The sequence below is a fragment of the Hevea brasiliensis genome, chromosome 3 (genome assembly GCF_030052815.1).
Source record: "Hevea brasiliensis isolate MT/VB/25A 57/8 chromosome 3, ASM3005281v1, whole genome shotgun sequence".
Taxonomy (NCBI): domain Eukaryota; kingdom Viridiplantae; phylum Streptophyta; class Magnoliopsida; order Malpighiales; family Euphorbiaceae; genus Hevea; species Hevea brasiliensis.
Window position 1 is genome coordinate 48,549,079 of NC_079495.1, and position 144,179 is coordinate 48,693,257.

A 144,179-nucleotide genomic window follows, 5' to 3' on the forward strand; every position below is an offset into this window, starting at 1 on the left:
GGCTAATCTCTTTGAATTGATGAGAGATGAAGAGAAATAGCTGGAGAGGCTCAAAGAGGCGTGACAATTGAGAGGAGAGGCTGCTGGTTATGTTTTCTTTTCATAACCACACTTAAATAGCTAGGTTAACACATTAAACCCTAGCCACATGTCACCTTTTGATTAGCTCTAGGTTTAAGTGACCCAATCACATTGTGCCAAGTGTCAAACCTATATTTAATCTTGATTTTAATCATCTAACATGATTAAAAATATTTGGCAAGCTTATGTGTTATGCCATGTGTCACCATCTCATGTTGCCACGTGTCACTGCAATGAAATGACCAAAATGCCCCTGTGTCTTAATTTTGAGTTCTTAACCCAAAATAATTATTTTCTTCTTCTAATTAATTTATATCAAATATAAATTAATTAATTAATCTCTATTAATTAATTTCTCATTAATTAAATTCATATTTAAACACTTTAAATATAAATTTAACTTATATTATACATCCAATAATCTAGATTTGGTTTCAAGTCATGATAGGGACTTTGCAATTTAATTGCAAACCAAATCTATTTAATTAATCAATTAAACTCTTTAATTAATTAATTAAATCATATTTAATTAGGTGATAACTTGTGTATGTGTGTGACTTACTAGGCTCATCACTAATTGGCAATGAGACATGATATCAACTCTTAATATCATCAGAACTCTTTCTTACCATAAATGATTTCTCTAAATCATTTTATGAACCTCATAGACCATGGTTAACACCTAGCATAGCATGCCATGGCCTCCCAATTAGTAATAAGGTTTACCTTAAATGAACCTATAATCATATGTTACCATGCACTAGAATCTCTCTGTTACAAAATCCCAACTCAAATTTGAGTCATGGTTTATGTCAAACTCCATTTGCTATGAATATTATGCTCTCTTTTAATTCAGTTCTTGATTAAAAGATTTTTCTCATCGAAACTCTTTTACGAATAAATCTATCTGTCTGGCAGGAACTTGAAACATCAAGAACAATTAAATGAACATAGGATTTTAACTCTATTTACTTAGAGGCAGATTCCATCTTGATCAACACCTACCTCCATATATAACTAGCAGGAGCCAACACATGCCCATATACCCATACATAGTACAAGTATGAAAGCGATCAAACTCAAACTACCTATATACAAGATAATTGTGCTATCTCGTGTCTAAAGATTATATGCATGATATGATTTATGACAAAACATTGACAAGAGTAAACTCCATGTGCTTGTCATAAGTGTCACCGGTTCGCCTACTTATCATTTATAAGTGCCTATCAAGTTTGTTATATGGCATGAGACTCACAATTTCATCTTATTTATATCTCATATAAATAACTTGGGAACAAACATGAATACAATCTTTCTGGATAAGTCATGTCCTTATTACGAAGTATCCTCGATTGTGAACCTATTTATGATACTTTGTGCTAGAAATATTGTCACTCATATTCTTAACAACTTAAGAATAATATTTCTAACAAAATATCAATGGACCTTTTCTATTACACATAAATATATTATGTAAACGGAAAAGTGGAAATGCCTTTTATTATTAAAAATATGTACAAGATACATACTAAATGATATGCTCTAGGGCATACTACTAACAATCTCCCACTAGCACTAGAGCCATTCATTACAATATCTTAGACCTATCTTCTCAAGATGTCGGTCTAATCGAGTGCGTGACATAGGCTTAGTGAATGGATCAGCTGGATTTTCAGCTGATGCTATTTTCTGCATGGCTACATCGCCTCACCCAACTATTTCTCTGATAATGTGGTAGCGCCTTTCTATGTGTTTGGATTTCTGGTGAGACCTTGGTTCCTTAGCCTGTATGACTGCTCCATTGTTGTCACAATGTAATGGAACTGCTGACTCAATGGAAGGAACTACTGTAAGTTCTGTCACGAACTTCTTTATCCAAAGCGACTTCCTTTGCGACATCGATGCAAGAATATACTCACCTCGATGAGTGGAATCTGCAATCGTGCTCTGTTTGGAACTCTTCCAACCGATCGCACCTCCATTACAAATGAACACATATCCAGAGGTAGACTTTCTATCATCGATATCGATTGGAAATCGTAATCGGTATAACCATCCAATTGCAAGTCTCCACCTCCATAAATCAAGAATAAATCCTTAGTTCTTCTCAAGTACTTAAGGATATTCTTGGACTATCCAGATGTTCCAAACTGGATTAGATTGATACCGCTAGTCAAACTAACAGCATATGCGATATCCGGCCTAGTACACAACATTGCATACATTAAATTTCCATTAGCCGAAGCATATAGAATCCTGGCCATCTTATCTCTTTCTTAAGGTGTCTTTGGAGACATCTCTTTAGAAAGGTGGATACCATGTCTCACTGGTAACAATCCTCTCTTGGAATCAAGCATGTTAAACCTCTTTAACACCTTTTCCAAGTATAGACTTTGGGATAAACCAATTATTCTTTTCGCTCTATCTCTATAGATGCGAATCCCAAGAATATAGGTTGCCTCCCCTAAGTCTTTCATGGAGAATGTATTTGACAACCATACCTTTATAGTCGTCAACATACCTGTATCATTACCCATCAACAGTATGTCATCCACATATAAGACAAGGAAAGTGATAGCATTGTCACTAACCTTCTTATATACACATGGCTCATCCTCATTTTTGATAAAACCAAAAGATTTAATGGCTTCATCAAAACGGATGTTCCAACTCCTCGAAGCTTGTTTCAACCCATAAATGGATCGCTTTAGCTTGCATACCTTGGAACCATCTTGGGATTCAAATCCCTTAGGTTGTTCCATGAAAATGTTTTCTTCAATGTATCCATTGAGAAAAGCTGTTTTGACATCCATCTGCCAAATCTCATAATCATAGTATGCAGCTATTGCTAATAAAATCCTAATTGATTTAAGCATGGCAACAGGTGAGAAAGTCTCCTCATAGTCGATTCCTTGCCTTTGGCGAAACCCTTTCGCTACTAGCCTTGCTTTATAGGTCTCTACCTTTCCATCAGAACCAATTTTCTTCTTGAAAACCCATTTGTTCCCTATAGGTACAATACCTGTAGGTGGGTCAATAAGATCCCAAACTTTATTATTTTACATGGAATCAATCTCTGATTTCATATCTTCAATCCATTTTGAAGATTTTTTATATGTTATTGATTCTTAATAGGTAAGTGGATCATCTCCATGATCTTCTTCTTCATGAGTAGACAACTCTTGTTCTTCTTCATGAAGAAAACCATATCTCACTGGTGGGTGAGATACCCTGGTTGTTCTACGAGGAACAGATGTAGATGTTTCATCAATGGGTATAGGTTGACTAGATGGATCTATATCCATCTGATCTATTAGTTGGTCAGAATTCTCCAATTCTAACTCTATTTGCCTTCCTTTGCCTCCTTCTTGAACAAACTGTTGTTCAAGAAATGTGGCATCTCTACTTATCACAACCTTTTGTGAAGTAGGCAAATAAAAATAATATCCAAAACTATCTTTTGGATATCCAACAAATCGACCTCTTTCTGACCTGGTCTCCAATTTATCAGTGTTCAGCTTTTTGATATAAGCTGGACAACCCCAAATCTTAACATGCTTAAGACTTGGTTTTCTTCCATGCCATATCTCATAAGGTGTGGAAGAAACTGATTTTGATGGAATCCTATTCGAATATATAAAGTCGATTCTAATGCAAATCCCCAAAAGGAGAAACGCATATCAATATATATCATCATACTACGAACCATATCCAATAGGGTACGATTTCTCCTATCAGATACACCATTCACCGTATGGCGTTCTGGAGGAGTCACCGAGAAACAATGCCATGCTCTCTCAAGTATTCATCAAATTCAGGACTCAAATATTCACCTCCACGATCTGATCGAAGAGCTTTAATATTTTTTCCTGTTTGATTTTCTACTTCAGATTTAAATTCTTTGAACTTTTCAAAGGATTCATGTTTGTATTTCATCAAATACAAATACCCAAACCTTGATTTATCATCAATAAAGGTAATAAAATAATGAAAGCTCCCTCTAGCCATTTCTTTAAACGGACCACATACATCACTATGTATTAGTTCCAAAATATTTTCAGCTCTTAGCCCTTGTCCAACAAAGGGTGATCTAGTCATTTTGCCTTGAAGGCAAGATTCAAAAGTTGGAGTAGGCTCAGAGCCCAATGAGGATAGAATCCCCATTTTCTCCAATTTTGCAATCCTATCTTCTGCAACATGACATAACCTTAAGTGCCAAATATATTTTGAACTTGAGTTGGTTTTCACCATGGCATTGTATTCTTTTAGATCACTTGCATTCAATTTGTGTTTGTCATTATTATCCAAATAATAAAGACCATCATTCATATAACCCGAACCAACATATTTATTTCCAAAATAAATATTGCAAACATCATCTGTGAACTGAAATTCATAGCCATTTCTAGTCAAACTAGATATAGAAATGATGTTCTTAAAAGCATCAGGTACATATAAAATATTATCCAAACACAAAACATGTCCAAACATGTAAAAAGATTTAGATCCTATGGCTAAAGCTTCAACAGTTGAGCCATTGCCAATCCGACTCTAATATCTTGAGAACGCAAGTCCATCTTGTTTGCTATTTCCTGCATATCATTAGAAATGTGAGAACCGCACCGATATCTAAAACCCAAGTCAGATGAACTATGAGTATCATCGAATCTAAATAACAAGATATGGACATACCTTCCGAAGGTGTATCCTTCTTGTCCTTCAGAGAAGCAAGATACTCTGGCGGTCCTTTTCCAAAGGCCCATCCTTTTGGCGAAACACTTTCCTTTGCCTCCATTAGCTTTAGTCTTCCTTTCTGCTTAGCTATTTTCTTGGAAGGACCAGAATCTGAGGTTTCTTTTTCTTATTGCCCTTCTTCTTGTTGGACTTTCCCAGTAAGAAGATGCAACCAAAGCTACCTCTTTTCCTTTATTGCCCAGCATATTCTTTTGGGCAATAACCAGCATGTTGAGTAATTCACTAAGGTGCATTCTGTTTAGTCATATGGAAATTTGTCACAAAATTCCCAAAAGACTCGTGAAGGATCAAGGATCAAATCCGTTTGTAGTTGTATATCCCTGTTGAAGTATAGATGTTCCAACCGCTCAATCACCAAATCATCTTGTGGACATGATCCCCAACATTCTCGTCCCTCGACATCCTCATACGGAATAGCTGTCTAGATATCTCATACCTAGCATTCTCCGTGCTCACCATACAACTCTTGTAGGTGAAGGAGGATCTCACTCGCACTGCATGTTCTCATGTTGCTTCAGAACTCATTACTCATAGAAGCAAGCATGTAACACTTAGCTCTCATATCATGCTCCTTCCACTTGTCCAAAGTTTCATGTTCCTCTTGTGTGGCCTCTGGAGGTAAGGGGCCAGGAACATTTGAATCTAGAACATATCCTATATGTTCAAGGTTCAGGACAAGTTTCAAATTTCTTAGCCAATCGCATGATTAGGTCCATCAACTGTTGTGATCAAGTATGCTTGCAAGGATATTGGATGGTGGTGGTTGTTTTGTGCTCATTTTTATCAGAAAATTAACTGCAGAAAATAACCAGATTAATTAGTAAATGTATCATGTAATTAACCAAAATGATTATGGTCTTTTAATCAAATTGGTCCTCCCACTAACTTAGCGAATCCTACACTTCCAAAGTAGAAAACGGAAATCCTAGTTGGATGGATTTCTAGTGGGTGATTGAATTCTTATAATTCTATTGATCATCCTCAGGTACATCCATTATTGGAATTACAATAAACTATAAGTGAGCAACTCCTTGCCCATCACATCTCATGTGAGGTTCAATCCTTTATCTAGCCCCTAATGCTCAAAATCTCAGGTACATCCATTATTGACTTATCTTGCATTACTTAAGTTGATCCCATTGAGCCAGTAATTATGCAAATAATTTTAATGTCCTCAGGTACATCCAATATTGGCCACCAAACCATTTACATATTTACAACATCTCATGCTTAACAATTATTCTTAAGAAAATCCCTTAAATTAATTGCATCTCATGCAACTATTTAAAATTTCTTAAAATAATTGCCCCAATGGAGGGCTTATGTTATAATTACTTTAATTATACCATTTCCAACTTAATCATTTGTTTGGAAGATTTTATAGCCATCCTAATTACTATTAAGGTCTCACTTTGCACATTATCCATTTAGCATGCATATATCATATAATTGCATACATTCCCATACATCTCATGGATTCATGGATAAGCAGTAAATATGGTATGATCATGGACTTTCTAAGGGATTCAATTCTGAGCCACCAAGAATTGAATCAGGCATTCCTAGGTGCATTTCATTCATTCATTTTACAAGAGTTGCTGAAGGAGTACATAATCAACACTTGATATTGAATTCCTCCCACTGGTCCCACCAATGCTCTTGACCTCCTTGAACTTCTTGCAATCCAATATTACATAGTAATCCTTGGCATACCAAGGCGAATTTACAAGAACTTAAATAAATGAAATTACAACCCAAAAATATTACAAACTTAATAATACATGCCCAAAATAAATTAAAATAAATTAATTAATTTACAATCCCAAAGAAACATAAAAGAAATAAATCCAATCACATTGGTCTTTTATAGTCCATGATCATCCATCATGCATATCACTATTTAACAATTAAATAAAACATACATACTTAAATTAAATTGAATATCTCATATTCAACTTAAAAATCCAGATTTGAATATGATTCAAATAAATTTAAAATTTCAGATTTGAATCTCATTCAAACAAATTTAAAAATTCAGATTTGAATCACATTCAAACAACTTCAAAAATTCAGATTTGAATCACATTCAAACATTTTTTAAAAAATCAGATTTGAATCACATTCAAATATTTTTTTTAAAAATCAGATCTGAATTTTATTGAATCAATTTTAAAAAATCAGATTTAAATATGATTCAAACAACTTTAAAAATTTAGATTTGAATCACATTCAAACAACTTTTAAAATTCAGATTTGAATCACATTCAAACAATTTTTAAAATTCTGATTTGAATCATAATTTAATTGTGTGATTAAAACAACTAATTAAACACTTTAATTAGTCAAAGAATAGGCCTTAGATCATACAACAATTGCAGAATTAAAAGCCAAACCTTGAACCATCCAAGGAACCATTGTTGCCGCCACCAATGGTGGCTTCACCATGTGTGACGCCACACCTCTTAATCCAACCAGCAATGAATCTCTTGATCTCAAGATCAAACACACAATTAAATTATATAATCAACAATCTAAATGGCAAATATAGTGGCTCTGATACCAATTGAAGGAACAGGCGTGAAAAACACAAGATTATACCATTGAATTCAAAAATTTTCACCTAGGGTCACATGCACCATGCAAGATTTATTTTTATCTATTTGATTTCAATGATAAACAACATATTAAAACTCTTTTAATATGTTTTTGGATCTGTATTTGCCATTTAAGATTTTAAAATTAATCAGATTAATTTTAGAACCCTAGATTAAATCAAGAACGATTACACTAACCTCTTGATGTGCTTTGCAGCGCCTTTGAGATTCGTCTTCAGGACACCAGATGTTGTCCCTCTAGCTTGTCCACACCAAGAACACCTATGGCAGCCCTTGAACAGCTTCTAAAGCCTTTTCTATTAATTAGAAATTCATGTTCTGCCTTTTAAGAGATTAGAGATGTAAACAGGACATTAGAAACAATTTCTAGTGTTCTTAATTCAAGAGATTGATGGCTAATCTCTTTGAATTGATGAGAGATGAAGAGAAATAGCTGGAGAGGCTCAAAGTGGCGTGACAATTGAGAGGAGAGGCTGCTGGTTATGTTTTCTTTTCATAACCACACTTAAATAGCTAGGTTAACACATTAAACCCTAGCCACATGTCACCTTTTGATTAGCTCTAGGTTTAAGTGACCCAATCACATTGTGCCAAGTGTCAAACCTATATTTAATCTTGATTTTAATCATCTTACATGATTAAAAACATTTGGCAAGCTTATGTGTTATGCCATGTGTCACCATCTCATGGTGCCACGTGTCACATCGTGAAATGACCAAAATGCCCTCGTGTCTTAATTTTGACTTCTTAACCCAAAATAATTATTTTCTTCTTCTAATTAATTTATATCAAATATAAATTAATTAATTAATCTCTATTAATTAATTTCTCATTAATTAAATTCATATTTAAACACTTTAAATATAAATTTAACTTATATTATACATCCAATAATCTAGATTTGGTTTCAAGTCATGCTAGGGACTTTGCAATTTAATTGCAAACCAAATCTATTTAATTAATCAATTAAACTCTTTAATTAATTAATTAAATCATATTTAATTAGGTGATAACTTGTGTATGTGTGTGACTTACTAGGCTCATCACTAATTGGCAATGAGACATGATATCAACTCTTAATATCATCAGAACTCTTTCTTACCATAAATGATTTCTCTAAATCATTTTATGAACCTCATAGACTATGGTTAACACCTAGCATAGCATGCCATGGCCTCCCAATTAGTAATAAGGTTTACCTTAAATGAATCTATAATCATATGTTACCATGCACTAGAATCTCTCTGTTACAAAATCCCAACTCAAGCTGGAGTCATGGTTTATGTCAAACTCCATTTGCTATGAATATTATGCTCTCTTTTAATTCCAGTTCTTGATTAAAAGATTTTTCTCATCAGAAACTCTTTTCTAAATAAATCTATCTGTCCTGGCCAGGAACTTGAAACATCAAGAACAATTAAATGAACATAGGATTTTAACTCTATTTACTTAGAGGAACAGATTCCATCTTGATCAACACCTACCTCCATATATAACTAGCAGGAGCCAACACATGCCCATATACCCATACATAGTACAAGTATGAAAGCAGATCAAACTCAAACTACCTATATACAAGATAATCTGTATATCTCAAGTCTAAAGATTATATGCACTGATATGATTTATGACAAAACATTGACAAGAGTAAACTCCATGTGCTTGTCATAAGTGTCACTGGTTCGGCCTACTTATCATTTATAAGTGCCTATCAAGTTTGTTATATGGCATGAGACTCACCATTCCATCTTATTTATATCTCATATAAATAACTTGGGAACAAACATGAATACAATCTTTCTGGATAAGTCATGTCCTTATTATGAAGTATCCTCGATTGTGAACCTATTTATGATACTTTGTGCTAGAAATATTGTCACTCATATTCTTAACAACTTAAGAATAATATTTCTAACAAAATATCAATGGACCTTTTCTTTTACACATAAATATATTATGTAAACGGAAAAGTGGAAATGCCTTTTATTATTAAAAATATGTACAAGATACATACTAAATGATATGCTCTAGGGCATACTACTAACAATTTGTTAGTACCATAGTGGAAATGGGAACGAATAACTATGGATTTTGTTACAGGACTTCCAAGGACACATAATAGTCATGATGCAGTATGGGTTATAGTTGACAGATTGACTAAGTCTGCTCACTTTTTGCCAGTTTAGATGGACTATAGCCTGGAAAGATTGGCCAGATTGTATATATATGAGATTGTAAAACTGCATGGAGTGCCAGTATCAATTGTGTCTGACAGAGATCCTAGGTTCACTTCTAGATTCTGGGGTAGTCTTCAGAGAGCCTTAGGAACTAAATTGAACTTCAGCACAGCATTCCACCCATAGACAGATGGCCAGTCTGAGAGGGTTATTCATATATTAGAGGATATGCTACGGGCTTCTGTGATTGAGTTTGAAGGTAGTTGGGATACACACTTGCCTTTGATTGAGTTTGCTTATAACAACAGCTACCAATCAAGCATTGGGATGCCTCCATATGAAGCTTTGTATAGCAGAAAGTGCAAAACTCCCTTATGTTGGGATGAAGTAGGTGAAAGGAAGATGATTGGGCCAGAAATTGGTCAGCAGACAGAGGAAAAGATCAGATTGATCAGAGATAGACTCAAGGCTACATCAGACCGTCAGAAGTCCTATGTTGATCTGAAGAGAAGAGATATTGAATATGCAGTGGGTGATAAAGTATTCCTCAAAGTTTCTCCTTGGAAGAGGATTATGAGATTTGGCAGAAAGGGGAAACTGAGTCCTTGTTTCATCAGACCATATGAGGTTCTGGAAAGAGTGGGTCCTTTGGCATATCGGTTGGCATTACCTCCAGAGCTAGCAAGGATACACAGTGTCTTCCATGTGTCCATGTTAAGGAGGTACAGATCTGACCCATCTCATGTACTATCAGTTGAAGAGATTGAGGTAAATCCAGACCTCTCATATGAGGAAGAACCCATAGAAATAATAGCATATGAGGTGAAGCAGCTGAGGAACAAATAGATACACCTAGTTAAAGTGTTGTGGAACCATTATTCAGGCCATAAAGCTACTTGGGAACGTGAAGAGGATATAAGGAGACAACACCCACAGCTGTTCAGAGACTAATGCCAGGTAAAATTTCGAGACGAAATTTATTTTAAGGGGGGGAGAATTGTAACACCACTATGTTCGGTAGTGCGTTCTACTGTTCCAAAGACCAGTGTTGTCCAAATAGCTAGAATGCCTAGAACTACATTTTGATATGAGTGATGAGACATAAAATAATGAAATACAAGAAAAGAAAATACAATAAAAACAAAGAAAAAATAATAGCAAAGAAATGTAACCAAGTTAAGTGAGCCGAGAACCCTAGCGATGGGTGACCGCACTGGGAAGTCACGGGGTGGACCGTTGACTAGCCCTGGACTGCGGGGAACCCTGAAAAATATTTTAGGACTTAAAGAGACATCAATTGAAGTATAAATATCATTACAAATATCAAATAAAAATTAATTAATTAATTAGTACAAAGAAAAGTGAGAAATCGAAAAACGGACAAAACCCGGTGTTACCGAAAAATCGGGAATGCAACCCGAACAGGGGCATTGTGGTCATTTGACACTCTAAGTTGCCTTTTGAACTAAATGTCCATTAAAAATAAATAATATTGCACTTTTAAAATATAATGAAAAATTAAATTAGGGGTACCTAATGTAAATAACAAAAATGGGATTCAAATTGAGTAATTAACACATTTAACTTATCCTTAAATATTGGTGAGTGGAGCACTATGGGGTTAAAATAATCAATATGTGGGCAGGTGTAAACCCACTAACACCTTCATCTTCTTCATTCACTCACCATTGCCGAAATGAAAAGCTTGAAAATCCTCCATGGCCGTTTTGCTTAAAGCTTCATAATCTCCATCATTTCCACCTCCAAACACCAAAGTTTCTTCACAAATTTGATCCCCACCTCACAAGGAAGAAGTAGATACTAAATTCAAGGGAGTTTGGTGAAGATTTAACAAGCCCTAACAATAGGTAAGTGTTTAAATTGATTTATTTCTTAAGTAAAGTTTATAGGAAGCTTGAGATGAACAAATTGATGAAGAAAATTTGAGGTTTTGGTGAGTTGTTATTATACACTAGTTAGGCAGCCATGGCACTTAAATATTTTGAATTATTTTCACATGCAATTAATGGGTATTGATGTTGATAAAAGTGAATAAAAGTTTTAGTAGGTTAATTCTTGGTGTATGTTAAAGTTGAGCACTTGAGTTGGAAATTTTGTTGAATATAAAATTCTATGCGTGAGTGCCTAAATGGATAGCCATGAAATTGTACACTAAATGAAATATTATTACATGTATTACGAAGAATTAATGTTGACTAATGTGATTTAAAGTGTTGGTAAGTTAACTTCATGCATATGTAATGGTGGACCAAGTGGAAATTGAGTTTGAAGGCAATTATGGAGGCTTGACAAATATGGCAGCTTCTTAACTCTTTAAAGGATGCTGGAATTCATGAAGTTGTTTAATGAATTGTGGTCCTAAAGTTTGCCAAATATGTATGTAAATTGGTAGTGAAGATATATGTTAAGATAGTGGACATGTAAATGAGCATGATTAAGTGATTAAATTGTGGTAATTGAGTTTGACAAATTCTGCACTTTATGGTGTATATTGAAAGTGATTGTAAGCTGCCAAAATGATCAATAATATGTTTTGAAATATATTTAGGTTAGGGTACAAACCAGAATTGGCATGAAAGTGAAGTTTGGTAAGTGTTAAAGGTGATTTTTGATGAGTATAAACAAAATGCAATAGGGCAGTTTGTGTTTTGGGCTTAGAACCTTAAGTGTGTGGCTCCAATTGGTATGAAACCAATTGGAGGTGAAACTAGGCACAAAATGTGCCAACTTTCATGAAGGACGCATGCCAAAATTCTGCTTGTAAAGTAACTTGAAAAATGACCAAATCCGGATTAGTGCAATTAAGGCCTAAAAATTTACCATTTGGGCAGCAGTTAGTGTTTAGGCCATAACTCACTCAAAATAGGTCCAATTGACCTAAACTTTTGACCATGAATAGCTAAGACCCATATCTACAAGTCTTATGAAGACATCAAAATCCAGAAATGACCATAAGCAAGTCAAACAGCTTGCACAAATTCGGGTCCAAAAACTAGCCGAACAAAAATTGATCTGAAATGACCTAAAGTGACCAATTTTGATGCATTTTGACTAGCAATAGTAAAATGACCATAACTTGGTCTACATAACTCAGAATGACCTGAAATTTTGCCCCGCGTGCATTAAGACATAGGTCTACAAGTTTGTAGTTTTGACCGAAACCCGAAAACTGAGGGAACTAGGTCATACGGCCAGGTCAAACCAGTATCCTGGAATCCAACAAATTGTAAGAAAATGCAATATACAAGGAAATGAATTTGGTAACATGTACCAACCCTAAAAGACTATTGAATGTGACAAATTAGTAACATTAAAGCCTAATTTACCTAGAACACTTTTAGGGTCAACATATTAGGTTGACTAAGTAAATAATAGAATTCAGTGAATTAATTATCGAGCATTATCGTTAGAGACAGTTTAAATGAATACTGAAACACTTCAAATTGTGTTTCTCAGTTAGCAAAGACTCAGGGAAAGGGAAGAAAACACTGAGTCAAGGCCAGGAGACAGTTATCAGAGGTTTGTGCACAACAGCTAATTCTTTTGAATTTTTCAATTGAAATGAATTATGACTATTTGTACATTATTATTTTAAATTGTGGAAATGTGTTTGAATGAATATTTATTGCTTGAAAAGCATTGTAAATGGTTTGAAACTGTGAAAAATTGTTTAAATGATATTGATGGATACTTATTGATTGAAAAGCATTGGAAATGATTTGAAACCACAGCTATCATGTATATTGATTGTATTCCTCGCTAGCTTGTCTAGTGGGACGAATTGAATTCCCTCTCTGGCTGAAGTGTTGAGGTGTATGCCTGTTGAGGATGAATAGAATGAGTACTCATATTTTTGCTAGCTAGCTATGTTATTCCTCATTAACCATCGGCTTCTGGGACGAATTGAATACCTCATTAGCCATTGGCTTTTAGGACGAAATGAACTTTGGAACATGATTAAGCTGTGTGTGATTTATTGATATGTATTGTAAGATTGTGAAATGGAGTTTAAATTCTTATTGACATTCACTGTCTTTTGAATTTAACTATGTTTTGATTTCTGAGATTTATTGTGATATTGTAAAATAGAGTTTAAATTCCTTATGACATTTATTGTCTTGAATCTAACTATGGTTTTACGTATCCAATATTTATCTGATTTATGAATTGTGATTTAAAGTTTTATTTGGTAAATGTTGTGCACCAATGAGACATTGTCTCAGTGATAGCTTTTCATTGCTGTTGCAGGTAGTCAGACGGACAGGACAACAGACTAGGCTGCTAGAGCATTCAGCGAGAGAGCATCGGGTATATTGAGTATACTCCATTTTGCATTTTATACTGTAATGTATATTCACTGTATGTATATTTTGTTCTTGGTTTGAGCAGTTGTAAAATAAAATTGTACCTTGAAGTTGTAAAATAAATTATGAGTTATTTTCACTTTTAAAATTTGTACTGTATCTCTTTAATCTCAGTCTTTGAAAAATTATTGTGGAATTGAGTTGAGGAAAATATAGTGTTGTTTAACTGTTGGAGTTGAGATTGAGAAATATATTGAAGTGTTTTTTTTACAGGTTTCCTGAAGAAATGTTTTATCCGAAATACAGATGGCACTCTGCCAAAATTTTTATAGAAATTCCTAATAATTCAAATGTGTTAGTTCTATCACTTCAGTTCAAAAAGTTTTTAACACCTGTAAATAGTGCTCACCACTGTAAAAAAAGAAGTAAGAAAAGTTTTAAAATCCCTTGTAGTGTATTTAATGGGCTATCAGTAGACGAAGTTGGTAATTCATTAGGTATACTACGGGATCATGTTATGTTTTACAGAGGGGTAGGGTGTGACATTAGTAAATTGTTAAGATAAGTTTTAAAACCACAGTGTCATGACCATATATTTGAACACCTCACTAGAATGACTAGTGGGGGTAATCAGTTTCGAATTTTGATTCCTTCTCTAGCCGAAGTGTTGAGATGTGTGCCAGTAGAAAAAGAAATTGAATGGATATCCATATATTTGAGCTGGCTAGCCTTGTGATGTGACTTCTCCTTAGCCTCTGGCTATTGAGATTATATTTGTTTTGAATGGCATGATATAACTGTGGGTTTTATGAAATTAGTTTTGATACTTCGAAATGAAATTGTTTGGATTAAAATCTCATAATTCATGTTTATATTTAATTCTAATGTTCAGTCCAATTTTTGAATAAATATGATTTAAATTCTGCATAAAGATTATTTTAGTATGTTGCGCACCACTGAGTCCTAATACTCAGCGATGGTTGTTATTGCTATCGTAGATTTAAAGACTAGAGGAGTAGCAGATTGAGCTGCTGAGGACTGAGGAGCTACTTGCTTTGAAGTTATCTGGTATATTTTATACCCTGACTGTAAAAAGTTATTTTGATGTATGTAATGTATGTAAAGGTATGGACATGTAAAATTGGTCTTGAGCAGTATGTATAAAGTTTGTAATAAATTTTAGTTGGAATTTCTTTTAATATAAATTTTCGTAATGATGTATATAAATTGTTTTATCTTTAATGAAATATGAATGGATGTATTTTGTTTTAAATTGAATGAAATTAATTAATGGTATTTTGATGATTGTTGAGTATTGGAAATTGTGGATTTGAATTTTTCGACATTGATAAATGTTGTTAAAATTGATTGGGATGATTGTGAATTTGAAGATGTTGTTGAGACAAATTATTAGAAGTGCTTTTTACAGGAATTTGAGGAACTGTTTTCTCAAAATACAGACGGCACTCTGCCGAAATTTTTTTTAAAATTTGCGAAAAAATTAAATGGGCTAAAAATTTTAACTAGTTTTCAACTTTAATTAAATGTTTTAATACCTATTAAAAAAATGCTCACTACTTATAAAAAGTAAGAAAATTGTTTTAAAATCCCTTATAAGGTACTTAATGAGTTATCGGTAGGTGAAGTTCGGTAGTTCATTAGTTATTCTACGGGATAATGTTATGCCTCATAGAGGGATAAGGTGTGACATAATAAAACAAGATAGGGTGCTCTGACACCGAATGTGGCACTTTTTGCTCCGCTATACAGTAGACGGGCAAGGGGCTTCACATTTAGTGGTATCACAACATAGGTTTAGGCGGTCCTAGACCTAGATAATTAGAAATAGATTGATTGCATCACATATATAGGCCTTTAAATAGAGTTGAGGTGACAGTAATGCAGATATGTTCTTTGTCTATTTTATAGGATCGATGGCATCTGATCCTTCAGAGAACAGACCTCCAAGATCAATAGAGGAGGAGTTTGAGAGTCACGCACCCGCACCTGCTCTTAGTAGGGAGCAAAGCAGTAGAGCCGAGTCATCCCGGGGTACTACAAGGAGAGCACAGCAGGCCTTCCTGGAACAAATGACTCAGGTACTCTGTCAGGTCACCGGAGCTATGCCTCAGCCATAGCCTCCTCCACCTCCACAGCCACAGCCACCACCACCACCACCTGTACAGCCACCACCGCCCCCACAGCCATAACCTGTACAAAGATCCTCACTAGAGAGACTACGGAAGTGTGGGGAAGTTGACTCAGGGGTAAGAGGGATGATGATCTAGCCACAGCAGAGTATTGGCTGGAGAGGACAGAGAGGTATTACAGCAGTTGCATTGCACACCAGAGTAGTAGTTGGAGTGTGCTTTGTCACTGCTACAGGAGGATGCATATAGATGGTGGGTGATAGTATCTAAAGTCGTACAACCTGCACAGATTACCTAGGAGTTCTTTCTGGTCCAATTTAGAAAGAAATACAGCAGTCATGTGTACTTGGAGGCTAGAAGAAGAGAATTCCTAGCACTGAAATAGAGGCAGCTATAGTCTCCGAATATGAGCGAGAATTCGTGAGACTTAGTGGATATGCATTGGAGTTGATGCCCACAGAAACTGGTAAGTGCAGAAGGTTTGAAAATAGACTGAATGACAACATCAGGTTGATAGTGACATCTCACCACTTCACTGATTTCTCTCTGTTGGTAGCATCAGCCCTTGATGTGGAGAGAGTTAGAAATGAAAAACAATCCAAAAAGGATAGGCAACGCAAGAGGGTTTCTGGATCTGGTCAGTCTGGTTCAGCAGACATAGGTAGTAAGAGGCCCAAGGAGTTTCAGGGTCCGACTCAGGGTCATGGCAAGAAGCAAAAGTCTAGGTTTACTCCAAGGAGAGGAGGAGGATAGTTTGGTGCATCAGTGGATAGTTCACCTGGTGCAGCTACACGGGGATCAGCCCTACCACCTGCTTATGTACATTATGGCCGACCCCACGGAGGAGAGTGCAAATTGTTGACTGGTGGATGTTTCAGATGTGGGTTTACAGATCACTTCCTGAAGGATTGTCCACAGAGGAACACTAGTGCTCCCACTGCTCCACCCTAGATGGAGAGGTCTGCCCAAGCAGCACAGAGGGGTAAGAGACCTGTGAGGCCTGATACAGCTGGTACATCACAGAGGCCTACTGCAGAGACAGTGCAAAGGTAGGAGACTAGAGTAGCACCTCGTGCTTATGATATGAGAGCTTAAGATGAGCCAAAACCAACTGATGTCATTAGAGGTACATTTTCTTTTTTTGACCTGCTAGTATGTGCATTGATTGATCCAGGTTCCATACATTCATATGTGTGTATCACACTGCCAGTTGATAGAGGGGTATAAGTAGAGGAGTTAGAGGAGGACATACAAGTCACAAACCCTTTAGGCTATAGTGTCATGGTAAAAAAGGTCTACAAGGGTTGTCTTCTGAGGATACAGGGTTATGAGTTTCTAGCTGACTTGACTGAGCTACCATTCCATGAGTTCGATGTGATATTGGGTATGGATTGGTTATCACGTCATCTGGCGATGGTAGATTTTCGGCTAAAGAGGATGTCACTACAAACAGTAGAAGGGGATGAGATTATAGTTGGGGGTGGAGGAACGAGTAGTCTTTCTACTATTATATCAGCCACAGCAGCCAAAAGAATGATAAGAAAGGGCTATGAGGCTTCTTAGCACATGTGGTTGACACTAGGAAAACTAGCCCGAGCATATAGGAGATCCCCACAGTATGTGAATTTTCGAATGTGTTTCCGGAAGAGTTGCCAGGTTTGCCACCTGATAGAGAAGTGGAGTTTGCTACAGAGGTTATGCCGGGTACTACACCGATGTCCATTGCTCCATATAGGATGGCACCTACTGAACTGAGAGAGTTGAAAACTTAGTTATAGGAGCTGCTAGACAAGGGTTTCATACGCCCTAGTGTGTCACCCTGGGGAGCACCAATGCTATTTTTGAAGAAGAAGGATGGTACCCTTCGGCTATGTATAGACTATCGGCAACTGAATAAGGTAACTGTGAAAAATAAATACCCTTTACCTAGGGTAGATGACCTGTTTGATCAGTTGAGGGGGGCTGGAGTATTCTCCAAGATAGATCTCAGATCCCACTATCACCAATTGAGAGTGAAGGAGACAGATGTTCCAAAAACTGCTTTCAGGACCCGGTATGAACACTATGAGTTCTAGTGATGCCATTTAGGCTGATAAATGCACCAGCAGCTTTTATGGACCTAATGAAACGCATCTTTCATCCCTACTTGGATCGATTTGTCGTGGTCTTTATAGATGATATCTTGGTGTATTCTAAGAATCGAGAGGAGCATGATGAACACCTAAGAGTAGTACTACAGACACTGCGGGAAAAGCAATTGTATGCCAAGTTATCCAAGTGTGACTTCTACTTAGATGAGATATCCTTCCTTGGACACATTGTGTCAACAGATGGGATCAGGGTGGATCCAAAGAAGATTGAAGCAATAGTTGAATGGAAGCCTCCCAGAAATGTAACAGAGGTCAGAAGCTTTTTGGGGTTAGTAGGATACTACAGGAGATTTGTGAAGAGATTTTCCCTTATAGTAGCCTTACTAACTAAGTTACTGCATAAGAATGCAAAGTTTGACTGGAATGATAAATGTAAAACCAGCTTTGAGAAGCTGAAGGCTATACTTACAAAAGCTCCAATGTTGATACAGCTAAAATTAGAGAAAGCCTATGTGATCTATAGTGATGCCTCTCACAATGAGCTTGGGTGTGTTCTAATGCAGGAAGGGAAAGTAATTGCCTATGCTTTCAGACTGCTAATGCCATGTAACACCCCTATTTGCATAACCTCGTATATTTCACTGTTTCGGTGATCGATGTTGGTCTGGATAATTAAGGGGATTAGAACCACATCTAAGATAACTAGATAAGCCTTGAAAACAAATAATTAGTAATTGTCAAATAGTTAAGTATAAATAAGAAAAATAGAACACAAGAAGTTAAAATGAGTCGGGAGTCACAGCGATGGGTGACCTTCTCGGGAAGGACTGCGAGGTCAGTATAAACTCAAATTTTGAACCATAAAATGTGACACTGCGGTCCTTAAGACTATTGTGAACACAATGAAAAAGAGAAAATCACAAAAAAAGAATTGTTAAGTGGGTTAAATAATTCGGTCAGGGATCTTTAAAAATATTGAATTACTTGCAAATCAGATCGAACCGGCGAGGGGCAATTTGGTCAATTTACCTCTAGAGCTGACTCCTGACCTAACTGTCAAATAAAATCAAAACAAAGAAAATTTTGGGATCAAGAATTAAATTAAAGAACTAAAAAAAAAGGGAAAAAGAAAAAGTAAAAAGAAAAAGTTAAAAAAGTGAAAAAGTTTATTACATCATGCATGACATCATGCATGATGCAATAAACTTAATAATTAAAAATTTGAAAGTATTGGATAATTGTGAATTAAATTAGATCAAAAACACATAAAAGAAAAGAAAAAAAATATATTGTTGTCTTCATCCCTAACCATAAGCCGGCTCTCTCTCTCAAAGTCCCCTCACTAGTCCTCCATGAAAGCTCATTTTTGAGCTTGAAAAAAACCACAAATTCAGCCATAGAAGTGTAACCTAATTAGTTAAACCTTGTTAACCTCACTTGAGAAGAAGATGGATCAAGAAAAAAAAGAAGAAAAGAAGAGGAAAATTGAAGATTAAACATCAAAGTGAGGTTAGTTCTTTTAATTGAAATTTTAGTTTAATACATGTGTTCTTAGTTTAAGTAACCTAGAAATTAACTTACAATCAAAACAAAATAATTGTTGGGGGAATAAAGGGAAATTTGGCCAACCTATGTGTGGTTATGATTTGCATGAGTTTGATTGAATTAAAGGTGAACATGAGCTTGAATGAGTTGAGTGATTATGTTTATATGCTTTGATTTAGTAAAATATAACAATTTATGAGTTAGGGTGTTGGACCTAGGGTTTAGGAGATAAAATTTTGAGAATTGGTCAAATGGTGTGTTTGATCTTGTTTGAGCTGAAAAATGGTCATGTATAACCAATTGAGGTGTGTATGAAGTGTTGGAACTAAGTTTAAATTTGGATTGGTTACGGTCATTCTACAGGCAGCATGACCTAGGTCCCTTTCAGGGACCAAAACTTAAAATTTATCAACCCAATTGGTGTGAGGCTAATTGGAAATGAAACTAGACACAAAATGGCACATTTTTCATTTGGGAATCATGCCCAGAAAGTGACCATAACTTAGTGGACAATTAGGCCAAATTTGGAATTGGGCACACTATCCTATACAAAAATGACTAAATGAACAGTGTTTGTTCATTTGGCCATAACTTGGGCTAGGCAGCTCCAAATGAGCTGATTTTTGTGGAATTAGAAAGGTATGACATAGTACTACAACTTTCATGAAGAACACAAACCCAAATTATGCCCTTAAACAAGTCATTTAGCCACCCAAATTTAGTGACCTAAAACTGCCACAACTAAATTAGGTGCCCAGAAAATCTGTGTTAGACCAATCCGGCCAGCCATGTTCAAATGGATATAACTTGGGCTACAAAAGTCCAAATGGAGTGATTCAAATAGGGAAATAAAGTTAAGACAATAAGGAACAACTTTTATGAAGAAAACTTAGCCAAATTCTAATAGCAACATGACCAATGGAACAATACAATACAGGATACCAAAACTGAAAATTTGAAATTTGTGCCTAAATAACTTAAGATTTAAGAAAAGAATCAAAACCAACAAATTAGGTAACCAAGATGTGGTATGTGGGTGAAATTAGAATTCCCATACCTATTAAGCATTAGAACATCAACAAATTGACTTGAATAGTATCATGAATAGTAATCCCGAAATATAAATTTTAAAGAATGTCAAGTTTAACATATTAAAGGTAGGTATAAGTAGATTTGAATTCATTTTTTTGCATTTATGATAAATTATGATGCTAAAACACTGTGAAATTGTGTGTTTTAGTTGAAAAGAATAACGGAAAAGAACCTGAAGCATCGAGTCAAGGCCAAGAGGTGACTCGTATAAGGTTTGTACACAACATCAATATTCTTTAAAATTCATTTACAAAGTGCATGAAATGAATTACTTATATTGCAAAATGTGTATTATGCTTTTAACTTAAATTATTGAAATTTTACTTGTATGTGTTTGAAATGGCAATAAATGTTTAGTAAATTGTTAAGATAGTTTTGAAACCACAGTATCATGACCATATATTTGAATACCTCACTAGCATGACTAGTAGGAAGAAATAGTTTTGAATTTTGATTCCTTCTCTGGCTGAAGTGTTGAGGTGTGTGCCAGTAGAAGAAGAAATTGAATGGGTACCCATATATTTGAGCTAGCTAGCCTTGTGATGTGATTTCTCATAAGCCTCTGGCTATTGAGATGATTATTGTTTCGAATGGCATGATATAACTGTGTGTTTCTATGAAATTTGTTTTGAGACTTCCTAAAACAAATTGTTTGGACTAAAAGTTTGTAAATCATGTCTTGCATTTGTTTCTCATATTTCGTTCAATATTTGAATAAATGTGTTTTGAATTATGCATAAATGTATTTTAGTATGCTGTGCACCACTGAGTCATAGTACTCAGCGATGGCTGTTATTGCTGCCGCAGATATAGAGACTAGAGGAGCAGCAGAGTGAGCTCCTGAGGATCTTGAAGCCACCTTTCCCTGAAGTTTTGTTGGGTATAAATTTATTCCCTAAATGTAATGTTTATATTTGTGTATGTAACTGTATGTATATGTAAAAAGTGGTCATGAGAAGTTGTATAGAGTTTGTAATAATATTATTTTGGATTTGCTTATGTAAAGTTTGGTTGATGAATATAAATTAATTTTGCTTTAATGAAATTATTTAGTATTGTTTTTTATGATATTTGAATTGAGAATTATGTTGGAATTTTGGAGTTTCGGAAAAATTGATGTTGAGTTTGTTGTGGTAGTGATGGATTTTTATGAAAAAGAATTATTGAAAGTGTTTTTACAGGTTTTTGAAGAACTATTTTCTCCAAATATAGACAGCACTCTGCCAAAATTTTTCCAAAAATTATGAAAAAAATAAAAATTGTCAAAAATTTGAACTAGTTTTTTAACTTCTTTTAAAAATAAGAAAATGCTCACCACTTCTAAAAAGTAAGAAAATGGTTTTAAAATCTCTTGTAGGGTACTTAATGAGTTATCGGTAGGTGAAGTTCGGTTGTTCATTAGGCATTCTACGGGATCATGTTATGCCTTACAGAGGGGTGAGGTGTGACATGTTTTAGTGGTATCAGAGCAAACTTTTGAAGTATGTTTTAACTTGTGAATTTGTGTCTTTTCTTTGCTAAGTACAACTGCTCAATGTCCTTATTTGTTACATATAGTGCATTACATCATAAATATAAACTAACGGAGGAAAATCTCCTTGTGTTATTTGTTCAGGAGATATCCTACTCCAGACTGTTATGAAAGAAGGGGATCGCTCAGTTGAGCAATCTGTTAAAGCTGAGGCACAAGGGGAAGCCTCAGCTCTACAAAATGTCAATGGGTCAGTGGCGCCAGCCCCACAAATGCCGCAATTTCCTGCACAGTTTGCACAGTAGATGGCGGCAATGTTTCAACAAATGGCTAGGGGTATGCTTACTTAAGCTCCACCCCAAACTTTTGTGGTATAATCTCAAGCTCCAGTCAGACAGTATGACAAGCTGTTGAAGTATAGGGCGACATAATTTAAGGGTACAGTAGATCCTTTAGAGGCAGAGCAGTGGCTAGAGAGGATGGACCAAGTGTTCAAGAAGCTGCACTGCCATGATGAACTAAAATTCGAGTACTCAGTATTGCTACTGCAAAGGAATGCGTATGATTGGTGGAAGACCATCCCCCAAAGCTTGGCAGAACCACTAGTACTGACCTGGGATGACTTCATCAGAGTGTTCAGACAGAAATATAACCCAAACGCATATGTGGATCAGAAACTACAAGAATTTCTGAGTTTAAAGCAAGGTAATAGAACAGTGGCAGAATATGAAAGGGAGTTCTCCTGCTTAAGCCACTATGCTGGGAGTCTCTTTTCTACTAGCAAGGAAATGTGCGAGAGATTTAAGATGGGTTTGAAGCCCAGCCTACGGATGAAAGTAGTGGGATTCAGACACAGTAATTTCTCAGAGCTCATTTCTCAAGCACTTGAGTTGGAAAGAATTGAATCAAAAGTGAACCCAGCAAAAGAAAAATCAGAGAAAGTTGAAAAATTAGAGAAAGATAAGGGGGAAAAGTCAGTAGAGCAAAGTCCTAGTGGTACCTCTGGAAAGAAGAAGAAATTTAGGGGACCTAGCAGAGGTCGAGGTGGAAGGTTTGGAAAGGGCATATTCTCTAGACAGAGACCCCCTAGGTCTGGTCAGCAGTCGAGCAGGGGTTCACAACCTCCCTGCCCCTATTAGACTTGTGGCAAGATTCATGGGGGAGAATGCTATTAGGCAACAAGAGCCTGTTTTAACTATGGAGGCAAGGGCCATCTTGCTAATGAAGGAACGGAAGCATGAAAAACACAAGATTATACCATTGAATTCAAAAATTTTCACCTAGGGTCACATGCACCATGCAAGATTTATTTTTATCTATTTGATTTCAATGATAAACAACATATTAAAACTCTTTTAATATGTTTTTGGATCTGTATTTGCCATTTAAGATTTTAAAATTAATCAGATTAATTTTAGAACCCTAGATTAAATCAAGAACGATTACACTAACCTCTTGATGTCTTTGCGGCGTGTCTGCGCCTTTGAGATTCGTCTTGAGGACACGGATGTTGTCCCTCTAGCTTGTCCACACCAAGAACACCTATGGCAGCCCTTGAACAGCTTCTAAAGCCTTTTCTATTAATTAGAAATTCAAGTTCTGCCTTTTATGAGATTAAAGATGTAAACAGGACACTAGAAACAATTTCTAGTGTTCTTAATTCAAGAGATTGATGGCTAATCTCTTTGAATTGATGAGAGATGAAGAGAAATAGCTGGAGAGGCTCAAAGTGGCGTGACAATTGAGAGGAGAGGCTGCTGGTTATGTTTTCTTTTCATAACCACACTTAAATAGCTAGGTTAACACATTAAACCCTAGCCACATGTCACCTTTTGATTAGCTCTAGGTTTAAGTGACCCAATCACATTGTGCCAAGTGTCAAACCTATATTTAATCTTGATTTTAATCATCTTACATGATTAAAAATATTTGGCAAGCTTATGTGTTATGCCATGTGTCACCATCTCATGGTGCCACGTGTCACACTGCAAAATGACCAAAATGCCCCTGTGTCTTAATTTTGAGTTCTTAACCCAAAATAATTATTTTCTTCTTCTAATTAATTTATATCAAATATAAATTAATTAATTAATCTCTATTAATTAATTTCTCATTAATTAAATACATATTTAAACACTTTAAATATAAATTTAACTTATATTATACATCCAATAATCTAGATTTGGTTTCAAGTCATGCTAGGGACTTTGCAATCTAATTGCAAATCAAACCTATTTAATTAATCAATTAAACTCTTTAATTAATTAATTAAATCATATTTAAATAGGTGATAACTTGTGTATGTGTGTGACTTACTAGGCTCATCACTAATTGGCAATGAGACATGATATCAACTCTTAATATCATTAGAACTCTTTCTTACCATAAATGATTTCTCTAAATCATTTTATGAACCTCATAGACCATGGTTAACACCTAGCATAGCATGCCATGGCCACCCAATTAGTAATAAGATTTACCTTAAATGAACCTATAATCATATGTTACCATGCACTAGAATCTCTCTGTTACAAAATCCCAACTCAATCTGGAGTCATGGTTTATGTCAAACTCCATTTGCTATGAATATTATGTTCTCTTTTAATTCCAGTTCTTGATTAAAAGATTTTTCTCATCGAAACTCTTTTACGAATAAATCTATCTGTCTGGCAGAACTTGAAACATCAAGAACAATTAAATGAACATAGGATTTTATCTCTATTTACTTAGAGGAACAGATTCCATCTTGATCAACACCTACCTCCATATATAACTAGTAGGAGCCAACACCTGCCCATATACCCATACACAGTACAAGTATGAAAGCAGTATCAAACTCAAACTACCTATATACAAGATAACTGTGCTATCTCAGGTCTAAAGATTATATGCACTGATATGATTTATGACAAAACATTGACAAGAGTAAACTCCATGTGCTTGTCATAAGTGTCACTGGTTCGGCCTACTTATCATTTATAAGTGCCTATCAAGTTTGTTATATGGCATGAGACTCACCATTCCATCTTATTTATATCTCATATAAATAACTTGGGAACAAACATGAATACAATCTTTCTGGATAAGTCATGTCCTTATTATGAAGTATCCTCGATTGTGAACCTATTTATGATACTTTGTGCTAGAAATATTGTCACTCATATTCTTAACAACTTAAGAATAATATTTCTAATAAAATATCAATGGACCTTTTCTATTACACATAAATATATTATGTAAACGGAAAAGTGGAAATGCCTTTTATTATTAAAAATATGTACAAGATACATACTAAATGATATGCTCTAGGGCATACTACTAACAGCTAAAGACTGCACCAATGCCCCTAGATTTGGTCCAGCTCCTACTATTGCAGAAGGATATATTCAGAGTCCTATTCCCAGAGGTTCACAACTGGTTGGCAGAGGTAGAGGCAATGCTTCTAGCAGTCAGGGTATTGTTGGTCAATCAGCACAAGGAAGTGCTTCAGCCAGGGTTTATACGATGAGACAGCGAGAAGAGGCTGAGACTTCCAATATTGTAGCCGGTACATTCTCTATCTCTGATCAAGATGTATTTATACTATTTGATCCGAGTTCAACCCACTCGTATGTTAGTGCTAGCATATTCAGTTCACTTGTTGTTCCGTGTGTTAAAATGGGTTTTGAAGTGCTAGTAACTAGTCCGTTAGGATAAGAGGTTCGGGTCAACAAAATCCATAGAGACTGTCCTTTGGTGATCCAAGGACATGTTTTTCTGTCAGATCTGATTGAAATGCCCTTCAGAGATTATGATATTATCTTGGACATGGATTGGTTAGCCAGGCATCACGCCATGATTAACTGTACACTGAAGATAGTCACTTTTGGTCTCCCTTTGTACGGTGATGTGGTAATACATGGGGAGAGGCATTTTCTACCATCAAACATCATTTCGGCTGCACTAGCTAGAAGGATGATTAGAAAGAGTTGTGAAGCATACTTGGCACATGTGATAGTCACCTAAGTAGGGAGTCCAACACTGAGGGACATCCTTACAGTATGTTACTTTCCTGATGTGTTTCTTGATGAATTGCTAGGATTACCTCCAGAAAGAGAGGTGTAGTTTGAAATATATGTTATGCCTGGTGTGGACCCAATCTCCATAACACCATACAGAATGGCACCAGCAGAATTGAAAGAGTTGAAAGTACAGTTGCAAGAGCTACTTGACAAAGGCTTTATTCGCCTTAATGTGTCACCTTAGGGAGCGCCAGTGTTGTTTGTTAAGAAGAAAGATGGCACACTCCGCTTATGTATTGACTATCAGCAATTAAATAAGGTGACAATAAAGAATAGATATCCATTGCCCCGCATTGATGATTTGTTTGATCAGTTGAGGGGTGCAGCTGTGTTCTCCAAGATTGACCTAAGATCGGGTTATTATCAGCTAAAAGTACAAGAGCAGAGTATTCCTAAAACTACCTTTAGAACTCGTTATGGCCATTATGAGTTCTTGGTCATGCCATTCAGGTTAACTAATGCTCCAGCTACTTTTATGGATCTGATAAATACTATCTTCAGACCATACCTCGACCAGTTTATTGTGGTATTCATAGATGATTTATTGGTTTATTCGATTAGTGCAGAAGAGCATAATAGACATCTGCGGGTCATACTGCAGACTTTGAGAGAGAAACAGTTATACGCCAAATTGTCAAAGTGTGAATTTTGGCTTAAGGAAATATCCTTCTTGGGGCACATAGTTTTAGCAAAGGGAATTAAGGTAGATCCAAGTAAGATAGAAGCTGTTCTTAATTAGAGACCACCCAGAAATATCACGGAGATTCATAGTTTTCTGGGTTTAGCTGGATACTACCGTCGATTTGTGAAAGGGTTCTCCATGTTGGCATCTCCATTGACTAAGCTACTTCGAAAAGATGTGAAATTTTAGTAGACGGATAAATGCCAACAGAATTTTGATGAATTGAAGAGGTGTTTAACTGAGGCTCCAGTCCTGACTTTAACTACCCCAGGTAAAGAATACACAGTATATAGTGACGCTTCTCATAGTGGGCTAGGTTGTGTACTGATGCAAGATCGGAATGTCATTGCCTATGCATCACACCAGCTGAAACCGCTTGAGAGGAATTATCCGACACATGACTTAGAGCTTGCAGTTATTGTGTTTGCTGGAGACACTATTTATATGGGGAGAAGTGCTACATCTACACAGATCATAAGAGTTTGAAGTATTTGGGCACCCAGAAGGAGTTGAATTTGAGACAGAGGAGATGGTTAGAGTTGATAAAATACTATGATTTTCTGATCGACTATCAACCAGGGAAAGCTAATGTGGTGGCTGACGCCTTAAGTCTCAAGACTATGGCAAGTCTATGGGTTACTCCTTTATCTATGGTACATGAGTTGAGATCATTATATGCCAGCTTAGAGATTAATAATGAGGGGCAGACAGCAGTTGCATGGCATGTACAGCCAGTGTTGAGTGATCAGATCAGAATGGCGGCTCAGAATGATCAGAAGAATCAGAAGCTATTGGAAGAAGTCAGACAGGGCAAGAAATCAAAATTCTCAATAAGAGATGATGGTCTACTGCTTCACCAGGGTAGAATGTGCGTTCCTAATGATGTTGACTTGAGACGGATCATTTTGAAGGAAGCACATGAGTCTCCTTTTTCTATGCACCCTGGAGGCACAAAAATGTATAAAGGGATGAAAGAGCACTATTGGTGGATGGGTATGAAAAGAAATGTAGCAGAATTTGTTTCCAAATGCCTAACTTATCAGCTGGTTTGTTACATCCAGTACTAGTACCAGAATGGAAATGGGAGAGAATAACAATGGATTTTGTGATGGGACTTCCAAGGACACAGAAGAGTCATGATGCAGTTTGGGTCATTGTTGACAGACTAACCAAGTTTGCTCATTTTCTGCCAGTTCGGATGGACTACAGTTTAGAAAGATTGGCCAAGTTGTACATTGATGAGATAGTAAGACTACATGGAGTGCCATTATCCATCGTATCTGACAGAGATCCTAGGTTCACTTCTAGATTCTGGGGTAGTTTTCAGAGAGCCCTAGGAACTAGATTAAACTTCAGTACGGCATTCCACCCATAGACAGATGGCCAGTCTTAAAGGGTAATTCAGATCTTGGAGGACATGTTACGGGCTTGTGTGATTGAATTTGAGGGCAATTGGGATACACACTTGCCTTTGATTGAGTTTGCTTACAACAACAGCTACCAATCAAGCATTGGGATGCCGCCATATGAAGCTTTGTATAGTAGAAAATGTAGAACCTCGTTGTATTGGGATGAAGTAGGTAAAAGGAAGATGATTGGGCCAGAAATCGTTTAGCAAACTAAAGAGAAAATCAGATTGATAAGAGATCGACTTAAGACTGCATCAGACCGTCAGAAGTCCTATATTGATCTGAAGAGAAGAGATATTGAATATGCCATGGGTGAGAAAGTATTCCTCAAGGTTTCCCCTTGGAAAAGAATTACAAGATTCGGCAGAAAGGGGAAACTGAGTCCTCGTTTCATTGGGCCATATGAGGTTCTGGAAAGAGTGGGTCCTTTGGCATATCGTTTGGCACTAACTCCAGAGTTAGAAAAGATGCATAATATCTTCCATGTGTCTATGTTGAGAAGGTATCGATCAGACCCATCTTATGTACTACCAATCGAAGAAATTGAAGTAAATCCAGACCTCACATATGAGGAAGAACCCATAGAGATTCTGGCTTATGAGGTGAAGCAGCTACGGAACAAGCAGATACCATTAGTGAAAGTGCTGTGAAACAATCATTCGGGCCAAGAAGCTACTTGGGAACGAGAGGAGGACATAAGGAGATAGCACCCACAGCTGTTTAGAGACTGATACCAGGTAAAATTTTGAGACGAAATTTATTTTAAGGGGAGAAGAATTGTAACACCCCTATTTGTATAGCCTAGTATATTTTACAGTTCCGGTGACCGGTGTCAGTCTGGATAATTAAGGGGATTAGAACCACATCTAAGACAACTAGATAAGCCCTGAAAACAAATAATTAGTAATTGTCAAAATAGTTAAGTATAAATAAGAAAAATAGAACACAATAAGTGAAATGAGCCGGGAGTCACAGCGATGGGTAACCTTCTCGGGAAGGACTACGAGGTCAGTCTAAACTCAAATTTCAAATAGTAAAATGAGAAGCCGCGGTCCTTAAGACTATTGTGAACATAGTGGAAAAGAGAAAATTACAAAAAAAGAATTGTTAAGTAGGTCAAATAATTAGGTCAGGGATCCAGAAGAAATATTGAATTACTTGCAAATTAGATCAAACCGATGAGGGGCAATTTGGTCAATTTACCCTTAGAGCTGACTCCTGACCTAACTGTCAAATAAAATAGGAGAAAAGAAAATTTTAGGATCAAGAATTAAATTAAAGAACTAAGAAAAAAAGGGAAAAGGAAAAAGGAAAAAGAAAAAGTTGAAAAAGTGAAAAAGTTCATTACATCATGCATGACATCATGCATGATGTAATAAACTTAATAATTAAAAATTTGAAAGTATTGGATAATTGTGAATTAAATTAGATTAAAAACACATAAAAAAGAAAAAAATATATATTGTTGTCTTCATCCCTAACCCCAAGCCGGCTCTCTCTCTCTCTCAAAGTCCCCTCACTAGTCCTCAATGAAAGCTCATTTTTTAGCTTGAAAAAAACTACAAATTCAGCCATATAAGTATAGCCTCCTTAGTTAAACCTTGTTAACTTCACTTGAGAAAAAGATAGATCAAGAAAAAAAAAAAGAAGAAAAGAAGAGGAAAATTGAAGATTGAACATCAAAGTGAGGTTAGTTCTTTTAATTGAAATTTTAGTTTAATACACGTGTTCTTAGTTTAAGTAACCTAGAAATTAACTTACAATCAAAACAAAACAATTGTTGGGGGACCAAAGGGAAATTAAGCCAGCCTATGTGGGGGTATGATTTGCATGAGTTTTGTAACACCCTCCCTGTAGCAACTCCGAACATTCTACTGTTCCGGTGACCAGTTTCGGTCCGGACAGCTAGAACGTCCGGAAAAATATTTAAACTAAAGTGAGGAACCAAAATTAACTCAAATATTAATAAGAAAAATTTAGGAAAAATTTAAAAAATAAAATACAACCAAGTTAAATGAGCCGGTGCCCTAGCGATGGGTAACCTAGTGAGAAGTTGCGGTTCTCGCAACTAGGAGCCCTAGACCCGGGGGAAAAATTATAAAATAATTTTTGGAACTCCAGAGAAGGGTTATTGAGGTTCTTATGGCATTAGAATGCCAAGAAAATACTTAGAAAAATTTTTCAATCGGTACAGACAATTTTGGCTCATTAAGCCAAACGGAGGGCATTTTGGTCATTTCGCCTTTAGAGGTGATTTTTGGCCGACTTGTCCAGTTAAGTAAATAATTATTATGACATAAAATGTGAATAAATAATACTAAAAATTGAATTGAAAATGAGTAGAAAAGAAAAGAAAAAAATGAATTAAATGGGAATTTATGACATCACATGATGTCATTAGTGTGCCTTCACCCAACCCAATGTTGACACATGGCATAAACTAACTTAAAAGAGGTCAAATGGGCTGGAAAATGGAGAAAATCAGACTTCTCTTTCTTTTTTCTTCCTCTTGCCGTGAACCATTTCACCATAACCACCATTAACAAACTTCTAAACCTCCATTTCCCTAGCTTTCTTCCACTAAAAACCCTAATTACCAACACAAAAATTCATTCTATCATCTTGGTGATTCTTGTGGGAGCAAAAAGAAAAGGAAACCAAGACTTTGAGCAAGTGGGAAATTCACTCCTAAGAGGTTAGTGACCTAAACCTTGAATTTCACTTTAATTTCATGTTTAAGAACTATAAATATGTGTAAATGACAAAGAAATTTGATGAAACACCATTGGTATGCTAACCCTAAATTTTGGCAGCCATGGTTAGGGTAATATGGTGATAATTTTTGGGGAGTTAACATGCTAGTATGGCTGCCCTTAATGTGTATCTTATAAGTGAATTGATAAATGCAATGATAATGCATGGTTTTGAAATGTTGAGTTAGGGTTTGGGTTGAAGAATGAGACTTTGATCTTGTGATGATGGGAGTAGGTTTTAATGGTCAATTAGTGACCATTTGGTTTGGTTTGAATAAAAAATGAAGTGAATTGGGTTGTGGGATTTGAGGTTGGTGTGGCTGCCTTATGTGACCTGCAGGTTTGGATGTGAGTCCAGCCTATTTGGACTGCCATAACTTAAATTATAGAGGTTCAATTGGTGTTTGGCCAATTGGACATGAACCTAGACACAAAATGGCACAACGTTGGTGAAGAAACCATGCCCATAAAACCAAACCAAGTGGACCAAAAACTTGCTCAAATCCGAGTGACCTGTAGGCTGTTTCTGTAGAATGACCAAATGAATAGTGATTGTTCATTTGGCCATAACTCAATGTAGAAAGGTCCAATTGACCTGAAAGTTTACCAGAAATAAGCTGAGATATAGACCAACAACTTTCATGAAGAAACCTACCACAAATTATGACTAGAACCTATCCAACAATTGAGTTGCAGTCACTATTCACTGCACTGTAGATATGGTAAGCCCTGAAAATTTTCTATCCGGCCAGTTGTGGTTTTTGGACAATAACTTGAGCTACAAAACTCAGAATGGAGTGATTCAAAAAAGGAAATTCAACTAGACAAAATAATAAACAACTTTCATGTTGATCATTTTTCCAAATTCCTATTGCAACAATAACTAGTAGAATAGTAAACCAAAGCTTGAAAACTAAAAATTCTGTCCAATTCACATTAAGCTTAGAGATGGTATTGGCAATAAATACCAACAAGTTTAAAATGCAAAATGTGGTATGTTGATGATATTTAAACTAATTTACCTATTTCCAATGCAAAAGTTAACATTTTGGTTGACCAATGAAATGAATAGTAATCATAAAAATTCAATTTCAAAGAATTACATAAATAAAAAGTGTTAAATGCCCTAGTAGGCCTAATGTGATTGGTTTGGCTAGGTTGGCATGCCAATAGGGTTCTGTTAGCAGTACTGCATATGGCTTCATGCCATTCTTTATTTCATGGCTTCCCATGCCATTCTGTGACATAATAGCCTTTGGCTATGATATTGAGTTGTTATACTCGGGTTTAATCCCCGATAATTATCACAGCTTATTAGCTGTTCTGTTGCACACCGAGAGACACAATGTGACCGATGGTGTGATGGTCCGAGGTACTTAGTACCCAGTACCAGTTTACTCGTTTATCTAGTCCAGTCAACTAGTATAGGTTACTCGGGCAGTATTAATAAATCTTACAAAACTTCAATTGAATAATATTGCAATAAACATTTGAGACTTAATTCACCCAAAAATGTAAACATACATTTTGTACACATGTTTTTATTTTATTTTATTTTATTTTATATTGTCACCACTAAGAAGAATTGCTTAGCGCATCGCTTTTGCTATGCGCAAGTACTGGAGACATAGCTGGGGAGTCCAGCAGGCCTCATACAGGGTGAGCCTTCATATCTGCACTCAGAGTTCAGAGTCACCTCACATTGCAGTGCATTTGGTAGGACATTAGGCCATTTTGATATTTTGATATTTTGATATTTTGTATTTTGTAACCTTCTGTAATGTATATTATAAATTCATGTAATTATGCTTTTGATGTAAGTATCTATGGACTATGTTCAGTAATAAATTGAGCATTTTTCATTGAGTTGATTGTGTTTTGAATTGAATTGACTTTTTGAGATACTGAAGTGAATTGAGAAATTGTTGAGAATATATTGGAGGTTGATTGAGAATAATGTGATGATATTATTGGAAGTTTTTTTAACAGGTTCAGAAGAACTGTTTTTCCAATTTATAGCCGGCACTTTGCCGGATTTTCTATAAAATTTGCGAAAAAATTTAGATTTATCAAAAATTATAAATAAATGAATTAAAAAGGATTAATTGAAATTGAAACATGAATTGGTGTTCCGACACACTGAGTGGCATAACTTGCTCGGCTACACTGTAGACGGGTAAGGGGTGTCAGATTTAGTGGTATTAGAGCATCGGTTTAGGAATTTCTGGGTCTAGATAGAGTACATTCCATTGCATTGCATTTGTAAGTGTTGAGGTGACACTGATGCAGATCTGTTGTTTTCTTATTTTGAATAGGTTATGGATCCTGCTTCGCAAAGAGCAGTTGATGAAGAGGTGGAGAGTCATGCTCCACCAAGGGCTGAGTCTGGGGGCAGGGGAGAATCTGCTCCACCAGCAGCTGAGGCACTGGCTCAACCTCAGTTTGCTCTATTCTAGCAAATGACCGAGTTCTACCGGCAAATGATGGGGGCAATTCCGCCACCACAACCATAACCACAACCTCCACCAGTACCACAGAAGTCCCATTTGGAGAAATTGCGAAAACATGGGGCTGTAGACTTCTTTGGAAAGAGGGAGGATGATCCCATGGCTGCAGAAAATTGGTTGGACAGAACCATCAGAGTATTAAAACAGCTAAACTGCACCCCCAGCGTAACACGGTGGGTCTTTGTGTCCCTACTTCGAGATGATGCATATCGGTGGTGGGCACGATAACGGTGTGGTGCAACTGAGCGGATCACACAGAATTCTTCCTCACAGAGTTCAGGAAGAAATATATTAGTAAAGTGTATTTAGAATAACGAAGAAGGGAATTCATCAGTTTGAGACAGAGACAGTTGTCAGTGGCTGAGTATGAGCGTGAGTTTGTTAGACTGAGCTGGTATGGGAGGGAGATAATCCCTACCGAGGCAGAAAGGTGCAGACAGTTTGAGGAAGGGCTCAATGACAACATCAAAGTCATGATCATTGGAGATCACGAATTTTTCTAAACTGGTGGATGCTGCATCAAAAGTGGAAAGGGTTAGAATCAATGAACAAAATAGAAGGGAAAGACAGCAGAAGAGGGGTCCGGGTCAGTCCAGTGCATATTTTGCTCCCAGTAAGAAGAGTAAGGGTCCTCCTGCTCAGAGTTCGAGACCACCACGTGGTCGAGTCGAGTCGATCTCGAGGCGGACCACAGTTCACACCTAGGAGAGGCCAGTCCACACCATCAATGGGCAGCTCTCCAGGGACGGTGTTTAGGGGACCAGCCCCTGCATCTTCTGCTTGTCAATACTATCAGAAGTGCCACAAGGGGGAATGTTGGCGAGTGACCGGTGCATGCTTGCGGTGTGGATCTACAGAGCACCAGATCAAGAATTGTCCAAAGAGGACTACTACTGTTGCTCCAACACAAACTGACAAACCTGCTCCTGCACCACAAAGGGGTAGGAAACTTGGTAAACCTGAGGCAGCTAGTCCATCACTGAGGCCTGCATCCGAGTCAACTGAGAGGCCAGACACTAGAATACCAGCCAGGGCTTATGCCATCAGAGCTTAAGAGAAGCAAGATGCCCCGGATGTCATCAGGGGTACGTTTTCCCTCTATAACACTTCTGTACATGCATTGGTGGATCCAGGATCCACTCATTGCTACATTTGCATCAAACTACCCATAGAGAGGGGAGTTCCAGTAGAGGAGAGTGATCAAGACATTCTGGTCACAAATCCACTAGGCCACAGTGTGATAGTGAATAAGGTGTATAAAGGTTGCCCGTTGAGGATTCAGGGGTATGAATTCTCGGCAGACCTAATTGAATTGCCCTTCCACGAGTTTGACGTGATTTTGGGAATGGACTGGTTGTCACGTCATCAGGCAATAGTTGATTGTAAATTGAAGAGAATTTCTTTGAAAACTTCTGAGGGAAATGAGATCACTGTTATGGGTGAAAGGACAGATTTCCTGTCTAATGTTATCTTAGCTACAGTTGCAAGAAGAATGATGAGAAAAGGCTGTGAAGCTTACCTAGCACACGTGGTTGATACTAGGCAAGCTAAGCCATACCTGAATGATATACCCACAGTAAGAGACTTCCCAGATGTATTTCCTGAAGAGTTGCCTAGTTTACCACCAGAAAGGGAAGTCAAGTTTGCTATTGAGGTAATGCCGGGTACAACACCCATTTCCATTGCTCTTTATAGGATGGCACCCACTGAATTGAGGGAGTTCAAAAATCAGTTGCAAAAGTTGCTTGATAAGGGGTTCATATGCCCCAGTGTGTCACCATGGGGAGCTCTGGTGCTATTTGTGAAGAAAAAGGATGGAACTTTGAGATTGTGTATTGATTACCGGCAGTTGAATAAAGTAACTGTGAAGAATAAATATCCATTACCCAGAATTGACAATCTGTTTGATCAGTTGAAGGGAGCCGGTATATTTTCAAAAATTGACCTCAGATCAGGGTATCATCAGTTGAGGGTAAAGGATGCAGATGTGTCAAAAACTACATTCAGAACCCGGTATGGGCACTATGAATTTCTAGTGACGCCATTTGGGTTAACAAATGCACCAGCAGCATTTATGGACCTTATGAACCGTATCTTCCATCCATACTTAGATCAGTTTGTAGTGGTATTTATTGATGATATTCTGGTGCATTCCAAGACCAGGGAAGAACATGATGAACATTTGAGGATTGTTCTGCAAACCCTACGAGAAAAGAAGCTGTATGCTAAGTTGTCCAAGTGTGACTTCTGGATGAGTGAAATCTCTTTCCTTGGACACATAGTATCAGCAGAGGGGATTAGAGTGGATCCCAAAAAGATAGAAGCAGTGATGGAATGGAAGCCTCCCAGAAATACAACTGAGGTCAGAAGTTTCTTGGGGCTAGCTGGGTATTACAGAAGATTTGTGAAGGGATTTTCCTTAATAGCTGCTCCATTGACCAAGTTGTTACACAAGAATGTCAGATTTAACTGGAATGACAAATGTCAGGCTAGTTTTGACAGGTTAAAGGCTATGTTGATAGAGGCACCAGTGTTAACACAGCCAGTGTCGGGAAAGGACTTTGTGGTCTACAGTGATGCCTCACATAATGGGCTAGGGTGTGTATTGATGCAAGAGGGGAAAGTGGTTGCCTATGCTTCCAGGCAGTTAAGGCCACATGAACAGAACTACCTTACTCATGACCTGGAGTTAGCAGCGATTATCTTCGCACTGAAGATATGGAGGCATTATTTATATGGTGAAAAATGCTACATTTATACAGACCAAAAGAGTCTAAAATATTTTCCAACCCAGAAGGAGCTCAATCTTAGACAGAGGCGATGGATTGAGTTCCTAAAGGACTATGATTGTGTGATAGATTATCATCCTGGGAAGGCAAATGTAGTTGCTGATGCTTTGAGCAGGAAGTCCATCACAGCTTTAAGATCACTCAATGCCTGTCTGTCCTTAGCTCAAGATGGAGCTATTTTGGCTGAGTTGCAAATGAGGCCAACCCTACTACAGCAAATACAAGATGGGCAGAAGGCAGATGAAAAACTAATGGCAATTATGGCTAAAATTCCTGAGGGGAAGGAAACTGAATATGAGGTGAAAGCAGATGGATGTCTATACTACAGAGGAAGAGTGTGTGTACCAGATGATGGGGAACTGAAGACTAGTATTCTGAAAGAAGCACACACGAGTGTTTATGCTATGCACCCGTGGAGCACAAAAATGTATAATGATTTGAAGCCTCATTATTGGTGGCCTGGTATGAAGAGGGATATAGCTGACTATGTGACTAAGTGTTTGACATGTCAGCAAGTTAAAGCAGAACATCAAGTTCCATTAGGATTGTTGCAGCCTATAAGCACACCTGAATGGAAATGGGACCGGGTCACTATGGATTTTGTTAGTGGTCTACCTCTCACCTAAAGGAAGCATGATGCAATGTGGGTGATAGTGGACAGATTGACGAAGTCAGCACATTTTCTGCCAGTTAGGACTGACTACTCACTGGAGAAGCTAGCAGAATTGTATATCAGTGAGATAGTTAGGCTGCATGGAATCCCACTTTCCATCATATCTGACCGAGACCTAAGGTTTACATCGAGATTTTGGAAAAAGTTGCAAGAAGCCTTGGGCACACAACTCCGCTTTAGCACGGCTTTCCATCGTCAGACAGATGGGCAATCAGAAAGAGTAATCCACGTAAACAACTGAAACCAATTGAACTAATGCAAATATTGAACTAAAATGATAATAATAACATGAAATATATGTCAGATCCTAGAGGATATGCTAAGGAGTTGTGTCATTGAGTTTGAGGGGAGTTGGGATAGATATCTCCCACTGGCAGAATTCGCATACAACAATAGCTACCAAGCTAGCATTCAAATGGCTCCGTATGAAGCACTGTATGGGAGGAAATGTAGAACTCCAGTGTGCTGGACTGAATTGGGCGAAGATAAACTGGTAGGGCCAGACCTAGTGAAACAGACTGAGGAAAAAGTGAAAATAATCAAAGCTAACCTGAAGATTGCCTCCGACAGACAGAAGTCTTATGCCGACCTGAAGAGAAAAGAGATAGAGTATGCAGTTGGTGATAAAGTGTTTCTGAAAGTCTCACCATGGAAGAAAATAATGAGGTTCGGAAGAAAAGGTAAGTTGAGCCCTAGGTTTATTGGCCCATATGAAGTCATTGAACGTGTGGGACCAGTAGCCTACAGGCTAGCTTTACCACCAGAACTGGACAAGATCCACAATGTGTTCCACGTGTCTATGCTAAAAAGATACCGCTCAGATCCTTCACATGTCATCTCCATGGAAGAAATTGAAGTACAACCGGATTTGACATATGAAGAGGAACCCATACGGAACTTGGCTCGGGAAGTAAAAGAGTTGAGGAATAAGCAGATTCCACTGGTGAAACTGCTTTGGAGGCACCACAACACCGAGGAGGCAACTTGGGAAAGTGAAGAGACGATGAGGCAATAGTTCCCTCAACTGTTTGCATCAGGTAAATTTCTAGGACGAAATTTAAATTAGAGGGGAAGAGTTGTAACACCCTCCCTGTAGCAACTCCGAACATTCTATTGTTCCGGTGACCAGTGTCGGTCCGGACAGCTAGAACGTCTGGAAAAATATTTAAACTAAAGTTAGGAACCAAAATTAACTCAAATATTAATAAGAAAAATTTAGGAAAAAATTTAAAAATAAAATAAAACCAAGTTAAATGAGCCGGTGCCCTAGCGATGGGTAACCTAGTGAGAAGTTGCGGTTCTCGCAACTAGGAGCCCTAGACCCGGGGGAAAAATTATAAAATAATTTTTGCGACTCCAGAGAAGGTTTATTGAGGTTCTTATGGCATTAGAATGCCAAGAAAATACTTAGAAAATTTTTTCAATCGGTACAGACAATTTTGGCCCGTTAAGCCAAACGGAGGGCATTTTGGTCATTTCGCCTTCAGAGGTGATTTTTGGCCGACTTGTCCAGTTAAGTAAATAATTATTATGACATAAAATGTGAATAAATATTACTAAAAATTGAATTGAAAATGAGTAGAAAACAAAAAAAAAATGAATTAAATGGGAATTTATGACATCACATGATGTTATTAGTGTGCCTTCACCCAGCCCATTGTTGACACATGGCATAAACTAACTTAAAAGAGGTCAAATGGGCTGGAAAATGGAGAAAATCAGACTTCTCTTTCTTTTTTCTTCCTCTTGCCATGAACCATTTCACCATAACCACCATTAACAAACTTCTAAACCTCCATTTCCCTAGCTTTCTTCCACTAAAAACCCTAATTACCAACACAAAAATTCATTCTCTCATCTTGGTGATTCTTGTGGGAGCAAAAAGAAAAGGAAACCAAGACTTTGAGCAAGTGGGAAATTCACTACCTAAGAGGTTAGTGACCTAAACCTTCAATTTCACTTTAATTTCATGTTTAAGAACTATAAATATGTGTAAATTACAAAGAAATTTGATGAAACACCATTGGTATGCTAACCCTAAATTTTGGCAGCCATGGTTAGGGTAATATGGTGATGATTTTTGGGGAGTTAACATGCTAGTATGGCTGCCCTTAATGTGTATCTTATAAGTGAATTGATAAATGCAATGATAATGCATGGTTTTGAAATGTTGAGTTAGGGTTTGGGTTGAAGAATTAGACTTTGATCTTGTGATGATGGGAGTAGGTTTTAATGGTCAATTAGTGACCATTTGGTTTGGTTTGAATCAAAAATGAAGAGAATTGAGTTGTGGGATTTGAGGTTAGAGTGGCTGCCTTATGTGACCTGTAGGTTTGGATGTGAGTCCAGCCTGTTTGGATTGCAAAAACTTAAATTGTAGAGGTTCAATTGGTGTTTGGCCAATTGGACATGAAACTAGACACAAAATGGCACAACTTTGGTGAAGAAACCATGCCCATAAAACCAAACCAAATAGACCAAAAACTTGCTCAAATTCGGGTGACCTGCAGGCTATTTCTGCAGAATGACCAAATGAACAGTGATTGTTCATTTGGCCATAACTCAATGTAGAAAGGTCCAATTGACCTGAAATTTTACTAGCAACAAGCTACGATATAGACCAACAACTTTCATGAAGAAACCTACCCCAAATTATGACCAGAACCTATCCAACAATTGAGTTGCAATCACTGTTCACTGCACTGTAGATATGGTAAGCCCTGAAAATTTTCAATCCGGCCAGTTGTGGTTTTTGGACCATAACTTGAGCTACAAAACTCAAAATGGAGTGATTCAAAAAATGAAATTCAACTAGACAAAATAAGGAACAACTTTCATGTTGATCAATTTTCCAAATTCCTACTGCAACAGTAACTAATGGAACAATAAAGCCAAAGCTTGAAAACTGAAAATTCTGTCCAATTCACATTAAGCTTAGAGATGGTATTGGCAACCAATACCAACAAGTTTAAAATGCAAAATGTGGTATGTTGATGATATTTAAACTAATTTACCTATTGCCAATGCAAAAGTCAACATTTTGGTTGACCAATGAAATGAATAGTAATCATAAAAATTCAATTTTAAAGAATTACATAAATAAAAAGTGTTAAATGTCCTAGTAGGCCTAATGTGATTGGTTTGAATAGGTTGGTATGCCAATAGGGTTCTGTTAGCAGTACTGCGTATGGCTTCATGCCATTCTGTATTTCATGGCTTCCTATGCCATTCTGTGACATAATAGCCTTTGGCTATGGTATTGAGTTGTTATACTCGGGTTTAATCCCCGATAATTATCACAGCTTATTAGCTGTTCTGTTGCACACCGGGAGACACAATGTGATCGATGGTGTGATGGTCCGAGGTACTTAGTACCCAGTACCAGTTTACCCATTTATCCAGTCCAGTCAACTAGTATAGGTTACTCGGGCAGTATTAATAAATCTTACCAAACTTCAATTGAATAATGTTGCAACAAACATTTGAGACTTAGTTCACCCAAAAATGTAAACATACATTCTGTACACATGTTTTTATTTTATTTTATTTTATTTTATTTTATTCTATTTTATTTTATATTGTCACCACTAAGCAGAATTGCTTAGCGCGTCACTTTTGCCACGCGCAGGTACTGGAGACATAGCTGGGGAGTCCAGCAGGCCTCATACAGGGTGAGCCTTCATATCTGCACTCAGAGTTCAGAGTCACCTCACATTGCAGTGCATTTGGTAGGACATTAGGCCATTTTGATATTTTGATATTTTGTATTTTGTAACCTTCTGTAATGTATATTATAAATTCATGTAATTATGCTTTTGATGTAAGTATCTATGGAATATGTTCAGTAATAAATTGAGCATTTTTCATTGAGTTGATTGTGTTTTGAATTGAATTGAATTTTTGAGATACTGAAGTGAATTGAGAAATTGTTGAGAATATATTGGAGGTTGATTGAGAATAATGTGATGATATTATTGGAAGTGTTTTTAACAGGTTTAGAAGAACTATTTTTCCAATTTATAGCCGGCACTCTGCCGGATTTTCTATAAAATTTGGGAAAAAATTTAGATTTATCAACAATTATAAATAAATGAATTAAAAAGGATTAATTGAAATTGAAATATGAATTGGTGTTCCGACACACTGAGTGGCATAACTTGCTCGGCTACACTGTAGACGGGTATGGGGTGTCACAAGTTTGATTGAATTAAAGGTGAACATAAGCTTGAATGAGTTGAGTGATTATGTTTATATGCTTTGATTTAGTAAAATGTAACAATTTGTGAGTTAGGGTTTTGGACCTAGGGTTTAGGAGATAAAATTTTGAGAATTAGTCAAATGGTGTGTTTGACCTTGTTTGAGCTAAAAAATGGTCATGTATGACCAATTGAGGTGTGTATGAAGTGTTGGAACTAAGTTTAAATTCGGATTGGTTATGGTCATTCTATAGGCAGCATGACCTAGGTCACTTTCAGGGACCAAAACTAAAATTTTATCAACCCAATTTGTGTGAGGCTAGTTGGGAATAAAACTAGACACAAAATGGCACATTTTTCATCTTGGAATCATGCCCAGAAAGTGACCATAACTTAGTGAATAATTAGGCCAAATCCGAAATTGGGCACACTGCCCTGTACAAAAATGACCAAATGAACAATATTTGTTCATTTGGCCATAACTTGGGCTAGGCAGATCCAAATGACCTGATTTTTGTGGCATTAGAAAGGTATGACATAGTACTACAACTTTCATGAAGAAACAAACCCAAATTATGCCCTTAACCAAGTCATTTAGCCACCCAAATTTAGTGACCTAAAACTGCCAGAACCAAATTAGGTGCCCAAAAAATATGGGTTAGACCAATCCTGCCAGCCAGATTCAAATAGCCATAACTTGGGCTACAAAACTCCAAATGAAGTGATTCAAAAAGGGAAATAAAGTTAAGGCAATAAGGAACAACTTCTATGAAGAAAACTTAGCCAAATTCTAATAGCAACATGACCAATGGAACAGTACAAAACAGGACACCAAAACTGAAAATTTGAAATTTGTGCATAAAAAACTTAAGATTTGAGAAAAGAATAAAAAACAACAAATTAGGTAACCAAAATATGGTGTGTGGGTAAAATTAGAATTCCCATACCTATTAAGCATTAGAAAGTCAACAAATTGACTTGAATAGTATCGTGAATAATAACCCTGAAATACAAATTTTAAAAAACGTCAAGTTTAGCATATTAAAGCTAGGTATAAGTAGATTTGAATTCATTTTTTTTGATTTATGATAAATTATGATACTGAAACACTGTGAAATTGTGTGTTTTAGTTGAAAAGAATGCTGAGAAAGAACTCGAGGCATCGAGTCAAGGCCAAGAGGTGACTCGTATAAGGTTTGTGCATAACATCAATATTCTTTAAAATTCATTTACAAAGTGCATGAAATGAATTACTTATATTGCAAAATGTGTATTATGCTTTTAACTTAAATTATTGAAAGTTTACTTTTATGTATTTGAAATGGCAATAAATTTTTAGTAAATTATTAAGATAGTTTTGAAACCACAGTGTCATGACCATATATTTGAATACCTCACTAGCATGACTAGTGGGAAGAAATAGTTTCGAATTTTGATTCCTTTTCTGGCTGAAGTGTTAAGATGTATGCCAGTAGAAGAAGAAATTGAATGGGTACCCATATATTTGAGCTAGCTAGCCTTGTGATGTGATTTCTCATAAGCCTTTGGCTATTGAGATGATTATTGTTTCGAATGGCATGATATACCTGTGTGTTTTAATGAATTTGTTTTGAGACTTCCTAAATGAAATTGTTTGGAGTAAAAGTTTGTAAATCATGTTTTGCATCTGTTTCTCATATTACGTTCAGTATTTTAATTATGCATAAATGTATTTTAGTATGCTGTGCACCACTAAGTCATAATACTCAGCGATGGCTATTATTGCTGTCGCAGATATAGAGACTAGAGGAGCAGTAGAGTGAGCTACTGAGGATCTTAAAGCCACCTTTCCTGAAGTTTTGTCGGGTATAAATTTATACCCTAAATGTAATGTTTATATTTGTGTATGTAACTGTATGTATATGTAAAAACTAGTCATGAGCAGTTGTATACAGTTTGTAATAATATTATTTTAGATTTGCTTATGTAAAGTTTGGTTGATGAATGTAAATTGATTTTGCTTTAATGAAATTATTTAGTATTATTTTTTATGTTATTTGAATTGAGAATTATGTTGGAATTTTGGAGTTTGGGAAAAATTGATGTTGAGTTTGTTGTGGTAGTGATGGATTTTGATGAAAAAGAATTATTGGAAGTGTTTTTATAGGTTTTTGAAGAACTGTTTTCCCCAAATATAGACAGTACTCTGTCGAAATTTTTTCAAAAATTGTGAAAAAAAATGGACAAAAATTTGAACTAGTTTTTAAACTTCTTTCAAAAATAAGAAATGCTCACCACTTCTAAAAGTAAGAAAATAGTTTTAAAATCCCTTGTAGGGTACTTAATGAGTTATTAGTAGGTGAAGTTCGGTAGTTCATTAGGTATTCTATGGGATCATGTTATGCCTTACAGAGGGGTAAGGTGTGACAGGCCACATGAAAAGAACTACCCAACTCATGATCTAGAATTGGCGGCAATAATATTTGCATTGAAGATATGGAGGCATTACCTATATGGTGAGAAATGCTATATCTATACGGATCACAAGAGTCTGAAATATTTGCCAACCCAGAAGGAACTCAATCTGAAACAGAGGAGATGGATTGAATTCTTTAAAGATTATGATTGTGTGATTGACTACCATCCAGCGAAGGCAAATGTAGTGGCTGACTCACTAAGCAGGAAATCCATGATGGCTTTGAGAGCATTGAATGCTCGATTGTCTTTAGCACAGGATGGAGTACTTTTGGCTGAGTTGCTTGTAAAGCCAAACTTACTGCAACAAATATAAGAAGCACAGATAAGGAATGAAAAGTTGATAACTGTTATGGGCAGATTTAAAAAGGGGAAGGAGACTAACTATGAGTTGAAAGGAGATGGGCGCTTATATTATAAAGGCAGAATATGTGTACCAGGAGATGAGGAACTGAAGAGGAATATCTTGAAGGAGATGCACAGTAACTTCCATGCTACGTACCCAAGAAGTACCAAGATGTACCAAGACCTGAAAATACATTATTGGTGGCCTGGAATGAAGAAAGAGATTGGTGATTTTGTAACTAGATGTTTGACACGCCAACAGGTTAAGGCTGAGCATCAGGTTCCATCAAGGTTGTTGCAACCCATATCAATACCATAGTGGAAATGGGATCGCATCACCATGGATTTTATCACTGGGCTACCATTGACATAGAGGAAGCATGATACTATATGGGTGATTGTGGATAGATTGACCAACTTAACTCATTTCCTACTAGTTAGAGCTGACTACTCACTGGAGAGATTAGCAGAGATTTACATAGATGAGATAGTCCGCCTACAAGGAGTGCCCACATCTATCATATCTGACCGAGACTTGAGATTTACTTCGTGGTTTTGGAAGAGGCTATAGGAGTCTTTAGGCACTCAACTGCACTTCAGTACTGTAACACCCCTATGTTTGGTAGCGCGTTCTACTGTCCCTGTGACCAGTGTTATCCGGACAGCTAGGATGCCTAGAACTACACTTAGATATTGATGAGGAGACATAAAATAATGAAATACAAGAAAAAAAAATAAAAGAAAAACAAAGGAAAAATAATAGTGATGAAATGTAACCAAGTTAAACGAGCTGAGAACCCTAGCGATGGGTGACCGCGCCGGGAAGTCGCGGTGTGGACCGTTGACTAGCCCTGGACCACGGGAAATCCTGAAAAATATTTTTAGGACTTAAATAAATGTCTATTGAAGTATAAATATCATTAGAAATATCAAAGAAAAATTAATTAGTTAGTACAAAGGAAAGTGAGAAATCGAAAAACGGACAAAACCCGGTGTTACCGAAAAATTGGGAATGCAATCCGAATAGGGGCATTGTGGTCATTTGACACCTTGAGTTTTCTTTTGACCTAAATTTCCATTAAAAATATATGATATTATACTTGGAAAATATCATGAAAAATTAAATTAGTTGTACCTAATGTAAATAGCAAAAATGGGAAGATGTGGGAAAATGAAACTTATAAATAAACTAATATTAAACAACCCTTAGTGCTCCACTCACCCACCAAAGTGGACCACTTATTCATCAATTTGGACAGCAGATTCAACTTCATCTTCAAGCTCTCAAATTCAGCCAAAATTGTTCCCAACAAACCTCCATTGCTGCATGACTTGAAAGCTCCATGCTAGTGAGATTCATGCTCCTTTCTTGGCACTTTCCTTCATTAAAAGTTGTCCATACACCTTGGGTAGTAGATAGGCAACAAGAAGACCAAGTTTTGGAGAGGTTTTGAAGAGTTTCCTAAGTGGCAAGTATGTGTTTTTAATTATTGCTTCATTAAAGTTTGTAAGGATGTTATGGGTACTTGAATTGTGGAGAGATTTTTGAGGTTTGATGTTTAAAGGGAGATGTGTACTTTTGGCAGCCATGGAAACTCCTTGAGGACAGTTTATTCTTGCTTGTAAATGGTAGATTAAAGGGTTGATTAAGTGTTTATGTGTGTAGGAATTAATTTGGGTGATGTATACTAAGTATATGTGAATGTGTACTTGAATTTGGAAGCTTGGAAATTAATGGAGAGAGGTGTATGAATCGGTAGCTTGAATGGTGAACCATAAAAATGTTATTTCATGTTTGGTTTATGGAATATTAATGTTGAATTGTGGTACTTGTTATGGCAGCTTGTGTATATGTATGAAGGTGTGAGGTTGGACATGTAAATGAGCTAGGTTAGGTGATTGAATTATTTGTAATTTGAGCTTGAAAAATTCTGTACTATATGGTGCATATTGAGTGTGATTATAAGCTGCCAAAATAACCAACAATGTGTTGTAAAATGTGTTTAGGTTATGGTACAAACCAGAATTAGCATGAATGTATAGTTTGGTAAGTGTTAAATGTATCCTTTAATGAGTAATGAACAAAATGCAATAGGGCAGTTTATGTTTTGGGCCTAGAACCTTAAGTGTGTGGCTCCAATTGGTATGAGACCAATTTGAGGTGAAACTAGGCACAAAAAGTGCCAACTTTCATGAAGGAAGCTTACCAAAATTCTGCTTGTAAGGTAACTTGAAAAATGATCAAATCCGGATTAGTGCATTTAAGGCCTGAAAATTGACCATTTGGGCAGCAGTTTGTGTTTCGGCCATAACTCACTCAAAATAGGTCCAATTGACCTAAAATTTTTACCATGAATAGTTGAGACATATATCTAGAAGTCTTATGAAGACACCAAAGCCCAGAAATGACCATAAGTAAGTCAAATAGATAGCACAAGTTCTGGTCCAAAAACTGGCCGAACCAAAATTGACCTAAAATGACTTAAAGTGACCAATTTTGGTATATTCTGACCAGCAATAGTAAAATGACCATAACTTGGCCTAGTAAACTCAGAATAACCTAAAATTTTTCTCTGTGTGCAATAAGACATAGATCTAAAAGTTTGTAGTTTTGACCGAAACTCGAAAACCGAGGGAACTAGGTCATCCGGCTAGGTCAAATTAGTATACCGAAATCCGGCAAATTACAATAAAATGGAATATACATGGAAATAAATTGCGTAACATTTACCAACCCTAAAAGGCTACAAATGTAACATATTGGTAATATTAAAACCTAATTCACCTAGAATGCATCGAGGGTCGACATCTTAGGTTGACTAAGGAAATAATAGAACTCAGTGAATTAATTATTAAGCATTATCGTTAGAGAAAGTTTAAATGAGTACTGAAATACTTCAAATTGTATTTCTCAGTTAGCAAAGACTCATGAAAAGGGAAGGAAACACTAAGTTAGAGCCAAGAGACAGTTATCAGAGGTTTGTGCACAATAGTTATTTCTTTTGAATTTTTCAATTGAAATAAATTATGATTAATTGTATGTTATTGTTTTAAATTGTGTTTGCGCACAATAGTTATTTCTTTTGAATTTTTCAATTGAAATAAACTATGATTATTTGTATGTTATTGTTTTAAATTATGTTTGTGCACAATAATTATTTCTTTTGATTTTTTTCATTGAAATAAATTATGATTAATTGTATGTTATTGTTTTAAATTGTGTTTGTGCACAATAATTTTGATATTCACTGCTTTTACTAGAAAATTTATTTGGAGAAATGAGTTATGAATAATTTTTTATTGCTTTAGCTTTGAGAATCTTATTTAGAAATTATTGTGTTGCCTACTTTGCAAATGGAAATTTTGAGATAAATATGATTTGTGGTCTGTATGAAATATTTAAATATTGTGATTTGGAATTATTTTGATTCACACTTGGCATGAAACTGTTACTATGTTCCTCCTCCATTTATGGGGTGAGTGTGATTATATTCCTCCCTCTTTGACTTATTAGTCTGGGGTGAGTGTGATTATTTTCCTCCCTCTCTGGTTTACCAGTTGAGGTTGTAGATCGGATGAGTACTCATTAGCTAGCTAACCACCTCCCTCATTGATTTCAATTAGTGGGGTTGTAGATTGCTTTGTCGTGGTGTACAACACAGCATTGATCGGAAATTTTGTGTCATGGCTTAAGTTGTGTATGAATTGACAACACTGTGTTTATTAAATTATTTGACCCAAAATTTTTCTATAATGAGCTTTGATAATTTGTGAAATGTAATTGTGCAGCATTTTAATTGTGTTATTGATTTGCAAAACGGTATTATTCAGTTATTTGATCAAATTGTGTTATTGATTGGCAAAACTGTATTATTCAGTTATTTGATCAAATGGTATTATTGATTGGCAAAACTGTATTATTCAGTTATTTGATTAAATTTGTGTTATATGAACTTTGTAAATTGTAAAATGGAATTGTGAACTATTTGATTTGTGAATTGTCAATAAAAGATTTATGTATCGTATTTTAAATTGTTATTGTGCACCACTGAGTAAATTTTACTCAGCGATAGCTTTTCATTGCTGTCGCAGGTAGACAGACTGACAGGGCAGCAGACTAGGCTGCTAGTGCTTCAGTGAGAGATCATCGGGTATATTGAGTATATCATATTTTGCATTTTGTATTATAATGTATGATCACTGTATGTATATAGTGTTCTTGGTTTTGAGTAGTTGTAAATTAAAATTATACATTGAAGTTGTAAAATAAATTGTAAATTATTTTGGGCTTGTAAAATTTGTACTATATTTCATTTATCTCAACCTTTGGAAATATTTAAAAATTATTGTGGTTTTGAGTTGAAAAACATATTGTGTTGATTAAATGTTGGAGTTTGAGATTGAGAAATATATTTGAAGTGCTTTTTACAGGTTTTTGAAGAACTGCTTTATTCAAAATACAGATGGCACTCTACCAAAATTTTTATAGAAATTACTAATAATTCAAATGTGTTAGCTGTTTCACTTCAGTTCAAAAAAGTTTTTAACACCTGTAAATAGTGCTCACCACTGTAAAAAGAAGTAAGAAAAGTTTTAAAATCCCTTGTAGTGTATTTAATGGGTTATCAGTAGACGAAGTTGGTAATTCATTAGGAATACTACGGGATCATGTCATGCCTTACAGAGGGGTAGGGTGTGACATGTTTTAGTTGTATCAGAGCAAAGTTTTTAAATTCTGTTTTCATCTATAATTTGAATATTCTTTCTTCATAGTACAACTGCTCAATTTCATTATTTGATACATACAGTACATTACATTATAAATATGCACTAACGAGAGGAAATCTCCTTGTGTTAATTGTTCAGGAGGTCTAAAATCCTCAAATTGACTATGGAAGAGGGTGATCGTTTAGTCGATCAATCGATAGAGGCTGAGGTACAAGTTGAGGCCCCAGCTCCACAAAGTGTCAAAGGCCCGACTGTACCAGTTTTACTAATACAAATTACTGCACAAATGGCCCAGCAAATGGCTACTTTCTTTCAACAAATGGCTGATAATCTATCAGCCCAAGCCTAAGTACAAACCCAACCCCCACAAGGGCAACATGAAATAGAGAAGAGGGAGAAACCTATGGGTTAGAGCTCAAGCAGTAATTTGAGAAAGAGAAAAGAATTTGAGGAGCCCCAAGCTCAGGGATATAACAGAGGTAGATCATCAAGGTAGAGACCACCAAGGTCTAGTCGTCGAACAACTAAAAGTTCCTACCCTCCCTGCCAATGTGAAACTTGTGGTAGAAATCATTGTGGGGTATGCTACAAGGCCATAGGAGCCTGTTATAACTGTGGAGGCATAGGACACTTTGCCAAGGACTGTACCAGTGCCCGTAGAGTTAGACCACCTTCTACTACTGCTGAAGGCTTAGTTCAGAGCCCTATCACCAGAGGTTCACAACCACCCAGCAGAGGTAGAGACAGGGGTAGAGGTAGCCCAGCAGGCAGCCAAGGCTCAGTGAAACAATCAGAGCAAGATAGTGCTCCAGTCAGAGTCTATACAATGAGACAGAGAAAAGAGACCGAGACATCTGATGTTGTGGCTGGTACCTTCTCAACTTTTAATCAAGATGTGTTTGTATTATTTGATCCGGGTTCTACCCATTCTTATGTGAGTGCTAGCGTCATTGATTGCATTGCTGTTCCATGTACAAAAATGGACTTTGAGGTGCTAGTAACAAGTCCATTAGGACAAGAGGTCAGGGTTAATAGAATGTATATGGATTGTCCTTTGGTGATCCAAGGACACACTTTTCTATCTGATCTCATTGAAATGCCCTTCAGAGATTATGATATCATCTTGGGCATGGATTGGTTAGCCAAGCATCACGCCATGATTGACTGTAGATTGAAGACAATCACTTTTGGTCTCCCTCAGTACAGTGATGTGGTAATACATGGGGAGAGGCAGCTATTGCCATCAAATGTCATTTCGGCTGCACTAGCCAAAAAAATGATCAGAAAGGGGTGTGAAGCATACTTGGTACATGTGGTAGACACCCAAGTGGGGAGTCCAGCATTGAGGGACATCCCTATAATATATGACTTTCCAGATGTGTTTCCTGATGAATTGCTAGGATTACCTCCGGAAAGAGAGGTGCAATTTGAAATTAATGTTATGCCTGGTGTGGATCCAATCTCCATAACATCATATAGAATGGCACCAGCAGAGTTGAAGGAGTTGAAGGTACAGTTGCAAGAACTACTTGAAAAGGGCTTCATCCGCCCTAGTGTGTCACTATGGGGAGCACCAGTATTATTTGTTAAGAAGAAGTATGGCACTCTTCGTTTATGTATTGTTTGACAGAGGGTCTACATACTTTTATGTTAGTATTAGAACTATATGTTATGTTGCTATTCCTTTACAAGGGAATAAATTTTGATGCATTAGTGATTAGTCCTTTAAGATAAGGATTGTGAGAATAAGTGAAATTAGTTTTGGAAGAGTTTATTGGTGAAAAGTATTTTCTAACACACCATAAATTATAAAGCTAATTGGCGAGCCTACTTAATGTAAGGCAAGAGGACCTAAAAGTAAGTTACAGTAATAGAATTGCTTTAGATGAGGGCAAAGATGTTACAGTTAGTAATTGTCAGTGAATATTGTAATCAGAATAAGTTTCGGATATTAGTGAATTCGAAAAGGATAAAATATAGAAAAAATTGATCTATTGGGATGTATCGTAGTAACTATGCAATGTTCTTGATGTTTGTACTGTAAGCTGTAGATTACAGTACTGACTTGAGATTATTGTGTAGATCTATGTGCTACTCAATAGTATACCAAGATGAGAATAGTTGCCAACGATATTTGTTTTGGTATAGTTATGCCAGGACAGAATTTAATTGTGAGAAATAAGTTTGAAAATCCTACTTCAGGATTTAAAACTCAAAAGTTAGGAAATCAAAAGGTTATAGTTTAGTACAAAAGGAAGTAAGTTATAGAATATTAATAGATAAAAAAAATTATGGAAGTAAAAATTTGAACAGTTGGTTCAGATATAACAAAGAAATGTTATGAATGTGAGGAAGACTATTGACTAGAATGGTCAGAGGACCAATGACTAGATAAATCATTCTAACATGACCTCAAGGGTCATTCAAGAAGGAACATGAACCGAAATACTAGACAGCATAATAGTAAGAGAAGATTGGTGTTATACAAATAAATTAAATGTTGTATTAGATTGTTAAAAGTCTTATACAAATTCGAGGGAAAGAAGATTATTTGATCATATAGAAAGGAGAAAATAAACGTATGACTATTGTAAGATGGCTATTGGGTAAAATTTCGTGGACGAAATTTATTTTAAGGGGGGGAGTGTCACACCCTACTCCTCTATAAGATGTAACATGATCCCGTAGTATACCTAATGAATTACCATACTTCTCTTACCGATAATCCATTAAATATACTACAAGGGATTTTAAAACAATTTTCGGGAAATTTAAGTCATAGATTAAAATCTGGTGTTATAAAAAATTTTTCAAAATTTCGGCAAACTGCCGGCTGTATTTTGAGAAAACAGTTCTTCAATCCTGCAAAAGAAAATGCTTCCAATATGTTTTCTCAAATACAACTCCAATAAACTTTATTTCAATTCACAATTCAATTCTCAATAAACAATCAATTCATTTTCAAACCAATCTCATCATGAAGAAATATTTCATTGATTATAAGACTCAAAATTTATATTACAAAACTATTCAAGTAAGTGAAATCTCATATTTACATTTACAATAATTTACATTTAATTACATACCAAAATATTTTACAAGAGTTTTTATACAACTGCTAAAATAATTTACATACATATTATTACATACATACATCAAAACCTATGTACATGGGTATACCTATAATATACCTGGAGCTGATCTGAAAGTGTCTTCAAAGAAACTTACTCACTGCTTTATGCTCTTCTTACCTGCGACAGCATACAAAGCTATCACTGAGTGGTGAACTCAGTGGTGCACAACTATAATTTAAAACATAGTACAATATACATTGATAAAATTTACAGTAAATAATTTGGAAATCTGAATACTCATCAAATTCTAAAACTCAAAATATTCATTGCCAATAATGTGAATCATTTGTATAAAATGACTTTGATCACGAAATTCAATTTATCAAATCATAACTAACCATTTAGGTAATTCCAACAAAATCAATTATACAAAAATCATAATTGAAATCACAATTCTTTACCATTCAAAAACATTCTGCATCTCAAAACCATGTTGTATCTTAAAAATTATTCTTATCTCACTAACTATGCAAGACTAATCCGAAAGGGCCATATTCGATGTGATTCTAACTCCCTATGGTCGGGGAGGTTGAATCAGATTCTAACTCCCTATGGTCGAGGAGGTCGAATCATCGTGCACAGTACCATCACAATAATGAATCTTCCGCAAGGGCCATAATGATAAAAAACTTAGATCTAACCTCAAATCAGAGGAAAATCTAAGCCTGTGCACGTACCATGGTAATCAAAACACAACTAACTCCATTGTCTTCTCAACAAATGAGAGAGACGGATAATAACCTAGTCAAGCATCTATAGTGAGATATAAAACAATATCACAATCCTTTTAGCGAGCATAAATCACAATACAATTCGATTTAAAGTTAATTCTAATATCCAATAATTTTTATGCTCATCACAATTCAAATCATAAATTTGCATTTTTCCATGAAAATTACTATCACAATTCAAAACATGTTCTATCACAATTTTTCAAAACATAATTTATTCAATCCATAACAATGCTTAATACTTGTGGAAATACCATTTCACAAAGTTAAATTCATACATACTATAACAATTTTCAATAATCATTGAATTAAATCCAATGCTTGTTAAACATAATACATAAGAAAAATATGTCATTTAATCATATGAAATATTCAAACAAAATTAGTTAAAAACTAGTTGTGCACAAACCTCTGATAACTGTCTCTTGGCTCTGACTCAGTGTTTCCTTCCCCTTCCCTGAGTCTTTGCTAACTGAGAAACACAATTTGAAGTGTTTCAGTAGTAAATTAAACTGTCTCTAACGATAATGCTTGATAAGTAATTCACTGAATGCTATTATTTGCTTAATCAACCTAATATATCGACCCTCAATGCATTTTAGGTAAATTAGGTTTTAATGTTACTAACATGTCACATTCGATAGTCTTTTAGGGTTGGTACATGTTACCAATTTCAGTTCCGTATATACTGCATTTTCTTGCAATTTGCTGGATTCTGGGATACTAGTTTGACCTAGCTGGACGACCTAGTTCCCTCGGTTTTCGGGTTTCGGTCAAAACTACAAACTTGTAGATCTATGTCTTATTGCACGCGAGGCAAAATTTCAGGTCATTCTGAGTTATGTAGACCAAGTTATGGTCATTTTACTATTGCTAGTCAATTTGCATCAAAATTAGTCACTTTAGGTCAATTTTGGTTCGGCCAGTTTTTGGACCCGAACTTGTGCAAGCTGTTTGACTTGCTTATGGTCATTTCTGGGCTTTGATGTCTTCATAAGACTTGTAGATATGGGTCTTAACTATTCATGGTTAAAATTTCAGGTCAATTGGACCTGTTTTGAGTGAGTTATGGGCCGAAACACTAACTGCTGCCCAATTGGTAAATTTTGAGGCCTTTATTGCACTTAATCCGGATTTGGTCATTTTTCAAGCTACCTTGCAAGCGGAATTTTGGCAAGCTTTCTTCATGAAAGTTGGCACATTTTGTGCCTAGTTTCACCTCCAATTGGTCTCATACCAATTGGAGCCACACACTTAAAGTTATAGGCCTAAAACACAAACTGCCTTATTGCATTTTTTTCATACACATCAAGGATCACTCCTAACACTTACCAAAGTCAATATTCAAGTCAATTCTGGTTGTATCATGACCTAAACATAATTCACAACACATTATAGGTCATTTTGGCAGCTTACAATTACATTCAACATACACCATAAAGTGTAGAATTTTTCAACTCAATTTACAACAATTCAATCACCTAACCATAACACTTTTTTCATGTCCAACTTCACACCATCATATATACACTCAAATTGCCCTAACATCCAACACAATTCAACATTAATATACCATAAACCAAGCATGAATTCCAGCATTCTTCAAGAGTTAACAACCTGCCGCAATGGTACCTTTACATTTCATTAATTTCCAAGCTTTAAATTTCAATTCACATTTACATATACTAAGTATACATCACCCAAACAATTTCCTACACAATATATATTTAATCAATCATTTAATTCACCATTTACAAGCAAAAATAAACTGCCTTCAAAGTGTTTCCATGGCTGCCAAAAGTACACATCCCCATTCAACATCAAACCTCAAAAATTTCTCCATAAATCAAACACCCATAACATCCTTACAAACTTTAATTAAACAATAATAAAAAACACAAACTTACCACTTTGGAAATTCTTCATGTAACATCCTCCCGGTAGAAACTCCGTACATCCTACTGTTCCGGTGACCGGTGTCGGTCCGGACAGCTAGAACGTCCGGAAAAATATTTAAACTAAAGTGAGGAACCATAATTAACTCAAATATTAATGAGAAAAATTTAGTAAAAATTTTAGAAATAAAAATCTGATTAAGTCAAATGAGCGGTGCCCAAGCGATGGGTAACCGGAGGAAGTTGCGGTTCTAGCGAGGAGCCCTAGACAGGAAAAAATTATAAAATAATTTTTGGGACTCCAGAGAAGGGTCATTGAGGTTCCTATGGCATTAGAATGCCAAGAAAATATTTAGAAAAATTTTTCAATCGCTACAGACAATTTTGACCCGTTAAGCCAAACGGAGGGCATTTTGGTCATTTCGCCTTCAGAGGTGATTTTTGGCCGACTTGTCCAGTTGACTAAATAATTAATATGACATAAAATATGGATAAACATTACTAGAAATTAAATTGAAGATGAGTAGTGGAGGAAAGAAAAGAAAGTGAAGAAAAAGCTTATTTATGACATCATTGTGATGTCATTTAAAATTGCCAACCAATCACCATTAAGTAACCATTTGACTAACTAATAAAAGAACTAAATAAAGACCAAGGAAGACCAAAAACCAGCTGCCTTCTCTTTAGCCAAAAACGTGAGTTTCTCTTCTTCCTCCCTCCATTGATGTTCAATCAAGCAAGCTTAATTTCCTACCTTGTTTCACCATAAAACCCTAACCCCACTTCATTAAAATTTTACCCTACACCTTAAACAAGCTTTTGGCAGCCAAGAAGAGGAAAGAAAGAGAAGTTTGAGTTGGGAAAAAAACTGCCCTATTCAAGGTTAGTGCACTATATACCTAAAACTCTTTAATTTCATGAAATGGAACTTGAATTTAGTAAGAAAATGTAATTTAAATGAACAAAAATTCATGTGTATGTGTACATGAGTTTTGGCTGCCCTAGTGAAGGAATAGGAAGGAGTGTTTTTGATGAGCTTGAAGTGAACTAGAATCATGTAGGAAGTTTATAAACATAAGAATAATAAGTTGGTATGCTAACTAAGGCATTTTGTAGAAAACCTAATGTGAAGCTAGGGTTTTGGGGAGTGAAAATTGACTTGGCTTAGGAAATTATTAGAGCACATTTTAATGGTCAATTAGTGACCATCTTAGGTAAGTTGACCATAAATGGACTGAAAAATAGGATTGCAAAGTGAAGTTGCAGGCTGCCCTAGGACAGCAGCAAAGGGACTGAAAATTCAGTCCACTTGGACTGCCATAACTTGGGCTGTGTTGGTCCAATTGGTGTTTGGCCAATTGGACATGAAACTAGGCTTATAATGGCACATTTTTGCTGAAGAAACCATGCCCAAAAGACCAAAGCAAGAGGACCAAAACTTGGCCCCAATCCGGACACCTTGCAATAGCCCCTGCAGAATTGACCAAATGTACAGTAACTGTTCATTTGGCCATAACTCACTGTAGATTTGGTTAATTGACCTGAAATTTTTACAGCAACAAGACAAGATATAGACAAACAACTTTCATGAAGAAATCTACACCAAATAATGCCATTAACCCATTCAAATGATTGGGCAAAGTTAACTTATCAAACCTGCAACTCTGCAGATTTACATTTGAACAGTAATGTTTGGATGACTATAACTCCCTCTAGAAAACTCGGATTTAGGCGATTCTTGAACCGATGGAAACCTAAGGTATGGTAGAACATGTCATATGAAGAAGTTAATATCATGAAACATGATTAGCCCTCGACTACACAATAAGTTAGTAATTATTCATTTCTTATGAACACAATAGCAAGGAAATTATTATTTTTATTTGCATATTGTATTTTCTTGTATTATTGGCACCACTAAGCTTTATGCTTAGCTCGTCGCTTTTGCAACGCGTAGGTACTGAAGATTTGGACAGAGGGCCCAGTAGACCACAGATTGGGTAAAGCCATTCACAGTTCTGCATGTGTCCGTGTCACCTCAACTTCTGGAGTGCATTGGTAGGACACTAGGTGTCATTTTGGCATTCTGTAATAAATTTTAATTTTCTCATATGTAATGAAACTTATGTAATGTATTTTGATTTTCATGTAAATAATGCAAATTTGTGCTTGTAAATGGAAAAGTGAATATTGATCTGTGACTGTTACATGACTATCAAACGAGATGAATGATTGAGAATTGAAATTGATAAATGAATGGTTGACAAATGTTAAGATGATGATTATTGGAGTTTGAGAGTAATTGAATACGAATATATGAATATTGGAAGTGTTTTTCACAGGTTCCGAAGAACTGTTTTCTCCATTTTAAACCAGTACTCTGCCGGATTTTCTATAAAATTTTCGGAACCTCAAATAAATTACAATTTCAATAAATGAATTATATTTCACAAGTTATTTTCAAAACTATGATAAAAATGAATTAAGATAAAATAGTGTGCTCCGGCACACTGAGTGGCATAACTTGCTCGACTACACTATAGTCGGGTAAGGGGTGCCACATTTAGTGGTATCAGAGCACGGTTTAGGCGTTTCTGGGCCTAGATTGAGTCCATACCATGCATTGCATTTGTAAGAGTCGAGGTGACACTAATGCAGATCTGTTTATCTTTCTTATTTTGAATAGGATATGGACCCTTAATCTCAGAGAGCAGTCGAGGAGGAAGTGGAGAGTCATGCTCCACCTACAGCAGCTGAGACTGGGGGCATGAGAGAATCTGCTCCGCCAGCTCAAGCAGAGCCTGCTCAGCCTCCACAGGCCATGTTTCAGCAAATGGCTGATTTCTTTAGACAAATGGCCGGGGTAATGCCAGCACCACCACCACCACCAGCTCCACAGCAGAAATCACATCTGGAAAGGCTAAGAAAGTTTGGAGCAGTGGATTTCTATGGCAAGAGAGAAGATGATTCTATTGCAGCCGAGAATTGGTTGAACAGAACAGGCAGAGTTCTAAAACAACTCCACTGCACCCCTGAACAAAACCTGGAAGCTGCCATATCTTTGTTGCAAGATGATGCATACGAGTGGTGGGACACGGTGTCCAGTGAAGTACAGCAGGAAATAGTGACATGGGACTTCTTTCTCTCTGAATTCAAGAAGAAATATGTGGGTATTGTATACCTAGAAGAGAGAAGAAGGGAATTCATTAACCTGAGGCAGAGACAGTTGTCAGTGGCTGAGTATGAGAAGGAATTTGTCAGATTAAGCCGCTACGGAAGGGAGATAGTCTCTAATGAGGCCGAAAGGTGTAATAGATTTGAAGAAGGATTAAATGACAATATAAAGATCATGATCACTGCCTTGGGAATCACAGACTTCACCAAGATAGTGGAAGCTGCATTAAAAGTGGAGAAAGTGAGAATAAATGAACAAAATAGGAAAGATAGGTAGCGTAAGAGGGAATTTGGACCAGGACAGTCAAATATACTAACTGATAGTAACAAGTTTAAGGGTCCTAGTTCACAAGATCAGACACAGGGCCACAGAGGCCAGATTGGAATATCTATAGCTTGTTCCCCGGGCACAATAACAAGGGGTTCAACCCTAATGCCTGAATGTATGCATTATGGTAGAAAACACAGAGGGGAGTGTCGACTGTTAACTGGAGAGTGTTTCAAGTGTGGGGCTACGGATCATTTCATAAGAGATTGCCCTCAGAGGAGTGGCTCAATAGCTCCTGTACAAGTTCATAGGCCTTCCCCTATAGTTCAAAGGGGTAAAGGATCGGGTAGAGCAGAAACGGCTGACATTTCACAGAAGATTGTTTCTGAGACAGTTGAAAAGCCCGAAGTCAGGGTGGCACCACAAGTATATGCTATGGAAGCTCAGGAAGAGCCAAACCAGCATAATCGATGAGGCGATACAAGGAAGTGAAGAAACAAGGAGGTAGCAACTCCCCGATTACTTAAGTCAGGTAAATTTTGAGGACGAAATTTAAATAAGAGGGGAAGAGTTATAACATCCTCCCGGTAGCAACTCCGTACATCCTACTGTTCCGGTGATCGGTGTCGGTCCGGACAGCTAGAACGTCCGGAAAAATATTTAAACTAAAGTGAGGAACCATAATTAACTCAAATATTAATGAGAAAAATTTAGTAAAAATTTTAGAAATAAAATACAGTTAAGTCAAATGAGCCGGTGCCCAAGCGATGGGTAACCCAGAGGGAAGTTGCGGTTCTCGCAACGAGGAGCCCTATACCCGGGAAAAAAATTATAAAATAATTTTTGGGACTCCAGAGAAGGGTCATTGAGGTTCCTATGGCATTAGAATGCCAAGAAAATATTTAGAAAAATTTTTCAATCGCTACAGACAATTTTGACCCGTTAAGCCAAATGGAGGGCATTTTAGTCATTTCGCCTTCAGAGGTGATTTTTGGCCGACTTGTCCAGTTGACTAAATAATTAATATGACATAAAATATGGATAAACATTACTAGAAATTAAATTGAAGATGAGTAGTGGAGGAAAGAAAAGAAAGTGAAGAAAAAGCTTATTTATGACATCATTGTGACGTCATTTAAAATTGCCAACCAATCACCATTAAGTAACCATTTGACTAACTAATAAAAGAGCTAAATAAAGACCAAGGAAGACCAAAAACCAGCTGCCTTCTCTTTAGCCAAAAACGTGAGTTTCTCTTCTTCCTCCCTCCATTGATGTTCAATCAAGCAAGCTTAATTTCCTACCTTGTTTCACCATAAAACCCTAACCCCACTTCATTAAAATTTTACCCTACACCTTAAACAAGCTTTTGGCAGCCAAGAAGAGGAAAGAAAGAGAAGTTTGAGTTGGGAAAAAAACTGCCCTATTCAAGGTTAGTGCACTATATACCTAAAACTCTTTAATTTCATGAAATGGAACTTGAATTTAGTAAGAAAATGTAATTTAAATGAACAAAAATTCATGTGTATGTGTACATGAGTTTTGGCTGCCCTAGTGAAGGAATAGGAAGGAGTGTTTTTGATGAGCTTGAAGTGAACTAGAATCATGTAGGAAGTTTATAAACATAAGAATAATAAGTTGGTATGCTAACTAAGGCATTTTGTAGAAAACCTAATGTGAAGCTAGGGTTTTGGGGAGTGAAAATTGACTTGGCTTAGGAAATTATTAGAGCACATTTTAATGGTCAATTAGTGACCATCTTAGGTAAGTTGACCCTAAAATGGACTAAAAAATAGGATTGCAAAGTGAAGTTGCAGTCGCCTAGGACAAGAAAGAAGGGACTGAAAATTCAGTCCACTTGAACTGCCATAACTTGGGCTGTGTTGGTCCAATTGGTGTTTGGCCAATTGGACATGAAACTAGGCTTATAATGGCACATTTTTGCTGAAGAAACCATGCCCAAACGACCAAAGCAAGAGGACCAAAACTTGGCCCCAATCCGGACACCCTGCAACAGCCCCTGCAGAATTGACCAAATGAACAGTAACTGTTCATTTGGCCATAACTCACTGTAGATTGGGTTAATTGACCTGAAATGTTTACAGCAACAAGATAAGATATAGACAAACAACTTTCATGAAGAAACCTACCCCAAATAATGCCATTAACCCATTCAAATGATTGGGCAAAGTTAAGTTATCAAACCTGCAACTCTGCAGATTTACATTTGAACAGTAATGTTTGGATGACTATAACTCCCTCTAGAAAACTCGGATTTAGGCGATTCTTGAACCGATGGAAACCTAAGGTATGGTAGAACATGTCATATGAAGAAGTTAATATCATGAAACATGATTAGCCCTCGACTACACAATAAGTTAGTAATTATTCATTTCTTATGAACATAATAGCAAGGAAATTATTATTTTTATTTGCATATTGTATTTTCTTGTATTATTGGCACCACTAAGCTTTATGCTTAGCGCGTCGCTTTTGCAATGCGTAGGTACTAAAGATTTGGACAGAGGGCCCAGTAGACCACAGATTGGGTAAGGCCGTTCACAGTTCTGCATAGTGTCCGTGTCACCTCAACTTCTGCAGTGCATTGGTAGGACACTAGGTGTCATTTTGGCATTCTGTAATAAATTTTGATTTTCTCATATGTAATGAAACTTATGTAATGTATTTTGATTTTCATGTAAATAATGCAAATTTGTGCTTGTAAATGGAAAAGTGAATATTAATCTGTGACTGTTACATGACTATCAAACGAGATGAATGATTGAGAATTGAAATTGAGAAATGAATGGTTGACAAATGTTGAGATGATGATTATTGGAGTTTGAGAGTAATTGAATACGAATATATGAATATTGGAAGTGTTTTTCACAGGTTCCGAAGAACTGTTTTCTCCATTTTAAGCCGGTACTCTGCCGGATTTTCTATAAAATTTTCGGAACCTCAAATAAATTACAATTTCAATAAATGAATTATATTTCACAAGTTATTTTCAAAACTATGATAAAAATGAATTAAGATAAAATAGAGTGCTCCGGCACACTGAGTGACATAACTTGCTCGGCTACACTGTAGTCGGGTAAGGGGTGTCACACTTCAAAACTCCACAAAAACTTTCCTTTCTTGCTGCCTATCTACTGCCCATGGTGTGAGGATCAAAATTAATGAAGACAAGTAAACAAAATCTAGCTTGAAAATGGGTGTAATGAACCATGCAATTGGGAGGCCATGGGAGGGTTTTGGAGTCCTTGAATTCGGCAATGGTGAGTTGAATGAGGAAGATGAAGGTGCTGCATGAAGTGGCTGTCCACTTAGGTGCAAATGGCTCCCACTAACTCTCCACTAAAGTTTATTTAGTTAATATTATATGTTAAAGTTTAATTATTTAAGTTATTTCCCATTTCTTTCAACATTTATATTATGTACCACAATTTTAATTTTTCATTATATTTTCCAAGTGTAATAATATTTATTTTTAATGGACATTTAGGTCAAAAGACAACTCGGGGTGTCAAATGACCACAATGCCCCTGTTCGGGTTGCATTCCCGATTTTTCGGTAACACCGGATTTTGTCCGTTTTTCGATTTCTCACTTTTCTTTGTACTAATTAATTAATTTTTCTTTGATATTTCTAATGACATTTATACTTCAATAGGGGTCTATTTAAGTCCTACAAATATTTTCCAGGGTTCCCAGATCTGGCTGAGTCAGTCCACGTCGCGACTTCCGGCAGTGTCACCATCGCTTCATTTCGCTTAACTTGGTTACATTTCTTTGCTATTATTTTTCCTTTGTTTTTCTTGTATTTTCTTTTCTTGTATTTCATTATTTTATGTCTCCTCACTCATATCGAAGTGTAGTTCTAGGCATCCTAGCTGTCCGGACAACACTGGTCACTAGAACAGTAGAACGCACTACCGAACATAGGGGCGTTACAGGGAGAATTGTAACACCCCTATGTTCGGTAGTGCATTCTACTGTTCCTGTAACCATTGTTATCCTGACAGCTAGGATGCCTAGAACTACACTTAGATATTGATGAGGAGACATAAAATAATGAAATATAAGAAAAGAAAATACAAGAAAAACAAAGGAAAAATAATAGCAATGAAATGTAACCAAGTTAAACGAGCTGAGAACCCTAGCGATGGGTGACCGCACTAGGAAGTCGCGGTGTGGACCGTTGACTAGCCCTGGACTGCGGGGAACCCTAGAAAATATTTTTAGGACTTAAATAAATGTCTATTGAAGTATAAATATTATTAGAAATATCAAAGAAAAATTAATTACTTAGTACAAAGGAAAGAGAGAAATCAAAAAATGGACAAAACCTGGTGTTACCGAAAAATTGGGAATGTAACACGAACAGGGGCATTGTGGTCATTTGACACCCCGAGTTGTCTTTTGACCTAAATGTCCATTAAAAATATATGATATTACACTTGGAAAATGTCATGAAAAATTAAATTAGTGGTACCTAATGTAAATAGCCAAAATGGGAAGCTTAATGTGGGAAAATGAAACTTATGAATAAACTAATATTAAACAACCCTTAGTGCTCCACTCACCCACCAAAGTGGACCACTTATTCATCAATTTGGACAGCAAATTCAACTTCATCTTCAAGCTCTCAAATTCAGCCGAAATTGCTCCCAACAAACCTCCATTGCAACATGACTTGAAAGCTCCATGCAAGTGAGATTCAAGCTCCTTTCTTGGCACTTTCCTTCATTAAAAGTTGTCCATACACCTTGGGCAGCAGATAGGCAACAAGAAGACCAAGTTTTGGAGAGGTTTTGAAGAGTTTCCTAAGTGGTAAGTATGTGTTTTTTTTATTGCTTCATTAAAGTTTGTAAGGATGTTATGGGTACTTGAATTGTTGAGAGATTTTTGAGGTTTGATGTTTAAAGGGAGATGTATACTTTTGGCAGCCATGGAAACTCCTTAACGACAGTTTATTCTTGCTTGTAAATGGTAGATTAAAGGGTTGATTAAGTGTTTATGTGTGTAGGAATTAATTTGGGTGATGTATACTAAGTATATGTGAATGTGCACTTGAATTTGGAAGCTTGGAAATTAATGGAGAGAGGTGTATGAATCGGTAGCTTGAATGGTGAACCATAAAAATGTTATTTCATGTTTGATTTATGGAATATTAATGTTGAATTGTGGTACTTGTTATGGCAGCTTGTGTATATGTATGAAGGTGTGAGGTTGGACATGTAAATGAGCTGGGTTAGGTGATTGAATTGTTTGTAATTTGAGCTTGAAAAATTCTGTACTATATGGTGCATATTGAGTGTGATTATAAGCTGCCAAAATGACCAACAATGTGTTGTGAAATGTGTTTAGGTTATGGTACAAACCAAAATTGGCATGAATGTGTAGTTTGGTAAGTGTTAAATGTATCCTTTAATGAGTAATGAACAAAATGCAATAGGGCAGTTTATGTTTTGGGCCTAGAAACTTGAGTGTGTGGCTCCAATTGGTATGAGACCAATTGGAGGTGAAACTAGGCACAAAAAGTGCCAACTTTCATGAAGGAAGCTTACCAAAATTCTGCTTATAAGGTAACTTGAAAAATGACCAAATCCGGATTAGTGCATTTAAGGCCTGAAAATTGACCATTTAGGCAGCAGTTAGTGTTTTGGACATAACTCACTCAAAATAGGTCCAATTGACCTGAAATTTTTACCATGAATAGTTGAGACATATATCTACAAGTCTTATGCAGACACCAGAGCCCATAAATGACCATAAGTAAGTCAAATAGCTTGCACAAGTTCAGGTCTAAAAACTGGCCGAACCAAAATTGACCTAAAATGACTTAAAGTGACTAATTTTGGTACATTCTGACCAGCAATAGTAAAATGACCATAACTTGGTCTAGTAAACTCAGAATGACCTGAAATTTTGCCCCACGTGCAATAAGACATAGATCTACAAGTTTGTAGTTTTGACCAAAACCCGAAAATAGAGGGAACTAGGTCATCCGGCTAGGTCAAATTAGTATACTGGAATCCGACAAATTGCAATAAAACGCAATATACATGGAAATGAATTGGCTAACATGTACCAACCCTAAAAGGCTACAAATGTGACATATTGGTAACATTAAAACCTAATTCACCTAGAATGCATCGAGGGTCGACATCTTAGGTTGACTAAGGAAATAATAGAACTCAATGAATTAATTATTAAGCATTATCGTTAGAGAAAGTTTAAATGAGTACTGAAACACTTCAAATTGTGTTTCACAGTTAGCAAAGACTCAGGGGAAGGGAAGGAAACACTGAGTCAGAGCCAAGAGACAGTTATCAGAGGTTTGTGCACAATAGTTATTTCTTTTGAATTTTTCAATTGAAATAAATTATGATTAATTGTATGTTATTGTTTTAAATTGTGTATGTGCACAATAGTTATTTCTTTTGAATTTTTCAATTGAAATAAATTATGATTATTTGTATGTTATTGTTTTAAATTATGTTTGTGCACAATAGTTATTTCTTTTGAATTTTCCAATTGAAATAAATTATGATTAATTGTATATTATTGTTTTAAGTTGTGTTTGTGCACAATAATTTTGATATTCACTGCTTTTACTAGAAAATTTATTTGGAGAAATGAGTTATGAATAATTTTTTATTGTTTTGGCTTTGAGAATCTTAATTGGAAATTGTTGTGTTGCCTACTTTGCAAATGGAAATTTTGAGATAAATATGATTTGTGGTTTGTATGAAATATTTAAATATTGTGATTTGGAATTGTTTTGATTCACACTTGGCATGACACTATTACTATGTTCCTCCTCCATTTATGGGGTGAGTGTGATTATATTCCTCCCTCTTTGACTTATCAGTCTGGGGTGAGTGTGATTATTTTCCTCCCTCTCTGGTTTACCAGTTGAAGTTGTAGATCGGATGAGTACTCATTAGCTAACTAGCCACCTCCCTCATTGATTTCGATTAGTGAGGTTGTAGATTGCTTTGTCGTAGTGTACAACACAGCATTGATCGGAAATTTTGTGTCATGGCTTAAGTTGTGTATGAATTGACAACACTGTGTTTATTAAATTATTTGACCCAAAATTTTTCTATAATGAGCTTTGATAATTTGTGAAATGTAATTGTGCAGCATTTTAATTGTGTTATTGATTTGCAAAACAGTATTATTCAGTTATTTGATCAAATTGTGTTATTGATTGGCAAAACTGTATTATTCAGTTATTTGATCAAATTTGTGTTATATAAACTTTGTAAATTGTAAAATGGAATTGTGAACTATTTGATATGTGACTTGTCAAAAAAAGATTTATGTATCGCATTTCAAATTGTTATTCTGCACCACTGAGTAAATTTTACTCAGCAATAGCTTTTCATTACTATCGCAGGTAGACAGACTGACAGGGTAGCAGACTAGGCTGCTAGTGCTTCAGTGAGAGATCGTCGGGTATATTGAGTATACCATATTTTGCATTTTGTATTCTAACGTATGATCACTGTATGTATATAGTGTTCTTGGTTTTGAGCAATTGTAAATTAAAATTGTACATTGAATTTGTAAAATAAATTGTAAATTATTTTGGACTTATAAAATTTGTACTATATTTCTTTTATCTCAGCCATTGGAAATATTTAAAAATTATTGTGGTTTTGAGTTGAGAAACATGTTGTGTTGATTAAATGTTGGAGTTTGAGATTGAGAAATATATTTGAAGTGCTTTTTATAGGTTTTTGAAGAACTGCTTTATTCAAAATACAGATGGTACTCTGGCAAAATTTTTATAGAAATTACTAATAATTCAAATGTGTTAGCTGTTTCACTTCAGTTCAAAAAAGTTTTTAACACCTGTAAATAGTGCTCACCACTGTAAAAAGAAGTAAGAAAAGTTTTAAAATCCCTTGTAGTGTATTTAATGGGTTATCAGTAGACGAAGTTGGTAATTCATTAGGTATACTACGGGATCATGTTATGCCTTACAGAGGGGTAGGGTGTGACAAGTACGGATTTTCATCCACAGACGGATGGACAATCAAAAAGGGTGATTCAGGTAACCCTTTGAACTTAATGAATCACTATAATTGTTAAAGGAATGATAATAATAACCTAACACAAATGACATGAATGACATTGTATGATAGGTATTGGAGGATATGTTTAGAAGCTGCATTATTAAATTTGAAGGAAGTTAGGAGAAGTATCTTCCTTTGGTAGAATTTACTTACAGCAACAGCTACCAAGCCAACATAAAAATGGCTCCATATGAAGCATTGTATGGGACGAGATGCAGGACTCCTTTATGCTGGACAGAAATGGGTGAAGAAAAGGTAGTGGGCCCAGATTTAGTGAGACAGACTAAGGAAAAAGTGAAACTCATCGGAGACAATTTGAAAGTCACCTCAGATGGACAAAAGTCATATACCGACCTGAGGAGAAAGGACATAGAGTATGAGGTTGGTGATAAGGTGTTTTTTAAGGTATCACCTTGGAAGAAAGTGCTGAGATTTGGTAAGAAGGGTAAGTTGAGCCCTAGGTTTATTGGTCCATACGATGTCATTGAGCGTGTGGGTCTAGTAGCCTATAGGCTAGCTTTACTACCTGAACTAGATAAGATTCACAATTTGTTCCATGTGTCGATGCTTAAGAGATACAGATCAGATCCTTCACATGTTATTTCAGTAGAGGAGATAATTGTGCAACCTAATTAGACATATGGAGAAGAACTAGTCAGAATCTTGGCACGGGAAGTGAAAGAACTCATAAATAAGAGGATCCCATTAGTGAAAGTCTTATGGAGACACCACAATACAGAAGAAGCAACATGGGAGAGCGAGGAGACAATGAGGCAGCAGTTCCCTCAGCTCTTCACATCAGGTAAATTTTGAGGACGAAATTTTTAGTAGAGGAGAAGAATTGTAACACCCTCACCGTAGGTAGTCCGTATATTCTACTGTTCCGGTAACTAATGTTTGTTTGGACAGTCAGAATTTCTGGAACTACACCTAAACTATAGTGAGGAGGCAAAAATTGAAGAAATAAATGTTAAAAAAATATAGAAAAAATTTAGAGAAAAATAAATTAAAATTTAGAGAATTTATAAATTAGTACAAAAATAATAAAAATAACCCAATATGCACCATGAATGTTTGTTTGGACAGTCAGAATTTCTAGAACTACACCTAACTATAGTGAGGAGGCAAAAATTGAAGAAATAAATGTTAAAAAAATATAGAAAAAATTTAGAGAAAAATAAATTAAAATTTAGAGAATTTATAAATTGGTACAAAAATAATAAAAATAACCCAATATGCACCATGAATGGCATTTTGGTCACCCCAGAGGTGAATTTTGACCTAAATATCAAAATTAAAAATTTGAGAGAATAAAAATTAACATAAGTCAAAAACCTTATGAATTGAATCAGAAAAGATGAAGAAAAGAAGAAGAAAAAGAAAAGAAAAAGCTTAGGAAACTTAAAAATTTAAAGTACAAAATTCATAATATATATATATATACCACTAGAGACAAAACCCACCAACCCTTTTCTTCCTCCACTTCTTCTCTTCTCTCTCTTTCCTCCCATGGCCGACTGCAATGTCCCATTTCCACCATTGTTGTCAAGCTTTCAAGATTGATTTCCCAAGCTTCTACCCATCAAAACCCATAGCTCACTTCATTAAAAATCCACCCCACACCCTAAGGAAGCTATAGATACCCATAAAGAGGAGAAAAGTTGAAGTTTAGGAAGCTTGAAGTTGGGTCACCACAAAGGTTAGTGCTTTAAACTTTTAATCTCTTCTTTAAGCATGAATATCATGCTAAATCAAGTGAAAATTTGCATGAAATTGAAAAGACAATTTGAAGGAAATAACCCTTGATTTTCGACAGCCATAGGATTAGGGGTAATTGATGCTTTTAATGGTCTTAACTATGTTAGTAATGGTGTGTGATGAGTGTAATTAAGTTAAATTATGAAATTTATGCATTGACTATGAGTTATGAAAATTCAAGTTAGGGTTTTGATTAAAAATTGAAAATTTTGTGCAATTGATGAAATTTGACTTGTTGAGATGGATTGGTATTTATAGAAGTGGTATGACAATTAAAGTAAGGGAGTTGGAGGAATTGAGATATTGGGAGTGTTTGATTTTCTACAAGTTGGGACTTAATGAGTCCAGTGCTTTTATTGAACCATAATTGAAAATGTGTGACTCTAATTGGTATGAGGCCAATTGGAGGTGAAATTAAACTCAAAATAGCCCATTTTTCATTGTAGACACCATGCCCAAAATTTGTCAAAATCATGATTAATTCTCTGCCTAAACCAGAATGACCAAACCCTGAAACCCAGAAAATGACCAAATGAATCGTATGTGTTCATTTGGTCATAACTCTCTCTATATTGGTCCAAATAACCTAAAATTTACATCAATGGAAAGCTTAGACATAGGGCTACACTTTTCATGCAGACCACTTGACACAGTTTTTCCTTTAACCAAGTCAAATTATTAGAACAAGTTGGGTCACTAAAACTTCCAACCCAGAAATTGACCAAAACATTGTTCCTTTGGTATGCTTGACCAGATTTGGCAAAAATGCTATAATTTGGGCTCCAAATTTGCAAATTGAGTGAAACTAGTGCCAAAAGTTTTAGAAGACACAGCACAATAATTTTTATGTTTTGACCAAGCTCCAAAAACCATTGAATCCTAGGGAAAATATTAGCCAAAGTTAGGAATTAAAATCTGGAAATGTTAAGTTGAACCTAGAATGCCATTTGATACCCATATGTTCATTTGGCCATAACTCCCCCTAGAAAACACCAATTGAGATAAGCCATACCTTTCCAGAAATTTGAGAAACAGGGCTACAACTTTTTTTTAGGAACCTTCCTCAAATTATGAATTTAAGAATCTCAAAAAGTGGCCTACAATCACTATCCTGAACTGAGCCCCTATTGGCACTGGGTACATGAACCCAGGTCAGTTAATTGGTCATAAATAAATCCACAAAACTTGAAAAATTATGATGCAAATTTCTCAATTATTATAAGACATAGGGTAACAATTTTTATGAAGATAACTATGCTAAAAAGTGGCTGCAACCTGTTCTGTTAATTAGGTAAACTTTAAGTCCAAAAGCTACCTAGTTAATGAACCAGAATCTGGAAATGAGTAAGTTATGGTTACTTAATCATAACTTGAGTTCTAAAAATCAAATTGACATGATTCAAAAAGGAAAATAAAGATAAGACATAGGGGAACAACTTCCATGGAGGAAGTGTGGCCAAACAGTGGCTGCAAACTAATCAAATGGATAGGTAAATGTGAGACACAAAAACTGAAACTAAGGAAAGGTCCATAAAATAAATTATCTTATGGTAGGGAATTTAACCCTAACAAGCTATTGAACGCTTAACCATATAAAAGAGGTAAGTGGGACCTATTTTCCCACTATAAAGTGATATGAAAAATCAAATAAATATGTAATAATGTGTAATTACCCATAGTATACCTAGACTTATTTATTTAGTTTAGATCGATTAGTATACCAATTAGGGACTACAGATAACAGTACTGCCTACCGAGAAAATCATGAACTGATAATATATGTCTGGTATGATTGTTCTACAAGCTATATGCCTACGTACTGGCCATTGTGCCTACTTTATTTCTGGCTTTACAAGCCTGACAGTGAGTCTCGTGCCCGACAGCTGGCCTCGTGCCTGACATATGTATATTGGGTAGACATATGGCTGTTTCACCCGTATACTCCCATGTATCCAGCTCTTATAGTCTGTTGTAGGTTTCTTGGGCATTGATAATGATTAATTAATACTGAATACATAATAAGTAAACAGAAAAGATCCCAATAATTTTTATTGTTTCTAAAGTACAATAAAAATGTAAAAGACCCAGAAATTATGAATTGCAATTATTATTTCTATTGTTAAATTATTGTTATAATAAATTATGCACCACTAAGCGTTATGCTTAGCGCATTGGTTTCCATCGCATATGTATTGGAGACCAGTCCGAGCAGCCGCAGTAGCAGTACCAGTAGTGCCCTGATAGAGCCCTGACGAGATTTGCCACCATTCAGAGTCACCTAACTAGTCTTTTATATTTTGGTAGAGCCCATGTATAGACTAGTATTGTGACACCCCTTACCCAACTACAGTGTAGCCGAGCAAGTTATGCCACTCAGTGTGCCGGAGCACTCTATTTTATCTGATTTCATTACAGTCCTTAATTTATTTATTCAAAAACTTTATTGAAGATTTAGGCTATTTTTACTTTTATCAAAATCTAACTAAGTTGGAAATTTCAAAAATTTTAACGATAATCCGACAAAGTGTCAGCTGTAATTTGGACTAACAGTTCTTCTGAACCTGCCAAAGACAATTTCAATATATACTCAATTTCTCAAACTTAATAGTCTCAAAAATTTTCAAACATAATGTATCTCAATGCAGTATCCAGATTTCTCAGAAATCTCATTAGATTTTCAATATCTCAATATTCACAAGTATAATCTCATTATAACTCAAATTCAATTCACATACTAAAATACTTACTTTGAATAGCTTCCATAATTCATAGGTTAATTACATGAGTTTATTTTGTACAAGATATACAAATAATTTACAATGTGCTAGGAATGAACAATATACATAACATGTATAAAATGAGCCCTATCTACATGCATTGCTGAGGAGGTGACAATCTTGAACTCTTCCGACACTTCGCAGATCCGACTCCAAAAATCTCGATCGACAGTCTACTGGTTTTACCTTCAGTACCTGCGCGAGGAAGCAATTCCATCACGCTAAGCATTTCTGCTTAGTGGTGCAATAATATAACCAGAAATAATATATACAAGTAAAGAAAGAAATAAATGATAATTCAGATACTCAAGAATCAATTTAATTTGGTATGGTATTTCTAGTATCAACGATCTTATATACTAGTTTGTTCCTCTTTGGAAGTGCTTAATTTATAACTTTTCAGTAATACTAGTATATAATTTATTCTATCTGTATTGTATTTCAAGTGCATGCAGTTCGCAATTTATATTTTTGTTATGTTTCTTTTGCTAATCTCTTTTGCTTATTCATTCAATACTTAATTTAATTGTACTGGATTTTCATTATAATTAACTTAACTTAGCTGCCTGAATTGAATAATACTTTAATTGACTGCCCAAGTAACCTATGCTAGACGACTGGATTGGATAACGGGTCGTTGGCACTGGACACCACGGTGCCTCGGGCCGTCATACCATGGGACGTAGAACGTCAACCATGTATGCAGTCAGTATGGCTAAAAAGCCATGATATCACATAATCGGGCATAAAAGCCATACATATGGGCATAAAAGCCATGAATACGGGCATAAAGCCATGAATACAGGCATAAAGCCTTTCGCAGTACTGCTAAAACAATACCCTATTGGCATGCCAAACTATCCAAACCAATCTTGTTAGGTATACTAGGGCATTTGATACTTTAAAATATTAATATATTGTGCTTTATGACTTCATTATTTCATGATAAATTTCAATCATAATTCATACATTCATTTGATCATTTATATGATCACAATTCACATCAATTATCCTTTTATACCATTGTACTCAAAATACTTCTCCTCTTTACAATAATGAGAACTAATGTCTCATTCATACATTAATATGGTTTATTTATCCATTCATTATGTTATTCATATTGATCCCAATTTTAAACAATGGTTCACATGTACCATTGTATTCAAAACATTTTTCCTTTCTCATTTATACATTCAAGAGTCCACTTATGTAATTACAAATTTTATATTTCAAGTTGAGTTACTAATATTTTATGAATTCCATTTGTGATGGGCATATATGCCCTAACTATCTATTCACATCAATTAGGTGACTTATTTTTAATGTTTCAAGTAATCCATGAATATTTCATGGATTTCAAATTTATGGCCTAAATTTCTTTTTAACAATTTTGATTAGGATGCATAGTCCATATTTGTCATACAATTTTAAGCATTTAAGCTTAGAATTGGTTCTAGGTCTTCATCTTAATTCACTAATCATTTTGATTACTATTCACCATACTAGTCAACCAAAATGTTGACCTTTTTATACTTAATGGATATATTAATTCTAATTACACCAAGATCCCACATTTTGAGTTTTACATTTACTAGTATTAATTGCCAATTGCAATTTAAAGTCCCCTAGATGCATTTCTAATTTCAAATTTTGAATTTCAAGTTTTGGTGTCACTATTCACCTCATTGGTCAACAAAAATGTTGACTTTTGCATAGACAATAGGTACATTGGTTTTAACACTCCCGATGTACCACATTTTGCATTTAAAACTTGTTGGAATCAATTACCAAATCCATTTCCAAGCTTATTTCAAGTTTTCATGTCACTATTCACTTCATTAGTCAACTAAAATGTTGACTTTTGCATAGAAAATATGTACATTGACTTTGGCACTTCAAACATACTACATTTTTCATTTAAAACTTGTTGGTTTTGGTCACTTTCTTAAAGCTTAGGTCATTTTGGCAAAATTGCTAATTTTCGGTTTTGGTGCTCCGAAGTTGCACTGTTTCATTGGTCGATTTACTGTTGGAATTTGACAAAACTTCCTTCATAGAAAATGTTCCTTATTTTGTCTAGTTGAATTTCTTTTTTTGAATCACTCCATTTGGAGTTTTGTAGCTCAAGTTATGGCCAAAATAAGTTTACTGTTCACGTGCACTGTTCATGCTGCTATCATGGGTTCTGGCAGATTTTGATCCAACTTTGGTCAGTAATTTGATCAAGTTAAGTTCCTAATTTGGTCTAATTTTCTTCACATGAAATGTTCTACTATGTCTTAGGTTTCCATCGGTTCAAGAATCGCCTAAATCCGAGTTTTCTAGAGAGAGTTATAGTCCTCCAAACATTGCTGCTCACATGAAAATTCTGGAAATCTCAGTACAGTAAACTTCACTTTGCTCAATGATTTCATTAGGTTATGGTCATAATTTGGGGTAGGTTTCTTCATAAAAGTTGTTTGCCTATGTCTTAGCTTGTTGCTGTAAAAATTTCAGGTCAATTGACCAAATCTACAGTGAGTTATGGCCAAATGAACAGTTACTGTTCATTTGATCATTTCTGCAGGTGCTGTTGCAGGGTGTCCGGATTGGGGCCAACTTTTGGTCCTCTTGCTTTGGTCTTTTGGGCATAGTTTCTTCAGCAAAAATGTGCCATTATAAGCCTAGTTTCATGTCCAATTGACCAAACACCAATTGGACCTACACAGCCAAGGATATGGCAGTCCAAACATGCTTGACTCACAGCCTCATTTCTGCTGTCTCTTGGCAGCCTCCCCATTTCAGTTTACCATGCATTAGCTCACTTCAAATTATGATTTACTTGCCTTAAATGGTCACTAATTGACCATTAGAATGTCCACTAATCATTCCATAAGCCAAATCATATTTTCACTCCCAAAACCCTAGCTTAAATTCAAAATTTACACAATTTACCTTAATTAACCAACTACTTCATTATCCTTATGTTCATACACTTTAAACATAATCTCTAGTGCACTCCAAGTCCATCCAAACACTCAATCTTGTTCCTTCCTTAGGGGCAGCCAAAATCCATGGGCTTCATACACATGAGTTTAGTTCATTTATTTCACAATTTCTTACCTATTACACATCTCTAACATGGAATTAAGGAGTTTTAAATACATATGTGCACTAACCTCACTTTAACCTCTTGTAGGCAGATTTTTCCAAGTCCCAATCTTCACTTTCTTTCTTCTTCTTGGCTGCCAAACACTTCCCAAGAGGTATAGACAAGTTTTTAGTGAAAGGACTTAGGAGAGTTTGTGATGTAATAAGGATGAAAATGGAGCTTTGGTTGAGATTTAATGGAGGAAGAGGGGAGGGGGTGTAAAACGTTTTTCTAAGGAGAAGAAGGGCTGCTGATTTCTTTTGTTTTTAGCCATATTTATCTCTTTTTATTTATTAATTAATAGGTTGTTTAATTGTGATTGGTTGGAAGTAAGTGAGTGACATCATAATATGTCATAATTTGCTTAATTTTTTATTTTTCTTTTCTTTTCTTTTCTACCACATTTCAATTTAATTTTTAGCAATATTTATTCATATTTTGAGTCATAATAATTATTTACTTAACTGGACAAGTCGACCAAAAATCACCTCTGAAGGCGAAATGACCGAAATGCCCTCCGTTTGGCTTAACGGGTCAAAATTGTCTGTACCGATTGAAAAATTTTTCTAAATATTTTCTTGGCATTCTAATGCCATAGGAATCTCAGTGACCCTTCTCTGGGGTCCCAAAAATTATTTTATGAATTTTTTCCCGGGTCTAGGGCTCCTCGTTGCGAGGATCGCAACTTCCCTCTGGTTACCCATCGCTTGGGCACCGGCTCATTTGACTTGTTTGTATTTTATTTCTAAAATTTTTACTAAATTTTTCTCATTAATATTTGAGTTAATTATGGTTTCTCACTTTAGTTTAAATATTTTTTTCCATAAGTTCTAGCTGTCCGGACCGACACCGATCACCGGAATAGTAGACTGTGCGGAATTGCTACCAGGAGGATGTTACAACTCTTCCCCTCTTATTTAAATTTCGTCCTCAAAATTTACCCAATGTAAATAGCCAAGGAGCTAATACCTCTTTATTTCTTCACCTTTCCGTGTTATCCTACTTCACTTTCTCCTTAGTCTCAATCCTATCCTCAAACAGTTATGTACTCATCCTTTTTCATCTTAAATATAGTTTCCTTCTCATCTCCATTCGCTATCTCATTGTCTCTTCACTCTCTTATTCCATACCTTAACCTAAAATAAACAGGAAATACAGATCTGCAATAGTGTCACCTCGACTCATATGAATGCAATGCATGATATGCAATCAATCTAGGTCCAGAAACGCCTAAACCGCGCTCTGATACCACTAAATGTGACACCCTTTACCCGACTACAGTGTAGCCGAGCAAGTTATGCCACTCAGTGTGCCGGAGCACTCTATTTTATCTGATTTCATTACAGTCCTTGATTTATTTATTCAAAAACTTTATTGAAGATTTAGGCTATTTTTACTTTTATGAAAATCTAACTAAGTTGGAAATTTCAAAAATTTTAACGATAATCCGACAAAGTGTCATTTGTAATTTGACTAACAGTTCTTACAACTGCCAAAGACAATTTCAATATATACTCAATTTCTCAAACTTAATAGTCTCAAAATTTTCAAACATAATGTATCTCAATGCAAGATCCAGATTTCTCAGAAATCTCATTAGATTTTCAATATCTCAATATTCACAAGTATAATCTCATTATAACTCAAATTCAATTCACATACTAAAATACTTACTTTGAATAGCTTCCATAATTCATAGGTTAATTACATGAGTTTATTTTGTACAAGATATACAAATAATTTACAATGTGCTAGGAATGAACAATATACATAACATGTATAAAATGAGCCCTATCTACATGCATTCTTTGAGGAGGTGACAATCTTGAACTCTTCCGACACTTCGCAGATCCGACTCCAAAAATCTCGATCGACCATCTTGGTTTTACCTTCAGACTGCTGCGAGGAAGCAATTCCATCGCGCTAAGCATTTCTGCTTAGTGGTGCAATAATATAACCAGAAATAATATATACAAGTAAAGAAAGAAATAAATGATAATTCAGATACTCAAGAATCAATTTAATTTGGTATGGTATTTCTAGTATCAACGATCTTATATACTAGTTTGTTCCTCTTTGGAAGTGCTTAATTTATAACTTTTCAGTAATACTAGCAGGTATATAATTTATTCTATCTGTATTGTATTTCAAGTCCGCATTTACGCAATTTATATTTTTGTTATGTTTCTTTTGCTAATCTATTTTGCTTATTCATTCAATACTTAATTTAATTGTACTGGATTTTCATTATACTTAACTTAACTTAGCTGCCTGAATTGAATAATACTTTAATTGACTGCCCAAGTAACCTATGCTAGACGACTGGACTGGATAACGGGTCGTTGGCACTGGACACCGCGGTGCCTCGGGCCGTCATACCATGGGACGCAGAACGTCAACCATGTATGCAGTCAGTATGGCTAAAAAGCCATGATATCACATAATCGGGCATAAAAGCCATGCATACGGGCATAAAAGCCATGAATACGGGCATAAAGCCATGAATACAGGCAAAAAGCCTTTCGCGATCGCTAAAACAATACCCTATTGGCATGCCAAACTATCCAAACCAATCTTGTTAGGTATACTAGGGCATTTGATACTTTAAAATATTAATATATTGTGCTTTATGACTTCATTATTTCATGTTAAATTTCAATCATAATTCATACATTCATTTGATCATTTATATGATCACAATTCACATCAATTATCCTTTTATACCATTGTACTCAAAATACTTCTCCTCTTTACAATAATGAGAACTAATGTCTCATTCATACATTAATATGATTTATTTATCCATTCATTATATTATTCATATTGATCCCAAATCTAAACAATGGTTCACATGTACCATTATATTCAAAACATTTTTCCTTTCTCATTTATACATTCAAGAGTCTACTTATGTAATTACAAATTTTATATTTCAAGTTGAGTTACTAATATTTTATGAATTCCATTTGTGATGGGCATATATGCCCTAACTATCTATTCACATCAATTAGGTGACTTATTTTTCATGTTTCAAGTAATCCACGAATATTTCATGGATTTCAAATTTATGGCCTAAATTTCTTTTTAACAATTTTGACTAGGATGCATAGTCCATATTTGTCATACAATTCTAAGCATTTAAGCTTAGAATTGGTTCGAGGTCTTCATCTTAATTCACTAATCATTTTGATTACTATTCACCATACTAGTCAACCAAAATGTTGACCTTTTTATACTTAATGGATATATTAATTCTAATTACACCAAGATCCCACATTTTGAGTTTTACATTTACTAGTATTAATTGCCAATTGCAATTTAAAGTCCCCTAGATGCATTTCTAATTGCAAATTTTGAATTTCAAGTTTTGGTGTCACTATTCACCTCATTGGTCAACAAAAATGTTGACTTTTGCATAGACAATAGGTACATTGGTTTTAACACTCCCGATGTACCACATTTTGCATTTAAAACTTGTTGGAATCAATTACCAAATCCATTTCCAAGCTTATTTCAAGTTTTCATGTCACTATTCACTTCATTAGTCAACTAAAATGTTGACTTTTGCATAGAAAATATGTACATTGACTTTGGCACTTCAAACATACTACATTTTTCATTTAAAACTTGTTGGTTTTGGTCACTTTCTCAAAGCTTAGGTCATTTTGGCAAAATTGCCAATTTTCGGTTTTGGTGCTCCGAAGTTGCACTGTTTCATTGGTCCATTTACTGTTGGAATTTGATAAAACTTCCTTCATAGAAAATGTTCCTTATTTTGTCTAGTTGAATTTCTTTTTTTGAATCACTCCATTTGGAGATTTGTAGCTCAAGTTATGGCCAAAATAAGTTTCTCTGTTCACGCAATCGCTCATGCTTTGCTATCATGGGTTCTGGCATATTTTGATCCAACTTTGGTCAGTAATTTGATCAAGTTAAGTTCCTAATTTGGTCTAACTTTCTTCATATGAAATGTTTTACTATGCCTTAGGTTTCCATCGGTTCAAGAATCGCCTAAATCCGAGTTTTCTAGAGAGAGTTATAGTCCTCCAAACATTGCTGCTCAAATGAAAATTCTGGAAATCTCAGTACAGTAAACTTCACTTTGCTCAATGATTTCATTAGGTTATGGTCATAATTTGGGGTAGGTTTCTACATTAAAGTTGTTTGTCTATGTCTTAACTTGTTGCTGTAAAAAATTTCAGGTCAATTGACCAAATCTACAGTGAGTTATAGCCAAATGAACAGTTACTGTTCATTTGGTCATTTCTCCAGGTGCTGTTGCAGGGTGTCCGGATTGGGGCCAACTTTTGGTCCTCTTGCTTTGGTCTTTTGGGCATAGTTTCTTCAGCAAAAATGTGCCATTATAAGCCTAGTTTCATGTCCAATTGACCAAACACCAATTGGACCTACACAGCCAAGGATATGGCAGTCCAAACATGCTGGACTCACAGCCTCATTTCTGCTGTCTCTTGGCAGCCTCCCCATTTCAGTTTACCATGCATTAGCTCACTTCAAATTATGATTTACTTGCCTTAAATGGTCACTAATTGACCATTAGAATGTCCACTAATCATTCCATAAGCCAAATCAAATTTTCACTCCCAAAACCCTAGCTTAAATTCAAAATTTACACAATTTACCTTAATTAACCAACTACTTCATTATCCTTATGTTCATACACTTTAAACATAATCTCTAGTGCACTCCAAGTCCATCCAAAAACTCAATCTTGTTCCTTCCTTAGGGGCAGCCAAAATCCATGGGCTTCATACACATGAGTTTAGTTCATTTATTTCACAATTTCTTACCTATTACACATCTCTAACATGGAATTAAGGAGTTTTAAATACATATGTGCACTAACCTCACTTTAACCTCTTGTAGGCAGATTTTTCCAAGTCCCAATCTTCACTTTCTTTCTTCTTCTTGGCTGCCAAACACTTCCCAAGAGATATAGACAAGTTTTTAGTGAAAGGACTTAGGAGAGTTTGTGATGAAATAAGGATGAAAATGGAGCTTTGGTTGTGATTTAATGGAGGAAGAGGGGAGGGGGTGTAAAACGTTTTTCTAAGGAGAAGAAGGGCTGCTGATTTCTTTTGTTTTTGGCCATATTTATCTCTTTTTATTTATTAATTAATAGGTTGTTTAATTGTGATTGGTTGGAAGTAAGTGAGTGACATCATAATATGTCATAATTTGCTTAATTTTTTATTTTTCTTTTCTTTTCTTTTCTACCACATTTCAATTTAATTTTTAGCAATATTTATTCATATTTTGAGTCATAATAATTATTTACTTAACTGGACAAGTCGACCAAAAATCACCTCTGAAGGCGAAATGACCGAAATGCCCTCCGTTTGGCTTAACGGGTCAAAATTGTCTGTACCGATTGAAAAATTTTTCTAAATATTTTCTTGGCATTCTAATGCCATAGGAACCTCAGTGACCCTTCTCTGGGGTCCCAAAAATTATTTTATGAATTTTTCCCTGGGTCCAGGGCTCCTCGTTGCGAGGATCGCAACTTCCCTCTGGTTACCCATCGCTTGGGCACCGGCTCATTTGACTTGTTTGTATTTTATTTCTAAAATTTTTACTAAATTTTTCTCATTAATATTTGAGTTAATTATGGTTTCTCACTTTAATTTAAATATTTTTTTTCAGAAGTTCTAGTTGTCCGGACCGACACCGATTACCAGAATAGTAGACTGTGCGGAATTGCTACCAGGAGGATGTTACAAGTATTTTGGTTCATTATGTCTAATGATGATGTAGTTACTAGTTACGATGTATTTAATTTTGGACTTAAAATTAAGCTTTGAGATTGAATTGAAAACTTGTAAATTATTACCTATGAATTTCTATATGAATGAAATAGATGATACTTCATTTTGAGATCTTATAAACAGTTGTGAATGATATGACAAAAGAGAATTTGATATGGGAATGTATGAAATGAATATGAATATGTTAACAGGTGATTAGTGGAACCCGCCAGATGCTAATAAAACAAGGGAGGCTCTATCCGGGTCTCCACAGAAATAAGGTATAAAAAAAAAAATTCTACACATGGATTACTACCTTTAAATGATATTAAAAGTTGATAATAGATACGATAAAACAAGATAGGGTGCTTCGGCACCGAATGTGGCACTTCTTGCTCGGCTATACAGTAGACGGGTAAAGGGCGTCACATAGGTAATTTACATTTTATGTTTCAAATGATTTCATGTCACCTTGTAGTGGGAAATTACGTCTCACATACTTATTTCATGTAATTTAGCATGTAGTGACTTATTAGGGATAAGTCCCTATTAAAAATAATTTATTTCAAGAACCTTTCTTTTGGTTCAGTTTTACTATTTTGATTTTACATATCAAATTAAGCAATTTGTGGCTACTGTTTAGCCCCACTTCCTTCATGGAAGTTGTTCTTCTATGTCTTGTCTTTATTTTCCTTTTTGAATCATGTTATTTGGATTTGTATAACTCAAGTTTGGTCAAATAACCATAACTGATTCAGTTGCAAATTCTGGTTCTTTTAGCTAGGCAGTTTTGGTATCACACTTTGTCAAATTATTTGGATAGGTTATAACAACATTTATGTCACACCTTACCCCTCTATAAGGCATAATATGATCCCGTAGAATACCTAATGAACTACCGAACTTCACCTACCGATAACTCATTAAGTACCCTACAAGGGATTTTAAAACAATTTTCTTATTTTTGATAAGTGGCGAGCATTTCTAATAAGTATTTTAAACATGTAATTAAGTTGAAAGCTAGTTGGAAATTTTAGCCCATTTTATTTTTCCGCAAATTTTATAAAAATTTTGACAGAGTTCCCTCTGTATTTTGAGAAAACAGTTCTTCAAATACCTGTAAAAAGCACTTCTAAAAATTTTCTCAACAACTGCTTCAATTTCAAACTCAATCTCAACAATTTCTCAACACATTTATCAACTTTCAATTTCAAATCCAGTATCCAATGATCATCAAAATACTAACAATCCATTTCATTCAAATTAAATAAAATAGTTCCATTCATATTTCATTAGAAACAAAACAATTTGAATAGATCATTACAAAATTTACATTAAGAGAATTTCAAACTACAATATATATTACAACTTTATACAAATTTTATACAACTGCTCAAGACCCATTTTTACATGTCCATACATTTATGTGCAATATATACATCAAAAGAAATATTTACAATTAGGGTATAAATTATACCTGAAGACTTTAGGCTGAATGATCCTCAATCTTTAGTAGCTCAGTCTGCTGCTCCTCTAGTCTCTGTATCTGCGACAACAATAAAAGCTATCGCTGAGTACTAGGACTCAGTGGTGCACAACATACTAAAATAATCTTTATGCAAAAATAAAATCATATTTATTCAAAAATTTGACTAAACATGAGCATTAAACACAAAACATGAATTATGAGATTTTAATGCAAACCACGTTCATTTCGAAGTATCAAAACACATTTCATAAAACCCACAGTTAGATCATGCCATTCGAAACAAATAGAATCTCAATAGCCAGAGGCTAAAGAGAAATCACATCACAAGGCTAGCTAGCTCAAATATATGGATATCCATTCACATCCTCTTCTACTAGCACACCTCAACACTTCTCCAGAGAAGGAATCAAAATTCGAAACTAATTACCCCCACTAGTCGTGCTAGTGAGGTGTTCAAATATATGGTCATGACACTGTGGTTTCAAAACTTATCTTAACAATTTGCTAAACATTGTCATTTCAAATATACACAATAACTTTCACAGTTTAATCAAAACATCATAAATAATGTCACAATTAAACTTTCAATAATTCCAAAGCACAAGTAAAATACATATTTCGTTCACTTTATCAATGAATTTTAAAGCATGGAGATGTTGTGCACAAACCTCAAGCGAGTCGTCCCTTAGCCTCGACTCGGTTCCTCGGGTTCCTTCCCGATATTCTTTTCAACTGAAACACACAATTTTACAATGTTTCAGTACTAGAACTTAACACAAATCCAAAATAAATTTAGCTTCACATTTACCTAGTTCTAACATGTTAATTTTGACGTTCTCGAAATTTTTGTGTTTCGGGTTACATTCACTACACTATTCAAGTCAAATAGTTGACTTTCTAAGGCTTAATAGGTATGGGAACTCCAACTTCACCCACATACCACATTTTGGTCATTAAATTTGTTGGTTTTGGTCATTTTCTCAAAGCTTAAATCCTTTTGGCCAAATTGTCAAATTTTCAGTTTTGGTGCTCCAAGTTGCACTGTTCCATTGGCCCTTTTACTGTTGGAATTTGGCAAAACTTCCTTCATAGAAAATGTTCCTTATTGTCTTAAGTGTATTCTCATTTTTGGATCACCCCAATTGGAGTTTTGTAGCTCAAGTTATAGCCAAAATACAATTACTGTTCACGTGCACTGTTCATGCTGCAATTTAGGTTCTGGCAGATTTTTGATCCAACTTCATTCAATAATTTGATCAAGTTAAGTCCATAATTTGGTCTAATTTCCTTCATACGAAATGTTCTACTATGTCTTAGGTTTCCATCGGTTCAAGAATCGCCTAAATCGGAGTTTTCTAGAGAGAGTTATAGCCATTGGAACTTTACTGTTCAAATGGAAATCTGCAGTTTTGCAGGTTCAGTAACTCAACTTTGCTCAATCATTTGATTAGGTTAATGGCATAATTTGAGTTGGTGTTCTTCATAAAAGTTTTAGATCTATATCTTATCTAATTACTGGTAAAATTTCAGGTCATTTTGACCTTCCAAGCTCGAGTTATGACCAAATGACCAATTACTATTCATTTGGTCAGTTTGTGCAGTGGCAGCCTGCTCTCATTTCACTTTGGTCAATTGGTTCACTAAGTTTTGGTCAGTTTTTGGTCATGGTTCCTTAATGAAAATTGTGCTATTTTATGTCTATTTTCATTCCCAATTGGTGGCATATCAATTGGACTTGTAAAATTTCCATTTTGGTCCTTCAAAGTTGGCTTGGTCATGCTGCCAACAGCATGACCATTTGCCCTACGAATTTAACTTTCATTCTCACAATTTCCACACATCTCTTTTGGTCATTGTTGACCATTTTTCATCTCACAATAGACCAAAGTCATCATTAAAGCATTTCTCCAAAATTTGGTTCACAAACCCTAACATTCCAACCCTAACTCATTCATCTCATGCATTTAACTACATTTAATGGTTATAATGCTAATCATTCAACTAAGTAAGGTTTCTTAATTCATTCAAAACCCTCAAGCCATACAATTGAAGTCCCCTCTTCAAGCTGGCCGAAAACTCAGTTTGTCCTTCCCCCCCCATATTTGTTTTCATTTCATTAGTTCTAAGCTCATTTCAACAACTAAATATGCATTTAAAATAGAAATTGAAGGTTAGAATACCAACCTTAGGTGAAGCCTTTGATCTTCACTTTTTATTCCAACTTCACACTTTTTCTTTCCTCTATTCTTCCTTTCTATGATGATTTAGAAGTTTTCTAGGGTTTAGGGTTAATTTTAATGAAAGAACATTAAGTTATTCAAGGTTGAATAACTCTTTAATGGTGGAAATTCATGGAGGAGGGAGAGAAGGAGTTTCGGCTAGCAAGAAGAAGAAGAAGCAAAAATGATTTTTGTTTCTTTATTTTGGATATTTAACCTTTAATTGACTTAGTCAAAATATTAAGTAAATGAAAATTATTTATGACCTCATAGGTGATGTCACTACCCCTTTTTACTTTTTTCATTATTCTCTTTTTTTTTCATATTTTTCTATTAGTTCTTTAATTTAATTTTCGATTCCGAAATTCTCTTTTCTCCGATTTTATTTGACAGTTAGGTCAGGAGTCAGCTCTCGGGGTCAATTGACCAAATTGCCCCTCGCCGGTTCATCCCAGTTTGCAAATAATTCCATATTTCTTTCGGTTCCCTGACCTAATTATTTGACTGACTTAACAGTTCTTTTTCGTGATTTTCTCTTTTCCACTGTGTCCATAAGGGTCCTAAGGACAGCAGCGTCACTTTTTACGGTTTGAAATTTGAGTTTAAAATGACTTCGCAGTCGTTCACGAGGAGGTCACCCATCGCTGTGACTCTCGGCTCGTTTAACTTCTTATGTTTTGTTTTTCTTGTTTATACTTAACTAATTGAACATTACTAATTATTTGTGTTTATGACTTCTCTAATTGTCTTAAGTGTGGTTCTAATCCCCTTAATTATCCGAACCGACACCGGTCACCAGAACAGTGAAATCTACCAGGCTATGCAAACGAGGTGTTACAATTTAGGCCTAGTGTTCTTCAAAGGATTTGTTGCCCTATGTCTTATGATTACTCAGAATTTTTAGTTGCAATTTTTCAAGTTTTGTAGAATTATTATTATCACATTATTGGACTGGACTCAAGTATCTTGTAGCAACAGGATTTTAATTAGGTCAATAGTTTTGACCCAATATTTAAGCTTCCTATATTCATAAGTTAAGGAAGATGTCCAAAACAAAGTTGAAGATATGTTTCTTAGGTTTCCATAATGGTATGGCTCATTTGAATTGAAGATTTCTAGTGGGAGATATGCTTAAAAGACTATTCTAGATTCAATGGTCACTTATGTAAATTTCCAGATTTTATATGCTGTCTTGACCTAGCTAATGACCTAATTCCCTTGATTTCTGGGTTATGGACAAAATAGCAATATTGTAGGTCTATGTCTTATTGAACTTTTGGCACTGATTTCATGTCATTTGGAGTTCTATGGACCAAGTTATGGCCTCTTTGCCAAAACTAGTCAAGTTGCCCAGACAAAGGCAATTCTGGGCTATTTTTGTACTGGACAGTTTTGGTGTCCCAACTTTTGCAAGCAATTTGACTTGGTTAATGGCATTTCTGGCTTTGTGTTCTTCACAAAAGTTGTAGCCCTATGTTTAAGCTTTCCAATGGTATAAATTTCAGGTCATTTGGACCTGTCTAGAGTGAGTTATGGCCAAATGAATGAATACTATTCATGTGGTCAATTTTCTGGGTTCACTAATTGGTAATCCGGATTGCGGCAACATATTGGTCAGTTTCTGGATAGAATTTAGACATGGTTTCTACATGAAAATTGGACCATTTTAGGTCTATTTTTACCTCCAATTGGCCTCATACTAATTGAGGCCACACATATTCACTTATGGCTCAAAACATACACTGCCCTAACACTTACTCAACTTGCACAAAAATTACACTTCTAATTCTCATTATCAATCATCTTAATTCAATCATATTTCTAGCAATACACAAGTCTCCATGTAACACCCCTATATGCATAGCTTAGTATATTTCACTGTTCCGGTGACCGATGTCAGTCCAGACAATTAAAGAGATTAGAACCACATCTAAGACACTTAGTTAAGCCCTGAACACAAATAATTAGTAATTGCCAAATAGCTAAGTATAAAGAAGAAAAATAAAGCATAAAAAGTTAAATGAGCCGAGAGTGACAGCGATGGGTGACCATCTTGGGAATGACTGCGAGGTCCGTCTAAACTCAAATTTCAAATCGGAAAATGTGACGTTGCGGTCCTTAGGACTATTGCGAACATAGTGGAAAAGAGAATATCACAGAAAAGAATTGTTAAGCAGGTTAAATAATTAGGTTAGGGATCCGGAAGAAATATCGAATAACTTGCAAATCGGATTGAACCAGTGAGGGGCAATTTGGTCAATTTACCCCTAGAGCTGACTCTTGACCTAACTCTCAAATAAAATTAGAGAAAAGAAAATTTCGGGACCAAGAATTAAATTAAAGAACTAATGGAAAAATAAATTAAAAAGAAAGGAAAAAGTGTTATTACATCACTTGGATGACATCATGGATGATGTCAAAAATTAATTTAATTTTCCTACAAATTTGGACTAAGTCAAATAGCTAATTTCAAGACATAATGACATAAAAAAAAAAAAAGAAAATCATTCTCTTATCTTCCTCAAACTAGCCGGCTCCTCTCCCTCACTTTACCATTGAGGAAAACCTCCATTAAAGCTTGGACAAAGCTTGACTCCACCCATTAAACCTTACCTTGCCCCAAAATTCTCCATTAGAACTTGTTAGACTAATTTGAGAAGGTGATTGAAGAAGAAACGAAAAGAGGAAAAGGGAAGAAATTGAAAAGTTGATATTTAAGTGGAGGTAAAAAATTGAATTTGAAAATCTTAGTTTATATGTTGTGTTTGTAGCTCAATTAAACTAGAAATCAACTTAAAATCAAACAAAAATAATTGTTGAGGGACCAAACATTAAATTCATCCAGCTAGGGTCAGGGTTTGATATGAATGAGTTTAATGGTTTTGAATGGTTATTTGAGGTGAATTAGGTGTGTAGATTATGAATGTACACTTTGAAATGCACTAGATTGAACTTTATGTGTAGCTAGAGCTTTGAGCATGTGAAAAATTGAAGAAAAATTTGAGAATTGGCCAAATGATGTAGTTGACCTTACTTGAGTTGAGAAATGGTTAATTGTGACCATTTGTCGTGTGTATGAATTGTTGGAACCAAGTTCCGATTCGGATTGGTGAAAGTCAATCTGCAGGCAGCTTGACCTAGGTCCCTTTAAGGGACCAAAACTGAAAATTTACCAACCCAATTGGTGTGAGGCCAATTGGGAATAAAACTAGACACAAAATGGCACATTTTTCATTTTGGAATTATGCTCAGAAAGTGACCATAACTTAGTGAACAATTAGGTAAAATCCAGAATTGGGCAAACTGACATATACAAAAATGACCAAATAAACAATAGTTATGTAAATGACCATAACTTGGTCCAAGAAGGTCCAAATGACCTGAATTTAATACCAACAGAAAGCTGAGACATAGCCCTACAACTTTCATGAAGAAAACAAATCCAAAATTTGACCATAAGCTGTCCAAAAACTCACCTGCAGTCAATCCACAAAAACTGCCATTATCCAGTAAATGCCCAGAATTCTGGGTAACACCAAGTCTAGCCAGCCATGTTCAAATAGCCATAACTAGGGCTACAAAACTCCAAATGGAGTGATTCAAAAAGAGAAATAATCTTAAGACAATAAGAAACAACTTCTATGAAAAAAACTTAGCCTAATTACCACAGTAACTTGACCAATAGAACAGTGCAAAATAGGGCACCAAATCTGAAATTTTAGAAGTTTCACCTAAGAAACTTAAAGTTTGAGAAAACAACCAAAACCAACAAGTTAGGTAACCAAAATATGGTATGTGGTTGAAATTAGAATTCTCATACCTATTAAGCATTAGAAAGTCAACAAATTAACTTGAATAGTATCATGAATAGTAACCCGAAGTGTAAATTTTAATAAATATCAAGTTTAGCATATTTTAGCTAGGCATAAATAGATTTGAATTTAGTTTTCGATTTATGATAAATTATGATACTGAAACACTGTGAAATTACATTTTTCAGTAAAAAAGAATATCAGGAAAGAACCCGAGGCATCGAGTCAAGGCCAAGAGGCGACTCACATAAGGTTTGTGCACAACATAGAAATTTCTGTAAATTTTCTTTTACAAATTATTTTGAATGAATTGCGATATTAAATTGTGACTTAATTGTATTGAAATGTTTATTATGCTTTTGACTTAAATTGTTGAAAGTTTACTTGTACGTGTTTGAAATGGTAATAAATGTTTAGTAAATTACTGAGACAGTTTTGAAACCACAGTGTCATGACCATATATTTGAATGCCTCACTAGCATGACTAGTAGGGAAAATTAGTTTTGAATTTTTATTCCTTCTCTGGCTGAAGTGTTGAGATGTGTGCCAATAGAAGAGGAAATTTAAATGGGTACCCATATATTTGAGCTAGCTAGCCTTGTCATTACTCATAAGCCTTCGGCTATTGAGATGAATATTGTTTCGAATGGCATGATATAACTATGTGTTTTTATGAAATTTGTTTTAAGACTTACTAAATGAAATTATTTGGACTAAAAGTTTATAAATCATATTTTGCATTTGTTTTTCATTTTTAGTACTATATTTGAATAAATGTGATTTGAATTATGCATAAATTTTATTTTAGTATGTTGTGCACCACTGAGTCATAGTACTCAGTGATGGCTATTATTGTTATCGCAGATATAAAGACTAGAGGAGCAGCAGAGTGAGCTGCTAAGGATCTTGCAGCCACATCTCCAAAGTTTTATCGGGTATATTTTATACCCTGATTGTAATATTTATTTTGGTGTATATAATGTATGTACATGTATAAACTGGTCATGAGCAGTTGTATAGAGTTTGTAATAATATTATTTCGGTTTTGCTAATGTAAAGTTTGGTTGATGAATGTAAATTATTTTTTGGTTGATGAATGTAAATTATTTTTACTTTAATGAAAAATTAATGGAATTATTGAGTATTATTTTTTATGACAATTGAATTGAGAAATAATGTTGAATTGAGTTGATGTAGTAATGAGTTTGATGAAATGAGATATTGGAAGTGTTTTTACAGGTTTTTGAATAACTGTTTTCTTAAAATACAGACGGCACTCTGTCGAAATTTTTCCAAAAATTTGCATAAAAATAAAATGGACGAAAATTTTGAACTAGTTTTAAACTTCTATTAAATGTAAGAAAATGCTCACCACTTCTAAAAAGTAAGAAAATGGTTTTAAAATCCCTTGTAGGGTACTTAATGAGTTATCAGTAGGTGAAGTTCGGTAGTTCATTAGGTATTCTACGGGATCATGTTAAGACTTACAGAGGGGTAAGGTGTGACATGTTTAGTGGAATCAGAGCAAATTTTTTATGTATATTTTAATTTGTGAATTTGTGTCTTTTCTTTGATAAGTACAACTGCTCAATGTCTTTATTCGTTACATACAGTGCCTTACATCATAAATATGAACTAACGGAGGGAATCTCCTTGTGTTATCTATTTAGGAGATATCTTAACTCCAATTTGAAATGGAAGAAGGGGATCGCTCAGCTGAGCAGTCGGTAGAGGCTGAGCCCCAAGGGGAAGCCCCAGCTCTCCAAAATGTCAATGGGTCAGTGGCACCAGCCCCACAAATACCGCAGTTTCCTGCACAATTCACCCAGCAGATGGTTGCAATATTTCAATAGATGGCTGGGGATATACCTGCTCAAGCTCCACCCCAGATTTCTGTGGTGCAACCTTAAGCTCCAGTCAGACAGTATGATAAGCTATTGAAATATAGGGCGACAGAATTCCAGGGTACAGTAGACCCTTTAGAGGCAAAGCAATGGCTAGAGAGGATGGACTAAGTATTCAAGAAACTACACTACCCAGATGAACTAAAATTTGAATACTCAGTGTCCTTGTTGCAAGGGGATGCATATGACTGGTGGAAGACCATCGCCAACAGTTTGGCAAAACCACCGATATTGACCTAGGATGACTTGATCAGAGAGTTCAAACAGAAATATGTCCCAGATGCATATGTTGATCAGAAATTGCAAGAATTCTTTAGTCTGAAGCAAGGAAACAAATCAGTGGCAGAGTATGAGAGGGAGTTCTCCCACTTAAGCCATTATGTTGGGAGTCTCCTGTCTACCAGCAAAGAAAGGTGCAAGAGATTTGAGACCGGTTTAAAGCCCAGTCTAAGGATGTAAGTAGTGAGATTCAGACACAGTAATTTCTCTGAGCTCATCTCTTAGGCACTTGAGTTAGAAAGGATTGAATTAGAAGCGACACCAACAAAAGAGAAATTAGAGAAGACTGAGAAATTAAAGAAAGATAAAGGGGAAAAATCAGTAGAGCAAAGTCCCAGTGGTTCATCTGGAAAGAAGAAAAAATTTGGGGGACCAAGCAGAGGTAGAGGTGGAAGGTTTGGAAGGGGCAGATTCTTTAGACAGAGACCCCCTAGATCTGGTCAGCAGTCGACCAGGGGTTCATATCCTCCCTGCCCCTATGAGACATGTGGCAAGATTCATGGGGGAGAATGCTATTGGGCAACAGGAGCTTGCTTTAACTGTGGAGGCAAGGACTGCACCAGTGCCCCTATATTTGTTCCAGCTCCTACTACTGCAGAAGGATCTATTCAAAGTCCTACTACTAGAGGTTCACAACCGGTTAGCAGAGGAAGAGGCAGAGGCAGAGGCAATGATTCTGGCAGTCAGGGTACTATTAGCCAGTCAGCACAAGGGAGTGCTCCAGCCAGGGTTTACAAGATAAGACACCAGGAAGAGGCTGAGACTTTCGATATTATAGCCAGCACATTCTCTATCTCTAATCAGGATGTATTTGTACTGTTTGATCTGGGTTCAACCCACTCATATGTTAGTGCTAGCATAGTTAGTTCCCTTGCGATTCTGTGTGCCAAAATGGATTTTGAAGTGCTAGTAACTAGTCTGTTAGGACAAGAGGTATAGGTATGACACCCCTTACTCGTCTACAGTATAGCCGAGTAAGATATGCTACACAGTGTATCGAAACACCATTTTTTTTTATCTCAATTATTTTATCATTCCTTAACTTATTTCTTTATGGTTATGAAGAGTAATTTGTGGAATTTAACTCATTTAAGTCATTTATTGAAATTTTAAATTCATTTGAGGTTCCAAAAATTTTATAAAAAATTCGGTAAAGTACCAGCTAAAAATGGAGAAAACAGTACTTCAGAACCTGTGAAAAACACTTCCAATAGTCATTCTATTCCACAACTCCCCAATCTTCACATCAATTCTCAAAATTCTTCCATTTGCCATTCATTCATTTTAACATCATAATCATATACATTTCATTTATAAATACAAATTTACAAATACTAACATTCATACCAAATTATATTACATAAATTTCAATTTATACATGAGAAAATAAAAGTTTGATTACAAACAGTACAAACAGTATAAAATACCAAAATGGGACCTAGTGTCCTACCAATGCACTGTAGCCTGTGAGGTACTACAGACACTATGCAGAACTGTGAACGGCCTCACCCAGTCTATGGTCTACTGGGCTCTCTATCCAAATCTTCAGTACCTACGCATTGCAAAAGCGACGCGCTAAGCATAAAGCTTAGTGGTGCCAATAATACAAGAAAAAATAATATTCAAATAAAAATAAAAATTTCCTAGTTATTGTGTTTATGAGAAATGAATAATTTCTAACTTGTTTAGTCGAAGGATAATTACATCTTATGATATCAACTCTTTCTAGCATTTTATTAATCGATTTTTGATGATTTTTTAGACTCTTTTCATTGTAATCATTCTTGTTCTTTATCTTGATATTTAATTTCCTTACTTCCTTTAATAATCAATTCAATTACATTTATACTTTTCCATGCCTAAGTAACCTATACAAATTGACCGGACTGGATAAATGGGTAAACTAGCACTAGGCACCAGGTACCTCAAGCCGTCACACCATCGGTTACAATGTGTCTCTGTGTGCAGACAAAATGGCTAATAAGCCATAAAAGTAATAAGGCATAAAGCCAAGTATAACATCATAATCAGTATAGCCATAGGCTATCATATCACAGAATGGCATGGAGCCATATATCATACGCAGTACTGCTATCAGAACCCTATTGGCATGCCAACCTATCCAAACCAATCACATTAGGCCTACTAGGGCATATTACAAAGTTATTTCTTGAATATTTGTACTTAACATATAAGGTTACTATTCATTTGGTCATTTAAGTCAAAATATTGACTTTCTCATATATAATAGTTACATGAGTTTTAATCACATAGATTTACCACATTTTGATTCCCAAAAGTATTGGCATTAGTTGCCAATCCATACTTCTACCCAATGAAAAATAAATCAAAAATTTCAGTTTCGGGTGCTAGAGTTCACTGTTCCATTAGGCTATTCTACAGTGAGAATTTGGTCAAATGTTCTTCATCAAAGTTGTTCCTTATTGTGTCTAGTTACATTTATTTTTTTGGAATCACTCCATTTGGAGTTTTGCAGCTTAAGTTATGGCCTAAACACCATAACTGGCCGGATTGCAATTTTTCCAGAATTTATGGGCAGAATCAATTATGTAGTTTTTTGTACACTGACTGCAGGTCAGTTTTTGGACATGTTATGATCAAAATTTGGGTTTTTTTTCATCATAAAAGTTGTAGGGCTATGTCTCAGCTTTCTACTAGTAAAAATTCAGGTCAATTGAATCTTTCTACACTGAGTTATGACCAAATGAGTAAATACTATTCATTTAGTCATTTTGCCTAGGTAGAATGTAAGTTACCCAAATTTGGTCAATTCTTAGGGCATCCTAAGTTTGCTTTCTGGATAGGGTTCCTTCATTAAAGTTGTGAAATTATGTGTCTAATTTCATGTCCAATTGGCATTGCACCAATTGAACCTACACAACCCAAGATATAGCTATACAAACATGCTGGACTCACATCCAAACCTACAGGGCACTCAAGGGTAGCATACCTAACTTCAATTCTCTTGGAACAAATCACTTCAATTCCTACTCAAACACAACCAAATGGTCACTAATTGACCATTAAAATTTTCTTTCACCAATACATGAGCAAAATCCTAAATTTGTTGCCCAAACCCTAACTCTCAATTCTAGGTTCACCCAACACTTATCAAATTAAGCAAACTAATCAATTTCTAATTTATGTTTACACATCAATCACCATTTCTAAGCCTTTCAAATCTATCAAAACTATCAAACTACCATTCCCATAAAGCTGGCCAAAAATCCAATTCTTCATTCATGCATCATTTATATCATTTTTCATGAATTTCACCTTCATTCAACTCAGTTTCAACAAATGAAAAAGAAAAAAAGCAAAAGTGAGGCACTAACCTCTTTGAGCAGAATTTTCCCTTAGCTAACTTCAATTTTTCCTTCACTTTTTTGGCTTTTCTTGGCAGCGAAACACTTGCTCAAGATGTAATATTAACTTTTTATGAAGGAAGGTAGGGATTTTATGGTGAAAAATTCAAAGTTAGCAAGTTGTAATGAAGGATAACAATGGTGGAAATGGGAGAGGTGGCTGCCGGCTGGTTTAGGAGAATAAGATGCAGATTTGTTTTCAATTTTTGTCTCAATTATCTCCTTTTAAAGTGCTTGTTGAAATTTGATTGGTGGAGGGCATTGTAATGACATCATGTGATGTCATAATTCCCAAATTCCTTCATTTTTCTTTTCTTTTTCTTTTCTACTCATTTTCAATTCAATTTTTAGCAATATTTATTCACATTTTATTTCATAATAATTATTTACTCAATTGGACAAGTCAGCCAAAAATCATCTCTGAAGACAAAATGACCAAAATGGCCCTCCGTTTGGCTCATTGAGCCAAAATCATCTGTACCAATTGAAAATTTTTTCTAAGCCTTTTCTTTGCATTCTAATGCCATAGAAACCTCAATGACTCTTCTCTGGAGTCCCAAAAATTATTTCATGAATTTTCTCCAGGGTTTAGGGCTTCAAGCTGTAAAGACCGCAACTTTCTACTGAGTTACCCATCGCTAGGGCACCGGCTCATTTAACTTGTTTGTATTTTATTTCAAAAAATTTTCCTTAATTTTTCTTATCATTATTTGAGTTATTTATGACTCCTCACTTCAGTCTAAATATTTTTCCAGACGTTCTAGCTATCTGGACCAACACCGATCACTAGAACAGTATAATGTACGAAATTGCTACAGTGAGGGTGTTACACCGGGTCAATAGAATGTATAGAGATTGTCCTTTGGTGATCCAAGGACACATTTTTCTGTCAGATTTGATTGAAATGCCCTTCAGAGATTATGATATCATCTTAGGCATGGATTGGTTAGCCAGGCATCATGCCATGATTGACTGTAGACTGAAGACAGTCACTTTTGATCTTCCTCTATACGGTGATGTAGTAATACATGGGAAGAGGCAGTTACTACCATCAAACATCATTTCGACTGCACTAGCCAGAAGGATGATCAGAAAGGGGTGTGAAGCATATTTGGCACATGTGATAGACACCCAAGTGGGGAGTCTAGCATTGAGGGACATCCCTACTGTATGTGACTTTTTGGATGTGTTCCCTGATGAGTTGCCAGGATTACCTCCAAAAAGAGAGGTGCAGTTTGAGATTGATGTTATGCCTGGTGTGGACCCAATCTCCATAACACCATATAGAATGGCACCAGCAGAATTAAAAGAGTTGAAAGTGCAATTGCAAGAGCTGCTTGATAAGGGCTTTATCTGCCCTAGTGTGTCACCTTGGGAAGCTCCAGTGTTGTTTATTGAGAAGAAGGATGGCACTCTCCGCTTATGTATTGACTATCGGCAGTTGAATAAGGTGACAATAAAAAATAGATACCCATTGCCCCACATTGATGACTTGTTTGATCAGTTGAAAGATGCAGCTGTGTTCTCCAAAATTGACCTGAGATCAGGTTATTATCAGCTGAAAGTACAAGAGCAGAGTATTCCTAAAACTGCCTTTAAAATCCGCTATGGCCATTATGAGTTCTTGGTCATGCCATTTGGTTTAACTAATGCTCCGACTACTTTTATGGATCTAATGAACACTACCTTCAGACCATACCTCGACCAGTTTGTTGTGGTATTCATTGATGATATATTGGTTTATTCGAGGAGTGCAAAAGAGCATGATAGACATCTACGGATTGTACTGCAGACTTTGAGGGAGAAATAACTATATGCCAAATTGTCAAAGTGTGAATTTTGGCTAAAAGATATATCTTTTTTGGGGCACATAGTATCGATAGAAGGCATCAAGGTAGATCCAAGTAAAATAGAAGTTGTCCTTAATTGAAAACCACTCAGAAATATCACGGAGATTCACAGTTTTTTGGGTTTAGCTGGATACTACCGCTGATTTGTGAAGGGGTTTTCCATGTTGGCATCTCCATTGACTAAGCTACTTCGAAAAGATGTAAAATTTCAGTGGATGGATAAATGTCAACAGAGTTTTGATGAGTTGAAGAAATGTTTAACTGAAGCTCCAGTCTTTACTTTACCTACCCCGGGTAAAGAGTATACTATTTACAGCGATGCTTCTCACAATGGTTTAGGCTGTGTATTGATGCAAGAGCGGAATGTCATTGCATATGCATCACGCCAGCTGAAACCATATGAGAGGAATTATCCGACACATGACTTGGAGCTTGCAGCTATTGTATTTGCTCTTAAGATTTGGAGACATTATTTGTATAGGGAGAAGTGCTACATCTACATAGATCATAAAAGTTTGAAGTATTTGGGCACTCAGAAGGAGTTGAATTTGGGACAGAGGAGATGGTTAGAGTTGATAAAATACTATGATTGTCTGATAGACTATCAGCCAGGGAAAGCGAATGTGGTGGCTGACGCCTTAAGTCACAAGACTATGGCAAGTTTACGGGTTTCTCCTTTGTCTATGGTACATGAGTTGAGAGTGTTGCATTCCAGCTTAGAGATTAATGATGAGGGCAGACAGCAATTGCATGGCATATACAGCCAGTATTGATTGATCAGATAAGAATGGCTGCACAAAATAATCAGAAGTATCAAAAACTATTAGAAGAAGTCTAGCAGGGCAAGAAACCTGAATTCTCGAAGAGAGATGACAACCTATTGCCTCACCAGGGCAGAATGTGCATTCCTAATGATATTGACTTAAGGTAGATCATTTTGAAGGAAGCACATGAGTCTCCTTTTGCTATGCACCCTGGTGGCACAAAAATGTATAGAAGGCTAAAAGAGCACTACTAGTGGATGGGTATGAAAAGAGATGTAGCAGAATTTATTTCTAAATGCCTAACTTGTCAGTAAGTGAAGGCAGAGCATCAAATACCAGCTGGTTTATTACATCCACTACCAGTACCAGAATGGAAATGGGAGAGAATAACTACAGATTTTATGATGGGACTTCCGACGACACAGAAGAGCCATAATACAGTATGGGTCATTATTGACAGACTGACCAAGTCTACTCATTTTTTGCCTGTCCGGATGGACTATAGTTTAAAAAGATTGGCCAAGTTATACATATTAGTAGTATGCCCTAGAGCATATCATTTAGTATGTATCTTGTACATATTTTATTAATAAAAGGCATTTTCACTTTTCCATTTACATAATATATTTATGTGTAATAGAAAAGGTCCATTGATATTTTATTAGAAATTCTATTCTTAAGTTGTTAAGAATATGAGTGATAGTATTTCTAGCACAAAGTATCATAAATTGGTTCATAATCGAGGATACTTCACAATAAGGACATGACTTATCCAGAAAGATTATAATCATGTTTGTTCCTAAGTTATTTATATGAGATGCAAATAAGATGGAATGGTGAGTCTCATGCCATATAACAAACATGATAGGCATTTATACATGATAAGTAGACCGAACCAGTGACGTTTATGACAAGCACATGGAGTTTACTCTTGTCAATGCATTGTCATAAATCATATCAGTGCATATAATCATTAGACTTAAGATAGCATAATTATCTTGCATATAAGTGGTTTGAGTTTGATACTGCTTTCATACTTGTACTGTGTACGGGTATATTGGTATGTGTTAGCTCCTACTAGTTATATATGCAGGTAGGTGTTGATCAAGATAGAATCTGTTACCCTAAGTAAATAGGGATACAATCCTATGTTCATTTAATTGTTCTTGATATTTCAAGTTCCTGGCCAGGACAAATAGATTTAATCAGAAAAGAGTTTCTGATGAAAAAATCTTTTAAACAAGAACTGGAATTAAAAGAGAATATAATATTCATAGCAAATGGGGTTTGACATAAACCATGACTCCATCTCGAATTGGGATTTTGTAATAAAGAGATTCTAGTGCATGGTAACATATGATTATAGGTTCATTTAAGGTAAACCTTATTACTAATTGGGTGGCCATGGCATGCTATGCTAGGTGTTAACCATGGTCAATGAGGTGCATAAAATAATTTAGAGAGATCATTTATGGTAAGAAAGAGTTTTGATGATATTAAGAGTTGATATCATGTCTCATCGCCAATTAGTGATGAGCCTAGTAAGTCACACACATACACAAGTAATCACCAAATTAAATATGATTTAATTAATAAATTAAAGAGTTTAATTGATTAATTAAATAGGTTTGGTTTGCAATTAGATTGCAAAGTCTCTAGCATGTCTTGAAACCAAAGCTAGGTTATTGGATGTATAGTATAAGTTAAATTTATATTTAAAGTGTTTAAATATGAATTTAATTAATGAGAAATTAATTAATAAATATTAATCAATTAATTTGTATGTGATATAAATTGATTAGAAGAAAAGAAATAATTATTTTGGGTTGAGAACTCAAAATTAAGACACAGGGGTATTTTGGTCATTTCATAGGGTGACATGTGGCACCATGAGATGGTGACACATGGCACTACACATAAGCTTTCCATATATCTTTTAATCATGTAAGATGATCAAACTCAAGATTAAATATAGGTTTGACACTTGGCACAATGTGATTGGGTCAATCAAACCTAGAGCCAATCAGAAGGTGACATGTGGCAAGGGTTTTAAGTGGTGACCTAGCTATATAAGTGTAAGGATGAAAGAAAAAAAATACAAGCTGCTGTATTCTCTTGGTGCTGCCACCCTTGGAGTGTTCTTCTTCTCATCATCTTCATCTCTCATCAATTCAAAGAGATTTGCCAATAATCTCTTGAATTAAAAATACTAGAAATTGTTTCTAGTGTCCTGTTTACATCTGTAATCTCTCAAAAGGCAAAACCTAATTTTCTAATTGATTGGAAAAGCTTTAGAAGTTATTCAAGGGGCTGCCATTAGTGATCTTGGTGTGGACAAGCTAGAGGGACAACATATGGTGTCTTAGGCGCATCCCAAAGGTGCCAAACACACTGCAGTGCATTAAAAAGGTTAGTGCACTTGTTCTTAATCTAATCTAGGGTTCTAATGAATTAATCTATTAATTCTAAAATCTTAAATGGCAAATATAGATCCAAAAACATATTAAAAGAGTTTTAATATGTTGTTTATCATTAAAAACAAATAGATAAAAATGAATCTTGCATGATGCATGTGACCCTAGATGAAAAATTTTTGAATTCAATGATCTAAACTTATGTTTTTCATGTTTCCGCTCCTTCAATTGGTATCAAAGCCACTACATTTGCCATTTAGATTAATGATTATATGATTTAATTATGTGATTTGATCATGAGATGATTGTTTCATTGCTAGTTGCAAAAGAAAAAGTGGCGGTATGCTTGGTTGCACCATGGTGCGCATGGTATGTGCACCAGTATGGTGCGCATGGTATGTGCACCTATATGGTGCGCATGGTAATTGATGGGTGTTGTATGATCTAAGGCCCAATTAAATTTGTTTGAATGTGATTCAAATCTGAATTTTTAAATTTGTTTGAATCACATTTAGGTATGTTTATAGGCTATAACAAACCCGATGGAACTTGATGTTCTGCCTTAACTTGCTGACATGTCAAGCATTTAGTCACATAGTCAGCTATATCCCTCTTCATACCAGGCCACCAATAATGAGGCTTCAAATCATTATACATTTTTGTGCTCCCCGGGTGCATAGCATAAACACTCGTGTGTGCTTCTTTCATAATACTAGTCTTCAGTTCCCCATCATCTGTTACACACACTCTTCCTCTGTAGTATAGACACCCATCTGCTTTCACCTCATATTCAGTTTCCTTCCCCTCAGGAATTTTAGCCATAATTGCCATTAGTTTTTCATCTACCTTCTGCCCATCTTGTATTTGCTGTAGTAGGGTTGGCCTCACTTGCAACTCAGTCAAAATAGCTCCATCTTGAGCTAAGGATAGACAGGTATTGAGTGAACTTAAAGCAGTGATGGACTTTCTACTTAAAGCATCAGCAACTACATTTGCCTTCTCAGGATGATAATCTATCACACAATCATAGTCCTTTAGGAACTCAATCCATCGCCTCTGTCTAAGATTGAGCTCCTTCTGGGTTGGCAAATATTTTAGACTCTTGTGGTCGGTATAGATGTAGCATTTTTCACCATATAAAAAATGCCTCCGTATCTTCAGTGCGAAGATAATCGCTGCTAACTCCAGGTCATGAGTAGGGTAGTTCTGTTCATGTGGCCTTAACTACCTGGAAGCATAGGCAACCACTTTCCCCTCTTGCATCAATACACACCCTAGCCCATTATGTGAGGCATCACTGTAGACCACAAAGTCCTTTCCCGACACCGTTGTGTGCTGCCGGTGCCTCCTCTGTCAACATAGCCTTTAATCTCTCAAAACTAGCCTGACATTTGTCATTCCAGTTAAATCTGACATTCTTGTGTATTAAATCTGCTATAAGAGAAAACCCCTTCATAAATCTTCTGTAGTATCTAGCTAGCCCCAAGAAACTTCTGACCTCAGTTGTATTTCTGGGAGGCTTCCATTCCATCACAGCTTCTATCTTTTTGGGATCCACTCTAATCCCCTCTGCTGATACTATGTGTCCAAGGAAAGAGATTTCACTCATCCAGAAGTCACACTTGGACAACTTAGCATACAGCTTCTTTTCTCGTAGGGTTTGCAGAACAATCCTCAAATGTTCATCATGTTCTTCCCTGGTCTTAGAATACACCAGAATATCATCAATAAATACCACTACGAACCGATCTAAGTATGGATGGAAGATACGGTTCATAAGGTCCATAAATGCTATTGGTGCATTTGTTAACCCAAACGGCATCACTAGAAATTCATAGTGCCCATATCGGGTTCTGAATGCAGTTTTTGACACATCCGCATCCTTTACCCTCAACTGATGATACCCTGATCTGAAGTCAATTTTTAAAAATACGCTGGCTCCCTTCAACTGATCAAACAGATCGTCAATTTTGGGCAATGGATATTTATTCTTCACAGTTACTTTATTCAACTGCTGATAATCAATACACAATCTCAAAGTTCCATCCTTTTTCTTCACAAACAGCACCGGTGCTCCCCATGGTGACACACTAGGGCGTATGAACCCCTTATCAAGCAACTCTTGCAACTGAGCTTTCAACTCCCTCAATTCAGTGGGTGCCATCCTATAAGGAGCAATGGAAATGGGTGTTGTACCCGGCATCACCTCAATAGCAAACTCGACTTCCCTTTCTGGTGGTAAACTAGGCAACTCTTCAGGAAATACATCTGGGAAGTCTCTTACTGTGGGTATGTCATTCAGGTTTGGCTTAGCTTGCCTAGTATCAACCACGTGTGCTAGGTAAGCTTCACAGCCTTTTCTCATCATTCTTCTTACAACTGTAGCTGAGATAACATTGGACAGGAAATCTGTCCTTTCACCCACAACAGTGATCTCATTACCGTCAGAAGTTTTCAGAAAAATTCTCTTCAATTTACAATCAACTATTGCCTGATGACGTGACAACCAGTCCATTCCCAAAATCAAGTCAAACTCGTGGAAGGGCAATTCAATTAGGTCTGCCAAGAGTTCATACCCCTGAATCCTCAACGAGCAACCTTTATACACCTTATTCACTATCACATTGTGGCCTAGTGGATTTGTGACCAGAATGTCTTGATCACTATCCTCTACTGGAACTCCTCTCTCTATGGGTAGTTTGATGCAAATGTAGGAATGAGTGGATCCTGGATCCACCAATGCATGTACAGAAGTGTTGTAGATGGAAAACGTACCCCTGATGACATCCAGGGCATCTTGCTCCTCTTGAGCTCTGATGGCATAAGCCCTGGCTAGTATTCTAGTGTCTGGCCTCTCAGTTGACTCGGATGTAGGCCTCAGTGATGGACCAGCTGCCTCAGGTTTACCAGGCTTCCTACCTCTTTGTGGTGCAGGAGTAGGTCTGTCAGTTTGTGTTGGAGCAACAGTACTAGTCCTTTTTGAACAATTCTTGATCTGATGTTATGTTGATCCACACCGTAAGCATGCACCAGTCACTCGCCATCACTCCCCTTTATGCCACTTCGACAAGATCTTGACAGTGTAAGATGCAGTGGGTCCCCTAAACACCGCCCCAGAGAGCTGCCCATTGATGGTGTGGGCTAGCCTCTCCTAGGTGTGAATCGCAGTGCAGGCCCCGAGACCGACTCGACTGTGGTGGTCTGAACTCGAGCAGAGGACCTTACTCTTCTTACCGAGAGCGAGAAAATGCCTTTGGACCGGACCCCTCTTAATTTCTCTCGCTTTCCCTTCTATTTTGTTCATTGATTCTGACCCTTTCCACTTTTGATGCTACATCTACCAGTTTAGCAAAATTCGTAATCTCCAGTGCTGTGATCATGACTTTGATGTTGTCATTGAGCCCTTCGTCAAACCGTCTGCACCTCTCTGCCTCGGTAGGGACTATCTCCCTCCCATACCAGTTCAGTCTAACAAACTCACGCTCATACTCAGCCACTGACAACTGTCTCTATCTCAAACTGATGAATTCCCTTGTTCGCTCTTCTAAATACACTTTACTAATATATTTCTTCCTGAACTCTTTGAGGAAGAATTCCCAGGTGATCTGTTCAGGTTGTACCTCACTGGTTACTGTGTCCCACCACTGATATGCATCATCCTGAAGTAGGGACACAACACCTACCAGGTTCTGCTCGGGGGTGCAGTTTAGCTGTTTCAGTACTCTGATGGTTCTGTCCAACCAATTTTTTGCAGCCATGGGATCATTCTCCCTCTTTTCAAAGAAGTCTACAGCCCCATGTTTTCGCAATTTCTCCAAATGGGACTTCTGTGGTGCTGGTGGAGGTTGTGGTTGTGGAATTGCCCCCATCATTTGCCGGTAGAACTCGATCATTTGCTGGAATAGAGCAAACTGAGGTTGAGCAGGTGCCTCAGCTGTTAGTGAAGTGGGTTCTCCCCTGCCCCCAGACTTAGCCCTTGGTGGAGCATGACTCTCCACCTCTTCATCAACTGCTCTTTGCGAAGTAGGATCCATAACCTATTTAAAATACGAAAACAAACAAATCTGCATCAGTGTCACCTCAACACTTACAAATCCAATGCAATGGTATGTACTCTATCTAGACCCAAAAACGCCTAAACCGATGCTCTGATACCACTAAATGTGACACCCCTTACCCGTCTACAGTGTAGCCGAGCAAGTTATGCCACTCAGTGTGTCGGAACACCAATTCATGTTTCAATTTCAATTAATCCCTTTTAATTCATTTACTTATAATTTCTGATAAAACTAAATTTTTTCGCAAATTTTATAGAAAATCCGGCAGAGTGCCGGCTATAAATTGGAAAAACAGTTCTTCTGAACCTGTTAAAAACACTCCCAATAATATCATCATATTATTCTTAATCAACCTCCAATATATACTCAACAATTTCTCAATTCACTTCAGTATCTCATAATTCAATTCAATTCAAAACACAGTCAACTCAATGACAAATGCTCAATTTATTACTGAACATATTTCATAGATGCTTACATCAAAAGCTTGATTACATGAATTTATAATATACATTACAGAAGGTTACAAAATACAAAATATCAAAATATCCAATTATCAAAAGTGGCCTAATGTCCTACCAAATGCACTGCAATGTGAGGTGACTTTGAACTCTGAGTGCATTTATGAAGGCTCACCCTGTATGAGGCCTGCTGGACTCCCCAACTATGTCTCCAGTACCTGCGCGTGGCAAAAGCGACGCGCTAAGCAATTCTGCTTAGTGGTGACAATATAGAATAAAATAAAATAAAATAAAAACATGTGTACATAATGTATATTTACATTTTTGGGTGAACTAAGTCTCAAATGTTTATTGCAATATTATTCAATTAAAGTTTGGTAAGATTTATTAATGCTGCCCGAGTAACCTATACTAGTTTACTGGACTAGATAAATGGGTAAACTGGTACTGGGTACTAAGTACCTCGGACCATCACACCATCGGTCACATTGTGTCTCCCGGTGTGCAACAGAACAACTAATAAGCTGTGATAATTATCGGGGATTAAACCCGAGTATAACAACTCAATATCATAGCCAAAGGCTATTATGTCACAGAATGGCATGGGAAGCCATGAAATACAGAATGGCATGAAGCCATATGCAGTACTGCTAACAGAACCCTATTGGCATACCAACCTATCCAAACCAATCACATTAGGCCTATTAGGGCATTTAACACTTTCATTTATGTAATTCTTTGAAATTGAATTTTTATGATTACTATTCATTTCATTGGTCAACCAAAATGTTGACTTTTGCATTGACAATAGGTAAATTAGTTTAAATGTCAACAACATACCACATTTTGCATTTTAAACTTGTTGGTATTGGTTGCCAATACCATCTCTAAGCTTAAAGTGAATTGGACAGAATTTTCAGTTTTCAAGCTTTGGGTTTACTGTTCCATTAGTCACCTTTGTAGTGGGAATTTGAAAAAATGATCAACATGAAAGTTGTTCCTTATTTTGTCTAGTTGAATTTCTTTTTTTGAATCACTCCATTTGGAGTTTTGTAGCTCAAGTTATGGCCTAAAAACCATAACTGGCCGGATTGGACAGATTCCAAAATTCTGGGTAAAATTGTTTCTGCCAGATTTGGTAACTCAAGTTTGGTTGGCAATTTGACTAGGTTATATTCATAATTTGGGCCTGGTTTCTTCATGAAAGTTGTTGATCTATACCTCAACTTGTTTCTGGTAAAATATCAGGTCAATTGGACCTTTCTAGATTGAGTTATGGTCAAATGACCAAATACTGTTCATTTGGTCATTTTGCCCAGGCAGATTGCAGGTCACCCGGATTGGAGCAAGGTTTTGGTCCACTTAGTTTGGTCTTATGGGCATGGTTTCTTCACCAAAGTTGTTCCATTTTGTGTCTAGTTTCATGTCTAATTGGCCAAACACCAAATGAACCTCTACAATTCAAGTTATGGCAGTCCAAACAGGCTGGACTCACATCCAAACCTGCAGGTCACACAAGGCAGCCACTCCAACCTCAAATCCCACAACCCAATTCACTTCATTTTTTATTCAAACCAAACCAAATGGTCACTAATTGACCATTAAAACCTACTCCCATCATCACAAGATCAAAGTCTCATTCTTCAACCCAAACCCTAACTCAACATTTCAAAACCATGTATTATCATTGCATTTATCAATTCACTTATAAGATACACATTAAGGGCAGCCACACTAGCATGTTAACTCCCCAAAAATCATCACCATATTACCCTAACCATGGCTGCCAAAATTTAGGGTTAGCATACCAATGGTGTTTCATCAAATTTCTTTGTCATTTACACCCATTTATAGTTCTTAAACATAAAATTTAAGTGAAATTCAAGCTTTAGGTCACTAACCTCTTATGGAGTGAATTTCCCACTTGATCAAATTCTTGTTTTCCTCTTTTTTTTGCTCCCAAAAGCTTCACTAGGATGTAAGAACAAATTTTTATGTTGCTAGGTTAGGGTTTTGTTGGGTAGAAGTTTGTAAAATCAAGCTTTGAAAAAGCTTGAAAATATTGGTTATGGAGAAGGTTCACGCAAGGAAGAAGAAAGGGAGTGAAAGGTCTGATTTTTTTGTTTATTTTCAGCCCATTTTGTCTTTTTAAACACATTTATGCCATGTGTCAACACTTGAGTGGGTGAAGGCACACTAATGACATCATGTGATGTCATAAATTCCCATTTAATTCATTTTTTTTCTTTTCTTTTCTACTCATTTTCAATTCAATTTTTAGTAATATTTATTCACATTTCATGTCATAATAATTATTTACTTAACTGGACAAGTCGGCCAAAAATCACCTCTGAAAGCGAAATGACCAAAATACCCTCCGTTTGGCTTAACAAGCCAAAATTGTCTGTACCGATTGAAAAATTTTTCTAAGTATTTTCTTGGCATTCTAATGCCATAAGAACCTCAATAACCCTTCTCTGGAGTCCCAAAAATTATTTTATAAATTTTCCCTCGGTTCTAGGGCTCCTAGTTGCGAGAACTGCAACTTCTCACTAGGTTACCCATCGCTAGGGCACCGGCTCATTTAACTTGGTTGTATTTTATTTCTAAAATTTTTCCTAAATTTTTCTTATTAATATTTGAGTTAATTATAGTTCCTCACTTTAGTTTAAATATTTTTCCAGACATTCTAGCTGTCCGGACCGACACCAATCACCGGAACAGTAGAATGTACGAAATTGCTACAGGGAGGGTGTTACAACTCTTCCCCTCTAATTTAAATTTTTTCCTCGAAATTTACCTGATGCAAACAGTTGAGGGAACTGTTGCCTCATCGTCTCTTCACTTTCCCAAGTTGCCTCCTCGGTGTTGTGGTGCCTCCAAAGCACTTTCACCAGTGGGATCTGCTTATTTCTCAACTCTTTCACTTCCCGAGCCAGGATCCGTATGGGTTCTTCTTCATATGTCAAATCTGGTTGTACTTCAATTTCTTCCATGGAGATGACATGTGAAGGATCCGAGCGGTATCTTTTTAACATAGACACGTGGAACACATTGTGGATCTTGTCCAGCTCTGTTGGTAAAGCTAGCCTATAGGCCACTGGACCCACACGTTCAATGACTTCAGATGGGCCAATAAACCTAGGGCTCAACTTACCTTTTCTTCCGAACCTCAATATTTTCTTCCATGGTGAGACTTTGAGAAACACTTTATCACCAACTGCATACTCTATCTCTTTTCTCTTTAGGTCGGCATAAGACTTCTGTCTATCGGAGGCAATCTTCAGGTTAGGCTTGATTATTTTAACTTTTTCCTCAGTCTGTTTCACCAGGTCTGGTCCTACCAGCTTATCTTCGTCCAATTCAGTCCAACACACTGGGGTTCTACATTTCCTCCCATACAGTGCTTCATACGGAGCCATTTGAATGCTAGCTTGGTAGCTATTGTTGTATGCGACTCGCGCTGGGAGGTATCTATCCCAACTTCCCTCAAACTCAATGACACAACTCCTCAGCATATCCTCAAGGACCTGACATATATTTCATGTTATTATTATCATTTCAGTTCAATATTTGCATTAGTTCAATTGGTTTTAGTTGTTTACCTGGATTACTCTTTCTGATTGCCCATCTGTCTGAGGATGAAAAGCTGTGCTGAAGTAGAGTTGTGTACCCAAGGATTCATGCAACTTCTTCCAGAATCTTGATGTAAACCTTGGGTCTCGATCAGATATGATAGAAAGTGGGATTCCATGCAACCTAACTATCTCACTGATATACAATTCTGCTAGCTTTTCCAGTGAGTAGTCAGTCCTAACTGGCAGAAAATGTGCTAACTTCGTCAATCTATCCACTATCACCCATGCTGCATCATGCATCCTTTGGGTGAGGGGTAGACCACTAACAAAATCCATAGTGACCCGGTCCCATTTCCATTCAGGTATGTTTATAGGCTGTAACAAACCAGATAGAACTTGATGTTCTGCCTTAACTTGCTGACATGTCAAGCATTTAGTCACATAGTCAGCTATACCCCTCTTCATACCAGGCCACCAATAATGAGGCTTCAAATCATTATACATTTTTGTGCTCCCCGGGTGCATAGCATAAACACTCGTGTGTGCTTCTTTCAGAATACTAGTCTTCAGTTCCCCATCATCTGGTACACACACTCTTCCTCTGTAGTATAGACACTCATCTGCTTTCACCTCATATTCAGTTTCCTTCCCCTCAGGAATTTTAGCCATAATTGCCATTAGTTTTTCATCTGCCTTCTGCCCATCTTGTATTTGCTGTAATAGGGTTGGCCTCACTTGCAACTCAGTCAAAATAGCTCCATCTTGAGCTAAGGACAGATAGGTATTGAGTGAACTTAAAACTGTGATGGACTTTCTGCTTAAAGCATCAGTAACTACATTTGCCTTCCCAGGATGATAATCTATCACACAATCATAGTCCTTTAGGAACTCAATCCATCACCTTTGTCTAAGATTGAGCTCCTTCTGGGTTGGCAAATATTTTAGACTCTTGTGGTTTGTATAGATGTAGCATTTTTCACCATATAAAAAATGCCTCCGTATCTTCAGTGCGAAGATAATCGCTGCTAACTCCAGGTCATGAGTAGGGTAGTTCTATTCATGTGGCCTTAACTGCCTGGAAGCATAGGCGACCACTTTCCCCTCTTGCATCAATACACACCCTAGCCCATTATGTGAGGCATCACTGTGGACCACAAAGTCCTTTCCCGACACTGGCTGTGTTAACACTGGTGCCTCTGTCAACATAGCCTTTAATCGCTCAAAACTAGCCTGACATTTGTCATTCCAGTTAAATCTCACATTCTTGTGTAATAACTTAGTCATTGGAGCAGCTATAAGAGAAAACCCCTTCACAAATCTTCTGTAGTATCCAGCTAGCCCCAAGAAACTTCTGACCTCAGTTGTATTTCTGGGAGGCTTCCATTCCATCACTGCTTTTATCTTTTTGGGATCCACTCTAATCCCCTCTGCTGATACTATGTGTCCAAGGAAAGAGATTTCACTCATCCAGAAGTCACACTTGGACAACTTAGCATACAGCTTCTTTTCTCGCAGGGTTTGCAGAACAATCCTCAAATGTTCATCATGTTCTTCCCTGGTCTTGGAATACACCAGAATATTATCAATAAATACCACTACGAACCGATCTAAGTATGGATGGAAGATACGGTTCATAAGGTCCATAAATGTTGCTGGTGAATTTGTTAACCCAAACGGCATCACTAGAAATTCATAGTGCCCATACCGGGTTCTGAATGCAGTTTTTGACACATCCGCATCCTTTACCCTCAACTGATGATGTTAGTAGTATGCCCTAGAGCATATCATTTAGTATGTATCTTGTACATATTTTATTAATAAATGGCATTTCCACTTTTCTGTTTATATAATATATTTATGTGTAATAGAAAATGTCCATTGATATTTTGTTAGAAATATTATTCTTAAGTTGTTAAGAATATGAGTGACAATATTTCTAGCACAAAGTATCATAAATAGGTTCACAATCGAGGATACTTCATAATAAGGACATGACTTATCCAGAAAGATTGTATTCATGTTTGTTCCCAAGTTATTTATATGAGATATAAATAAGATGGAATGGTGAGTCTCATGCCATATAACAAACATGATAGGCACTTATAAATGATAAGTAGGTCGAACGGTGACACTTATGACAAGCACATGGAGTTTACTCTTGTCAATGTTTTGTCATAAATCATATCAAGGCATATAATCTTTAGACTGAGATAGCACATTATCTTGTATATAGGTAGTTTGAGTTTGATATCGCTTTCATTCTTGTACTTTGTATGGGTATAGTGGGATGTGTTGGCTCCTACTAGTTATATATGGAGGTAGTTGTTTATCAAGATTGAATCTGTTCATCTTATTAAATAGAGATAATTTCCTTTGTTCTTTTAATTGTTATTGATGTTTCAAGTTCTGCCAGACAGATAGATTTATTCAGAAAAGAGTTTCTGATGAGAAAATCTTTTAATCAAGAACTGGAATTAAAAGAGAACATAATATTCATAGCAAATGGAGTTTGACATAAACCATGACTCCAGCTTGAGTTGGGATTTTGTAACAGAGAGATTCTAGTGCATGGTAACATATGATTATAGGTTCATTTAAGGTAAACCTTATTACTAATTGGGTGGCCATGGCATGCTATGCTAGGTGTTAACCATGGTCTATGAGGTTCATAAAATGATTTAGAGAAATCATTTATGGTAAGAAAGAGTTCTGATGATATTAAGAGTTGATATCATGTCTCATTGCCAATTAGTGATGAGCCTAGTAAGTCACACACATACACAAGTTATCACCTAATTAAATATGATTTAATTAATTAATTAAAGAGTTTAATTGATTAATTAAATAGGTTTGGTTTGCAATTAGTTTGCAAAGTCCCTAGCATGACTTGAAACCAAATATAGATTATTGGATGTATAATATAAGTTAAATTTATATTTAAAGTGTTTAAATATGAATTTAATTAATGAGAAATTAATTAATAGAGATTAATTAATTAATTTATATTTGATATAAATTAATTAGAAGAAGAAAAATAATTATTTTGGGTTGAGAACTCAAAATTAAGACACAGGGCATTTTGGTCATTTTGCGGCATGTGACACGTGGCACCATGAGATGGTGACACATGGCATAACACATAAGCTTGCCAAATGTTTTTTTTTAATCATGTAAGATGATTAAAATCAAGATTAAATATAGGTTTGACACTTGGCACAATGTGATTGGATCACTTAAACCTAGAGCTGATCAAAGGGTGACATGTGGCAAGGGTTTAATGTGTTAACCTAGCTATTTAAGTGTTGTTATGAGAAAATAAAACACAACCAGCAGCCACACTCCTTGGTCACGCCATTTTGCAGCCCTCCCTCTATTCTTCTTCATCTCTCATCAATTCAAAGAGATTAGCCATCAATCTCTTGAATTAAGAACACTAGAAATTGTTTCTAGTGTCCTGTTTACATCTCTAATCTCTTAAAAGGCAGAACTTGAATTTCTAATTAATAGAAAAGGCTTTAGAAGCTGTTCAAGGGCTGCCATAGGTGTTCTTGGTGTGGACAAGCTAGAGGGACAACATCTGGTGTCCTGAAGACGAATCTCAAAGGCGCAGACACGCTGCAGTGCATCAAGAGGTTAGTGTAATCGTTCTTGATTTAATCTAGGGTTCTAAAATTAATCTGATTAATTTTAAAATCTTAAATGGCAAATACAGATCCAAAAACATAATAAAAGAGTTTTAATATGTTGTTTATCATTGAAATCAAATAGATAAAAATAAATCTTGCATGATGCATGTGACCCTAGGTGAAAATTTTTGAATTCAATAGTATAAACTTGTGTTTTTCACGCTTTCGTTCCTTCAATTGGTATCAGAGCCACTATATTTGCCATTTAGATTGTTGATTATATGATTTAACTGTGTGTTTGATTATGAGATCAAAAGTTCATTGCTGGTTGCAAAGCAAGTTGGCGGCATACTTGAAAAAATACCATCAATGGTGCGCATGGTTTGGCTTCCATGGGTGGTTTAAGGTTTGGCTTTTAATTATGCAATTGTTGTATGATCTAAGGCCTATTCTTTGACTAATTAAAGTGTTTAATTAGTAGTTTTTATCACACAATTAAATTATGATTCAAATCAGAATTTTAAAAATTGTTTGAATGTGATTCAAATCTGAATTTTAAAAGTTGTTTGAATGTGATTCAAATCTGAATTTTTAAAGTTGTTTGAATCATATTTAAATCTGATTTTTTAAAATTGATTGAATAAAATTCAGATCTGATTTTTTAAAAAATGTTTGAATGTGATTCAAATCTGATTTTTTAAAAAATGTTTGAATGTGATTCAAATCTGAATTTTTGAAGTTGTTTGAATGTGATTCAAATCTGAATTTTTAAATTTGTTTGAATGAGATTCAAATCTGAATTTTTAAATTTATTTGAATCATATTCAAATCTGGATTTTTAAGTTGAATATGAGATATTCAATTTAATTTAAGTATGTATGTTTTATTTAATTGTTAAATAGTGATATGCATGATGGATGATCATGGACTATAAAAGACCAATGTGATTGGATTTATTTCTTTTATGTTTCTTTGGGATTGTAAATTAATTAATTTATTTTAATTTTTTTGGGCATGTATTATTAAGTTTGTAATAATTTTTGGGTTGTAATTTCATTTATTTAAGTTCTTGTAAATTCGCCTTGGAATGCCAAGGATTACTATGTAATATTGGATTGCAAGAAGTTCAAGGAGGTCAAGAGCATTGGTGGGACCAAAGGGGAGGAATTCAATATCAAGTGTTGATTATGTACTCCTTCAGCAACTCTTGTAAAATGAATGAATGAAATGCACCTAGGAATGCCCTGATTCAATTCTTGGTGGCTCAGAATTGAATCCCTTAGAAAGTCCATGATCATACCATATTTACTGCTTATCTATGAATGCATGAGATGTATGGGAATGTATGCAATTATATGATATATGCATGCTAAATGGATAATGTGCAAAGTGAGACCTTAATAGTAAATAGAATGACCATAAAATCTTCCAAACAAATGATTAAGTTGGAAATGCTATAATTAAAGTAATTATAACATAGGCCCTCCATTGGGGCAATTATTTTAAGAAATTTTAAATAGTTGCATGAGATGCAATTAATTTAAGAGATTTTCTTAAGAATAATTGTTAAGCATGAGATGTTGTAAATATGTAAATGGTTTGGTGGCCAATATTGGATGTACCTGAGGACATTAAAATTATTTACATAATTACTGGCTCAATGGGATCAACTTAACTAATGCAAGATAAGTCAATAATGGATGTACCTGAGATTTTGAGCATTAGAGGCTAGGTAAAGGATTGAACCTCACATGAGATGTGATGGGCAAGGATTTGCTCACTTATAGTTTATTGTAATTCCAATAATGGATGTACCTGAGGATGATCAATAGAATTATAAGAATTCAATCACTCACTAGAAATCTATCCAACTAGGATTTCCGTTTCCTACTTTGGAAGTGTAGGATTCGCTAAGTTAGTGGGAGGACCAATTTGATTAAAAGACCATAATCATTTTGGTTAATTACATGATACATTTACTAATTAATCTGGTTATTTTCTGCAGTTAATTTTCTGATAAAAATGAGCACAAAACAACCACCACCATCCAATATCCTTGCAAGCATACTTGATCACAATAGGTTGACAGACCAAATCATGCGATTGACTAAGAAATTTGAAGCTTGTCCTGAACCTTGAACATATAGGATATGTTCTAGATTCAAATGTTCCTGGTCCCTTACCTCCAGAGGCCACACAAGAGGAACATGATACTTTGGACAAGTGGAAGGAGCATGATATGAGAGCTAAGTGTTACATGCTTGCTTCCATGAGTAATGAGTTACAGAATCAACATGAGAACATGCAGAGTACGAGTGAGATCCTCCTTCACCTACAAGAGTTGTATGGTGAGCACAGCAGGAATGCTAGGTATGAGATATCTAGACAGCTATTCCGTATGAGGAAGTCTGAGGGACAGAATGTTGGGGATCATGTCCACAAGATGATTCGGATGATTGAGCAGCTGGAACATCTTGACTTTAACATAGATTTCCAACTACAGACGGATTTGATCCTTCAGTCCCTTCTTGAGTCTTTTGGGAATTTTGTGAAAAATTTCCATATGACTAAACAGGAATGCACCTTAGCTGGTTTACTCAACATGCTGGTTATTGCCCAAAAGAATATGCCAGGTAATAAAGGAAAAGAGGTAGCTTTGGTTGCATCTTCTTCTGCTGGAAAGTCCAACAAGAAGAAGGGCAATAAGAAAAAGAAACCTCAGATTCCTGATCCTTCCAAGAAAATAGCTAAACAGAAAAGGAAGACTAAAGCTGATGGAGGCAAAGGAAAGTGTTTCCAGTGCCAACAGGAAAGTGTTTCCATTGCCAGTAAGAAAGTGTTTCCACTGGCCAGAGTATAACAATCTAAATGAATACAATGCCATGGTAAAAACCAACTCAAGTTCAAAATATATTTGGCACTTAAGGTTATGTCATGTTGCAGAAGATAGGATTGCAAAATTGGAGAAAATGGGGATTCTATCCTCATTGGGCTCTGAGCCTACTCCAACTTGTGAATCTTGCCTTCAGGGCAAAATGACTAGATCACCCTTTGTTGGACAAGGGCTAAGAGCTGAAAAAATTTTGGAACTAATACATAGTGATGTATATGGTCCATTTAAAGAAATGGCTAGAGGGGGCTTTCATTATTTTATTACCTTTACTGATGATAAATCAAGGTTTGGGTATTTGTATTTGATGAAATACAAACATGAATCTTTTGAAAAGTTCAAAGAATTTAAATCTGAAGTAGAAAATCAAACAGGAAAGAATATTAAAGCTCTTCGATCAGATCGTGGAGGTGAATATTTGAGTACTGAATTTGATGAATACTTGAGAGAGCATGGCATTGTTTCGGTGACTCCTCCAGAACGCCAATTTGAATGGTGTATCTGAAAGGAGAAATCATACCCTATTGGATATGCTACGTAGTATGATGAGCTTTCATGATATGCAAATCTCCTTTTGGGGATTTGCATTAGAATCAGCTTTGTATATTTTCAATAGGATTCCATCAAAATCAGTTTCTTCCACACCATATGAGAAATGGCATGGAAGAAAACAAAGTCTTAAGCATGTTAAGAGTTGGGGTTGTCCATCTTATATCAAAAAGCTGAACACTGATAAATTGGAGACCATATCCGAAAAAGGTCGATTTGTTGGATATCCAAAAGATAGTTTTGGATATTATTTTATTTGCCTACTTCACAAAAGTTGTGATAAGTAGAGATGCCACATTTCTTGAACAACAATTTGTCCAAGAAGGAGGCAAAGGAAGGCAAATAGAGTTAGAATTGGAGAATTCTGACCAACCAATGCATCGGATGGATATAGATCCATCTAGTCAACCTATACCGTTGATGAAACATCTACACAAATGTTCCTCGTAGAACAACCAGGGTATCTCACCCACCAGTGAGATATGGTTTTCTTCATGAAGAAGAACAAGAGTTGTCTACTCATGAAGAAGTAGATCATGGAGATGATCCACTTACCTATGAAGAAGCTATATCAGATATAGACTCTTCAAAATGGATTGATGCTATGAAATCCGAGATTGATTCCATGTATAAGAATCAAGTTTGGGATCTTGTTGACCCACCTGAAGGTATTGTACCTATAGGGAACAAATGGGTTTTCAAGAAGAAAATTGGTTCTGATAGAAAGGTAGAGACCTATAAAGCAAGGCTAGTAGCGAAAGGGTTTCGCCAAAGGCAAGGAATCGACTATGAGGAGACTTTCTCGCCTGTTACCATGCTTAAATCAATTAGGATTTTGTTAGCAATAGCTGCGTACTATGATTATGAGATTTGGCAGATGGATGTCAAAACAGCTTTTCTCAATGGATACATTGAAGAAAACATTTTCATGGAACAACCTAAGGGTTTTGAATCCCAAAATGGTTCCAAGGTATGCAAGCTAAAGCGATCCATTTATGGGTTGAAACAAGCTTCGAGGAGTTGGAACATCCGTTTTGATGAAGCCATTAAATCCTTTGGTTTTATCAAAAATGAGGATGAGCCATGTGTATATAAGAAGGTTAGTGATGCTATCACTTTCCTTGTCTTATATGTGGATGACATACTGTTGATGGGTAATGACACAGGTATGTTGACGACTATAAAGGTATGGTTGTCAAATACATTCTCCATGAAAGACTTAGGGGAGGCAACCTATATTCTTGGGATTCGCATCTATAGAGATAGAGCGAAACGAATAATTGGGTTATCCCAAAGTCTATACTTGGAAAAGGTGTTAAAGAGGTTTAACATGCTTGATTCCAAGAGAGGATTGTTACCAGTGAGACATGGTATCCATCTTTCTAAAGAGATGTCTCCAAAGACACCTGAAGAAAGAGATAAGATGGCCAGGATTCCATGTGCTTCGGCTATTGGAAGTTTAATGTATGCAATGTTGTGTACTAGGCCGAATATCGCATATCTTTGTTAGTTTGACTAGCAGGTATCAATCCAATCCAGGTTTGGAACACTGGATAGCTGTCAAGAATATTCTTAAGTACTTGAGAAGAACTAAGGATTTATTCTTGATTTATGGAGGTGGAGACTTGCAATTGGATGGTTATGCTGATTCTGATTTCCAATCAGATATCAATGATAGAAAGTCTACCTCTAGATATGTTTTCATTTGTAATGGAGGTGCAGTCAGTTGGAAGAGTTCCAAACAGAGCACGACTGCAGATTCCACTACGTAGGTCGAGTATATTCTTTGCATCGAGATCTTGCAAAGGAAGTTATTTGGATTAAAAAGTTCGTGACAGAACTTACAGTAGTTCCTTCCATTGAGTCAGCAGTTCCATTACACTGTGACAACAATGGAGTAGTCATACAGGCTAAGGAACTAAGGTCTCACCCAAAATCCAAACACATAGAAAGGCACTACCACATTATCAGAGATATAGTTGGGCAAGGCGATTTAGCCATGCAGAAAATAGCATCAGCTGAAAATCCAGCTGATCCATTCACTAAGCCTATGTCACAGACTCAGTTAGACCGACATCTTGAGAAGATAGGTCTAAGATATTGTAATGAATGGCTCTAGTGCTAGTGGGAGATTGTTAGTAGTATGCCCTAGAGCATATCATTTAGTATGTATCTTGTACATATTTTATTAATAAATGGCATTTCCACTTTTCTGTTTATATAATATATTTATGTGTAATAGAAAAGGTCCATTGATATTTTGTTAGAAATATTATTCTTAAGTTGTTAAGAATATGAGTGACAATATTTCTAGCACAAAGTATCATAAATAGGTTCACAATCGAGGATACTTCATAATAAGGACATGACTTATCCAGAAAGATTGTATTCATGTTTGTTCCTAAGTTATTTATATGAGATATAAATAAGATGGAATGGTGAGTCTCATGCCATATAACAAACATGATAGGCACTTATAAATGATAAGTAGGCCGAACCAGTGACACTTATGACAAGCACATGGAGTTTACTCTTGTCAATGTTTTGTCATAAATCATATCAGTGCATATAATCTTTAGACCTGAGATAGCACAGTTATCTTGTATATAGGTAGTTTGAGTTTGATACTGCTTTCATACTTGTACTGTGTATGGGTATATGGGCATGTGTTGGCTCCTACTAGTTATATATGGAGGTAGGTGTTGATCAAGATGGAATCTGTTCCTCTAAGTAAATAGAGATAAAATACTATGTTCATTTAATTGTTCTTGATGTTTCAAGTTCCTGGCCAGGACAGATAGATTTATTCAGAAAAGAGTTTCTGATGAGAAAATCTTTTTAATCAAGAACTGGAATTAAAAGAGAACATAATATTCATAGCAAATGGAGTTTGACATAAACCATGACTCCAGCTTGAGTTGGGATTTTGTAACAGAGAGATTCTAGTGCATGGTAACATATGATTATAGGTTCATTTAAGGTAAACCTTATTACTAATTGGGTGGCCATGGCATGCTATGCTAGGTGTTAACCATGGTCTATGAGGTTCATAAAATGATTTAGAGAAATCATTTATGGTAAGAAAGAGTTCTGATGATATTAAGAGTTGATATCATGTCTCATTGCCAATTAGTGATGAGCCTAGTAAGTCACACACATACACAAGTTATCACCTAATTAAATATGATTTAATTAATTAATTAAAGAGTTTAATTGATTAATTAAATAGGTTTGGTTTGCAATTAGTTTGCAAAGTCCCTAGCATGACTTGAAACCAAATATAGATTATTGGATGTATAATATAAGTTAAATTTATATTTAAAGTGTTTAAATATGAATTTAATTAATGAGAAATTAATTAATAGAGATTAATTAATTAATTTATATTTGATATAAATTAATTAGAAGAAGAAAAATAATTATTTTGGGTTGAGAACTCAAAATTAAGACACAGGGGCATTTTGGTCATTTTGCAGTGTGACACGTGGCACCATGAGATGGTGACACATGGCATAACACATAAGCTTGCCAAATGTTTTTTTAATCATGTAAGATGATTAAAATCAAGATTAAATATAGGTTTAACACTTGGCACAATGTGATTGGATCACTTAAACCTAGAGCTGATCAAAGGGTGACATGTGGCAAGGGTTTAATGTGTTAACCTAGCTATTTAAGTGTTGTTATGAGAAAATAAAACACAACCAGCAGCCACACTCCTTGGTCACGCCATTTTGCAGCCCTCCCTCTATTCTTCTTCATCTCTCATCAATTCAAAGAGATTAGCCATCAATCTCTTGAATTAAGAACACTAGAAATTGTTTCTAGTGTCCTGTTTACATCTCTAATCTCTTAAAAGGCAGAACTTGAATTTCTAATTAATAGAAAAGGCTTTAGAAGCTGTTCAAGGGCTGCCATAGGTGTTCTTGGTGTGGACAAGCTAGAGGGACAACATCTGGTGTCCTGAAGACGAATCTCAAAGGCGCAGACTATTTCCACATTATAAAACAATGATATACAAATAGTCATAATTCATTTTAATTGAAAAATTCAAAAGAAACAGTTGTTGTGTACAAACCTCTGATAATTGTCTCCTGGTCTTGACTCAGTGTTTCCTTCCCTTTTCCTGAGTCTTTGCTAACTGAGAAACACAATTTGAAGTGTTTCAGTACTTATTTAAACTGTCTCTAACGATAATGTTTGATAAGTAATTCACTAAATTCAAATATTTGCTTAGTTAACCTAATATGTCGACCCTCGATGCATTCTAGGTAAATTAGGTTTTAATGTTATCAATATGCCACATTCGATAGTATTTTAGGGTTGGTACCTGTTACCAAGTTCATTTCCGTGTATACTGCATTTTCTTGCAATTTGTTGGATTCCGGGATACTAGTTTGACCTAGCCGGACGACCTAGTTCCCTCGGTTTTCAGGTTTCAGTGAAAACTAAAAACTTGTAGATCTATGTCTTATGGAATGCAGGGCAAAATTTCAGGTCATTCTGAGTTATGTAGACCAAGTTATGGTCATTTTACTATTGCTGGTCAAATTGCACTAAAATTGGTCACTTTAGGTCATTTTAGGTCATTTTAGGTTCGGCCAGTTTTTGCACCCGAACTTGTGCAAGCTGTTTGACTTGCTTATGATCATTTCTGGGCTTTGGTGTCTTCATAAGACTTGTAGATATGGGTCTTAACTATTCATGGTTAAAATTTCAAGTCAATTGGACTTGTTTTGAGTGAGTTATGACCTAAACACTAACTGCTGCCCAAATGGTCAATTTTCAGACTTCAATTGCACTTAATCCGGATTTGGTCATTTTTCAAGCTACCGTGCAAACAGAATTTTGGCAAGCTTCCTTCATGAAACCTGGCACATTTTGTGCCTAGTTTCACCTCTAATTGGTCTCATACCAATTGGAGCCACACACTTAAAGTTATAGGCCTAAAACTGAAACTGCCTTATTGCAATTCTTGCATACATATCAAACATCACTTTTAACACGTACCAAACTCAACCTTCAAGCCAATTCTGGTTGTATCATGACCTAAACATAATTCATAACACATTATAGGTCATTTTGGCAGCTTACAATTGCATTCAATGTGCACCAACAAGTGCAGAATTTTTCAAACCTAATTTACAACAATTCAATCACCAATTTACACTCATTTACATGTCCCACTTCACACCACCATACACACACTCAAACTGCCATAACAACCAACACATTTTAACTTCATTATTCCATAAACCAAGCATGAATTCCAGCATTTTTCAAGAGTTAGCAAACTGCCACAATGGTACACTTACATTCCATTACTTTCCAAGCTTTAAATCTCATTTTACATTTACATACACTAAGTATACATCACCCAAACAATTTCCTACACAATATACATTTAATCAATCATTTAATTCACCATTTACAAGCACAATTAAACTGCCTTCAAGGTGCTTCCATGGCTGCCAAAAGTGCACATTCCCATTCAACATCAAAACTCAAAAATTTCTCCATAAATCAAACACCCATAACATGCTTACAAACTTTAACAAAGCAATATTCAAAAACACAAACTTACCACTTTGGAAATTCTTCAAAACTCCACAAAAACTTTCCTTTCTTGCTGCCTATCAACTGTCCAAGTGGTGTAGAACAATTTTTGTGAAGGAAGCTAGTGGAAAAATGGCTTGGATCATAGTTGGACATTAGCTTAATGGTGGACGGCCATGGAGTTTTCCATGGAATAAAGGATGCGGCCAAGAAGAAAATGTAATGAGGAGGAAGAAGGCAAGGGTTCTACACCTGTCCCACTTCAATTCTTAAGTGTCCAAATGAAATTTTAGTGGAGCACTAACTAACTTAATATAATTGTTTATTTAAAGTTTCTAAAATTTGCAATTTGGCCATCACACTTTCATTAATCATATTAGGTACCACTCTTTTAATTTTCATGACATTTTCAAAGTTTAATATCATTTATTTTTAATAGACATTTAGGTCAAAAGACAACTTGGGGTGTCAAATGACCACAATGCCCCTGTTCGGGTTGCATTCCTGATTTTTCGGTAACACCGGGTTTTGTCCGTTTTTCGATTTCCCACTTTTCTTTGTACTAATTATTTAATTTTTATTTAATATTTCTAATGATATTTATACTTCAATAGGGGTCTATTTATGTCCTAAAAATAATTCCCAGGGTTCCCCGCGGTCCAGGGCTAGTCAACGATCCACGCCGTGACTTCCCGGTGCGATCACCCATCGCTAGGGTTCTCGGCTCGTTTAACTTGATTGCATTTCTTTACTATTATTTTACCTTTGTTTTTCTTGTATTTTCTTTTCTTGTATTTCATTATTTTATGTCTCCTTACTCATCTCGAAGTGTAGTTCTAGGCATTCTAGCTGTCCGGACAACACTGGTCACCGGAACAGTAGTACGCACTACCGAACATAGGGGTGTTACAATTCTCCCCCCCTTAAATAAATTTTGTCTCGAAATTTTACCTGGCATTAGTCTCTGAACAGCTGTGGGTACTGTCTCCTCATATCCTTTTCACATTCCCAAGTAGCTTCCTGGCTTGAATGATGGTTCCACAGCACTTTAACCAGGTGTATATGTTTATTCCTCAGCTGTTTCACCTCATATGCCAGAATTTTTATGGGTTCTTCCTCATATGAGAGGTCTGGATTTACCTTAATCTCTTCAACTGATAGTACTTGAGATGGGTCAGATCTGTACCTCCTTAACATGGACACATGGAAGATACTGTGTATCCTTGCTAGCTCTGGAGGTAATGCCAACCGATATGCCAAAGGACCCACTCTTTCCAGAACCTCATATGGTCCGATGAAACGAGGACTCAGTTTCCCCTTTCTGCCAAATCTCACAATCCTCTTCCAAGGAGAAACTTTGAGGAATACTTTATCACCCACTGCATACTCAATATCTCTTCTCTTCAGATCAACATAGGACTTCTGACGGTCTGATGCAGCCTTGAGTCTATCTCTGATCAAAATAATCTTTTCCTCTGTCTGCTGAACAATTTCTGGCCCAATCATCTTCCTTTCACCTACTTCATCCCAACATAAGGGAGTTCTGCACTTTCTGCCATACAAAGCTACATATGGAGGCATTCCAATGCTTGATTGGTAGCTGTTGTTATAAGCAAACTCAATCAAAGGCAAGTGTGTATCCCAACTACCTTCAAACTCAATCACACAAGCCCGTAGCATATCCTCCAATATCTGAATAACCCTCTCAGACTGACCATCTGTCTGTGGGTGGAATGTTGTGCTGAAGTTCAATCTAGTTCCTAGGGCTCTCTGAAGACTACCCCAGAATCTAGAAGTGAACCTAGGATCTCTGTCAGACACAATTGATACTGGCACTCCATGCAATTTTACAATCTCATATATGTACAATCTGGCCAATCTTTCCAGGCTATAGTCCATCCGCACTGGCAAAAAGTGAGCAGACTTGGTCAATCTGTCAACTATAACCCATACTGCATCATGACTACTCTGTGTCCTTGGAAGTCCTGTAACAAAATCCATAGTTATCCGTTCCCATTTCCACTGCATCGACAAAGGATGTAACAAACCAGTTGGAACTTAATGTTCTCGCTTTACTTGTCGACAAGTTAGGCATTTGGAAACAAACTCACTATATCCTCTTCATATCCATCCACCAAGAATGCTCTTCAAATTTCTCCAGACATTTTAGTTCCACCAGGGTGCATAGCAAAAGGAGACTCATGTGCTTCCTTCATAATGATCTGTCTCAATTCCACATCACTAGGAACGCACATTCTGCCCTGATGTAGCAATAAACCATCATCTCTCACAGAAAATTCAAGTTTCTTGCCCTGCTGGACTTCTTTCAGTAGCTTCTGATATTTTTCATCACTCTGAGCAGCCATTCTGATATGATCAATCAACACTGGCTGTACATGCCATGCGACTACTGTCTGTCCCTCATCATCAATCTCTAAACTGGCATGCTGTGCTTTCAATTCATATACCATGGACAAAGGAGAAACTCTGAGACTTGCCATAGTCTTGCGAGTTAAGGCGTCAGCCACTACATTTGCTTTCCCTGGCTGATAGTCTATTAAGCAATCATAATCTTTAATCAGTTCTAACCATCTCCTATGCCTCAAATTCAATTCCTTCTGGGTGCCCAAATACTTCAAGCTCTTGTGATCTGTGTAAATGTAGCATTTCTCTCCATACAAATAGTGTCTCCAGATCTTTAGAGCAAAAACAATAGCTGCTAACTCCAGATCATGTGTTGGGTAGTTCCTCTCATGCGGTTTCAACTGGCGTGATGCATAAGCAATGACATTCCGATCTTGCATCAGTACACAGCCTAACCCATTGTGAGAAGCATCACTATAAACTGTGTATTCTTTACCCGGAGTAGGTAAAGTGAGAACTGGAGCTTCAGTCAAACACCTTTTCAACTCATCAAAACTTTGCTGGCATTTATTTGTCCACTGAAATTTTACATCTTTCCGAAGCAGTTTGGTCAGTGGAGAAGATAACATAGAAAATCCTTTCACAAACCGATGGTAATATCCAGCTAAACCCAGAAAACTGCGAACTTCTGTGATATTCCTGGGTGGCTTCCAATTAAGGATAGCTTCTACCTTTCTGGAATCTACCTTGATCCCTTCAGCTGACACAACATGTCCCAAAAAGGAGATTTCTTTCAGCCAAAATTCACATTTTGACAATTTGGCGTATAGCTATTTCTCCCTTAAAGTCTGCAGTATAATCCACAGATGTCTGTCATGCTCCTCTGCATTCCTCGAATATATCAAAATGTCATCAATAAACACCACTACAAATTGGTCGAGATATGGTCTGAAGATAGTGTTCATTAGATCCATAAAAGCAGCTGGAGCATTTGTTAACCCGAATGGCATTACTAGAAATTCATAGTGGCCATACCGAGTTCTGAAAGCAGTTTTTGGAATACTCTGCTCTTGTACCTTCAACTGATAATAACCAGATCGCAGATCAATTTTGGAGAATGCAGCTGCACCCTTCAACTGATCAAACAGATCATCAATGCGAGGCAATGGATATCTGTTCTTTATTGTCACCTTATTCAACTGTCGGTAGTCAATACACAAGCGAAGAGTGTCATCTTTCTTCTTAACAAACAATACTGGCGCTCCCCAAGGTGACACACTAGGGCGGATGAAGCCCTTTTCAAGTAATTCTTGCAATTGTATCTTCAACTCCTTCAACTCTGCTGGTGCCATTCTGTATGGCGTTATGAAGATTGGATCCACACCAGGCATAACATTAATTTCAAACTGCACTTCTCTTTTCGTAGGTAGTCCTGGCAATTCATCAGGAAACAAATCTGGAAAGTCATATACTGTAGGGATGCCCTTCAATGCTGGACTCCCCACTTGGGTGTCTACCACATGTGCCAAGTATGCTTCACACCCCTTTCTGATCATTTTTCTGGCTAGTGCAGCCGAAATGATGTTTGATGGCAATAACTGCCTCTCCCCATGTATTACCACATCATTGTACTGAGGGAGACCAAAAGTGACTGTCTTCAGCCTACAGTCAATCATGGCGTGATACCTAGCTAACCAATCCATGCCCAAGATGATATCATAATCTCTGAAGGGCATTTCAATGAAATCAGACAGAAAAGTGTGTCCTTGGATCACCAAAGGACAATCTCTATATATTCTATTAACCCTGACCTCCTGTCCTAGCGGACTTGTTACTAGCACATCAAAGTCCATTTTTGTACATGGAACAACAAAGCAATCAATGATGCTAGCACTCACATAAGAATGGGTAAAACCTGGATCAAATAACACAAACACATCTTGGTTAAAAGTTGAGAAGGTACCAGCCACAACATCAGATGTCTCAGCCTCTTCCCTCTGTTTCATTGCATAGACTCTGACCGGAGCACTGTCTTGCTCTGAATGTTTCACTGTGCCTTAGCTGCCTGCTGGGCTACCTCTACCCCTGCCTCTACCTCTGCTGGGTGGTTGTGAACTTCTGATGACAGGGCTCTGAATTGACCCCTCTGCAGTAGTAGGAGGTGGTCCAACTCTGCGACTATTGGTGCAGTCCTTCGCAAAATGTCCTGTGCCTCCACAGTTATAACAGGCTCCAATAGCCTTGTAGCATATCCCACCATGATTTCTTCCACAAGTTTCACATTGGCAGGGAGGGTAGGAACCTCTGGTACTCTGATGACCAGATAGAGGAGGCTTATGTCCTGAATATCTTCCCCTACCAGACTTCTTGCCACCTCTGCCATGTCCCCCATGGTTCTTTCTCTTTCCAGTAGGACCACTGGAACTCTGTTCTACTAATTTTTCCCTCTTTCTTTGTAACACCCCTATGTTCGGTAGTGCGTTCTACTGTTCCGGTGACCAGTGCTGTCCGGACAACTAGGATGCCTAGAACCACACTTTGATATGAGGGAGGAGACATAAAATAATGAAATACAAGAAAAGAAAATATAAGAAAAACAAAGGAAAAATAATAGCAAAGAAATGTAACCAAGTTAAGCGAGCTGAAAACCCTAGCGATGGGTGACCGCATCGGGAAGTCACGGCGTGGACCGTTGATTAGCCCTGAACTGTGGGGAACCCTGAAAAATATTTTTAGGACTTCAATAGACCCTTATGGAAATATAATATCATTAGAAATATCAAAGAAAAATTAAATAATTAGTACAAAGAAAAGTGAGAAATCGAAAAACAGACAAAACCCGGTGTTACCGAAAAATCAGGAATGCAACCCGAACAGGGGCATTATGGTCATTTGACATCCCGAATTGTCTTTTGACCTAAATGTCCATTAAAAATAAATAATATTACACTTAAAAAATAAAATGAAGAATTAATTTGGTAGTACCTAATGTAAATAGCCAAAAGTGGAGTGAAAATTGTGTAAATAACACATTTAACATATAAAATGATTAAACTAAAGTGAGTGGACCACTAAGGAATAAACTAAGGATTATAAAATATGTTAGTGGGCAGATTTCTCCACTAAACACTTCATCTTCAATCTTGAGAATCATCCATGCCGTAAATGAAAAGCTCCCAAAACCTCAATGGCCATTTTTCTTTAAGCTTCATGCACTCCTTCAATTTACCTCCAATCACCTAGGTAGCTTCACTAAAAATTGTCCTCACATCGCAAGGAAGAGCTTGATACCAAAATCAAGAAGTTTAGTGAAGGTTTAACAAGTCCCAACCAAAGGTAAGTTTGTATTTTTGAACATTGCTTTGTTAAACTTTGTATACTTGTTATGGGTGTTTGAATTGTGAAGAAAATTTTCAAGTTTGAGGAGTTCTTGATATATCAATTTTGGACAGCCATGGAATTGTATGTTTAATGAAATATTCATACATATATTTGATGAGAAATTATTTGATTAGGGTGATTTAATGTCCTAGTAAATTATTCCACATGTATATGGTTATTGTGCACTTGGAATGGAAATTGATGAATTGTAGGACACTTTGGCATTGTGGAACAATTCGGCAGCCTTGGGACTCTTTGATAAATGTATGAGTTCATGAAGATATTGGCAGAATTATGACATTGAGGATTGATGGATATGTATATGAATTAGTTGTGTAAAGTGTATGTAAAAACTAGAAATGTCCATGTGTATGTATTGTTTTATTTGGACTTTATGAATTGGAGTTTTATTTGGTGTATTGAGGATGTTTGTAATCTGCCCAAAATGACTTTAAGGTAAGGTGGTATATGGTTTTGGTAATGTACCAAAACAGAATTGGTAAGGGAAGTGGACATATAGTAAGGTAAATGTGTCATTGATGTATGTTTACGCAAGGTAATTAAGGGCAGTATGCATTTTAGCCGATAACTTTAAATGTGTAACTTCAATTGGTATGAGACCAATTGGAGGTGAAACGAGGCACAAAATGTGTCAACTTTCATTAAGAAAGCATACCAAAATTCTGCTTGCAAGGTGACATAAAAAATGACCAATTCGGATTAAGTGCAAGTGAAACCTGAAAACTGACCGTTTGGGCAGCAGTTAGTGTTTAGGCCATAACTCACTCAAAACAGGTCCAATTGACCTGAAATTTTAACCATGAATAGCTAAGATCCATACCTACAAGTCTTATGAAGACACCAAAGCCCAGAAATGACCATAAGCAAGTCAAACAGCTTCCACAAGTTCGGGTCCAAAAACTGGCCGAACCAAAGTTGACCAAAATTGACCTAAAATGACCAAATTTGATGCCATTTGACCAGCAATAGTAAAATGACCATAACTTGGTCTACATAACTTGGATTGACCTAAAATTTTGCCCCTCGTTCCATAAGACATAGATCTAAAAGTTGGTAGTTTTGACCGAAAATCGAGGAAACTAGGTCGTCCGGCCAGATCAAACTAGTATACCGGAATACAGCAATTTGCAATAAAACACATTAAACAAGGAAATGAAATTGGTAACGAGTACCAACCCTAAAACACTATCGAATGTGACATATTAGTGACACTAAAACCTAAATTACCTAGAACACATCGAGGGTCGATATATTAGGTGATTAAGCAAATAATAGATTTCAGTAAACTACTTATTAAGCATGATCGATAGAGACAATTTAATTTAGTACTGAAACACTTTAAATTGTGTTTCTCAGTTAGTAAAGACTCAGGGAAAGGGAAGGAAACACTGAGTCCAGACCAGGAGACAGTCATCAGAGGTTTGTGCACAACTAGTTTTCAACTGATTTTGTTTTGAATATTTCATATGATTAAATGACATACTTTTCTTATGTATTTTGTTTAACAAGCATTGGATTTAATTCAATGATTATTGAAAATTGTTATAGTATGTATGAATTTAGCTTTGTGAAATGGTATTTCCACAAGTATTAAGCATTGTTATGGATTGAATAAATTATGTTTTGGAAAATTGTGATAGAACATGTTTTGAATTGTGATGGTAATTTTCATGGAAAATGCAAATTTATGATTTGAATTGTGATGAGCATAAAAATTATTGGATATTGGAATTGAATTTGAATCGAATTATATTGTGATTTATGCTCACTAAAAGGATTGTGATATTGTTTTATATCTCACTATAGATGCTTGACTAGGTTATTACCCGTCTCTCTCATTTGTTGAGAAGACAATGGAGTTAGTTGTGTTTTGATTACCATGGTACGTGCACAGGCTTAGATTTTCCTCTGATTTGAGATTAGATCTAAGTTTATTTTATCGTTATGGCCCTTGCGGAAGATTCATTATTGTGATGGTACTGTGCACGATGATTCGACCTCCCCGACCATAGGGAGTTAGAATCTGATTCGACCTCCCCGACCATAGGGAGTTAGAATCACATAGAAGATGGCCCTTTCGGATTAGTCTTGCATAGTTAGTGAGATAAAGAATAATTTTTGAGATACAGAATGGCTTTTGAATGGTAAAGAATTGTGATTTCAATTATGGTTTATGTATAATTGATTTTGTTGGAATTACTTAAATGGTTAGTCATGATTTGATAAATTGAATTTTGTGATCAAAGTCATTTATACAAATTATTTACATTATTGGCAACGAATATTTTGAGTTTTGGAATTTGATGAGTATTCAGATTCCCAATTTATTTACTGTAAATTTTGTCAATGTATATTGTACTATGTTTTAAATTATAGTTGTGCACCACTGAGTTCACCACTCAGCGATAGCTTTGTATGCTATCGCAGGTAAGAAGAGCATAGAGCAGTGAGTAAGTTTCTTTGAAGACACTTTCAGATCAGCTCCAGGTATATTATAGGTATACCCATGTACATAGGTCTGATGTATGCATGTAATAATATGTATGTAAATTATTTGAGCAGTTGTAAATTGTACATTGAAGTTGTAAAGTGAATTATGAGTTATTTTGACTTGTAAAATTTGTATTATCTTTCTTTTATCTCATCCTTTGAAAATACTGAAAAATTGTTGTGGATTGAGTTGAGAAAAATGTTGTGTTGAATTTTATTGGAGTTGAGATTTGGAAAAATATTAAAGTGCTTTTTACAGGTTTTCTGAAGAACTGTTTTATCCAAAATACAGATGGCACTCTGCCAAAATTTTTACAGAAATTCCAAATAAGTCAAATGTGTTAGTTCTATCACTTCAGTTCACAAAAGTTTTTAACACCTGTAAATAGTGCTCACCACTGTGAAAGAAGTAAGAAAAGTTTTTAAAATCCCTTGTAGTGTATTTAATGGGTTATCAGTAGACGGAGTTGATAATTCATTAGGTATACTACGGGATCATGTCATGCCTTACAGAGGGGTAGGGTCTGACATGTTTTGTGGTATCAGAGCAATGGTTTTAAAGTGAATTTCGAACTGTGAATTTGAAATCTTTTTATCGGTAACTACAACTGCTCAAATGTTTGATACATATAGTACATTTACATCATAAATGTGAACTAATGGAGAGGAATCTCCTTGTGTTGGTTGTACAGGAATTGAAAATTCTGTGGAAAAAATGGAAGAGAAGAATGAGACAATAGAACAGTCTGTGATGGCAGAAGTACAAGTTGAGGCCCCAACTCCACAAAGTGTCGAAGGCCTGACTGTACCAGCTTTACCAGTACAAATTACTGTAAAAATGGCCCAACAAATGGCCACTTTCTTTCAACAAATGGCTGATACTCTGTCAGCTCAAACTCAAGTATAAACCCAACCCCCACAAGGGCAACATGAAATGGAGAAAAGGGAGAAACCTATGGGTCAGAGCTCGAACGGTAATTTGGGGAAGAGAAAAGAATTTGAGGAGCCCCGAACTCAGAAATATGATAGAGGCGGATCATCAGGGCAGAGACCACTAAGATCTAGTCGTCGAACAACCAGAAGTTCCTATTCTCCCCGTTTCTGCCATGTTTGTGGTAAGCTACATGGAGGTATTTGTCGTAAGGCCTCTGGAGCCTGTTACAATTGTGGAAAACTTGGACACTTTGCTAAAGATTGTGCTAAACCACCTCGATCTGCTCTCCGGAGTTCACAGACCGTCAGTCAGAGTCAAGATAGAAATAGAGTTGGTAATCCTCACCACTATAACACAGTGAATCAACCCAAATATAGTAGTGCACCAGTCAGAGAGTCCACTATGCGCCAAGTAAAAGGAGCAAAAACTTCAGACGTAGCTGTTGGTAAGTTCTTAATTTTTGAAAGAAACAATTAGTTATTATTTGATCCCAGCACTACTTAGTTGTGTGTTAGTGTCAGAACTATATGTTCTGTTGTTATTCCTTTACATGGAAATGAATTTTGATGTATTAGTGACTAGTCCTTTAGGATAATAACTACAATAATAAGTATGATTGACATTAATTTTGGAAGAATTGTTAGCTAAAAGTATTTTCTAACATACCGTAAATTATAAAGTTAATTGGCGAGCCTACTTAATGTAAGGCAAGAGGACCTAAAAGTAAGTTACAGTAATAGAATTGCTCTAGATGAGGGCAAAGATGTTACTGTTAGTAATTGTTAAAGGAAATTGTAATCAGAATCGGTTTGGGATATTAGTGGATTCGAGAAAGATAAGATGTTAGAAAACCTAGTCCATGAGGTTATAACGTAGTGACTATGTAATGTTCTCGATGTTTGTATCGTAAGCTGCAGATTTCAGTACCAACACGGGATTATTGTGTAGAGCTAAGTGCTTCCTCGTGGTACAATAAAGTAAGAATATTTGTAAGTAATCTATAAATTGATACAGTTGCACCCGAATAAGGTACTATTACTGGAAATAAATGTGAAAATTTTAGTCAGAAATTTAAAACTTCAGAACTAGCCTGTCGAAAGACTACATTTGTAAGGTAGCTGGAGTCAGTAACTCGGTTACAATAATGTGAACTACCTGTACCACAGTAATTGCTATAAGCTTAGAGATATCAGTACAACGTATCATCCTCAGATAGATGGACAATTGAAACAAGTAATTCAGGTAAATTCAGAAACTCATTGAGTTCCTATAAAAAATGAAATGAAATGATAATAATAACCTATAAAATGTGATAAGCCCTCAAGAATATATCGAGAACTTGTGTCATTGAATCCGAGAGGAGATGGGACAGATACATCCCACTAACAGAATTTGTATACATTAATAAGTGTCAAGCTAGCAAACGAGTGGCACCCTATGAAACATAGTAAGGGAACAGATAACTATGGATGTTGTGATGAGACTTCCGAGGACACAGAATAGTCATGATGCAGTATGGGTTATAGTTGATAGACTAACCAAGTCTGCTCACTTTTTGCCAGTCCGGATGGACTATAGCCTGGAAAGATTGGCCAGATTGTACATACATGAGATTGTAAAATTGCATGGAGTGCCAGTATCAATTGTATTTAACAGAGATCTTAGGTTCACTTCTAGATTCTGGGGTAGTCTTCAGAGAGCCCTAAGAACTAGATTGAACTTCAGCACAACATTCCACACATAGACAGATGGCCAGTCTGAAAGGGTAATTCAGATATTGGAGGATATGCTACGGGCTTGTGTGATTGAATTTGAAGGTAGTTGGGATACACACTTGCCTTTGATTGAGTTTGCTTATAACAACAACTACCAATCAAGCATTGGGATGCCTCCATATGAAGCTTTGTATGGCAGAAAGTGCAGAACTCCCTTATGTTGGGATGAAGTAGGTGAAAGGAAGATGATTGGGCCAGAAATTGTTCAGCAGACAGAGGAAAAGATCAGATTGATTAGAGATAGACTCAAGGTCGCATCGACCGTCGAAGTCCTATGTTGATTTGAAAAGAAGAGATATTGAATATGCAGTGGGTGATAAAGTATTCCTCAAAGTTTCTCCTTGGAAGAGGATTATGAGATTTGGCAGAAAGGGGAAACTGAGTCCTCGTTTCATCGGACCATATGAGGTTCTGGAAAGAGTGGGTCTTTTGGCATATCGGTTGGCATTACCTCCAGAGTTAGCAAGGATACATAATGTCTTCCATGTGTCCATGTTAAGGAGGTACAGATCAGACCCATCTCATGTACTATCAGTTGAAGAGATTGAAGTAAATCCAGACCTCTCATATGAGGAAGAACCCATAAAAATTCTGACTTATGAGGTGAAACAGCTGAGGAACAAATAGATACACCTAGTTAAAGTGCTGTGGAACCATCATTCAGGCCAGGAAGCTACTTGGGAACGTGAAGAGGATATGAGGAGACAGCACCCACAGCTATTCAGAGACTAATGCCAGGTAAAATTTCGAGATGAAATTTATTTAAGGGGGGGAGAATTGTAACACCCCTATGTTCGGTAGTGCGTTCTACTGTTCCGATGACCAGTGCTGTCTGGACAGCTAGGATGCCTAGAACCACACTTTGATATGAGGGAGGAGACATAAAATAATGAAATACAAGAAAAGAAAATATAAGAAAAACAAAGGAAAAATAATAGCAAAGAAATGTAACCAAGTTAAGCGAGCCGAAAACCCTAGCAATGGGTGACCGCACCGGGAAGTCACGGCGTGGACCGTTGACTAGCCCTAAACTGCGGGGAACCCTGGAAAATATTTTTAGGACTTAAATAGACCCTTATGGAAATATAATATCATTAGAAATATCAAAGAAAAATTAAATAATTAGTACAAAGAAAAGTGAGAAATCGAAAAACGGACAAAACCCGGTGTTACCGAAAAATTGGGAATGCAACCCGAACAGGGGCATTATGGTCATTTGACATCTTGAATTGTCTTTTGACCTAAATGTCCATTAAAAATAAATAATATTACACTTAGAAAATAAAATGAAGAATTAATTTGGTAGTACCTAATGTAAATAGCCAAAAGTGGAGTGAAAATTGTGTAAATAACACATTTAACATATAAAATGATTAAACTAAAGTGAGTGGACCACTAAGGAATAAACTAAGGATTATAAAATGTGTTAGTGGGCAGATTTCTCCACTAAACACTTCATCTTCAAGCTTGAGAATCATCCATGCCGTAAATGAAAAGCTCTCAAAACCTCCATGGCCATTTTTCTTTAAGCTTCATGCACTCCTTCAATTTACCTCCAATCACCTAGGTAGCTTCACTAAAAATTGTCCACACATCACAAGGAAGAGCTTGATACCAAAATCAAGAAGTTTAGTGAAGGTTTAACAAGTCCCAACCAAAGGTAAGTTTGTATTTTAGAACATTGCTTTGTTAAACTTTGTATACTTGTTATGGGTGTTTGAATTGTGAAGAAAATTTTCAAGTTTGAGGAGTTCTTGATATATCAATTTTGGACAGCCATGGAATTGTATGTTTAATGAAATATTCATACATATATTTGATGAGAATTTATTTGATTAGGGTGATTTAATGTCCTAGTAAATTATTCCACATGTATATGGTGATTGTGCACTTGGAATGGAAAATTGATGAATTGTAGGACACTTTGGCATTGTGGAACAATTCGGCAGCCTTGGGACTCTTTGATAAATGTATGAGTTCATGAAGATATTGGCAGAATTATGACATTGAGGATTGATGGATATGTATATGAATTAGTTGTGTAAAGTGTATATAAAAACTAGAAATGTCCATGTGTATGTATTGTTTTATTTGGACTTTATGAATTGGAGTTTTATTTGGTGTATTGAGGATGTTTGTAATCTGCCCAAAATGACTTTAAGGTAAGGTGGTATATGGTTTTAGTAATGTACCAAAACAGAATTGGTAAGGGAAGTGGACATATAGTAAGGTAAATGTGTCATTGATGTATGTTTAAGCAAGTTATTAAGGGCAGTATGCATTTTAGCCGATAACTTCAAATGTGTAACTTCAATTGGTATGAGACCAATTGGAGGTGAAACTAGGCACAAAATGTGCCAACTTTCATTAAGAAAGCATACCAAAATTCTGCTTGCAAGGTGACATGAAAAATGACCAATTCGGATTAAGTGCAAGCGAAACCTGAAAACTGACCATTTGGGCAGCAGTTAGTGTTTCGGCCATAACTCACTCAAAACAGGTCCAATTGACCTGAAATGTTAACCATGAATAGTTAAGATCCATACCTACAAGTCTTATGAAGACACCAAAGCCTAGAAATGACCATAAGCAAGTCAAACAGCTTGCACAAATTCGGGTCCAAAAACTGGCCGAACCAAAGTTGACCAAAATTGACCTAAAATGACCAAATTTGATGCCATTTGACCAGCAATAGTAAAATGACCATAACTTGGTCTATATAACTCGGATTGACCTAAAATTTTGCCCCGCGTTCCATAAGACATAGATCTACAAGTTGGTAGTTTTGACCGAAACCTGAAAACCGAGGGAACTAGGTCGTCCGGCTAGGTCAAACTAGTATACCGAAATACAACAATTTGCAATAAAATGCACTAAACAAGGAAATGAAATTGGTAACGAGTACCAAGCCTAAAACACTATCGAATGTGACATATTAGTGACACTAAAACCTAAATTACCTAGAACACATCGAGGGTCGATATATTAGGTGATTAAGCAAATAATAGATTTCAGTGAACTACTTATCAAGCATTATCAATAGAGACAATTTAATTTAGTACTGAAACACTTTAAATTGTGTTTCTCAGTTAGTAAAGACTCAGGGAAAGGGAAGGAAACACTGAGTCCAGACCAAGAGACAGTCATCAGAAGTTTATCCACAACTAGTTTTTAACTGATTTTGTTTTGAATATTTCATATGATTAAATGACATACTTTTCTTATGTATTATGTTTAACAAGCATTGGATTTAATTCAATGATTATTGAAAATTGTTATAGTATGTATGAATTTAGCTTTGTGAAATGGTATTTCCACAAGTATTAAGCATTGTTATGGATTGAATAAATTATGTTTTGGAAAATTGTGATAGAACATGTTTTGAATTGTGATAGTAATTTTCATGGAAAATGCAAATTTATGATTTGAATTGTGATGAGCATAAAAATTGTTGGATATTGGAATTGAATTTGAATCGAATTATATTGTGATTTATGCTCACTAAAAGGATTGTGATATTTTTTTATATCTCACTATAGATGCTTGACTAGGTTATTACCCGTCTCTCTCATTTGTTGAGAAGACAATGGAGTTAGTTGTGTTTTGATTACCATGGTACGTGCACAGGCTTAGATTTTCCTCTGATTTGAGGTTAGATCTAAGTTTATTTTATCGTTATGGCCCTTGCGGAAGATTCATTATTGTGATGGTACTGTGCACGATGATTCGACCTCCCCGACCACAGAGAGTTAGAATCTGATTTGACCTCCCCGACCATAAGGAGTTAGAATCACATCGAAGATGGCCCTTTCGGATTAGTCTTGCATAGTTAGTGAGATAAAGAATAATTTTTGAGATACAGAATGGCTTTTGAATGGTAAAGAATTGTGATTTCGATTATGGTTTATGTATAATTGATTTTGTTGGAATTACTTAAATGGTTAGTCATGATTTGATAAATTGAATTTTGTGATCAAAGTCATTTATACAAATTATTTACATTATTGGCAACGAATATTTTGAGTTTTGGAATTTGATGAGTATTCAGATTCCCAATTTATTTACTGTAAATTTTGTCAATGTATATTGTACTATGTTTTAAATTATAGTTGTGCACCACTGAGTTCACCACTCAGCGATAGCTTTGTATGCTATCGCAGGTAAGAAGAGCATAGAGCAGTGAGTAAGTTTCTTTGAAGACACTTTCAGATCAGCTCCAGGTATATTATAGGTATACCCATGTACATAGGTCTGATGTATGCATGTAATAATATGTATGTAAATTATTTGAGCAGTTGTAAATTAAAATTGTACATTGAAGTTGTAAAGTGAATTATGAGTTATTTTGATTTGTAAAATTTGTATTATCTTTCTTTTATCTCATCTTTTGAAAATACTGAAAAATTGTTGTGGATTGAGTTGAGAAAATATTGTGTTGAATTTTATTGGAGTTGAGATTTGGAAAAATATTGAAGTGCTTTTTACAGGTTTTCTGAAGAACTGTTTTATCCAAAATACAGATGGCACTCTGCCAAAATTTTTACAAAAATTCTAAATAAGTCAAATGTGTTAGTTCTATCACTTCAGTTCACAAAAGTTTTTAACACCTGTAAGTAGTGCTCACCACTGTGAAAGAAGTAAGAAAAGTTTTTAAAATCCCTTGTAGTGTATTTAATGGGTTATCAGTAGACGGAGTTGATAATTCATTAGGTATACTACGGGATCATGTCATGCCTTACAGAGGGGTAGGGTGTGACATTCTCTGTCTTCTCTTATTTCTTTTTCTCAGAAGTAGCTTCAGACTCAATTCTTTCTAACTCTAGAGCTTGAGAAATAAGTTCAGAGAAGTTAGTGTGTTTGAAGCCGATTACTTGTAATCTAATACTGGGCTTCAAGCCAGTTTCAAACCACTTGCATCTCTCCCTGCTGGTAGCAAGTAGACTTACTACATAATGGCTCAGGCGGGAAAATTCTCTTTCATACTCAGCCGCTGATCTGCTCCCCTGTTTCAGACTTAGGAACTCTTGTAGCTTATGGTCTACATAAGCATCAGGGACATATTTTTATCTGAATTCCCTAAGAAAGTCATTCCATATTAACACTGCAGGTTCCACCAGACTGTGGGGAATGGTTTTCCACCAGTCATAAGCATCCCCCTATAGCAAAGATACTGAGTATTCAAATCTGAGCTCCTCTGTGCAGTGCAGTTTCTTGAATACCCTATCCATCCTCTCTAACCATTGTTCAGCTTCTAGAGGATCTACTGTCCCCTTGAACTCTGTAGCCCCATACTTCATCAATTTGTCATACTGTCTAGTAGGAGACTATGGTTTTACCACTGGTGTCTATATTGGGACTTGAGTAGGCACATTACCAGCCATTTGTTGGAACATTGCAGCCATCTGCTGAGGGAACTGAGCAGGAAACTGCGGTACTACAGGAGCTGGTGCTGCTGAACCACTGACATTGTGTAGGCCTGGGGCATCCTCTTGCACCTCAGCCTCAATAGATTGATCGACTGAACGATCACCCTCTTTCATAGTCAATCCGAGGATTCTAGATCTCCTGAACAAATAACACAAGGAGATTCCCTCCCATTAGTACATATTTATAATGTAATGTACTATATGTATCAAACAATGATATTGAGCAGTTGTACTATGAAGAAAGAATATTCAAGTAACATGTGAAAACGGAATTTAAAAACTTTGCTCTGATACCACTAAAACATGTCACACCCTACCCCTCTGTAAGGCATATCATGATCCCGTAGTATACCTAATGAATTACCAACTCCATCTACTGATAACCCATTAAATACACTACAAGGGATTTTAAAAACTTTTCTTGCTTCTTTTACAGTGGTGAGCACTATTTACAGGTGTTAAAAACTTTTGTGAACTAAAGTGAAACGGTAAACTCATTTGGACTATTAGAAATTTTCTGTAAAAATTTTGGCAGAGTGCCATCTGTATTTTGGATAAAACAGTTCTTTAGAAAACCTGTAAAAAGCACTTCAATATATTTCCAAATCTCAACTCCAACATATTTCTCAACACAACATATTTCTTAACTCAAATCCACAGTAATTTTTCAAAGACTGAGATACAAGAAATATAATACAATTTTTTTTACAAGTCAAAATAACTCATAATTTACTTTACAACTTCAATGTACAATTTTAATTTACAACTGCTCAAAACTAAAAACAATACATACAGTGGTCATACATTACAGTACAAAATGCAAAATGTGGTATACTCGTTATACCCGAAAAATCTCTCGATGGGTGTACTGCCTACTCACGCCTGTCTGTCTTCACTCATGCACAAAGAATAAAAGCTATCGCTGAGACAATGTCTCTGTGGTGCACAACATTAACCAAATACAACTTTAAATCACTATTCATAAGTTAAATAAATGATGGATACTTAAAACCATAGGTAATTTCAAGATAGTAAATGTCAACAAGAATTTAAACTCCATTTCTCAATATCACAATAATAATTTCAATAAATCAAATCATGATTAAATTCAAAAGACAGTGAATGTCAATAAGAATTTAACTCCATTTCACAATCTCATAATACATATCAATAAATCACACACAGCTTAATCATGTTCCAAAGTTCAATTCGTCCCAAAAGTCGATGACTAATGAGGAATAACGTAGCTAGCTAGCAAAAATATGAGTACTCATTCAATTCGTCCTCAACAGGCACACACCTCAACACTTCAGCCAGAGAGGGAATTCAATTCGTCCCACTAGACAAGCTAGTGAGGAATACAATCAATATACATGATAGCTGTGGTTTCAAATCATTTCTAATGCTTTTCAATCAATAAGTATCCATCAATATCATTCAAACAATTTTTCATAGTTTTAAACCATTTACAATGCTTTTCAAGTAATAAGTATCCATTCAAACACATTTTCACAATTTAAAACAATGATATACAAATAGTCATAATTCATTTCAATTGAAAAATTCAAAAGAAACAGTTATTGTGCATAAACCTCTGATAACTGTCTCCTGGTCTTGACTCAGTGTTTCCTTCCCTTTTCCTGAGTCTTTGCTAACTGAGAAACACAATTTGAAGTGTTTCAGTACTTATTTAAACTGTCTCTAACGATAATGTTTGATAAGTAATTCACTGAATTCAAGTATTTGCTTAGTCAACCTAATATGTCGACCCTCGATGCATTCTAGGTAAATTAGGTTTTAATGTTATCAATATGTCACATTCGATAGTATTTTAGGGTTGGTACATGTTACCAAGTTCATTTCCGTGTATACTGCATTTTCTTGCAATTTGTTGGATTCCGGGATACTAGTTTGACCTAGCTAGACGACCTAGTTTCCTCGGTTTTCGGATTTTGGTCAAAACTATAAACTTGTAGATCTATGTCTTATGGAACGCGGGCCAAAATTTCAGCTCATTCTGAGTTATGTAGACCATGTTATGGTCATTTTACTATTGCTGGTCAAATTGCACTAAAATTGGTCACTTTAGGTCATTTTAGGTCATTTTAGGTTTGGCCAGTTTTTGGACCCGAAATTATGCAAGCTGTTTGACTTGCTTATGGTCATTTCTGGGCTTTGGTGTCTTCATAAGACTTGTAGATATGGGTATTAACTATTCATGGTTAAAATTTCAGGTCAATTGGACCTGTTTTGAGTGAGTTATGGCCTAAACACTAACTGCTGCCCAAATAGTCAATTTTCAGACCTCAATTGCACTTAATCCGGATTTGGTCATTTTTCAAGCTACCTTGCAAACAGAATTTTGGAAGCTTTCTTCATGAAAGCTAGCACATTTTGTGCCTAGTTTCACCTCCAATTGGTCTCATACCAATTGGAGCCACACACTTAAAGTTATAGGCCTAAAACTGAAACTGCCTTATTGCAATTCTTGCATACATATCAAACATCACTTTCAACACTTACCAAACTCAACCTTCAAGCCAATTCTGGTTGTATCATGACCTAAACATAATTCATAACACATTATAGGTCATTTTGGCAGCTTACAATTGCATTCAATGTGCACCAACAAGTGCAGAATTTTTCAAACCTAATTTACAACAATTCAATCACCAATTTACACTCATTTACATGTCCCACTTCACACTACCATACACACACTCAAACTGCCATAACAACCAACACATTTTAACATCATTATTCCATAAACCAAGCATGAATTCCAGCATTTTTCAAGAGTTAGCAAACTGCCACAATGGTACACTTACATTCCATTACTTTCCAAGCTTTAAATCTCATTTTACATTTACATACACTATGTATACATCACCCAAACAATTTCCTACACAATATACATTTAATCAATCATTTAATTCACCATTTACAAGCACAATTAAACTGCCTTCAAGGTGCTTCCATGGCTGCCAAAAGTACACATTCCCATTCAACATCAAAACTTAAAATTTCTCCATAAATCAAACACCCATAACATGCTTACAAACTTTAACAAAGCAATATTCAAAAACACAAACTTACCACTTTGGAAATTCTTCAAAACTCCACAAAAACTTTCCTTTCTTGCTGCCTATCAACTGTCCAAGTGGTGTAGAACAATTTTTGTGAAGGAAGCTAGTGGAAAAATGGCTTGGATCATAGGTGGACTTGAGCTTAATGGTGGACGGCCATGGAGTTTTCCATGGAATAAAGGATGCGGCCAAGAAGAAAATGTAATGAGGAAGAAGAAGGCAAGGGTTCTACACCTGTCCCACTTCAGTTCTTAAGTGTCCAAATGAAATTTTAGTGGAGCACTAACTAACTTAATATAATTGTTTATTTAAAGTTTCTAAAATTTGCAATTTGGCCATCACACTTTCATTAATCATATTAGGTACCACTCTTTTAATTTTCATGACATTTTCAAAGTTTAATATCATTTATTTTTAATGGATATTTAGGTCAAAAGACAACTCGGGGTGTCAAATGACCACAATGCCCCTGTTCGGGTTGCATTCCCGATTTTTCGGTAACACCGGGTTTTGTCCGTTTTTCGATTTCTCACTTTTCTTTATACTAATTATTTATTTTTTATTTAATATTTCTAATGATATTTATACTTCAATAGGGGTCTATTTAAGTCCTAAAAATATTTCCCAGGGTTCCCCGCGGTCCAGGGCTAGTCAACAGTCCACGCCGTGACTTCCCAGTGCGGTCACCCATCGCTAGGGTTCTCGGCTCGTTTAACTTGATTGCATTTCTTTACTATTATTTTTCTTTTGTTTTTCTTGTATTTTCTTTTCTTGTATTTCATTATTTTATGTCTCCTCACTCATCTCGAAGTGTAGTTCTAGGCATTCTAGCTGTCCGGACAACACTGGTCACCGGAACAGTAGTACGCACTACCGAACATAGGGGTGTTACATGTGTAAATCCACTAACAATCTGTAAACTCATCTTCAACCTTCATTCTTGTCCCATGCCGAAATGAAGCTTGAGAAACCTCCCATGGCAGCCCAAATGCATTGTAACACCCTTCACCCGACTACAGTGTAGCCGAGCAAGGCGTGCTACAATCGGTGCCAAAGCACCCTAACTTATCTTACTTTATTTTTTTAATAATTTTGAGCTCGTTTAATTTAACATTAATTATTTTTCGACGGAGAAACCAGTGGAGTTTCTCCTATTTTATTATCGTTTGGCGTATTTCAATATTCACCTGTTTGAAATTCAACAATATTTTAAAATAAAAAAATCTCATCCATGCTAATCATAATTATCTCATCAATCATTCTCATAATTTTCTCATATTTCAAATCTCATCCATACATCATTTGCAAAATTCTCAAATTTGCATTAATTTACATCATTTGCAATAATTAAATAAATCCTTGATTTACATGATATACAAATTAATTACAATTTGCTAATTTATATTACAATATAAGAAATAAATAACATACACAAAATACTTGATATGCTTAATGTGAGCCCTATCTACATGCATTGCTGAGGAGGTGACAACCTTGAACGCTCTGCAGATCAGAACTCCAAAATCTCTATTTAGTATTCGCTGGGCTTTAACTTCAGTACCTGCGCGAGGAAACAATTCCATCGCGCTAAGCATTGCTGCTTAGTGGTGCAATAATATAACAAGGAAATAATATACAAATAAAGATAGAAATAAAACATAATTTAAATAATTAAGATTTATTTATACTTCACATGCGATTCTAAAATTTAATATGTTTTATCATAACTTAGTCTTCTTTGGAAGTATTTATTTCGCCAATGTACAGTAATAATGTACAAAGAAAAATGATCTAAAAATAATAAATATATGCTTATATTATCATGTAAGTCACATTTTGCAAAATTTATGTGTGTTATAATTTTCTTTGCTAATCTTTTAGCATTTTCTCAATACTTTCTAGGTTGTCTCAGATTATTTCATAATAAGTAAATTTTGATATCGGTCCAGTTCATTTCGATTCTTTCTAATAAATAACTATTCTAATTTATTTTAGGTCATCTTACTCATTTATTTAATTTCTAATATTTTTTTTATTACTAATATTCTTAACTTATTTTGATAAATTTCACTGCCCAAGTAACCTATGACAGGCTGACTAAACTGGATAACGGGTCATTGGCACTGGACACCGTGGTGCTTCGGGCCGTCATACCATGGGACGCAGAACGTCAACCATGTATGCAGTCAGTATGGCTAAAAAGCCATGATATCACATAATCGGGCATAAAAGCCATGAATACGGGCATAAAAACCATGAATACGGGCATAAAGCCATGAATACAGGCATAAAGCCTTTCGCAGTACTGCTAAAACAATACCCTATTTGTTAGTAGTATGCCCTAGAGCATATCATTTAGTATGTATCTTGTACATATTTTTAATAATAAAAGGCATTTCCACTTTTCCGTTTACATAATATATTTATGTGTAATAGAAAAGGTCCATTGATATTTTGTTAGAAATATTATTCTTAAGTTGTTAAGAATATGAGTGACAATATTTCTAGCACAAAGTATTATAAATAGGTTCACAATCGAGGATACTTCATAATAAGGACATGACTTATCCAGAAAGATTGTATTCATGTTTGTTCCCAAGTTATTTATATGAGATATAAATAAGATGGAATGGTGAGTCTTATGCCAGATAACAAACTTGATAGGCACTTATAAATGATAAGTAGGCCGAACCAGTGACACTTATGACAAGCACATGGAGTTTACTCTTGTCAATGTTTTGTCATAAATCATATCAGTGCATATAATCTTTAGACCTGAGATAGCACAGTTATCTTGTATATAGGTAGTTTGAGTTTGATACTGCTTTCATACTTGTACTATGTATGGGTATATGGGCATGTGTTGGCTCCTGCTAGTTATATATGGAGGTAGGTGTTGATCAAGATGGAATCTGTTCCTCTAAGTAAATAGAGTTAAAATCCTATGTTCATTTAATTGTTCTTGATGTTTCAAGTTCCTGGCCAGGACAGATAGATTTATTCAGAAAAGAGTTTCTGATGAGAAAAATCTTTTAATCAAGAACTGGAATTAAAAGAGAACATAATATTCATAGCAAATGGAGTTTGACATAAACCATGACTCCAGCTTGAGTTGGGATTTTGTAACAGAGAGATTCTAGTGCATGGTAACATATGATTATAGGTTCATTTAAGGTAAACCTTATTACTAATTGGGTGGCCATGGCATGCTATGCTAGGTGTTAACCATGGTCTATGAGGTTCATAAAATGATTTAGAGAAATCATTTATGGTAAGAAAGAGTTCTGATGATATTAAGAGTTGATATCATGTCTCATTGCCAATTAGTGATGAGCCTAGTAAGTCACACACATACACAAGTTATCACCTATTTAAATATGATTTAATTAATTAATTAAAGAGTTTAATTGATTAATTAAATAGATTTGGTTTGCAATTAAATTGCAAAGTCCCTAGCATGACTTGAAACCAAATCTAGATTATTGGATGTATAATATAAGTTAAATTTATATTTAAAGTGTTTAAATATGAATTTAATTAATGAGAAATTAATTAATAGAGATTAATTAATTATTTTATATTTGATATAAATTAATTAGAAGAAGAAAATAATTATTTTGGGTTAAGAACTCAAAATTAAGACACAGGGGCATTTTGGTCATTTCACAGTGACACGTGGCACCATGAGATGGTGACACATGGCATAACACATAAGCTTGCCAAATGTTTTTTAATCATGTAAGATGATTAAAATCAAGATTAAATATAGGTTTGACACTTGGCACAATGTGATTGGGTCACTTAAACCTAGAGCTAATCAAAAGGTGACATGTGGCTAGGGTTTAATGTGTTAACCTAGCTATTTAAGTGTGGTTATGAAAAGAAAACATAACCAGCAGCCTCTCCTCTCATATGTCACGCCACTTTGAGCCTCTCCAGCCATTCTTCTTCATCTCTCATCAATTCAAAGAGATTAGCCATCAATCTCTTGAATTAAGAACGCTAGAAATTGTTTCTAGTGTCCTGTTTACATCTCTAATCTCTTAAAAGGCAGAACTTGAATTTCTAATTAATAGAAAAGGCTTTAGAAGCTGTTCAAGGGCTGCCATAGGTGTTCTTGGTGTGGACAAGCTAGAGGGACAACATCCGTGTCCTCAAGACGAATCTCAAAGGCGCACACGCTGCAAAGACATCAAGAGGTTAGTGTAATCGTTCTTGATTTAATCTAGGGTTCTAAAATTAATCTGATTAATTTTAAAATCTTAAATGGCAAATATAGATCCAAAAACATATTAAAAGAGTTTTAATATGTTGTTTATCATTGAAATCAAATAGATAAAAATAAATCTTGCATGGTGCATGTGACCCTAGGTGAAAATTTTTGAATTCAATGGTATAATCTTGTGTTTTTCACGCCTGTTCCTTCAATTGGTATCAGAGCCACTACATTTTCCATTTAGATTGTTGATTATATAATTTAATTGTGTGTTTGATCATGAGATCAAGAGATTCATTGCTGGTTGGATCATGAGATGTGGCGTCACACATGGTGAAGCCACCATTGGTGGCGGCAACAATGGTTTCTTGGGTGATTCAAGGTTTGGCTTTTAATTCTGCAATTGTTGTATGATCTAAGGCCTATTCTTTGACTAATTAAAGTGTTTAATTAGTTGTTTTTATCACACAATTAAATTATGATTCAAATCAGAATTTTAAAAAATGTTTGAATGTGATTCAAATCTGAATTTTAAAAGTTGTTTGAATGTGATTCAAATCTTAATTTTTAAAGTTGTTTGAATCATATTTAAATCTGCTTTTTTAAAATTGATTCAATAAAATTCAGATCTGATTTTTTTAAGAAATATTTGAATGTGATTCAAATCTGATTTTTTAAAAAATGTTTGAATGTGATTCAAATCTGAATTTTTGAAGTTGTTTGAATGTGATTCAAATCTGAATTTTTAAATTTGTTTGAATGAGATTCAAATCTGAATTTTTAAATTTATTTGAATCATATTCAAATCTGGATTTTTAAGTTGAATATGAGATATTCAATTTAATTTAAGTATGTATGTTTTATTTAATTGTTAAATAGTGATATGCATGATGGATGATCATGGACTATAAAAGACCAATGTGATTGGATTTATTTCTTTTATGTTTCTTTGGGATTGTAAATTAATTAATTTATTTTAATTTATTTTGGGCATGTATTATTAAGTTTGTAATATTTTTGGGTTGTAATTTCATTTATTTAAGTTCTTGTAAATTCACCTTGGTATGCCAAGGATTACTATGTAATATTGGATTGCAAGAAGTTCAAGGAGGTCAAGAGCATTGGTGGGACCAGTGGGAGGAATTCAAGATCAAGTGTTGATTATGTACTCCTTCAGCAACTCTTGTAAAATGAATGAATGAAATGTACCTAGGAATGCCCTGATTCAATTCTTGGTGGCTCAGAATTGAATCCCTTAGAAAGTCCATGATCATACCATATTTACTGCTTATCCATGAATGCATGAGATGTATGGGAATGTATGCAATTATATGATATATGCATGCTAAATGGATAATGTGCAAAGTGAGACCTTAATAGTAATTAGGATGGCTATAAAATCTTCCAAACAAATGATTAAGTTGGAAATGGTATAATTAAAGTAATTATAACATAAGCCCTCCATTGGGGCAATTATTTTAAGAAATTTTAAATAGTTGCATAAGATGCAATTAATTTAAGAGATTTTCTTAAGAATAATTGTTAAGCATGAGATGTTGTAAATATGTAAATGGTTTGGTGGCCAATATTGGATGTACCTGAGGACATTAAAATTATTTGCATAATTATCGCTCAATGGGATCAACTTAACTAATGCAAGATAAGTCAATAATGGATGTACCTGAGATTTTGAGCATTAGGGGCTAGGTAAAGGATTGAACCTCACATGAGATGTGATGGGCAAGGAGTTGCTCACTTATAGTTTATTGTAATTCCAATAATGGATGTACCTGAGGATGATCAATAGAATTATAAGAATTCAATCACCCACTAGAAATCCATCCAACTAGGATTTCCGTTTTCTACTTTGGAAGTGTAGGATTCGCTAAGTTAGTGGGAGGACCAATTTGATTAAAAGACCATAATCATATTTGGTTAATTACATGATACATTTACTAATTAATCTGGTTATTTCTGCAATTAATTTTCTGATAATAATGAGCACAGAACAACCACCACCATCCAATAT